This window comes from Phocoena phocoena, chromosome 20 (genome assembly GCF_963924675.1).
Source record: "Phocoena phocoena chromosome 20, mPhoPho1.1, whole genome shotgun sequence".
NCBI classification, from domain to species: domain Eukaryota; kingdom Metazoa; phylum Chordata; class Mammalia; order Artiodactyla; family Phocoenidae; genus Phocoena; species Phocoena phocoena.
Genome location: NC_089238.1, coordinates 472,959 through 616,520, shown reverse-complemented (window position 1 = coordinate 616,520; position 143,562 = coordinate 472,959). Strand labels below are relative to the sequence as shown.

The window sequence follows — 143,562 nt, the reverse complement described above, 5'->3', positions numbered from 1 at the left end:
CAGAGGCTTGCCCTGATGCCTTGGTGAACACCTGTTTTATGACTTACTGCTGTCCTTAGGTTTTTTGGTGCTCATGTCGTCCCAGACGTGGCCAATAATAGTCCTTTCAGGAAAGTTCCTGCCATCCCTGTGACATGCCTTCATCATTTTCAGTATAAGATGTTATAAACTCATCTTGTTTCTACCCTGAAATCAGCCCCGAAATCAGCCATATTTCTGCAGGTCCAAAGAACTGGTTCATATCAGGACCAAATCTGAGTGCCAGGTGTGCTCACGGCTACTAGGTTGTCTACTGCTGAGCTAGGAAATAAAGGCGCATGTATAAACGCTTACATAGATACACACAAAAAGGTATATGGTTGCATATACATACACAGAAATACCTCCCATTCCAATCTGTGACTCCCCGTATTTTTATGTCCCTCTTCAATAGCGAGAATGCTAAGACCCCTAAAATAAACATACTAATTTGCTGAATTCTAAAATACTTGTAAAATAGTTTCAGAGTTGCTTTTCTCAAACCACTACAAAAACAAACCTAATAAAAGAAATTTAGAATTTGTTTGCTGTTCTTCCATCACCACCCTGCCCAACACATGGTAAAGCACACAAATGGATGATTTATTCTACAGAGAGACAAAAATATCGCCAGATGTCCCCACTTGTTAACCTCAGGGTAAGCTGGGTTGGGTCAGGCATTAGGGAAAATGGGTCTGTGCTTAACTCCCATCCAAAGGTGCAGGGATATGAACCATTGAGAAGAAACTTGGTAAGGACCTGGGAAGGATTAGATTTCTGTCCCAGAGTCTCCCTCTCAGAGCAGTCTCCACTACAGGAAACCAGAACTTCCTACTGCAGAAGCCACGCCCCTTTCCCTACACTTCTGGGAAGCCTGGGAGGGTTGCCCGAAGAAATGCCTCAGTTTGTGTGTGGCCTCTCAGGAGCCCAACTCTCAAGAGACAGTTTTTGTCGGCCAGAGGCTGGAGCTGGAGAGCTGGTTGTTTCACTGAGACTTTTGGAAACTGTACTTTCTATAAACTCAGGTGCTCACTGGTTGAGAGAGGCCTGAGTTACATTATGTTTTGAGGATCGGGTTTCATGGATTGGCCATGAAGTAAATGAAGCTGAAACTCCAAGGTCCTTCACTCTATTGCACCCCTTCCAAAGCCTAACACCTCATTTTATCTTAGTAATTTTTAATTCTTCCTCCCGAAGAGGGACTTCTCAGTCGTGTGAACAACAGGCCCAATGAATCTGGACTGATCCCTCACTCAGGATACTCAAGAAACACACACACATTTATAATGAAGATGCTCACAAATTTTATATATGCACTGAACACATACATACCAAATCTTGTACACAGAAAAATGACTGGAAGGATGGATACTGAGATGTCAAAAGTTCCTATGAGCTGGGAACATGAGAAAAAAAAATCTTCTCCTTTCTTTTTTTTTTTTTTTTTTTCAGTTTTCCATGAAGTGCTGTAAATAAAGAATTTCCAAGGGAATTCAAAAAGCAAAAACAAATGCAGCCAAAATTCCACCATGTTTTATAGTTACAATGTAACAAATATTTGTATTCTACCTCTTGAGCTACACTTAGAAATTTTTCTTCCATGTTGCTACAGTCTTCGTAATTATCATTATGGTTCATTATTCTTTGAATGGCTCTACCAAAAGTTAAGTCATCATTCCTCTGTAATGGGGTATTTAACTCCATGTAAATAGGCATCCTAGTCACTTGTATGTATTTTACTTGTAGTATTCCACCTAGATCCAGAAAGGATTTCAGCCTCTCAATATATGTAGCTTTCTCCTTTTTTTCCCCACTAATTCTCTAGGAAAAATCACCACACCTGAAATTGAAAGTTCAAGGAACACAAATGTCAAAGTAGTTCTTAAGCAACTGGGCTGTTTGTTTTCGAGATAGTTGCACTGGTTGACACTGATTTACAAAACTCATCAACCCAAATAATAACGGGGGGTCGTGTATTAGTCTGCTCGGGCTACCATGAGAAACGAAAAACAAAACACATTGGGCTTCCCTGGTGGCGCAGTGGTTGAGAGTCCGCCTGCTGATGCAGGGGACACGGGTTCGTGCCCCGGTCCGGGAAGATCCCACATGCCGCGGAGCAGCTGGGCCCGTGAGCCATGGCTGCTGAGCCTGCGCGTCCGGAGCCCTGTACTCCGCAACGGGAGAGGCCACAACAGTGAGAGGCCCGCGTACCGCAAAAAACGAAACAAAACAAAACAAAACACACAGGCTAGGTGGCTTAAAACAGCACAAATTTATTTTCTCACAGTTATGGAGGCTGGAACTCCAACATCAAGGTGCTGTCAGGGTTGGTTTCTGGTGAGACCTTTTTTCCTAGCTTCCTCTGTGCACACTTGGCAAGAGAGAGCGATCTCTGCTCTTTCTTTTTATAAGGACACCAGTCCCATGGGATTAGGGCCCCACCCGTATGACCTCATTTAACCTTAATTATCTCCCTAAGGCCCTATCTCTAAATTAGGGGTTAGGGCTTCCACATATGAGCTGGGGGCAGGGGGAAGGAGGGAAGGTGGGCACGGTGGCACACAACTCAGTCCATTACATAAGGTATTTTAAGCATCTCCTTCCCGTTGGAACTCACTCCCATCTTTCCAGGTTTCCATTTATGTGGTTTACCTTCCCCCTATCCCTATGAACACAGCTACCCTCTGACACTCCGTGTGAACCCACTAACACTCAAGCAGCAGCAACCACCACAAGACTGTGATGTGAGTGAGGAAATAAACCCTTTATTATGTTAAGCCCCCGTGATTCGGGCACCATCACGACAGACTGCCTGCCCAAACACAGTGACAGAAAGAGGCACCAGTTTCTCTATCCACAGAAAGCAGTCAAATTTATGCTCAGGCAATGAAAACAACGCTGCAACCTGAGATTAAATGCAAAACTCAAAGATCGCCTTACGTGGCCCAAGGAGTTAAGCTCCCCTTGCCCACGCAGGCAGATCTCATCAACCGTTATTGGTGTTTTCAACTGGTTTTGATCACAGTCACCCCCACTCCCTGCCTAGTAAGATATACATTTTACATTGCAACCAGTTCTCATATTTAGATGTATGGCTGAGAAGTTTCACAAAACAATATTTGCCTTTACTACATTATGAATTTTGACCTATTTTATTCTATTTCATTGCTCTGTAATGCCGGTGGCCACCCACTAATTTGATTTTTCAACTCACTAATGGGATGAGACATAGTTTGAAAACACTGCAATTACTAGGCTCCGAGTGTTTTTGTGATCTTTGTAAGCCACTCCATACCCATGTGAGTTAAACTGGAGAACGGTACGCTACTGAGGACTCAGAAGTATACCTGCCATCACATATTTACGAAAAAAACAAAACAGCGGGCAAGATTTCTGCTTGAACAGCAGCCCTGGGAAGTTCTAGCAAGAGGAACAGACAAGGCTGACTTCAAGAAAGAGTGGGCAATCACACACTTTAAGGCAACTCGTATGCTTTGCAAAGACCAATGTTCCAATGTGTGGGTGGTGCTGAAATAGAGAAGAAAGCAGAGTCTTCTTTCACTCCTGGCGGCTTGTGCTCACAGGTAAGCATCTTTACAGCTGTGTTTGCAAGGTGAGGGCTTCATGTGGGCCCTTCCTGGGTTCTAAGTGCTTCAGCTACCTTAGCTCGTTTAGAAAACAAGCAGACTTAAATCCACACTGACATTGCAGGAAGCCACGCAAGGGTTTCGAAGGAGCCCAATGTGTTACTCTGAAATTTCAGGCAGGTAGCTGTCCTTCTCTGGGGGCACTTACAGCAAAGTGGCTCATCTCTATGCCTCAGAGTGCACAGGGAAAACATCACCTTCCATGTTCTCCAGGAGCCTGCCAATCCTCCATTGGCATGGGCTCCACATGCAGCACGGGGTGCCTAGGGCACTCTCCAATGCACTGCCTTTCTCCTTCTCATGGGGATTCTGGTGCTCGGCCGGGGCCAGGCTGAAGTGGAAATTTTCCAACAGCTCTGGCATGTGTAGAGCTTCCTGCCATGGCTCTTGAGATCCATGAACGGGAGATCCACACAAAGGTCTCCCCGCAAGTGCTGCCCACCTAGGGCTTCCCTTGGGACACCCCCCAGGCTCATGTACTGCAGGGCAGCACATGGCTAGAGGTGGCCCACGCGGCCAGGGACCCTGCACTCTGCCCAGCCCAGGAGGTCTGAGGGACCTGTGAGGCCCAAGGGCAACAAAACCTGAGACTCGATGCAGAAGAGCAAGGTGCACGAGGGTGGGGAGGCAGCTGCTGGGTGGGGGGCCGGGCGAGGCCAGGAGTCCTGGTTGGTGGGAGGTGGGACTTGGGGACAGCAGACGCAGCAGGAAGGGTGAGGAGGGGAACTCCCGCTGGCAGCCACAGTGCACCCTCGGGGGGACTAAGGGTGCACCTGACACAGCCAGAGGGACAGGGAAGAGGCCATGGAGTCACCACAAAGTGGGTTGGGGGGGAGCCTGCAGTCAGGGGCCACCTGGCCAGCACTCCCCAGGAGGCAGTGGGACGGCTCGAGTCAGAGCCCTCCTCCTGGTCTCAGAGAACTCCCCCAGCCTCACACACCGCTCAGGGCCAGGCTCGTCCCTTAGCTTCCTGGGGAGGCAGCAGCCTGGGTGCCCGGCCCTGGAACCTCAGCCCAACCCCACTCCTCATCCCCTGGCCTCCCTGGGACAGCTGGCAGCACACTGATGAGGGAGGGAGGGAGGTTGATAAGACAGGGTGGGACAAGCCCTGTGAGCTGCTGGGCAAGTGGGCCCCCACCCACCCACCTTTGGCTCAGCCTTTGTGGGCCTGGCCTCTCTGGTCTTCTCCTCCCCGATGCTCTCCTGTTCCAGAAGCACGGGGTCTGGAGCAGGAGAGACTGGGGAGAAGGGAAGGCAAAGCTGAGGAGAGTAGATCTCACAGCTGGGCACCCCCAAGCCAGTCAGGGAGGCCCCAGCATGGTCACATCACAGCAGGTCCCAGGGTTCCACTGACCCCACATGTGTCCTCAACTGACAGAGCAGAACAGCCAAGAAGAAAGCAAAAAGCAGCTCAAGCTCAACAGTGGCCCTACACATTCAAACAGAAGCCAAAAAGAAGATAACACATTTTTCTACCCATCAGGCTGGTAGAGATCTTAAAAAGCAACAATATGGAGTGCTGGCACAGATGTGGGAAAATAGGCACCCTGTACGTATATGCTATAGAACTTTCGGAAAACCACGTGGAAATGCCCTTTGTCCAATGGTCCTGAGGATCCCACCCTACCCAAACAGGACTAACTTCCCACACCCAGGCACATGTCTGAGGACGTTTCACTGCATATTTACAGGAAGAGGCAGAAACCTTAACGGCAGCAAAATTCCCACTCTAGGACAACGAACGGTGGATCCTGTGAAACGCCATGGAGGTGAGGAGATGCCACTGGATATCGAGCCACTGCCTGGAGGGGCCTGGGTGGGTGAGGGGTTGCTCCACGCAAACAGCCAGTGCTACAGACATCATTTTCAGGGAAACGGGCCGTCAACCTCTGCACAGGCCCGTGGGTGAGATGTGTGCATACACGGGTGAGATGTGTGCGCACTCAGGTGAGATGTACAAAAGAACACGAAGGGGCAAATGCCAGGGTGCGCACCTTGCTTTGATTTGCAGAGGGTGTGAGGGAGTGGGGAGATTGTTACTTTCTTCTTTATACCTTGATGCTTTTCACTGTTTCTGATAAGCACGTACAATTTGAATCATCTCTGAAGAGGAATTTAATTAAAAATAATACTCGTGACATTCACAGAGCCTGTGGGGAGAAGTCGGAATTACAGCACGGACTTCCAGGCCTCAGCTACCTGGCTTCCCTCGGGCTCCCTCAAGAACTAGCACGATGTCTCCCTCCTGGCCTTTCCCAACCACAGACCCTGGCCCACCACACGTACCCAAGAGCTGGCTGGTCACTCACAGGTCTCGGGGGTGCCTGGGTCTTACTGGGTTCCAGGTCTTCGCTGGCTCTCGCCGGCCCACCTGGTAATGGCAGACAGGAAAGACTCAGCGTGCTTCCCTGTGACACACCGCCTTGCTCAAATCTGTGGGTGGACCCCAAGGGAGATCTTGATGGCATCCCCGTTTCCACCCAAGGGGAGAGTAAGCCCAAGAGGTTCACAGTAAGCCCACAGGGCTGGGGGTGGGGGACAAACATGGACCCAGGCTTCCGACCCTGAGCCCAAGGCTCCAGGGCCCCATTACCACCAGTCCATAGGCCTTGCCCTCAGATGTGGTGGAGACTGCCCACCCAGCCCCAGTGCTCCCCTTCTTCCCATAATAAGGAGACAGAAGTGTGCCGAGAATACTTACTTTTTAAGGGGCTGCTTCCTCCTGCTTCCTTACATCTGGAAGGCAGATGTGAGGGCAGGAACCCAAGCAGCGTTCCTGGTCCATGAGGCAACCATGAGGGTGATGCCCCTAGGCAGGGTGGTGTAGGCCAGATCCCTGCTGACTGAGGAGCTGCTCCACCAGCTCAGAGTGTTTAGCTTCTGTGCCTCTTATACATGAGGGAACTGAACTCTCTCAGGTAACCCGCTGGCTGTGGTCTGGGATCCATTCTGTCAATGTCACTCCTTCCAGGGCTGATCCCCTCCCATTCCTCAAAGGCATACTGTCCTCTGGAAAGGTGACCTCACCTGGTTCCGCCAGGGCCTTGATGAGGTCCTCCACCAGGCAGGCTGCCTTCTTGCAGCTCTTGGGCTGCTCTGCCACCACCCTGGGCTGGAGCTTGTCGAGCAGGACGCCCAAGAACTGCTCCATCACCAGCAGCTCCATCTTGTGCTCCTTGGAGTGCACCTCAAGCCGCAGCCAGTCTCAACACAGCTCCCAGAGCCGGGCCAGGGCCTGGTGGGACCGAGCCACCTCCTGGTAGAAAAAGTTCCGGAAGTGCAGGCAGGAGAACTCGGGGTCAGCAGGAGCCCTTCCAGGGTTGGTCTTGGGCCCTTCCTACTGGTCCCCAGCTGTTGACTCCAGTGTGGGCAATTCCAGGGGAGTTGGGGAGTTCCTGGGGGTGGCAAACGCTTTCTCCAAAGGCAGCATCTTTCCAAACATGCAAAGCGCCTGTTGTGGAGGGTGAGTTCACGGGATTGAGGCTCCGAGGGAGACAGACCAAGGATGACAATATGCTCTGGGATCTTAGCCAGAGTCCAGACCTGCAGAGGGACAAAGAGGTACCCACACAGTGAGAGGCACGGGCCTGTGAGTGGGAGTTCAGGTCCTGGCCAGCCCTCTCCCCATCCCCAGCTGATCCTGAAGGGTGGAGGCAAACCCCCTTCACACAGGGCTGTGCAGAGCTCAAGCTTCGCTCCCACCTCCAGGCCCAGCCCTGCCCCCATGTCGCCTTCTCCCCATATTTCCACATCAGATGACTCAGGGTGTTCACAGCGGCTCCTGGCCTCACGCAGAGATTACTCACTCATTATAAAGGGGAAAAAAGGTGCCTTTAGAATGAAAAACACGTGGAGCAAGGAGCGTCTTGAGTATCTCAGCTGCCTTCCTCAGTCCCTGCCAAGAACGCGCACACTGGACCCGCTCACGAGGAGAGACAGACAACCAAGAGACATCCTGCGTGACCGGCCTGGGCGCCCCAAAAGCCTCAAGACAAGGAATTTAAGGAAGTCACAGTCCCAAGGAGCAAGCAGAGGAAAAGCAACAATGTGTCACGCCGGGCCCTAAACTGGTTGGGGAGCAGGAGAAGACACGTCTACAGGAAGTTGTTGGGGTGACTGGGGGAACAGGGACCAGACCCTGGTATGGAGTCAAGGATGGTGGAACTGTCCAACTTGTCCTCCGATGAGTCAACTAAGAGACAGGTCTGTATATGATGGGATGGGGGGGGGGGCGGAGAAAATGGAGAGGGATAAGGGAGAGAGAGGCAGAGGTGTGCAAAACATAAAATGCCAACAGGTGAATCTGAACAAAGGGTATGCAGAGTCCTATCTGACACTATTTTAAAAAGGTCCAAAAAACAATCCTCTGTGGTCCTCAATGTCCGCTGCCGGCTGACCCATTCTTGCCCTTTCCCCGATACGGTTTCCCTCGCCCACCTAAGAGGTCCCAGAGCAGAGGCAGGCACCTCACTCAAACCGAACCCACGCCCGGGTGACGGGGTAGAGACGCAGGGCGACCGACCGGCAGAGACGACCCCGCTCGCAGCCCAGGGCGGCTTGGCACCTTCCCCTGCTCCCACCTGAGCGCCCACCACAGACACCCTCGCCGTCAAGCCGCCTCCGGTCACCTCGGAACGCAGCTGCGCGCGTACACGAGCCGGTCCGCTACAACTCGACCCTCAGGAACGGTACGTCGCGGCCGCCAGCCTGCGTTCCTTCGACGAAGCGGCCCGGGAGCCCGGCGCGATGGCGTCGCGCCAGACTGCGCGTGCGCGGAACCTGCAACGCCCAGAAGGCAGCAGTCTATCGGCGCGGACGGGGGCAGAGCGAAGACGCGACGGCAGACCAGACAGCCAATCAGAGGCCGAGCTAGCCTAGCCTGGCGTCCGACCTCCCTTGCGCCTGCGCCGTCCTTGATGCCATGGCAACGGCATAAACAAGAGAAGACCAGAGAGAGAGACGGAGAAAGGAAGAGAAGAGACACATACGCAGAGACAGGGATTGGGGCATAGAAGAGGAGACACGGACGCAGAGAGGGGGAGGGAGAGAAAGGTGAGGACAAGAGGCGCGCAGACACAAAGATAGAGAGACCAGAAGGCCCGGAGTCCCCAAGATAGCGAGATACTGAGGAGGACAGACACAAGGAGACCAACAGATGGAGACACAGAGAATGAGAGGAAGACAGACGCAGAGAAGGGGAGATCCAGAGCTTGGGAGGCTCTGATGTGGAGAAAGACCCAAGACAGGGACAGGTAGAAATGGGCAGGCCTCGAATGGGGAAAACAGAGACCCTGAGATAAGAAGACCTAGAGACGGAGACAGAGAAGGTGAAAAGCAGAAACGGGGAGACAACAGAGACAGAGAGACCCACAGCCTTAGAAATAGAGGTGAGGGACTTCCCTGGTGGTGCAGTGATTAAGAATCCGCCTGCCAATGCAGGGGACACGGGTTCGAGCCCTGGTCTGGGAAGATCCCACATGCCATGGAGCAACTAAGCCCGTGCACCACAACTACTGAAGCCCGTGCGCCTAGAGCCTGTGCTCCGCCACAAGAGAAGCCACTGCAATGAGAAGCCCGCGAGCCGCAACTAGAGAAAGCCCGCGCACAGCAACGTAGACACAAGGCTGCCAAAAATAAATAAATAAAAATAAATTTATTTTTTAAAAAAAGAAAAAAGAAATAGAGGTGGGGACACTGAGAGACAGGGATGTGGGGGCAAAAAAAAAGTGTTCTGTATACCCAGGGAATTGACAGAATTTGAAGACTAGCCATGCTGGGGGCTTCAGGAGCCGCTGAAACGGAGGAAAACGTAGGAGAAGCGACGGGTGAGTGATGTCCTCCAAAACCCCAAATAGGCGTCACCACTCCTATAGACAGGGCCAGGGTCAGGATGCTGCTTCCCATTCCTGAATTTTCTAGAGGGCAGTTTATGAGGTTGTAATTTTGTGCAAGCTTATTTTTAAAAAAATGTTTCTCCGAACAGTTTATTTTACATATTTACAACAATACTCTCATTTTCCGGTATTCGGTTCCATGAATTTTAACTTATATAACCGCCAACACAATCAGAACAAAGAATAGATCCATTGTACCAAAAACTCCTTCCTGAAGACATACAGATAGCCAAAAAGCACATGAAAAGAGGCTCAACATCACTAATTACTAGAGAAATGCAAATCAAAACTACAATGAGGTATCACCTCACACCAGTTAGAATGGCCATCATCAAAAAGTCTACAAACTACAAATGCTGGAGAGGGTGTGGAGAAAAGGGAACCCTCCTACATGGTTGGTGGGGATGTACATTGGCACAGCCACTATGGAGAACAGTACGGAGGTTGCTTAAAAAACTAAAAACAGTGCTACCATATGATCCAGCAATCCCACTCCTGGGCATATATCCGGAGAAAAATATGCTTCGAAAGGATACATGCACCACAATGTTCACTGCAGCGCTGTTTACAACAGCCAAGACATGGAAGCAAACTAAATGTACATCGACAGAGGAGTGGGTAAGATGTGGTACACGTATACAATGGAATATTACTCAGCCATGAAAAAGAATGAAATAACGCCATTGCAGCAACGTGGATGGACCTGGAGATTATCATACTAAGTAAAGTGAGTCAGAGAAAGACAAATATCATATGATACCACTTATACGTGGAATCTAAAAAATATATATACAGGGACTTTCCTGCTGGTGCAGTGGTTAAGACTCCACGCTCCCAATGTAGGAGGCCCGGGTTTGATCCCTGATCAGGGAACTAGACCCCACATGTATGCCGCAACTAAGAGTTCGCATGCCACAACTAAGGAGCGCACGTGTCACAACTGAGGTGCCCGCCTGCCACAACTAAGACCTGGCAAACCAAATAAGTAAATATTTTTAAACAAACAAATAAATAAAATTACACAAATGAACTTATTTACAAAACAAACAGATTCACAGAATTCGAAACAAACTTGTGGTTACCAAAGGGGAAACGTTGGGGGGAAGGGATAAATTAGGAGTTTGGGGATTAACATATACACACTACTATATATAAAATAGATAAGCAACAAGGATCTACTGTATAGCACAGGGAACTATACTCAATATTCTGTAATAACCTATATGGGAAAAGGATCTAAAAAAGAATGGATAGGACTTCCCTGGTGGCGCAGTGGTTAAGAATCCACCTGCCAATGCAGGGGACACGGGTTTGATCCCTGGTCCGGGAAGATCCCACATGCCGTGGAGCAACTAAGCCCATGAGCCACAACTACTGAGCCCACGCGCCACAACTACTGAAGCACATGTGCCTAGAGCCCGTGTTCCGCAACAAGAGAAGCCACTGCAATGAGAAGCCCGCGCACCACAACGAAGAGTAGCCCCTGCTCACCACAACTAGAGAAAGCCTGCTCACAGCAATGAAGACCCAACACGGCCAAAAATAAATAAGATTTTTTAAATAAATAAATAAAATAAATAAAAATAAAAAAGAATGGATATATGTATATGTGTAACTGAATCAGCTGTACACACAACATTGTAAATCAACTATATGCCAATAAAAAATAAAATAAAATAAAATCTCCTTCCTGGTGACCTTCTCCCCCACCCGTAACCCTGGCAACCACTGATCTGTTTTCCCCAGTATAGTTTTGCATTTTTCAGAATGGCATATAAACAGAATCATAGAGTATGTGGACTTTAGAGATTGGCTTTTTTCCACCAAACATAGTTCTTTTAAGATCCATTCAGCTCATTCCTTATTATTGCTAAGGATATACCGCAGTTTGTTTAAACGTTCATCGCTGAAGGACATTTGGGTTGTTTCCAAAATTTTGCTATTCATAAGGCTGCTGTAAACATTTGTGTACAGGTTTTTGTGTGAACCTTCGTTAGTCTTCATTTTTCTGGGGTAAATGCCCAAGAGTGCAATTGCTGGGTTACATGGTAAGCACATGTTTAGTATTAAAAGAAACTGCCACTCTTTTCCAGAGTAGTTGGACCATTTTACATTTCCACCAGCAATGTATGTGTGCACCTGTTTCTCCACATCCTTACCAGTGTTTGGTGTTATTGTTTTTTAGCCTTTCTGATAGATGTGTAGTGACATTTCGCTGTGTTTTTAATTTGCATTTCCCTAACAGTTAGTAACTTTTGAAAAAGTGTCATTGAAGTATATTTCGTTTACAATGTTGTGTTAATTTCTGCTGTACAGCAAAGTGACTCAGTTATACATATATATTTTCTCCCTTTCATATTTTTTTCCATATTATGGTCTATCACAGGACATTGAATATAGTTGCCCGTGCTATACAGTAGGACCTTGTTGTTTATCCACCCTATATATGCTAGTTTTCATCTGCTAATCCCAAACTCCCAGTCCTTTCCTCCCCACTCCCCTCCCCCTTGGCAACCACAAGTCTGTTCTCTTAACAGTTAATAAAGTTGAGCATACTTTCAGGTTTATCTGCCATCTGTATATCCTCTTCAATGAAATGTCTGTTCATGTCTTTTGCCCATATTCTAGTTTTTAAAAACTGTTGAGTTTGGAGAGATCTTTTTATATTCTAAATATAAGTACTTTGTCAGATATATGGTTTGCGAACCTCTTCTCCCAGTCTGTAGTGCTATTCCCTTAACAGAGCCTTTAGCAGAACAAAGTATTTTAATTCAGAAGATGTCCGAGTTATCAATTTTTCTTTTATGGATCATGCTTTTTATGTCAAGTTTAAGAACTCTTTGTTTATAAGTCCCAAGGACTTCCATTTTGCTTTTTACATGTAAGTCAACCATCAATTTTGAGTTAATTTTTGTATGAGATGTGAGGTTTATGTTGAGGTTCGTGTTTTTCCCCTATTGATGTTGGGCGTCTTTTTTCTGACACTAATTCCGACACCGTATGTGTAGTTTTTTTTCAACACCAACCAATTCTCCAACACAAAAGGTGCCCAACAATTCAGTTCTGAGACTGACTGCTTACAATTAGCGCAGGTCAAGGGCTCAGTCCCACGAGACTGTCCCCACTTCAGACGCCTGCCACGGGCTATGCACACTTCTCAGCAGGCTTCAAAATCAGTGGTTCCCACAACACGCAGGCCCGTCAGCTTGAAATTCACTAGAACTCAGGAAAACACTTCACTTAATGTTTACCAGTTTAATATAAAGGATATAACTCAGGGACAACCAAATTAAAATAGGGCAGCGTTTGGAAGGGGGCAGTGTGCAGAGCTCCCGTGCTTCCTCCCGGCATGCCACCCTCTCAGCACGACGATGTGTCCAACAGCCCAGAATCTCTCTCTCAGCCATTAAAAAGACTGGGGCAGACACACATGCACACGCGGAATGGCCTCCAGAACACACCGTGAAGAGAACAATCAAGGTAGAACACAAAAACCTACAACCTAGGTGTCCAGAGATCGCCCTTTCCTCCGCCCCCGTTAAATGCCTCCAGAAGGAGACACAAGAACACATCAACAACTGTGGTCTCCAAGGAGGGGTCTCAGGTGAGAAAGAGGCTCATTTTTCATTCATCTGCTTCCCTCCTTTTTAATTCTTTACCACATGCATGGGTTGCTTTTTCAACTAAAGTAAAAATATTTGGTCCCAAACAGAACTACAAAAGCTAGATGGAGGGCCAGTTAAGGCTCTCTCCGATGACAAGCAGTGAGAAAACACCTGGATGAGCTTGGTGACACAGGAGGATCCACTGGCTGTCTATCAGGGCATCTCACAATGTGAGTGCAGCCTGACCCCGGGAGCGGGGAAGTGCCAGCCCTCCACCCCGTTTGTCTCAGCCACTCCTCTCTATGAGGCCTCACACTCCTGTCTCTGCCCCCACCGTCTGCTTTATTCTTATCCCTGCCCACACCAGAGAATGGCAGCCCCAGCCTCCAAGATGGCCGTTCTCACCAGTCCAGCAGCCTCAACTGACTGCTCAGAATCCTGGAGTCCAATCACACACGTATAAGGGAAGTGCCCACACTGGGGACCCCAGCTCCACCGGAAGGAAGTTAGGACACCAACTTGCTGCTCTTCCAGCACAGCAATCCAACTGAGGCCCTGGTCCTGACTGCCAAGAGGCACACAAGGCCAACCTTGTTCAAGTGGAGCAGGTCTCAGTCTGCACGCGACCCCCAGGGAGGCAACGTCTCATAAGAAGTCTTGCTCCAGACCGGACGGCACACGTGTGGCTCAGTTACCCTGGGAGCGGCAGTTAGCATCTGGCTGTGGTTCGGCTGCTGGGGCAGGGCCTGTGAGGAGTCTCGGGTGAGTGGGAGGAGCTGTGATTTGGGGCAGAAGTCCTTGTGATACTGAGTCCAGGAGCTTGAGGCCCAAACAGGACCAGGCTCTTGCAACTGCTGTGGGATGGATGTGTACCACAGTGGAATGAGCGCTGGGCAACATCTTCCTTCTCAGCACAGTACGTGCCATCGCTCTGGGGCACACGTGCCAGAGAGCCCATCTTCACAGCGCCTGGAGCCCCACCTCCACTCCGGTCAGGCATCTGTGCACAACCCAGCTGCCATCATCCACATCCCGGAGACTCTAGCCCTCTCCCACGTAGCTCCTTCAGGGGGCTTCCAGCCAATCACGTACACCAGGGTTTGGGAAGCAGTGCCAGTTGTGAAGTACTGGCGACAGGGGCCCAGAGTCTACAGAGGCTGAGAAGGCTGCTGATGTCCCTTCTCTTTCAGTCTCCTGAGTCAGAGAGGAGTAACACAGAAACATGGGGAGTTCCCCGGTGGCCTAGTGGTTAGGATTCCGGGCTTTCACTGACGTAGCCTAGGTTCAATCCCTGATCGGGGAACCGAGATCCTGCAAGCCACGTGGCTCAGCCCAAACAAACAAAAACATCAATAACAAGAGCAGCAGTAACGGTAGGAAATGCAGTAATAGCAACAGGGGTGGGAGCCGGAGCAGCCGACCCACACTGAACACTGTCACGTCCCAAGCACTCTGCATACCTCACTTCTCTTACTCCTAATGAGGTAGGGCTTATGCACATTTTATAAGTGAAGAACTAAGGCACAGAGAGATTCAATAATTCACCTGAGATCACACAGCTACTGAGATGTAATCCCATGAGAAACCCAAGTCTGACTGAAGTCAAGAGATGTGCTCCTACCCGTGACACTAACGTCCACGTGGTGCAGTCCAGTGTTTTCATGCAATTTCGTACAATTTTTCTTTAACTGGGATTAACTTTCCTGTATAGGCCTTCTGAGCAGCCAAGGAATTGCCGCTTGAGTGAGCATCTACTGACCATCAGGCACAGCGTTTTCTTTTATAACTAAAAGGCCCAAAGTGTGCACACACATATATACACACGATACTAAACATAAAGCTATTTCGATATATGAGCTAGGATAGAAGCCCCATGAGCTCAGGAACTCTTTCCTGTTTAACCAGCTTGTTAAGAGCCTGTGCACACTTCTGTGTTTTGCTTCCCTCCATCTTAAGAGAATTTTCAATCTTGTAATAAAACAATTACAGGTGATACAGGCTACAGGAAAGGAATAACACTTAATATGCAGCAACACGGCAGGGACTACATCACCACATTTTGTTCCAGCAGGTAGGCCGTTAATCATTATCTCAGCAACAGTCTCTTCCTTGAAAGTTCTAGTTTCCTCAAATGAATGAATCTCACTAGTCATTTAGTTCCTCCTCCTGATATTAGTTATTTTATTAGACCTAAGACACAACTGATGGTAAGATGCACATTTTGTGAAGACAAAGTGCAAATGGAAGACAAAAGGCTACCAATTAAACTGATTTCTGAGATGTTACAACGTGAAAAGAACGTGCATATTAGAAAAAATGGAATACAGTTGAGTCCTTAGGGTTCTATGTCAGGACTAAGTTCCAGGCACACACTTTTTCTAGAAATGTGTTAAAAACCTGACTGTGGGTTTGTAATGGGACAATTGCTCTATAGGGGGCTCCTCTCCAGAATTCATTCTCTGATACACTAGAGTCCCACTGTCCGATGAAGTAGCAACTAGATGTGCAGTTACAGAGGATCTGAAATGAGTGAGTGTCATATGTTTAAATTATTAGTATTTGGAATATAGGTGGTAAAATAAAATGTTATTGACGTTAATTTCACTTCTTTCTTATTACTTTTAAAAACGTGGCCACTAAAAAATTTGAAATTACACATGTGGCTCACAGTATATTTCCAGCAGACAGCATTACTCTGGAAGATCAGATCTCCAGGTGGAAGCTTTCCCACATCAAGTGTACGTTTTCTGTCCATCTTTAGTATGAGCTTTCTTTCACAATAAACTTAGTATCACCTTAAGGGACTTTCCTGTATTATCACTTCATATTGGCTAATTCAAAAATACGTTCCCTTTTACCTAAGAGTTTCAGCAAGGGTTCTTTTTGTTTGTTTAATTTATTTAGTTATTTGGTTGTGCCAGGTCTTAGTTGTGGCAGGCGGGCTCCTTAGTTGAGGCACGTTGGCTCCTTAGTTGCAGCAGTCGGGCTCCTCAGTTGCGGCATGCATGTGGGATCTAGTTCCCTGACCAGGGATTAAACCCAGGCCCCCTGCTTTGAGAGCACAGAGTCTTAACCTCTGCACCACCAGGGAAGTCCCTTGGCAAGGGTTCTTACTGAAACCTCAAACTCATCACATTAACCAAATCTTCTTTTTAATGCAAATAAAAGCAAGAGTTCCAGTTTAAACGTTTCCCACATTAATTCCATTCCTAGACTTTGATTTCCATATCTTATAACAACAGAGAGAAACGCCACGAGAAGTTTCCCCCTGCCATCCTGGTTCCCTCTCTCAACTGTGTCACCATCCTTCAAAAGGTTTCATTGTGAGGTGTCACGGTCTCATGTATGTTTAGCACAATCCCTGAAGGTTTTTTTTGTTTTTGCGGTACGCGGGCCTCTCACTGCTGTGGCCTCTCCCGCTGTGGAGCACAGGCTCCGGACGCGCAGGCCCAGCGGCCATGGCTCATGGGCCATGGCTCACGGGCCCAGCCGCTCCACGGCACGCGGGATCCTCCCGGACCGGGGCACAAACCCGCGTCCCCTGCATCGGCAGGCGGACTCTCAACCACTGCGCCACCAGGAAAGCCCTCTGTTTCTGTTGACCCACAGGTACAGGGGCTCTTGATCCCATATCCTCTGATGCTTGGTCAGACAGGAGCTGTCCCTGAAAGCTTTACCACACTGATTACACTCGTAGGGTCTCTCACCAGTATGAATCCTCTGGTGACAGACGACGCCAAGGATGTTCCTGAAAAGTTTCTGACACTGGTCACAGCCATAGGGCTTCTCTGGGGCCTGATGAGGTAAGCACTCTCAATGAAAGTTTTCCCACATTCTTTACACTCACAGGGTTTCTCCCCAGAATGGACTTTGTGATGCACAATGGGGTGACCATTGCAGATGAAGGATTTTCCACAATCCGTACACTTAACAGGGTTTTCTCTCCAGTATGAATTCTCCCATATTCATAGGTTGAATCTAAAATATGACACAAATGAACTTATCTACGAAACAGAAAGAGACTCAGATACAGAGAACAGACTTGGGGGTACCAAGGAGGAGAGGGGGTGAGGGAGGGATGCACTGGGAGTTCGGGGTTAGTAGATACAAACTATTACATATAGAATGGATAAACACCAAGGTCCTACTGTATAGCACAGTGAACTATATTCAATATCCTGGGATAAACTGTAATGGAAAAGAATATAAAAAGGAATGTATATATGTGTATAACTGAGTCACTTTGCTGTAGAGCAGAAATTAACATAACATTGAAAATCAACTATAGTTCAAAAAAATAAATTTAAGAAAAAGGCATTAGGAACAATTGGGAAAATGTGAATACGGATGGATTATCAGATGATACAGAGAATTATTGCTAGTTTTCTTAGCAATAACAGTATTATGGTTTATTCTTGGAATTTATGTCCTGACATATTTAAGGGTAAAGTGTCATATCTGCACTTATATTCAAATGGTTATACATACACACATAAAGAAATACACATATTATACACACAGTAAATATACACGCACACACATAAATATACATAGACACACATACACTCATAAACATACATACATACACATATACCAATATGCACATATAAACACGTGTACATACATATATACACACATACACGCAAATACACAGATTAAAATACATACACACAAATATGCATTCACATATACACATACGTATTACAAATACATACTATATAACTGTTATATATGCATATGTATAAATCTAGATGATGGGTGATGGGTGTTCATTATACTCTTTTCTCAACTTTTCTGTTAATATTTTAGAAACTTGTTAAAATAGAAAATAGGGGAAACGTTAATGCTCCTAAGGGAGAGGTACTACCTCAGGGATCAGCATTCATTAACACCCAGGTGAGAATAAATTTATAACAGTTTTCTCAAAAGGTGTTCAAGAGACGGTTACAGGCATTTTAACGGGGAAAATATGATACTAGCTGGGACCTGTATGAAAACCATGCAGTTATCACCCTAGCAAAATGCTGACTTGTAAAATCCTTTCTACACAGTAGATTTTGATGCAGGAGAAAACAGGAAGGCTGGGGGGTCTGGACATCTCTACTCTGCCTCGAAGAACTGGGGTCGAGGCAGGGTAGAGCTGTGCAAACCACTCAGTTCCCTCCAGCCAGCTCCAGAATCGTCTGGCCCTCCAGCTGCTTGCAACAGCTGGCAGCTGATCCAAATTGAAAGCTATTTTATCGCTTTGTTCTATGAGTTAAATATGTTTCTGAAAAGTTGTAAGTAAATGAAGTAGGGCAAACAATTCTATTTTAGATTCAACAGGGGAGCATCCTATTTAAATAAAACCTGTATCAAATTCCATTTAAATATTTTACTATTAAAAATGTCACTCTAAAATTAATATAATGAATTAATACAATACACACTCAATACGGAAAACTTGGAAAACATAAAATACAAAGAAAATTGTCTCGGGTGCATTTACTTCCTGTTTTCTTCCTGCAGAATCTTTTTCACATACTTCAAGTCAAACTGTACAGACAATTTTGGGCCTTCTTTTTGTTTTTCCCTGTTAACATTATATTATTGGTAGTGTTCATATCATTAGCATAAAAAAATGACAGTCTCTTTGGATGATAATTTTGAGTTTAAATCAAAATTTAGGGCTTCCCTGGTGGCGCAGTGGTTGAGAGTCCGCCTGCCGATGCAGGGGACGCGGGTTCGTGCCCCGGTCCGGGAAGATTCCGCGTGCCTTGGAGCGGCTGGGTCCATGAGCCGTGGCCGCTGGGCCTGCAAGTCCGGAGCCTGTGCTCCGCAACGGGAGAGGCCACAACAGTGAGAGGCCCGCGTACCGCAAAAACAAACAAACAAACAAACAAACAAAATTTAAACCACACAGCAGGGAATTCCCTGGCGGTCCAGTGGTTAGGACTCAGTGCTTTCACTGCTGTGGCTCAGGTTCAAAAAGTAAACCACACAGCAATGTAGTGAATCAACACTGGCATTCTTTTCAAAATGATGTAAATTAAAATTCAAAACTTACATAAGAGGACCTCACACATAGTGTTGTTTCATCAAACTTTTCCTCCAGTAACATATGTATGGGGGTCGTGATGTAAATGTGTTTCTTACAATGCCTGGGTTAAAAAACCTTGAGAACCACCAGGCTGAAGAAATCCTTACTCATTTCACAAGGACACATGTTCAAGATGCCCCCTAAGGCGCTCTTGGGAATGTTGAAAAACCGTAAATTTACAAGATGTCCATCAACAGGTGGTGGGAAGGAACAAATATATTGTGGCAGCCTCACAAGGTGGAATACTGTACGGTAGTGAAAACAGTATGTGCAGAAAGCTCCACTTAGTACACAATAGGTTGGTGAGAGAAGCAGGTAGCAGAGTTTCACACACTGAACATATCAATTTCAAACACACACACCATGTTGTTCGAAGCTATGGATATTATAAAGGGAAAAGCTGTAACGACAGCCTGGAGACAACAGATGAGTGTTTGCTAGATGTATACCACACCCCCTCTATGATCTCAAGTCTCTTGGACAAGGACTAGCTCCTTCCCATGGTCGCACAGGAATGGCCCTTTTCCACTCACTCAGCAAGTGTTTACGGAACACCTACTGTGTGCCAGGCCCTGTTTAGGCAGGGATGATTCATCAATGGATGAGACAGATGAAGACCGCCACCTGGGACATGTCCCTGGTGGCGCGGTGGTTAAGAATCCACTTGCCAATGCAGGGGACACGGGTTCGAGCCCTGCTCTGGGAAGATCCCACATGCCACGGAGCAACTAAGCCGGTGCGCCACAACTACTGAGCCTGTGCTCTAGAGCCCGTGAGCCATAACTACTGAGCCCGCGTGCCACAACTACTGAAGCCCTCGTGCTTAGATTCTGTGCTCTGCAACAAGAGAAGCCACTGCAGTGAGAAGCCCGCGTACCCCAATGCAGAGTAGCCTCCGCTCACCGCAACTAGAGAAAGCCCGCGGGCAGCAAAAAAGACCCAACGCAGCCATAAATTAATTAATTAAAATAAATAAATAATAAATAACAATAAATAAATGACAAAAAAGAGAGAGACCTCCACCAGGTGAAGCTAGCATTCTGGTGGGGAAGATGCAAACGTAGGACAAAATGCAAAATCTGTCGCTATCAAACACTCACTGCAAACTCAGAGAGCACACAGACCTGGGTCAGTTTTTGGAGTTACGGCTGGTGGCCCTGACTGCTCCAACCTCCAGCACTATCCACAACTCAGAAACAAACCAGATTCAGGGAACACGCTGTCCAAGGAAGCAGGCAGGGCTCTGATTTTCACTGTTACGCAAGCTCCTTACCACCCGGAGTCCAGGAGCAAAGAGCTCCTGGCCAGCAGCCCCAGCCCCTGAAGGATTCTGGCTGTTACCGAGCAAGGGGAGCTATGGGGGACTTGGAGCACAGATGGGACATGATGTGACACATAAGCTGATGGGCTCCTGCTGGGGAACTGACGGTGCGGAGGGCAGAGGCAGGGGAGCAGGGAGCAGTCCCGTTACAGGGAGAAGGGCTGGTGCAGTGGCTGAACTCTGGAACTATATTGGAGGTACAGGCATGGGACTTTCAGGCAGAGATGATGTGGGGGTTGGTGAAAGGGAAACATCAAGGCGGACGGTGGGGAACGTTCGCAGAAGGCGGAGACGCTACTTACAGAGAGTGGAAGGACTGGCTTTGGGGCCCAGAGGTTCTGCTGAGGACCCCAGAGTCTGAGGTGTCTGTCCCGGGGGACCGGGCGGGGGGCGGTGAGGGTGGATGACAGCTTCAGGGGATTAGGGGCCTGTGGGTAAGGGCACCTCAGTCCACGACCGGGGTTTGGGGATGAGGGAGAGTTCGTAGTGGGCAGGGGGGAATCGGTCTTTGGAAGAGCAGAGGTGGGGCGGGCAGGAACAAGGCTGTTGGGTGAGGAAGACGAAAAGAGGGGAAAGCATCCTTGGGAGTGCGACACAGGAAACTGAACAGGTTGTGCAAGCCCAAACTTTGTGAGACGGGGGTGGAGGCGTTTGCACCTAGGCAGGGGGGCGGAGGGCTGCGCACCTAAGAGAATGAAGACAGGCAAGGACCGGGAGGAGGTTAGGGAGTCGTGCCCTGGGGGAGGGAGAAAGAAGGGGAATCCGCCCACGCGGGAGGAGAAAGGACGAAGGGAGAGGAGGGGGATGTAGGGGCCCGCGCCCCATGGGAAGAGGCGAATGGGGGTCTGCACATCACGGGGAGGAGCGAATAGGGGGTCCGTACCTCACGGGTATGGGGGAAGACTAGGGGGTCTGCGCGCCATGGGAGTAGGGAATAAGGGGTCCGCGCCCCATGGGGAGAACGGGAGATAAGGCGGTCCGTGCCACTCAGGCAAAGGTGCCCCCCCCCCCAACTCCCGGGCACCCGCGCCCACCCCGCTCCCGCCCAGCCCGGAGGTGGCCGCCGCGCAGCTCCCAGTCGCCTTGGACGCCCTGACGCTCCCCACAGCCAGACCTAGGGCTCTCTCCCCGCCCGGGGGTTGAAAACCGAGGCCCAAGAACCACCTGAAGGGAACTCGGCGCCGGACACCGGACCGTCGACTTCCTCTTCCCCGTCAGCGCGCCACCTGGCTGTGCGCATGCGCAGGTTCCGAGCTGCGGCTTCGCCGGGCGCCGGGGGCGGGGCGGGGGGCGGGGTTCTTTCCCAACTCCGTAGGGGGTCGTGGTGACTCACTGCTCACATTGTCTGTGCTTACCTGGACTATGTGTCTTTGATGAACTTTATGTACAATATCAGTGTATCATTTTGATGTACGTTCCTTTGTCCCGAAAACGTGTATGAATGTATCTTTGACTTCTAGCAGGTGGTACAGTTCTCAGAGCTTTTTGAGAGTCTCCTAGGTTATAATCCTCAGTTTGGCTCAAATAAAATCCTCCTCTTTCTCTTCTTAGTTTGATTGTTCATTGAATTTTCATCGACAGGTTAAACAGAGTTGCCATGTAACCCAGCAATTCCACTCCAAGGCATCTACTCAAGAGTACTGAAAGCATATATTCACAAAAAAAACTTGTACATGAACAATTATAGTAGCCTTATGCATAAGAGCCCCAAAGCGGAAACAGCCCGAAGGTCCATCAACTGATAAACAAAATGTAGTATAGCCATATGATGAAATATTATTCAGCCATAAAAAGGAATGAAGTACCGACACTTGCTACAACACGCATGAACCCTGACAACGTTATGCTGAGTGAAGTCACAGCACCTGTCGTATGATACCATTTACATGAAATGTCCAGCGTAGTGAAATCTGTAGAGACAGGAAGTATATTAGCGGTTGCCAGGGGCTGGAGGAAGGAGGGAATGGGGAGTGACTGCTAATTGGAGGGGGAGGGGGTAATGAAATGTACTGGAATTAAAGAATGGTGATCACTGCATGACCTCATGAAAATACTAAAATCCATTGATTTGTACACCTACACATTTTTTCTACTTAAAAATTGTTTAATCTATTTTACCAGAAAGGATTCAGTTGAATTCCTCTGGTCACTCTAAGCCTAGACATCCTAGACTTATGTATTTGCTATTTTCTTCTGGGTTAAACACACTCTCAACCTATTCATCTCTTAGGGTCTTAAGTGCTGCCCTTGTAAATGTGGGGTTTTTTAACTTGGCAAAGGCAGCCTTGAACCCTATACCCGCCTCATCTCCGGTGAAGCCATTTCCCCAACTGCTGTCCACGAAGGGATTTCACCTATGGCCTTTTGCCCCTCCCACGGTGGATGGGGTCTCTTCTCCCTAAATCCCATTCTCTCTTGGTCCATAACATCATCCACCCTTAGCTTCCCTCCTCCCTTCTTGGCCATTTCATCTTCATCTGGCTGCCTCCTTTCCCTGTTTTTCCCATGGTTGCTTGCTTCCTGGGTCTCCTCCCTGAGTGCTCCCCTAACATAGTCTGAGATCTACAAGGCTCTACCTACCTTATCCTGCCCACTCCCCTCACCCCTTTCTCCCTCATGCCCCTAATTCCCCTCCCACATCAGCACATACCACTCCCTGCAGGGGCAGTCTTCCTTCTCTACCCCTTGGTTAATCACTCCTCACAGCTCTCTGCTGTTATTTTGTTTCTTTTTCCTATTCAAGTTCATGTCGATGCTTTTGTGACAGTTTGATAAATGCCCATCTTGCTTTCTAACTAGCCAGTTCCACAAGGCTGGACACACTGTCTGTCGTGCTCCTAGTTAGACTCTACAGGGACCAACGTGCTGACATACATCGGAGATGCTCATCAAGTGTTTGTGGATTGAATGAACTGGAAGATGTTTTCCAAAACATGAATCATGATTGCTGGTGACAGCTGAGACTCTGGATGTGATTTCTTATTTTCGTATTTTTCTGGACATTCCAAGTCTTGGCTTTCAGTGAGCAAGGATTACTTTAGAATCAGAAAACAACAAAGACATGCACCCAAGGTGTGGCTGCCCGCTGTTCACTTGTGCTGGTGTACCTCCATCTAGCTCTTTTAGTTCAACAAACATTTATTGAGTACTTGTTGCAGTATTCCAGCAGCCAGGGATAAAGCAGAAAACAGAACAAGGTGTTTACAGTCCAGCAGGGAAAGTAAACAAGCACAATGCATCATGTATCAGTCGGATGGGTTGATGCCTTGGAGAGACATAAAGCAGGGAAAGAGGACAGAGTGTGACTGTTGGGCAGAGGCAGTTGCAGTTTTAAATAAGAGAATTCGGGGAAGGCCTCACTGAGTAGGTGCTGTGTGACTGACGAATTGCAGGAGGTGAGGACCTGAGCCAGAAGGTGTTGGGGGAAGAGGATCCCCATGGAGAGAACAAGGATTGCAGAGGCCCTGACATGAGAACATGCCTGGTGTGTATGAGGAAGAGCAGGGAGGCCACTGAAACTTGAACAGAGTGACCAAGGGGGAGATGGGAGAAGAGGGAACAGGGAGGTGACGGGGCTATCAATTAAAACATTATGGGGCTTCCCTGGCGGTGCAGTGGTTAAGAATCTGCCTGCCAATGCAGGGTACAAGGGTTCCAGCCCTGGTCCGGGAAGATCCCACATGCCAAGGAGCAACTAAGCCCGTGCACCACAACTACTGAGCCTGCGCTCTAGAGCCCACGAGCCACAACTACTGAAGCCCGCAAGCCACGACTATTGAAGCCTGCGCGCCTAGAGCCCGTGCTCTGCAACAAGAGAAGCCACTGCAGTGAGAAGCCCGTGCACCGTAACGAAGAGTAGCCCCTGCTCACCGCAACTAGAGAAACATCGTGCACAGTAATGAAGACCCAACGCAGCCAAAAATAAAATATAAATAAATTAATTTATAAAAAATAAATTAATTAAAAAATTGAAATTTCAAAGGCTGGCCAGGATGCAAAGCATCACAAAGTCTCATTTGTTGCTGGTGGGAAAGCAATATGGCACAACTGCTTTGGACAGGAGCTTTGCAGTTTCTTACAAAGCTCAACATAGACTTACTGTAATGACCCACAATCGCACTCCTAGGTATTTAACCAAGAGGAATGAAAACCTACGTACTGAATGTTTGTGGTCCCCCACCCCATCCCATTCATGTTGAGCTCCTAATCTCTAATATGCTGGTATGTGAAGCTGGGGTCTTTGGGAGGTGATTAGGTCTGAGGATGCAGTCCTCATGAATGGAATCAGTGCCCTCATAAACAAGACCCCAGAGAACTCTCCTGCCCCTTCCACCATGTGAGGACACTGCGAGAAGATGGTCATCTATGAACCAAGAGCACATCTGGAACTTCTACACATTCTTAGGAGATGGACTTCTGTTAGGATGCTGAAAGGTTCCTTCCCCTCAGCCAGCGAAGGGGGCGGGAGCTGGGAGTACAGGTACGGGGCATCTCTTCCTTAACTTTTCTGAGATCTCTTTTCACTAATGGCTGTTCATTAATAGGACTTAATTTTCAAGACTAGTTCTGGAATTCCCCAAAGGGTACTTGGTTGAGCAGGCCATGCCTTCTCTCAAAGCAGCAAACAGACACCACCAGAGGGTTTTTTTGGTTTGTTTCTTGGCCTCGTGGTAAGGCCTGTGAGATCTTAGTTCCCCAACCAGGGATTGAACCCGGGCCCCCAGCAGTGGAAGCGCAGAGTCCTAACCACTGGACTGCCAGGGAATTCCTTTTTTTTTTTTTTTTTCAAGCTGAGTTTTTAAACTTGCTGGGCAAGGGAATGCACACTGAATACTTCTCCAGGTAGGAGCAGGGAAGGTTAAAGTTCTAAAGGAACTAGAAAGGGCAATGTATTCATTTCCTATGGCTGCTGTAACAAACTGCCACAAACTTTGTGGCTTAAAACTACACAAATGGACTTCCCTGGCGGCGCAGTGGTTAAGAATCTGCCTGCCAATGCAGGGGACACAGGTTCGAGCCCTGCTCTGGGAAGATCCCACATGCTGCGGAGCAACTAAGCCCAGGCGCCACAACTACTGAGCCTGTGCTCTAGAGCCCATGAGCTGCAACTACTGAGCCCACGTTCCACAACTACTGAAGCCTGCATGCCTAGAGCCTGCGCTCCGCAACAGAGGCCACTGCAATGAGAAGCCCGCGCACCGCAACAAAGAGTAACCCCCGCTCACTGCAACTAGAGAAAGCCTGCGTGCAGCAAGGAAGACCCAATGTAGCCAAAAATAAATAGATAAATTTATATGTATTTAAAAAAATCACTACACAAATGTATTCTGGGGACAGAAATCTGAAACGAGTCATATGAGGCTAAAATCAAGGTGTCAGCAGGGCTGGTTCCTTCTGGAGGCTCCAGGGGGGATACCAGTGTCCCTGCCTTTTCCAGCTTCTAGAAGCTGCTTCCAACATCATATCCCATTCTGACTCTGATCCTCCTGCTTCCCTCTTGTAAGAACCCCTGTGATGACACTGAGCCCACCCAGATATCCCAGGATAATCTCCCCGTCTCAGATCTTTGACTTAATTACTCCTTCCAAGTCCCTTGGCCATATAAACCATCAGAGGCTCCAGTGATTAGGATGTAGACCTATGTGGGAGGCCATTATTCAGCCTACCAATGAGGGTTCCTGACTGCTGTGTTTTACTTTTATTTTTTTGTCTGTGCCACGCAGCATGTGGGATCTTAGTTCCCCAACCAGGGATCAAACCCTCCTGACTGCTATGTTAATCAAGTATTGCAACCCAGCCTGTGGGAGAACAGAAGAGGGCCTGGGTCTGAACAGGAATGGTTAAAACTAGCCGTACTGGCCACCAATCAGTCAAGGCTTGTAAGAGGCTACGCCCTGGGGCTTCCCTGGTGGTGCAGTGGTTAAGAATCCACTTGCCAATGCAGGGAACACGGGTTCGAGCCCTGGTCTGGGAAGATCCCACATGCTGCCGAGCAACCAAGCCCATGTGCCACAACTACTGAAGCCCACACACTCTACAGCCCGTGCTCTGCAACAAGAGAAGCCACCGCAGTGAGAAGCCTGAGCACCACAACGAAGAGTAGCCCCTGCTCGCCGCAACTACAGAAAGCCCGTGCACAGCAACGAAGACCCAACGCAGCCAAAAATAAATAAATTAACTTAAAAAAAAAAAAAAGAGGCTATGCCCTGGGTCTCTCTCAGATTCAGCTGTTAGCCCTGGTGTAGAGAAGCCCAACATCCAATTGCAGCATCTCCAAAGCAAGAGCTGCACCAAGGAGAGTTTTCCTCTTGCATTGCCCTGCGGGGGGTGGGGGTGGAGTTGGTGTTCCTAATTTGTATGAAGGTGGGGTGTAGACTATCAGCGGCCCTGCTGCAGTCTCAGCCAGGAGGAGGCTGAAAGAGTGCAAGGAGGACCAGAAGAAAGAGGGAAAGGGCAGGAAAGAGTTTTCTTTAATGCTTGTGCTAGTTTTCTATTGTTCCCATAACAAAGTACCAGAAACATAGCTTAAAACAACGCAGATTTATTATCTCATAGCCTTAATTAGCTCAGTGACCTTCCCTCTGACTATGCCTCCATAGGAACAAGTCAAACTTCCAAGGGGAGCCACCCCGGGGCTCCGAGGCTATGCCAACCAGTGTGAGCAGCTCTCAGCCAGCCAGCACTGCAGGGCCTCAGGAGGGATGCTCCCAGGTCCTCCCAGACTTCTCTGTAGCCTCCTACTCCCCATTCCCGGAGACCCACCCTCTTCTTCACAATAACACCCTCTCATTATCCAAGTCCCAAAGAAAGAAGTTATTCTTAGGCCCTGAGCTGTGGGATGCTGATTCAGAGAAGTTTCTGCCGAGATGCCCCCATCCATGCTTACAACTGCCCTGCGACCCTGACTTAGCCACTTCTGGTTTTAAAAAGGTCCAAAGAGAACCCAAACTCACCTCTTTTTATCTCCACCTTTTAATTCCTCATCAAATGATTATAACAATGTATGATTTGTGATAGAGGAAAAATCATACACAAGTAACAGTCCCTTAGGAGACCCCATGTTTATTTCTCTATGATCAACTCCCAACCTACATCCGTATGTGTGCACACTTTACATGGCAAATTTTCCATTTTATGCTTTTGGTTGCCGGCCATATTATAAGCGTTTTCAATATGGCAACAAAACCTTTATCATCATGGTTTGGCATGGTTGCATGGAACAAATCACAAGTGTCCCAAATGAACAATGAGGGGCGACAATGTAAACATAACAACTCAGTGTTTCTCTGTGTTTGTCTCAACAACTAAAGCAACGCATCATATTTCTCGGCAGCAGCCCTTTCCTTCTTAGGAGAACCCGCTCTGGTCTCCGTATTAAGAGGAATAACATCACTGTTCATTCACAAGCGACTTCCTCACCCAGGTGCCCCTGCTGAAACGAGTCCTCAGCACCTGGCAGGAACGTGACGCGGAAATACATTCAAATGCCAATCCGCTGTAATTCTGTGGTTGCTGTGAGCTGGAGCACCGTGTGGGGTTTCTCACCAGCGTGGCTTTGCTGACACAGCTAAGACAGCAAGGGCTCCCGCCGACAGCTTCCCTCGCTGGATTCCGGTAAGAGTTTGCTTTCGAACAGTAAGGCAGACACTCCCTCTTAAAGGATTCCTCTTCCCGATTACACAGGCTCTTTCCAGTTTAAGGACTCGGATGTACGGGCAGGTGAGTTCTCCAGGGAAGTATCCGCCTGACTTCCTCAGGTTTTACTCCAGTGTAGGCACTATCATGTCTGGTACAGGCCGAATCATCCCTGAAGCCTTTGCCACATTTACTACCATCCTGTGTCCTCTGCAAGAGTTCCCTAATGTGTAGGCTTAACAGGATGGCTGAGGAATGTCTCACATCCACCAGTCCGCTGGACAGCTCAGAGCAGTCTTTTCCACTGACAGGGAGGAGCCACCCCTGAAGACACTTCTCTCTCATATAGGTTTTTGAGAGCCAGTCGGAAGATGAGTGTGGCCCACGTTCATTAAATATCCACGGGTTGTTCTCCAGGGTGTGATCTTTGGTGTCGGATGAGGGAAGAGCTCCTTCTGAATGTTTTCCCACACTGAGGACAATGACTGGGACCCTCCCTGCTGTGGAGCCTCTGATGTACTGCCAGGTGAGAGTTCTGCTTGAAGGACTTTCCACAATCTGGACACTGGTACGGGGTCTCCTTAGTGTGAATTCTCTGGTGTTTGGTCAGACAGGAGCTGTCCCTGAAAGCTTTACCACACTGATTACACTCATAGGGCTTCTCGCCAGTATGAGTCCTCTGGTGACGTATGAGGCCGGCGATGTTCCTGAAAAGTTTCTGACACTGATCACAGCCATAGGGCTTCTCACCAGTATGAATCCTCTGGTGCCTGATGAGGTAAGCACTCTCAATGAAAGTCTTCCCACATTCTTTACACTCATAGGGTTTCTCCCCAGAATGGATCTTCTGGTGCACAATGAGGTGAGAGTTACGGTTGAAGGATTTCCCGCATTCCACACATTCGAAGGGCTTCTCTCCAGTGTGAGTCCTCTCGTGCTGGGTGAGGTATGAGCCATCTCGGAAGGCCTTTCCACATTTGCTACATTCATAAGGCTTCTCCCCAGTGTGGATTCTGAGATGCACAGTGAGGTGGGAGATGTCAGTGAAAGGTTTCCCACACTCATTACATCTATATGGTTTTTCCCCTGTATGAGTTCTTTGATGCAGAATGAGGGACGAATTTCGGTTGAAGGTCTTCCCACATTCTGGACATTCGTAAGGTTTCTCCCCAGTGTGAATTCTCTGGTGTTGCGTCAGAGCTGACCCATCACTGAAGGCTTTCCCACATTTACTGCATTTATAGGGCTTCTCTCCTGTATGGATTCTCTGATGCACAATTAGGTTATAGTTCTTGGAGAAGGATTTTCCACACTCATTACAGGTATAAGGTTTCTCTCCAGTGTGAGTTCGGTGATGTAAAACAAGAGAAGAGTTCCGTTTGAAGCACTTGCCACATTCAGTACATGTGTACAGTTTTTCTCCAGGGCTGTTCCTCCTGTTTTCATTAAGAGATGAACTCAGGGTAAAGATGTCCCCAAAGTCCTTACCTTCATACAGTTTCTTCCCTCTTTTCGTTATTTTTTGTTCACCAAGAGGGGTAAAATGGTTGAAAGACTTAACACTTTCAGGGTATTTATAGGGTTTCTCTCTAGTTTGAGTTCTTCCAAATTGAATAACTTCCATGGAATGGTTGAAGGCTTTCCCACAGGTGTCACTGTCACCCGCTCTCTTAGCTACATAACTTTTCTGACAATTGTGTAAAGCTGGGTCACAATCCAGGCTTTTAACACCTGAGCCACGTACATGGAAACCGTTTCTTGTGGAAACTCTCTGACGTCGTGGAAGGTCTGGGCTCACGCTCAAATGCTCCCCAAATCCAGGATATTCACGAATTGCTCCCTGAGCTCCTGGTTCCCCCTGAGTTAAGGCTGATTGCCTCAAATGTCCCTCCTGGTTCTCACAGTCCCAACTGTTACCTAGAATGGAGAAATGAGGACCCTCTCGTGTAAATCCTTCCACCTCCATGTCACAGGACAGTTCTTCCTCAGCAATGTTCTCAGCTGTCATTTTCAATCTTCTGTCCCAGGCTGGAAAGCAAAGAATGAAAAAGACAGACTTAAGTACATGAAGCCGTGTGTGGAAGAGGAATGAAAGATGGTGACAGGCCAAGTGTGTGAGTGTGTCTTTTTACTTGTTTTCTTTTTGAAATTCAGATCTATATGAGGGGGAGATACTGTGAGAGTTGAGGGATGGAGCCAAGAACAGGTTCAAGAAGAGCCACATGGCATTTCTACCCTCCTAGAGAACAGGCAGGGGGAATGGTGTTGGGGGTAAATATCACCAAAAGGATTAGCCTGAGACGTGGGAGATCAGAGGCCAGGTGTCACTCTGATGACACAGTAACACATCTCGGCCACTGTGATCTTGTCCCCATCACCCACTTCCCCTACCAATAACCAGTACACACTCCAGATCCTCCACTTCACAATGGGCTTAAAATAGCATTGAACGAGCAGTTTTCACCCCACCTTTGTGGTCAGAGTTCTGCCTTCGTGGATGGGATACAACACAGGCCTGGTGACCTGACACTTCTGAAATTCCTAGATCTGTCAACGACCTTCCTGCAGGGTTATTATGAGAATTACATCATGTGTGCTGGCTCTGAGCTGGGGAACAGACAGTACTGTAAGTGGCTGCCAGTGTCTTCACTGTTATGGATCTTTCTCTAACCATGCTCCCGCCCCTTTGACTTGAAGATATCAAGAAAACTGGCTCTCGGGCTTCCCTGGTGGCACAGTAGTTAAGAATCTGTCTGCCAATGAAGGGGACACGGGTTTGAGCCCTGGTCCGGGAATATCCTACATGCCACAGAGCAACTAAGCCCATGTGCCACAACTACTGAGCCTGCGCTCTAGCGCCCACGAGCCACAACTACTGAGCCTGCATGCCACAACTACTGAAGCCCGTGCACCTGTAGCCTGTCCTCTGCAACAAGAGAAGCCACCGCAGTGAGAAGCCCGTGCATCACAATGAAGAGTAGCCCCTGCTCGCCTCAACTAGAGAAAGCCCGTGCACAGCAACAAAGACCCAGCACAGCCAAAAATAAAATAAATAAATTAATTAATTTTTAAAAATTTCCAAACAACAAAAAACAGAGTAAGAGTCAAAATACAAATGGCAGGTGGAGAGACGATACTATAAAGTATAAAAGAGACAAAGGAATAGTGCCAGAGATCTATAAAAAAATTCTTCCAGAATAGCACATAAAAGGGGAAAAACTGGGTAAAGGATACAAGGAGGAACTTGACAGAGAGAAAATAGAAAAGTCCTGAATACATGAATTCTTGCTCATTCGCACCTAAAGGCATTTACAAACTGTAACTTTAAGAATACAAAATATGCACATTTCAGTTGAGTAAAAGTAAAACAAGGCATGATAATATAATGCTTGAGCAGGTCATGCAAGAAGAGAGTTGGTGGGCACGTAAAGAGGTCAGTCCACTTGGCGGTGTAACTTGGTAGTGGCCATCGAAACATAAAACAGGCACATTCCGCCACCTTGCAATTCCACTTGGTGGTGTCTTAGACTCAGAAAGCCTGAGTCCCAAGCATAACTGGACATCAAGCTATACCTAAGGAGATGGTCTTAAAGGCCACCAGGAAAAAGACAACCAGTGAAGGAATGAACAGTACTGTGATTAACTTGGTAACAAAAATAGAAACCTGATAGTAATGGAAGATTACCATCAAAGTGCTGAGGGAAAAAACTGTCAGAATGAAAGTAAGGGACTTCCCTGGTGGCACAGTGGTTGGGAATCTGCCTGCCAATGCAGGGGACACGGGTTCGAGCCCTGGTCTGGGAAGATCCCACATGCCACAGAGCAACTAAGCCCACTGTTGTTCCACAGTAGTGCTGTGGCATTGCTGCGCCACCACTACTAAGCCTGCACTCTAGAGCCCACAAGCCACAACTACTGAGCCCTAATGCCACAACTACTGAAGCCCGTGCCCCTAGAGCCCGTGCTCCGCAACAAGAGAAGCCACCGCTTCTCACTGCCCGTGCACCACAACAAAGAGTAGCCCCCGCTCACCACAACTAGAGAAAGCCCACATGCAGCAACGAAGGCCCAACGCAGCCAAAATTAAATAAATAAATAAATAAATTTTAAAAAGAGTGAAAGATAAAGGCAACTTCAGAAAAGCAAAAGCAGGGTTTATCTCCAAGGACACTTGCCAAAAGAATTAGGAAAAAACTGTTCTTCAGGGAAAAAAAAATAACCCAGAAGGAAGGAATGGAGAGAACATGTATTTAAATAAAATCCAGCACTGACGACATAAAATGAAGCAGTAACAATGACTCAGGGGTTAACAATGGGATGGACTAAAATACTGAATGGCAGTGGCCTGTGAGATGAAAATGGGGTAGCAAAATTAAGTGTCCTGACATTCTTATATTGTTCATGATTCATGTTAGACCTGGTCAAGTCAGGAATAAAAGAATAAATGTCATGTAAAACTTCCAAGCCCACAGAGCAGTGGTTCTCAACCGGAGACGGTTTTACCCTCAAAAGACACTTGGCAACATCTGGGAACATTTTGGGCTCTCATGACTTGGGGTCAGATGCTACTGGAATCTAGGGATGCTGTGAAATACCTTTAAAACACAAGGCAGCCTCTCACACATAGAATGACCAGCCTCAAAACTCAAAAGTAAATAGTGCTGAAGTGGAAAAACCCTGTTACAGGAGAAAAGAATAATAAAGAAAAGGAAAAAACAACAGATCAATCCAGAAGAAGGTGCTAAGGGGGAAAGCTCAAAAAGGACAGGTTAAGATAGAAAGTATAAAATAGGACATCACAATAACAATAAATGTAAGTGGCTTTGATGGGCAAGATAAACACTGTGTCAGACTGCATTAAAAAATGTGTTTGTAACAGACACCAAAAGCAAAAGGACACAGAAGACAAAAGCAAAAGTTCGGAACAGACAAATGCTAACCAAACAAAGATTGAATGGTGCTTTGTTAACCAACAATAAACTTCAAGGATGATAAAAGGGCAATATAACAATGGCAAAGATGTCTACATTAACAGCATACCTCCAAACACAGAGCAAAGTCAGCAAATCCAACCATACTGGAAGGGTTTAAGAACCTCTTTCAGAAATGGAAATGCAGAAAGACTGAACAGAGACAAGCATAAGAGAATGTAATTAGCCAGCCTGGTCACACAGCTGACTGAAGACCCATTACCAACAATTAGAGCCAAAGGCTTTCCAAGCACAAGTGGAACATTTGCTAACACTGGTCACAAACCAGGCCAAAGAATAAGTTCAACAAAGACCAGACCACAGTCTCTTGACTACAAATGTGTTCAAGTTAAAAACCAGTAACAGAAAGAATGCCAAATACAAAAAATAATAGTAAGTTTAAATTTTAAAAAAACCTATTTATTTGGAAAAATGAAAACCTTTTCCTCAGTAATTCACAGAGAAATGTTGATGCAAATTAGAAAGCATCTACTTAGAAAACACAGAGGACTGAACAACTGATGATGATGGCACATCTCAAAACATGTAGCAAAGGAGGATGCAGCTAAAGAAGTTCCTAGGCGAAAAATGTTGGTCTTTAATGCATGGGGCTTTTTTTTGGTTTGTTTTTTTTTTTGTTATTGTTTTTTGTTTTTGTTTTGTTTTTGTTTTTGTCTTTTGTGGCCATGCCATGCGGCTTGCAGGACCTTAGTTCCCCAACCACGGATTGAACCTGTACCCTCAGCAGTGAAAGCGCAGAGTCCTAACCACTGGACTGCCAGGGAAGTCCCTAATCTTGTATTTTAAAGAGAAGACTGAAAGTTAGTGAGATCACTGTTTGACTTAAGAAGTAAGGGAAAGAGCCACAGAGAAAACCAACACGAGGTGAAAGGAAGGTGATAATAAAGGTAAGATCAAAAATTACAGAAACCAAATACAAGGAAACAGCCAAGAACATGAAGAAAACCAAAAGTCTGTTATTTGAAAAGACTAATGAAATTACCTTTGGCAAGAGTAATCATAAAATAAAGAACAAGAAGGCATACATAGGTGATATTCGTCATAAAAGGGGGATTTAATTAAGAAACAGAAGAAAGTTATCAAAATGGCAACATTAGATTTATCCTACAAAAGAAGGCCTATGAAACATTAGAACATCTACTGATACGATTCCCGACATTTTCAGATTAAAGTAGAAGACAGCCCCCTACATCCTATCTCAATAAATTCAGAAAGTAATTTGAACAAATCTCACCCAGACTCTTGATCAAAATGCTCTCAGATTAAAGTAGTAGACCCCTTTACCCTACGTCAATAAATTGACAAGGTATTTTAAGGAAAGCTCCAACTCATGATGAAAATTCTTATCAACTATGAACACAAGGAATTAAGGTAAACATCACACGTGAGGAAACATGAGAACTGTTCAGTCTGAAGCCAAGGCCAAGACCCCAGAGGCCTGCTAGGTCCACAGCATTCAACAGTGATGCGGAGGGGCCAGCTGGCCAGGAGGACCATATCCCCATCTGTCACTCCTGGCTGCTCCTACTTTTCAGACCTCCTGAGGCTGCCTTATTACCATGCTGCATGTTTCCTCTACTGAGCCTTCTGAGTAGACTGGGGCCTGGGTGGCCTACAGCTGTCCTGTGGAAACAAGAGATGGAGAGCACCTCCCTACAAGTCTGTAAGGGGAGGACGTATGTGTGCACTTAAAAGAAATGAGGTAAGTCAGACATATATAGGATGATACCACTTAGTTCAAATTTTTAGACACACAAAGTATTCTCGAAGTAAAAATATTAAAATGCCCTGGCAACACATCTACCAAAGCTGTGATCATGACTGTCTTGGGAGTGTGGAAGGGAACAGCCCTAGAGAAGCAAAGGGAATGTCCATTTCATCTATAATAGATACTTCCTTTATTGAAATAAGACTTACATACCACTAAGAAAGTGAAAAGACAACCTACCAAACAGGAGAAAATACTTACAAAGCACGTATCTGATAAAGGACTTGCGGAAGATATAAAAAACTCTTATAGCCCAATAATTACAGGACAACCCAAATTTTAAAAATAGGCAAAGGATCTGAATAAACATTTCTCCAAAGAAGACATACAGATGGCCAATAAGCACATGAAAAGATGATCAACATCATTAGTTACTAGGGAAATGCTAATCAAAACCCAGGCTTAGGGGCTGCCCTGGTGGCGCAGGGGTTGAGAGTCCGCCTGCCGATGCAGGGGACCCGGGTTCGTGCCCCGGTCCGGGAAGATCCCACATGCCGCGGAACGGCTGGGCCCGTGAGCCATAGCCGCTGAGCCTGCGCTCCGCAACAGGAGAGGCCACAACAGTGAGAGGCCCGCGTACCGCAAAAAAAAAAAAACAAAAAAACAACCCAGGCTTTCACTGCCATGGGCCTGGGTTCAATCCGTGGTCGGGGTCAAGCCACACAGCACGGCCAAAAAAAAAAAAAAAGACAATAACAAGTGTTGTGAGCATGTGGAGAAACTGAAACCCTCACACACTGTTGGGGGGAATGTAAAATGGTACAGCTGAGACCTCCCTGGTGGCGCAGTGGTTAAGAATTCACCTGCCAATGCAGGGGACACAGGTTTGATCCCTGGTCCGGAAAGATCCCACATGCCATGGAGCACCCAAGCCCATGTGCCACAACTACTGAAGCCCACGCACCTAGAGCCCGTGCTCTAGCCCCTGCGCGCCACAACTAGAGAAAACCCGCGAGCAGCAACAAAGACCCAACACAGCCAAAAAATAAATAAATAAATAAAATGGTGCAGCTGCTTTGGAAAACAGTCTGACAGTTTCTCAAAAAGTTAAACAGAGTTATCATATGACCCTGCAATTCCACTCCTAGGTATCTACTCAAGAAAAACGTAAACATATGTCTACACATAAACTTCTCCATGAATTATGAGTACATAACAGCACTATTCATGATAAACAAAAGTGGAAACAACCCAAATAAACGTCCACCAACCGATGAATGGATAAACAAAATGTCGAAATACACACAATGGAATATTCTTCAGGCTTAAGAAGGAGTGAAATACTGATAAATGCTTCAATAACACAGATGAATCCTGAAAATATTATACGCAGTAAAAGAACTCAGACACAAAAGACTCCATAGTGTATGATCACATTTAAGTGAAACATCCGGAAAAGGCAATTCCATACACACTGAAAGTCAATTCGCGGCTGCCAGGAGCTGGGAGAAGGCAGTATGGGGAGTGACTCCTAGTTGGTATGGGGTTTCTTCTTGGATTGATGAAAACGTTCTAGAAATATATAGTGGTGACGGCTGCACAACTTCGTGCATATACTAAGAACCACCGAGTTGTGCACTCTGAATGAAAGAATCATATGATACGTGGATTATATTTCAATAAAGCTGTGATAAGTAAATTTACACCTATAAGGGGACAAGTTTCACCTAGCCTGACCTGCAGCGCTTGACCTTGGCAGTTTTTCCCCTGGGGGCATCCAGAAATCTGTGGAGGTGTCAGGTTGTCACAAAGACCGAAGGAGCGGGAACTACTAGCATCTGATGGGCCTGGACCAGGGATGCATACTTGCTAATACACTTGGGACTGCTCCACGTGATGTTGGACCAACCTGTGGGCCGAAATCCCTGCAGGTATTAACCTGGGGTACTGAACTACGGAACAATACTACATGTGTTACAAGACATCAGGGAAAAGGTGCCTTCATTTAGGGGAAGGAAGTTGAATGGAAGTCCAGATACAGCCCTGAATTTATGAACTCATTCCCTATTTTGCACCTCTCTCCTTGACCAAAACTGGCCATTCCAACTCTACACTCAATCAGTGAGGGCCTGAGTGCCATAGCGGTTACTGCAAAAAGAACAATCACAAGCATACAGGAGGACATTAGGACAGACTTCAGGGAAATAATATTAAATTAGGGTATTTAATGCAGGAACTACACTGAATTTCATTAATTAAGGTTGTTTTAAAAATCTCGTATTATTGCCCTCATACATATCTGTGTAGCTATTTTTGGCACTACAATGATACCAAAACTATGTTGTAAAAAATTCACCTTGATGCTGTTCACAAATTTGGTGGGGGTGGGGGGGGCGTCTCTATTCCTCCCCCACCCCACTCGTCCTCTGACCTCAGATATTCACAATACCACTTCCCTGGAGCCCCAGTATGACTCATTTTCCCCAGCCTGTCCTTCTCTTCCCCATGGCCACCAAAGAAGATGGTCTCTAAGGCTTTCTATACACTGAATGTTGCCCCAGCACATGTTGAGACTTCAGGTCTGTTTGGAGAACTGTTTTCTGTGATAAATTGTCCTGATGTTGTTCCAGGTCATAGCAGAGGGGGTGACTGACCCTTCACCTGTCACCCCAGATCATCCAGACAGCCTGGGTTGCCTTAACTGCGTAAGTGCTTAGAACCTGCTTCCACCAAGGTACTTTCTTCCATTCCTATTTAATACACCTGGTCTGGATCCACCCACAACATTCACTGTTCCAGCAGCATCCAGCCATACCTCACCTCATTCAACTGCACTGAAGACAATAAATTCTGACTGTCCCATTTCTCTTAATCCAAACCTACAACCTCCAGCAGCAGATTGCTTCTTATGTTTTCCAGGTAGCTGTGCCAAACATTTAAATATAGAAATAATTTTTTTAATACAAATGCCTTTCCTTTTATTGATTCTTTACATTTAATTTTTAAAGTTATATGAATATTTAATATTATCTATAAAATTATTTTCAGGACAGTAAAAGGCATATTGCTACTATTGATCATAAAGACTGAGCATTGGGCTTCCCTGTTGGCACAGTGGTTAAGAATCTGCCTGCCAATGCAGGGGACAGAGGTTCCAGCCCTGGTAATACTCCCAAAATGGAAGCAACTCAAATGGCTATCAACTGATGAATGGATAAACAAATTAATATATTCATACAAGGGAATATTATTCATCCATAAAAATGAGCCAAGTACTGATACATTGTAACATGGATGAACCTTGAAAACATTTTTAAGTGCAAGAAACCAAAACAAAGGACTACATATTGTATGGCCATTTATATGAAACGCCTACAATAGGCAAATGCAGAGACAGAAAGTAGATTAGTAATTGCCTGGGGCTAAGAAGGATGGAGGAAATGGGAAGTGAGTTCTAACGGGCAGGGGTTTTCTTTGGGGGCATGATGAAAATATTCTAAAACTGATCTCGGTGATGGCTGCACCACCTGGTGAATATACTAAGAAGCACTGAATGGTATACCTTAGAGAGTGAATTATATGGTATATGAATTATACCTCAATACAGCTATTTAAACAATTAAGCAGGTGTTGAATCTGTTGGAGTCAGAACTACTGGTCTAGACTCCACTTGGCATGTTTCCGGTATCTTGGGATTAAAGCTTGCGGAGAGGGCTTCCCTGGTGGCGCAGTGGTTAGGAACATGCCTGCTGACACTGGGGACATGGGTTCCAGCCCTGGCCTGGGAAGATCCCACATGCTGCGGAGCAACTAAGCCCGTGCGCCACAACTACTGAGCCTGCGCTCTAGAGCCCGTGTGCCACAACTACTGAAGCCCGTGGGCCACAACTACTGAGCCCACGTGCCACAATAACAGAGCCCGTGAGCCACAACTACTGAGGCTGTACTCTAGAGTCCACGGGCCACAACTACTGAGCCCATGTGCCACAACTACTGAGCCCATATGCCACAACTACTGAGCCTGTGCTCTAGAGCCCACAGGCCACAACTACTGAGCCTGCACTCTAGAGCCCGCGAGCCACAACTACTGAGCCCACGAGCCATGACTACTGAGCCCGCGAGCCATAACTACTGGGCCCGCAAGCCACAACTACTGGGCCCGCAAGCCACAACTACTGAGCCTGTGCTCTAGAGCCTGTGAGTCGCAACTACTGAGCCCACAAGCCACAACTACTGAACCCGTGAGCCAACTGCTGAGACTGCTCTCTAAAGCCTGCAAGCCACAACTACTGAGCCTGTGCACCACAACTACTGAGCCTGCACTCTAGAGCCCACAAGCCACAACTACTGAGCCCGTGTGCCAAAACCACTGAGTCCACGAGCCACAACTACTGAGCCCGCGTGCCTAGAGCCCATACTCCGCAACGAGAAGCCACCACAATGAGAAGCCCGTGCACCAAAATGAAGAGCAGCCCCCGCTCGCCACAACTAGAGAAAGACTGCGTGCAGCAACGAAGACCCAATGCAGCCAAAAATAAAAATAAATAAATCAATTGATAAATAAATAAAATAAAGTGTGTGGAGAATTCCATTCCCAGGCACTCACCTCTGAAGGGCTTTATACGCAGTCTCTATGACCCTGCAGAAGGATCCACTTAAGCCCAATGACTGGATGTTTGACATCAATGGTTGCCAGACCTCAGATGACTGACCCCATCTGCATGGTTCTTGCCATCTCTGTGGACCACACATGATGTTTACTTCTTCAAATGATACATTCTTTAACAAAAATAAATTGTTTGCCACTAATTTTAGCCCTGTCCAAATAAAGTTACCCACCTCATTACCAATTGTGATTAACAGCCTGACTTCTTTTTTTTTTTTTGTGATACGCGGGCCTCTCACCAATGTGGCCTCTCCCGTTGCGGAGCACAGGCTCCGGACACGCAGGCTCAACGGCCATGGCTTACGGGCCTAGCCGCTCCGCGGCATGTGGGATCTTCCCAGACTGGGGCACGAACCCATGTCCCCTGCATCGGCAGGCGGACTCTCAACCATTGCGCCACCAGGGAAGCCCCTGACTTCATTTTTGATGACTGACTGCTGACAGCTTTCAACCCCCCATCCTCACCACCACCTACTGCCCCTTCTCCTTCTGCAAACGAGGCAAACTAACAAGAAAGCCTGAGTGTTTTCTCCTTGGTGTTGGCAGGAAGTTCAAACCATGCAAGCCCCAACCAATGCAAGGCCACCCTCATCTCAACTCCATTAATCACTATAGAAGCCCAGCGAGCTTCCTTTTCCTGCTGTCTCACGATTTTTGTTTGCTTATTTGGTTTTTGGCCGCACCACGTGGCATTCCAGATCTTAGTTCCCCAACCAGGGATTGAACCCACGCCCCCTGCAGTGGAAGGGAGAAGACTTAACAATTGGACCACCAGGGAAGTCCCACTCACACTTTTTTGGATCATCATGGGAAGTCTGCCCTGCTCTCCAAGACAGTCTCATTACTGAGTAATAAACCTTTTGTCTTCTTGTGGGAGGGTGTGTAAGATATAAAAAGATGTGTGTTTGAGGCTGGGAGAAAAGAAGGGTAAAGCTAATGAGGCAAAGTATTAATAACTTGATAATCTGGATGGTTTTCCAAGTGTTTATTGAACTATTCCTGCAACATTTCTGTAGGTGTAAAACTTCAAAATAAAAAGTCGAGTGCTAAGGGAGAGAAACAATCAACAGAAGGGAGAAAAGTTGCTTGCTGTGGGTGGAAAAAATAACAAAGTCTTAGTGTTCAAAACATATTTTTACAAGCCCAAGTCGCTAATAAGCAATTTTTTTTAAATTGGCAAAGGATAAGGGATCTTTCTGGGGTGATGGTAATTTTGATAAAGGTTTGGACTGCATTTATCAAAACTCATCCAGTGATACAATGAATATCTGTGCATTTCAATGTAAGTCAGTTTTCCCTCAAAAATTTAAAAAGCAATATTGAACTCTAATTGATGTTAAGCGTAGTAAGGTGTTTGAGGGGGGAGTGGAGTGATATCTGCCATTTACTTTGACTGTATCCCAAAAAGATTAGTGGGTGGCTAAAAGGGTGGACAAAGGGAACAAATATAGGGCATACAGCAAGTAGAGCAGAGTTAATGAGTTGGTTTAAGGACGCACAAGTGTCTTAACTTTTCTATATGTAGAAAAACTTTTATCGTAAACTACTGCGGGAAGAGGAGCTAAGGAAACGAACCCACTAAACCAAGGAAGAGGAAAGCGAAGTGGCCACTAGCAGTTGGAAAAACGCAGCCCTCACTGAGAAGTGCAGCAAGATCTGATTTTGCAGCTATTAGGTGGGGAAAAAACAGGTGATTTGACACCTCCCGGTCTGCAGAGGGATGGGAAACGGCACAGTCTGCGGGCGCAACGCGGCCACCTCGGCCCGAGACCCACCGACGCCCACACGGACCCTCCCACCACCCGGCAGCAGAACGGCGGCAGACCCGGGGCTCGCCCCAGCGGCCGGGCCAGGACACCCGGCAGGCAGGGGCAAAAAGGCCCCTATGGAAGGACGAGCGCGGAACCGCCGGGAAACGCGGAGGAAATCGCTAGGGCGTCCTCACCCTAAGAGGGAGCTTCCACACCCGCCGAGGTACGTCCACACCCGCAGCGGGGCGTCCACACTCGCCGTGGGGTGTCCTCAACTGCAGGGGACGTCCACACTGCAGAAGGGGGGCGTCCACACCTGCCGGAGGGGGCGTCCTCAACTGCATGGGACGTCCACACTGCAAAAGGGGGGCGTCCACACCCGTCGGGGGACATCCACACCGCAGAAGGGGGGCGTCTACATTGGCCGGGGGCGTCCTCACTCGCTAGGGCCGCCGCGCCTCGGGCGGACCCCCGGCCCTGCGAGTCGGACGCGCCCACTGACCCCGGGAAACCCGCCGGCAGTCGCTCCGCTCCTGCGTCACCAAGACCCAGCGGACACCGCCCCCCGCGAGACACACACCGCCCTCGGGGGAAATCGGGGAACCGAAAGGGCGATGGGCGCAGCAGACTCACCGGAGGCTGGCCGGCGGCACCTGCGGCAGCTGCGGGAGCTGCCGCCGCCATGTTCGGTACAAATGCGCGTGCGCGCGCCGGGACCCGGATGTGCGCGTCCCAGGAGACTCCGCGGCCACCGCTGGACCCTTGCGGTGTAGAGACCCCAGTGCCTGCCTTTCGCTTCTGCTCGGCACCGCGCCGGATCCAGTCCCCTCGCCCTGGGCGGGGGTCGGCCGCAAGGTTCCGGGCTGTCACCACCCGCCCTGCGCCCAGTCTTCGCCTCCAGCCCAGGGACTTAAGAGCTGTTCTGTCGGGAAGAGCTGTCCCTTCGCCTCATTTACTTATTCAGTTATTTATTGATATCAATGTGGATTCGCTGACATTTATTTTCGCTTTATCCCAGGACATCATTATTGTGCAGCCTTATTTTTATGTACTGCATAGTTTGCTGAAATAATTCTATATCATCACATTTTTAAGAAAAATATGTTAAAATTCAGATAAGGGCAACTCATTATCCATTGACAGTATAGTTATTTCCTTAGAAATCTAAACAGAAGCTGCACATTTTTGGAATTAATGGGAGTTAGGTAAGGATTTTAGATGGACGATTAGGAATGCAAATCAATGTATGTGTCGTGGAAAAATCAGTATATAAAAATTAGCAGCAAGCAGTTAGAAAATGTGCTTTTAAAAGAAATAAATGTTCTCAGTTTTATGTATGTGTATAAAATAAAACAATTTCAAAAAGAAATAATTAGTATATGTACAAAAAATAATAAATACCCACACTTCCACTATCCAGCATGAATGTGGGAGGGCAACCCCCAGAGTAGCCCAGGCAGGATGTGTGTGAGGCCTAGGGTTCCAGGCACAGTTCCTACACAGCCTAAGTCAAGGTGAAGGAGACAATTCTCAAAGAATCTCACCCAATATATACACTTTTTTGTTTTCGTATTGGTGATTGTAGGGGTTTTTTCGTTGAAGTATAGTTGATTTACAATATTGTGTTAGTTTCAGATGTACAACAAAGTAATTCAGTTTTTTTTTTTCAGATTCTTTTTCCACTATAGGTTATTATAAGATATTGAGGATAGTTCCTTGTGCTTACAGTAATCCTTGTTGCTTATCTGTTTTATGTATCATAGTTTGTATCTGTTAATCCCATACTCCTAATTTATCCCTACCTCTCTCTCTTTCCCCTTTGGTAACCATAAGTTTCTTTTCTCTGTGAGTCTGTCTCTGTTTTGTATATAAATTCATTTGTATTATTTTTTAGATTCTACATGATATAGATACAGTGATATAATATTTATATATATTTGTCTTTCTCTGTATGACTTATGTCACTCAGTATGATATTCTCTAGGTCCACCCAAGTTGCTACAAATGGCAATATTTCATGGCTGAGTAATATTCCATTACATATGTATACACATATATGTATATGCAATGTGTACATATATAATATATACATACCACATGTATATATGTAATATATACATACTATATCTTATTTTTTAATATTTATTTTATTATTTATTTGGTTGCACTGGGTCTTTAGTTGCGGCAGGTGGGCTCCTTAGTTGTGGCACGCAAACTCTTAGTTACAGCATACACGTGGGATCTAATTCCCTGACCAGGGATCGAACCTGGGCCCCCTGCATTGGGAGCACGGAGCCTTAACCACTGCGCCACCAGGGAAGTCCCCATACCTTCTTAAATCAATCATCTGCTGATAGGCACTTGGGTTATTAGGGTTTTCCTCTTAGTCCCCACCCAGGGACACAGGTCCCAACGTGGTCGCTTTTCTTCCCTTCCTGCCCAATTACTTGTAGATCTCTCTTACAGCCTTGGATGTACAGGAGTCCTTCTGCCAACTTCCAGTTCGTTTTCAGTGAGAATTGTTCCACATGTAGATGTATTTTTCATGTGTTCATGGAGGGAGGTGCGATCCATGTCCCTCTTACTCCACCATCTTGATCTATCACCAATAATCTCCCTTTTGATTAGGTTAAGGTCAACTGATTTAAAATCTAAATTACATCTTTAAAATCCCTTCCTCTTTGCTGTACAACCGAAATGAATCAGGGTGTAATACCAGGAGGTGGAAATCATGGGCGCCATCTTAGAATTTTGCCTACCACAATGTCCACTCTAGAAGTTGAAATGCATTGATTTAACTTGCAGGCCCTTGACAACCAGCAAGTCTGCACACTTCCTGTATGTCTGTTAATTAGCTACCCAATCTTTTTCGGGACTGGTCACTTTACATTGTTTATCCATGTATATGCTGGAGTCTATCTCACAACTGTGTATGAACCTTTATGTAGCAGCTCCCCTGACTCCTTTTCGTCTGATGTTCCTGTCTGGCTTCTCCAGGTGTCATAGTCAGGGCCAGCATACACTGAGATGGAGTCAGAAGTACAAAAGTTTATTGGGGAATAACACTAGTGAAAGAATGAAAAAGTGAAAAGGGGAGAAAGCAGGATTGGCCAGGAGGCACTGTCAGACCACCATGCTGCCTAGCAATAAGCTCAGGGCAGACTGCCAGTGAGAGGAGTCTTGTGTGGGGTGCAAACATCCAGGCCTGTGGACCATGGACTTGCGTGCTTGGTGGCCAGAGGCTGCTGGGAAAAGAGTGTGACCTGGGCTCCTAAGGGGCTCACAGCTGACAGCAGGTCCCTCTTTGAAGGCAAGTCAGGGTAGCAGCCAACCAATAGTCTATCCTTGGTGCCTTGTCATCTGTTGGTGCACACAGTGCCCTTAAAGAAAAAGATCCTTCACTCAGGTTACAAAGCCTTGTCTGGTCGAGTCCTGCCCTCCAGCTCCATCAGGTTCTAGCCCCTTGGTTTCTGTGGCCTCCGATCCTCTTTCAATTCCTAGACTTCTCCATCAGGAACAGAAGCCAGAGTGCTCAAGATTCCTTAAGGGTCTACCAAAATGGTATCATTCCTTTTAAAATTAGAGGAGAAAAATGAATGTAATCCAGTCTGGCTTATGTTCATCTTTATACAAATGTAGTAATAAAATGTATTTTTTTCCTATTTTTTGATGGAGGAAGGAGCCCACGAAGGCCAAAGTGCCTCAGGCTTGAGAAAGAAGGTCGGGATCTGCCCCTGCCTTGCCCCTCCTCACACCAGGTTCTCCGTTATCAGACACCCCTGCTCTGGAGAGCACTCTCCTCTGTACTCCCTCTTCTGGTCAGTGCCTCATTTTTTCAGGTTTTCTATTGCTGATGATCCCCAAGTACATCATACCAGCCCAGTCCCCTCCCTGTACTCCAGACTAAAACAGTCTCCTGCCTCCTTGACTCTCCACTGGAAGGCCTGATGAGCATCTTACATGCCCCAAAGCGAATGCCAGTGCTGTCCTCAATCCCAGCTCCTCTCACAGCGTTGCCTGTCTTGGTCACCAGCGTTTCCATTCTTTCCCTGATAAAGGCCAAATCTTTTTTTTTTTTTGGTAATAAACTTATTTATTTATTTATTTTTGGCTGTGTTGGGTCTTCGATGCTGCGCGCGGGCTTTTTCTAGTTGTGGTGAGCAGGGGCTACTCTTCGTAGTGGTGCACGGGCTTCTCGTTGTGGTGGCTTCTCTTGTTACGGAGCATGGGCTCTATGTGCGCAGGCTTCAGTAGTTGTGGCACGTGGGCTCTAGAGCGCAGGCTCAGTAGTTGTGGCACATGGGATTAGTTGCTCCACGGCATGTGGGATTCTCCCGGACCAGGGCTCGAACCTGTGTCGCCTGCATTGGCAGGCGGATTCTTAACTGCTGAGTCACCAGGGAAGTCCCAGGCCAAATCTTCTTTGGTGTCTGGACTCTGCTAATTCATATCCTACCTGTGACTGGACGGCAGGTCCTGCCAGCATCGTGCTCAAACCTACCCAGAATGCAGCCAACTCTCACTGCCTGCCTGACGGCCAGCATCTCTTACAGTGGTCATGTCACCAGCCCCCCAGTTCTATCCTTCTCCCCAGCTAAATTTCCCCATAGCAGCCAGAGACTTTCCATGGCACCTCCCTCCTTTGCTCAAAATGTTTGAGGGCTCCCAGCTCCCTCAGTGGGGAAAGTCCACACCACAGCCTGCAAGGCAGCCAGGTCAGCCCTGAGCTCACACTTTTCTTTCTCTCTGCCTTACTCAGCTCCAGCCACACTCGTCCTCTCCCTGGTGCTCCCATGCATGATATGCTCCCACGTCAGGGCCTTTGCACTGCTGTTCCCCCCTTGCCTGGAATACACTTCCATCAGATATCTGCCCAGCTCATTCCTTATCCTCTTTAAGTCTTCATTCATACCTGGCACACACTGGGTACTTAATGAATATTCATTGACTGAAAACCAGTCAGTTGAATTGTTGGTCCCAATTTTTCACTGCCCTCCTTGAAGAAGAATTACATGTCCTCACATGCTGCTAGTGACTTGCAAAGCCTCCCTGTGCAAGTGGGAAGGAGGCATATATATGTGATATATATGTATATGTATGTATATATATACACACACACACATATATGTCTATATTTGTATAGTTATTTATATTTTTTCCAGGCTTGGAAACTGGATTCAAAAACAAAAAGTTAGCCAGAAATCAGGGCATTTCTCTTAGAATCATATGCTGTCCTGAAAACAGAAAGATTCACAAAGGCTGAACTACATGCCTCCACATTTGGCAGAGACCAGGAATGTGAGGCTCACTTAAGGAAGCAGCAAGGGAACCAGAAGAGAGGGGTGGAACACATGGCCCTTGAGGAAACACTGATTCAGGACAGAGGCGGCAAGAATAATACATTTGGGGGAAAAGTTAATTAGAACTCAGTCCTTCCTTCTTCCACTATATAATGACATCAGAGAAGTCATACTCAAGAGAGACCATACCGGTGTGTTGAGTGTACAGAAGTCTTAACAGAGCTCAACCCTTATAACCATGAGCAGATTCACTCAGGAGACAAATCTTACAAATGTGTGGAGTGTGGGAGAGTCTTTTCTGAGAAAGATTGTCTTTCAGTACACTTTAGGACTCATATAGGAGAAAAATTCTATAAATGTATAGGCACAAATTATCCCTTACTCAGTATGAGAGAATTTATACTTATGAGACACTTCATATTTGCAGTGAATTCGGGAGCTGATTTTCAAGGTGTGATTGCTTTATGTTACATCCAAGGATCTATAGAGGAAAGAAACGCTACAATGTAATCATTCAGGGAAAAGTTTCATGCTTTTCTCAGTTACTCAACATCACAGCACACACACTGGAGAGAAACATATGGATATATTCACTGTGGGAAAAGCTTTAAACATAGCTCAGCACTTATGGTGCTACATCAGAGAACTCATACTGGGAAAACCCTATACATGTAAATGGTGTGGAAGAGCCTTCAGGAGGTGTTCTCACTTTATCCAACACAAGAGGACTCATACTGGAGATCATTTTGAAGAGAGGCAATATTGGCAGGCTTTCAACTATGGCTTTCACATTATTTGACACCAGGAAATTCATACAGATTAGAGAAACTCATTGAACATAATATGGAAAAGCTATTGGTTGGAATTCCATGTGATTTGATATCAGAAATAAACCACAGAGGAGGCAGAATCCACAAGTTATTTTTGACCCATAAACAGGTACGTGAATGTAATAAGACTCTGCACTTGTAAGTCCCCGCAGTCACAGATAACGAGGTATGAGCAGTTATGCTCTGCATATGCCCTTGATTTCCCACAGAAAGTCATTTAATGGGACTCGGGGTCTAGGCCTGATGGACAATGTCTCATAGAAATGACTGCCATAGATAATAAAATGTAAATGTTTCGATGACAACAGCATATTTTTTACATCATATAAAAATCAGAGAACCACCAAATTTGAAGTGTCATGCAGAGATCATTTATCTTATAGTATCATAGGGATCAACATATGTACAGTTTTATAGTAGTCATAGAAGAGAGCTGAAAAATATGCCAACAATTTCTTTCTTGCCTAGTCCTGTCACGTCAAACAAATTACAGACTTTTATAAAAACTCACAAATGTTTCACAAGTGGCATTCCACTACTAACTTTAAGAGAGGTATCATAAAGAGTTGCCTGCATCTTCATGTTTCTAGGGGCATAGTCAGTGTTCAGGCAGGACTAAAAAGACATACCACACACAAAACTACACGAACTCATCAATGAGTTCTGTAAAGTTTCAGGATACAAAATTAATATACAGAAATCTGTTGCATTTCTATACACTAACAATGAACTATCAGAAAGATAAATTAAGAAAATAATCCCATTTACAACTGAATCAAAAAGAATAAAATAACTAGGAATAAATCTAACTAAGGAGGTAAAAGACCACACTGGGAAAACTATAAGACATTGATGAAAGAAACTGAAGATGACACAAACAGATGGAAATATATACTGTGCTCGTGAATTGGAAGAATTTATATTGTTAAAATGACCATATTACTCAAGGTAATCTACAGATTCAATGTGATCCCTATCAAAATACCAAAGGCATTTTTCACAGAACTAGAACAAATAATTCTAAAATATGTATGGAAACACAAAAGACCCCATATAGCCAAAACAATCTTGAGAAAGAATAAATCTGGAGGTAGCATGCGCCCTAATTTAAAACTATACTGCAAAGATACAATAATCAAAACAATATGGTACAGGCACAAAACCAGACATATAGATCAATGGAATAGAATAGAAAGACCAGAAATGAACCCAAACTTATATGGGCAATTAATCTACAACAAGGGAGGCAAGCATATACAATGGGGAAAAAGATGGCCTCTTCAATGAAGCGTGTTGGGAAAACTGGACAGCTACATACAAAAGAATCAAACTGGACTACTTTCTCACACCATGCACAAAAATATATTCATAATGGATTAAAGACTTAAACGTAAGACCTGAAACCATAAAACTTATAGAAAAAACCATAAGCAGTACACATTTTGACAATGGTCTTAGTAATTTTTTTTTTTTTTTTGCTATGTCTCCTCAGGCAAGGGAAACAAAAATAAACAAATGGGACTATGTCAAACTAAAAAGCTTTTGCACAGCAAAGGAAACTATCAACAAAATGAAAAGGTTGCCAACTGAATGGGAGAAGATATTTGTAAGTGATATATATGATAAGGGATTAATATTCAAAATATTAAAAGATCTCATAGAGCTCAACATCAAAAAAAAACAAACCGAATTTTAAAAGGGCACAGGATCTGAATAGACAATTTTTCAAAGGAGACATACAGATGGTCAACAGGCACATGAAAAGATGCTCAACATCACATTCAAAAGCACAATGAGATATCACCCCATACCTGTCAGAATGACTATTATCAAAAAGACAACAAATGACAAGTGTTGGCAAGGATGTGGAGAAAAGGGAACCCTTATCCACTGTTGATGGGAATGTAAATTGATGCAGGCACTGTGGAAAACAGTATGGAGGTGCCTCAAAAAATTAAATCAGGGAATTCCCTGGCAGTCCAGTGGTTAAGACTTTGCACTTTCACTGCTATGACCCAGGTTCAATCCCTGGTCAGAGAACTAATATCCCACAAGCCACGCAGCACTACCAAAAAAAAAGAAAAAAATTAAATCGAACTACCATATTATCTAGAAATTCTACTCCTACGTATTTATACAAAGAAAATAAAAACACTAATTTGAAAAGATATACGCACCCCTATGTTCACTGCAGCATTATTTACAATAGACAAGATATGGAAGAAAAACTAGTGCCCATCAGTAGATCAGTGGATAAAGAAGATGTGGTATATATACACAATGAAATATTACTCAGCCGTGAAAGAATGAAATCTTGCCATTTGCAACAACATGGATGGGCCTAGAGTTATTATGCTAAGTGAAATAAGTCAGACAGATAAAGACAAATACAGTATGATTTCACTTATATTTGGAATCTAAAAAACAACAACAACAAAAAAGAACAAACATAACAAAACAGAAAGAGTCACAGATTCAGAGAATAGGTGATTGCCAAAGGGGAGAAGGGTGGGAGGAGGAGAGAAATAGGTGAGAGGGATTAAGAGGTACAAACTTCCAGTGGCCAAATAAATGAGTCATAGGTATAAAATGTACAGTGTGGAGAATATAGTCAATAATTATGTAATATCTTTGTACAGTGACAGATGGTAACTAGACTTACCATGGTGATCGTTTTCAAACATATAGATATATCAACTCACTATATTGTGTATCAGGAACTAACATAGTTTTGTATCGTAGGTCAATTATACTTCAAAACAAACGACCAAATAAACTTATAAAAAAAAGATCAGATTTGTGGTTACCGGTGGGGGGGGGGGAAGGGAAGGGGGGAGGGGGAATCGGATGAAGGTAGGTTGATGGTACAACATGATAAATATACTTAATGCTGCTGTATGCTATATAAGAAAGATGTTAAGAGAATAAATCCTGAGTTCTCATCACAAGTAAAAAAACTTTTTTTCTGTTTATTTAATTTTGTATCAATGTGAGACAATCGAAGTTCACTAAACTTATTGTGATAATCATTTCACGATGCATGAAAGTTAAATCATTACGTAGTACGCCTTAAACTTATACAGTGCTGGATGTCAATTATACCTCAATAAAACTGGAAGGGAAAAAAATAAAATGTTTATTTTAAAAAAGACATACCACAGCCTGGTGAAGTGTCCGTACTCCAAGGGTGATACTGGGACTGGGAGCAACCTCACCCATAGCTGCTCAAAAGGGTATATGGTTCTGGGGAAGGGATGAAGGGAAATGTCCCACACATGAACTCTGAAGACCTTCCTCTCCCTCTCCCTTTATGAGAATCCTTTGAAAATCTGGTTTTCCTCCTAAACCCAAGGCAGAGCTCCTGCTCTTCCCTTATACTCCATGGAATACCACCTTTCCTTTCCAGCACTACCAACAAATCCTCCACCAAGATCCCCATCTCCTTGCTGCTCCCTGGATGTTGAGACTTTGTTCAGTTCCAGATCCCTGCTGGTAGCAAGTCCAGAAACTTCCAGCACCAGCTGCTCTCAGATGGGGCATATGTCCTTAGAACTCAACTTGAAGAGAGGCTTCTGGGGCAGATGAGCTTCACCCAAGCTGGCTTTTGTGCCAGCCACCGTGGAGGGGTCACCTACAGATGCCAAAATGCGAGCCACTCTTTTCCAGCTCTTGTCACAGCCAGGACATGGACACTTGTGTCAACCTGAGCCAACGGGACCTGAGGAAGTCTACAAGAAAGAGTGCTTCTGAAGAGAATGCATTCCTTTGTTGAGGTAGGCAGAGTAATGGCTCCCCAAAGCTGCCCACATCCTAATGCCTGGAACCAGTGACTATGTTATCTCACAGGGCAAAAGGGGCTTCGCAGATGCAATTAAGTTAAGGATCTTGAGATGAGATTATCCTGGGCCCAATGTAATCACGAATGTCCTTGTTTTAAGAAGAGGCAGGAGAAGTCAGAGTCAGAGAAGGCAATGTGATGAGGAAGCAGACGTCAGAGCCAGAGAGAGACTTATAGATGCTACACTGCTGGCTCTGGTGATGGAGAGAGAGGCCATGATCCAAGGAGTGCAGGACGTCTCTAGAAGCTGGAAAGGGCGAGGAAAGCGATTCTCCCCTAGAGCGTCTAGAAGGAAGGCAGCCCTGACAATATGTTGATTTTCGCCCAGAAAGACCCGTGTTGGACTTCTGACCTTCAGAGCTGAGATGATAAATTCGTGCTGTTTTAAGCCACAAAGTTTGTGGTAATTTGTTACAGTGGCAAAGGAAACAAACACACTCCCTGATGGCTATATCTTCAGCCAAATGTTGTATGGCTTCGTGTGATGTGTGAGACTGTGACAACCTCCTTGAGGCCATGAGGACACGAGCCTTGGGATTAAGCAAGACAATACACTGAGGAGAGCTGAGCAGAAGATGCAGAGCACCTGAAACCATCCCTGGAAGCCCTTGCTCTGGATTTCACGCGACGAGATAGTGAATGGTGGCACATTCTGTTACTCGTGGCCCCCAAAAATCTCACATGATAACCCTTTCTTGCTCCCAACCAGCTTCTGCTCTCAAGTCTCTTGTTTAATCATACTGAGAGACACAAGTCAGGGACTCCTAGGAGCAGCCATCACAGGTAATAAGCTTCTGCAGGCTCAGGCTGACGCTTGCTTACCTGACTTAGAGTCACTCCCCAGGAGGTGGCCACCCCACAAAGAGCAGAGAACCACTGTGGTCAGCATGAAGGGCCAGCTGCAGTCTGAGAGGCACTGCCAAGGGGCTACGGAGGAGGCAAAGAAACATTCCAGAGTTCCAAGGATATGACGTGAAAACACACAGGAACAAGGGTATATGGTGGATTCATCAAGTTACACATGCAGACATGGCTACACTCTCCCCCTCAGTCTTCATAGTGGGTGACATGGGTCCTCTCTGGGTAAGGGGAAAAAAAGGTGCTTGAAGAAAACCATACCTCCATTAAAAAAAAAATGTGCCAACTTGCTGAACAAGATGAATCCTCTGCCACCACACACACACACAAAATTCTATGATTGTTACTGCATGCTATTGATGGCTTTGAAGTCTAAATTTATTGGAAAGAAAAAGAATTTTTTTTGAACTAGTACTTTCTGAGGGCATTTCTCCTTAAGATGAGTTTGAATCCAACTTGATTGTTCTTGTGAAGATGGCAGTCAGTTCCTTTCCTCACATTTTAAAGAAGAAGTACGGAGCAAAGTCAAGGGCCAGGCTCCCAAGGAGCCCACTGTAATCCCGTAATTCCATTTGCTGTTGTATTGAGCCCAATGATGATTTGGGATTTATAGTTGGCCTTCCCAAACTGGAACATAAGACTCATCTTCATTTATGCAGTTTTACTTGTAATTCTTTCCAGAAACTTATCTTCCTGTAGGTTCCTTGCATTTCCGAACAAATTAATCCCAGACAGTTACGTCTTTATGCTTCTACTCTGAATCTCCTTTTCAATATACTTGTTAAGGTTATACAGATTTTGTGTGTACCTGTGTGTTGATTCATGTATCTTCCTTTCTTTCTTTTTTTTTTCTTTTTTTGCGGTACGCGGGCCTCTCACTGTTGTGGCCTCTCCCGTTGCGGAGCACAGGCTCCGGACGCGCAGGCTCAGCGGCCACGGCTCACGGGCCCAGCCGCTACGTGGCATGTGGGACCTTCCCGGACCGGGGCACGAACCCGTGTCCCCTGCATCGTCAGGCGGACTCTCAACCACTGTGCCACCAGGGAAGCCCTCCAATTGGATTTTTAAAGTATTCTAATGTTATCTATTTTTAAAAATATTTATTTATTTAGGCTGCACTGGGTCTTAGTTGTGGCATGCGGGAGCTTTGTTGTGGCATGTGGGCTCTTAGTTGCAGCATGCATGCGGGATCTAGTTCACTGACCAGGGATCGAACCTGGGCCCCCCGCACTGGGAGCAGGGTGTCTTACCACTGGAACACCAGGGAAGTTCGTAATGTTATCTATTAATAGAAGCATTTTTATATTTTCTTTTCTAATAGTTACAGCTCTTACGTCTGCTTCCTATCTTTTTTGTGGTAACAAGGACATACAGAAATCTTAAACTTCAGATTACTGAAAGCAGATATCCTTCTGTTCTGGATGTGTATATCAATCCATGGTTATTGAACAGAGGAGTGAATAAACAAGAGAATGAAGAAAGATGGGGGTCAATTTTCATCAGAGAGGAAAAGGTCAATTTCCTAAGGCAGAGAGAAATATTGAAATGGGTTGTATTCAGGACCAGCAGTAAGCAGGTTGCTGGCTTATCCCTTGTCTACATCCTAGTGGCCAAAGGATGAGACACTCCTACACTTGATGATACCAAGAGGGAAAGTAGGAGCCTGGTCCTGGATGACACTGGTGGCTTAATGAGTACCAGGAAGCTCCTACTTGTAGACATTCATTTCAGTGAGGAAATGGTGTTTATTTATGGTAGTTGGATTTTCAGTTATTTACAGCTAAACACACCCTATAGGATACAGGGTACAAAGCTTTGAACTGGATTATTCCAAAGTCAACTTGCTGGTTTATCCAGTATTCTGTGGACTTCTTACACTCCTTTTTGAAAGAGATCACTTTCTGGAAGCTGTACGTGGTCTGTCTCTGCTCAGAGCTCAGGTTCTTCACCTTTCCCCCACGTGCTACATCCTGTCTGGATTATCGTGATTTTTGAACTTATTCTTGGTGTGTGGGAGAACAGGCGACGAACAAATGTGTAGCAGTAATAAATAGACCCCAAAGCCTATTTTCAGGAAATAGTTATGATACTAATAATTTACAGGTAAAATGCTGATTAATTTATTCCTCCTTCTCTAACCTGAAGTTCTTAAGCTGAGTTGAGAAGTGTCCTAGAGGCTCATGTTTCAAAGAAGAAAATATACATCTTTCTTCGTTTTCTTGCTTTTTTAATGACTTTTAAAGTGTTCTCCTTCACATGGAACACTTTGAGATGCTATGTGTGATGAAATAATAACGGTGAATGGAGATCAGATTGTAGGTCCATGATTCAGTCGATTGAATGCCACCAGCTACCATAGTGATTTGCTCAATATATAGTTTTATATCTCTTATTCTTAGTCATATATTGTTTAAATTAAACCAATAGTGGACTACTGATTTTAAAAAGCATATGAAAGAATGTTAATATACTTCAACAATTCAGCATCTCAATAAACATGTTTGTCAGACTATACTAAGAGAAGAAAAGGGCAAATTAAACTTTGCAATTGAATGAAACGATTATTACTGCTAATCCAGCAATGTTCATAAATGATCCACAATGCCTTTTCTGCAATTCTAAATTCCAAAATGTTTTCTAATGAAAAGCTTCTTCCCCCTATTATGTCCCTGCAAAATTTACCTGAACTAACACGGCTATTTACACTTTGTTTCTGTCTAACTTAGTGGGACTCCTCATATATTTTCACACAGATACACCCAGACGCTGCCCCAGACCTGTTGGGATGTTGCATACTGCGCAGTGTATGTACCTTACTATACTGCTAAAATCCAAATGCTTATGAATTCTAAAATACTTCTGGCCCTGAAGGCTTAGAACAAAGGATTAGGGTCCTGTATGCAAACAGGATGCATAACATTTTTGACATTTTACATGCAAAATAGTTAACATTTGTTCAGAAATGTCTTTTTAATGTAATCAGATTACAGTAAATTAAATAGTATGATTAATTTGCTAAATGAAAAAAGAACATGAAGCAATTCATTATTAAAAGTTGTATTCAAGTGGGTTTCATGAATCAATCTCAAATACTATACTTATTTAAAAACACTATTTAACCTAAAATCATGTTTTTATTCTATACCATACAAACAGAAAAAAACTGAACTTCCAAGAAGGCTTTCTTTCTTAAGATGTTAAGGCCTCCATCAAACTTGAAGGTGAATCACTGGAAGCATCTCTAGTCACATCCAAAACAAAACAATAATATGGCTAATTAATTGCCCAGTCATACTACCTAGGGCTATAGAACATCAATTTTTTTAAAGTCAAAGTATGGAAAAGAGGCCTGAATTATTTAATGAATGGGATTTGTTTTATCAACAGCCAAGTAAAATCCAGGGAAGTGCTGTTAGAAGTAAAGACATCTGCATAGGCTCTAAATACTAATATGCAAAAGTCAACAGATACACTGTCTTAACTGCAACAAATAAGATGAACAATGTGCAGCCTGCACGTGGATATTCTCCACAGTGGCCATAGAAATTAACAACTCCTGGAACAAGTTTAGCATGCAGTGGACAGGATGATCCAAACAGAGGCACAGGGCTGCTGAAACCTGCTAGGAAACCCCAAGGAAGGGGAGAAAGAGTACACTGAACCCTGGGTCAGAGAAGGATAAGAGAGCCCCAAGCACCAAGGAGGAGAGAGGACATCAGAGCCCGGGCCCTGGAACCTAAGGAAGATGAAAGGACACCAAATACTGGACTCTGAGGAAGACATGAAAATAATTTGTCCTGGCCTCCCAAGAAAGATGAGAGTGGGCTGGGTTCAAGGAAGAAGAGCACACACCGGGTCCTGGGCAGCGAAAGACTTCTCCCATTTCCTAGATACGGGCATCTCGCTCATAGAAGAGGACACGGGGTAGAGAATCCTGTCCAGCCCACTCCAACTCCCTGATTCTTTGCTTAACCAAACATCAGACAGGCTACCCTGAACTTTCTCCCCAGTAAGCCCCATACGTGTACTTCCTCGTAGAATCCCATTTTAGCAAGAATCCTAAGTCAGTTTATCACGAATTCCTTACTCTTGATATCTGATCAAACTCCTCATCCCCACTCTCTATCCCAGGTGATATCCCATCACCTGGGCCTGCCTTCAGTAAAAAAGCCTATTATCTTGGTTCAGCCAGAATCCCCCCAGACTTGATGTCTCCTTTTCTTCATTTTCTATCCACCAGTATCCCACTCCCCCAATCCTAGGCCATAAATCCCCACTTATTCTGGTTGTATTCAGAACTGATCTGAGTTCTACACTGGAGTCTCCCTTCCCCGGTTGCAATAGTTTATTGAATAAAATCTACTTTCACCGCTTTAACTTCCGTCTAGCTCTGGTTTACCGTAGACAACAGCCACGCCCCCATCCCTGTGTCTTGGGTCCACTTAACCCTGCCCTTCGCACAACTTGAGTAGACAGTCCTGACCCCCACTCCCCTCCCTGGGCCTGGAGGACATTTAGTCTCAACCTCTGCACACTTTGGGGCAGGCCCGTCCCTCTTTTCCGCCCAGGACCTCTGGCTGATTTCAGTCCCGTCTCCAGAACATTTCCCACCCTCCCAACCCGCCCCTTTTTCCTCTCCATTAGACGTGGACGCACCTTTAGCACCGCCCTCTTCCCAGAACTTGGCAAGACTTTAGCCCCGCCCCTCCGCACTTCCGGCCCGCCTCGCCTCCCCCTACGTTGGGTGTGAGCAGAAGCTCGCCCCGCCCCTCGGCACTTCCGGCCCTGCCCCTCCCAAGCTTCCCTTTCTCCACTTCCGGCCGGTCCCACGCGTTAGCAGCCCTCGCGGCAGGGTGTGGATCCCTCCCGGCCTGAGTCGTCGCCCACCCAGGTGCTGGGGCCCAGCGGCCTGACTTGCCCCTCCCAAGGCCTCCTCCTGCCCAGCGGGACTGCCGAGGGCGCTCTCCCCCGCCTTGGCTTCGCCTGCTGCCCCGAGTTGGCCGGCCAAGATGGCCGCCGCCCGCTAGGTGGGGCGCACCGCGGGGATGCCTGGGAGTTGTAGTCCAGGCCGGCGCGCTGACGCACTTCGCCGCGGGCCGACGGGCGCCATTGTGCGCCGCGCGCGGGGTGAGTGCGGCGGGAAACTTGCGCCCGTCGGGGGCTCAGTTCTAGGGCCGCTCCGCGGGGAGCGCCGAGCCGCGGCCCCTACCATACCAATCGTGGCAGCCCAGAGCCAGCCTCGCCTGCCGTCCTTCCGCCGTGTGGCCTTTAGGGGCAGTGGGAGTCGGGGACTCGGGGCCCAGAGGACGCGGGGCGGGGCCGCCCCCTCCCGGCGCTTGCGGGCAGACGGGGGCGGTGGGCGATTCCCTCTCGGTGAGGAAGGTGGGAAACCGCCCCTTTGCGTGTTCAAGAGCAGGTGGAGACATTCCTTTAGGGCGTCTTCCGAGGTGGGGAATGGACTTGTCATTTCCTGTTGGTTGGGCCGAGGGGGGCGGGGGGCCTTGGCGTAGCACTCATGCCCCTCCCACCTCCCAAATTCGACCTTCTCAGGACTCTGCCCACTCCCACGAGACACGTTGAGGAAGAGGAAGGTATGGCCACCGGGCTTCCGACGGCCTGGTTCCGTGTGAGTAGAGGCTTCTTTATGAGTTTCTGAGTCTACCCCTGGATTTGGGAGCGGGGGTGGCGGGCTGATGGTGGGACACCACCTTCCCTGAGACGCCCCCGGGCCCCGTAGCATCTCGGGAAGGGGAAGGGGAGGGGGAGTGGATGGGAAGAAGAGACCCTAGTGAGTGGAGGGATAACAAGTTACTTTCCAAGGGAGTGGTTAGAATAGAGGTCCAAGTATGGGGGATACTAATTTACCGTTTAAACTGGGGGTGGGTGGGGGTATGCATTGTCAGGTCTAAGCAGGGATCAGGCTTGTATTTAAACAGTACTTTGGCATTAGAGCTTAGTCCCTGAGAGAAGAGAGCTGAGGATGAATCTTTGACAGGTGAAGGAAGTAGAAGCAGTATGGGAAGTGGGTGGGGGCTGAAGGCTGGGGTTTGATCATTCAGCTCACACAATCTCCTAGCAGGAGGTATACACACTGATACAAATGTTGGAATCCCCAGGTCAATAAAAAATGGAGAGGTTTTCAGAGAATGAAAAACCTTCTCCAGCCTCATGGGTTGTCTTCCTTGCTGTGACCTGATAGGGTCAAGCTTGGGTTTGCCGTTTCAGACAAATGCAGGAACTCATGGTGAGACACACCTGGAATGCTCAGGTCACCGTGTTGATTGTGCCTACATGTGCTCAGTCAGCCTCCCCTTCCTGTCAGCATGGGTGACAACAGGCCCTGGCTGAACACGCACCTGTGGGTTTTAGGAACCAGTGACCTTTGAAGATGTGACCCTGGGTTTTACCCCGGATGAGTGGGGAATGCTGGACCTCGAACAGAAGTCCCTGTACAGGGAGGTGTTGCTGGAGAACTACAGGAACCTTGTCTCAGTGGGTAAGGATGGCCTCTGTGTCAATAAAGATCTGCGCTTTGCAGCACGAATGTGGTGCCTCTGAAGTGTGTGTCTGCTTCGGCTCAGCCTGCAGGGATCCGAGTTCAAGTGTCAAGGCCCTGGAGCCTGAGGGAGAGGGTTTTACTTTGTACCCATTGGAAAAGGGCAATTTCACATGTAACTTCTGAAGCTTTACCTAGTCCATCCGTTAGAGGCGTTAAATACCAGGGAGGTGGGTCTATCAGGAATGTTTCCAGCTGCCACAGTGGATGTTTACTGTGTTTGTAACAAGAATTTCAGGACGTGGTGTCTGTGTCTGACAGCTCAGGAGTATCATCAGAGACCCTGATCCTTTCCATCTCTCCATGGTTAGTGTGAAGTTTTCCATTCTTATGTCAGTATATGCATAGCCGTGATGCCAAGCATCATGTCCACGTTCAAGGCAGAAAGGAGAGACGGCAACCCTGGCTAGTTCTCTTTCTACAGCTGTCATACTTACAAAGAAAAAAAAAAATGCCTTAGGCCCCCAGCTGACAAACTTCCCTTTGTGTCTTGCTGGCCAAAACCAGGTCCCAGTGCCTCCTTTACTGGCAAAGGAGTCCAGAAAAGCAAGCAGCTGGCAAGTGGGATGGGTAGGGTTATTAACACTGCCCTAGACCAGAAGTCATGCCCTAGCAGGGGAGAACACAGGGACAGAATTGCTACAGCAGGAAAGTATTTTCTCCCAAACACAGACCCCCGCCCCAAGCACTGTCTCTTTTCCCTTGGGCAGAACATCAGCTTTCCAAGCCAGATGTGGTATCTCAGTTAGAGGAGGAGGAAGAGCTCTGGTCGGTGGAGAGAGGAATTCCTCGAGACACCTTTTCAGGTGAGAACCAGGCACATGGGAGTCCTGGCACGGGAGTCCTGGTTAGTGAGGAACTAGTGTATTAGAAAAGGAGGTGGATGGGGAAAACCCCCAGTGGGGCGTTGTGATGTGTAGCTGCAGACATGCTGAATCAAGCCCTGTATTTTCCCCTGGCTTCAGAATCAGGGTGTACTGCTTGGTTGAACATGAACATGAACCTGTTGCCGGTGCCACGCTGGCAACAGGGGCTCCCTCACCCTGCTTCACTCATTGTCTAACTACCCTTCCATCCTGTCATCTCCAGTAACTGGTGTGTGTCTCTGGCTAGATTTTTTAGATACGTTTACATTTATGGATATATGTTTGTTTTGGGAGGTGTTTCCATACTCAGTGCAGACAGGTCTCCATCATTCATTTTAACAAATGCAAGTGTAGTCCACATTTGATTTTTTTACTTTGTTTTTTGCGGTACGCGGGCCTCTTACTGTTGTGGCCTCTCCCGTTGCGGAGCACAGGCTCCGGACGCGCAGGCTCAGTGGCCATGGCTTACGGGCCCAGCCGCTCCACAGCATGTGGGATCTTCCCGGACTGGGGCACGAACCCGTGTCCCCTGCATCGGCAGGCGGACTCTTAACCACTGCACCACCAGGGATGCCCTGATTTTTTCACTCTTGATGGACATTCAAGTTGTTGCAAAAAACTTCCTTGCATACTTTTTTTTGCACTCAAGTTGGTTTTTTGTAGGTAAGGATTTCTAGAAATGGAACTTAGAATCAACCAAGATGTAAGTGAAAAAATCTGGTAGCAACAAACTGCTAAGATCTTTTAAAATACATATAGCTGCTCAAGAACATGAGAGCTTTTCCTTTTCATAAGATACCAGCAATTTATAGTCCTCTTTTAAGATTTTCAGATCTGATGGGAAAAGATATGTTTAGTTCATATTTCCCTCATGAAGTTGCACGTATTTTCATAAGTTTACAGATCATTTGTATTTTTGCTTTTGTTAGTTTATGTATTTTCCCTTTTCCTATTTGGTTTGTCTTTTGTGTGTGTGTGGTCAGGAGGACTCTATATACGATATGTTATGGATGTTAATACTGCAAATACCAGTCCAACATTTTTTTTTTTTAAAGGGCTTCAAATGCTTGGCCTTTTTATTTATTTATTTATGGCTGTGTTGGGTCTTCATTTATGTGCGAGGGCTTTCTCTAGTTGTGGCAAGCGGGGGCCACTCTTCATCGCAGTGTGCGGGCCTCTCACTATCGCAGCCTCTCTTCTTGTGGAGCACAGGCTCCAGACACGCAGGCTCAGTAGCCGTGGCGCACGGGCCTAGTTGCCCCGCGGCATGTGGGATCTTCCCGGACCAGGCCTCGAACCCGTGTCCCCTGCACTAGCAGGCAGATTCTCAACCACTGCGCCACCAGGGAAGCCCCAACATTTATCTTTTACCTTTATTTAGTCTCCATAAAGAAGTTTTATGATTTCAGATATTTTCTCTTTCAAATCTGTCTTTACTCCTATTCTAGGTTTCATGTCATACATACATAGGCAGGTTGTACAAATACTTCTGTCAATTCTGGTATTTTTGTTGGGGGGGGTAGCTGTTTCCTATAACTGGGTTTCCTTGTGTATATGATGTGGGGCACAAGTTTTTTCAACACCGTTTTCTGACTTGGTTCTTCTCATTATTGGAAACGCCATCTTTATCAGACTTAATTCCCATAGTCATCACCATGTGCAGGCCTTCTTGGCCCCTTAGGCTCCCATGGTCTCTGTCAGTGTCTGAGTAAATACCATATTGCAACTTTACAACAAACTTGGATAAATGGTAGTTCCTCTCATTATTTAAAAAAAACAACACATCTGTTTTCAACCAAATGAACACTCACCACCAGCTTGTCAGGATTCATTGAGAAAATCTTGTTAGAACGTGTCTTACATTTGACTGGATTCAGACATTCCTTGATGCAGAACTGGTCTCAGTTGAGTTTTGGCACAGGTGTACAGAGGGATGTGCTTACCTCACTGTGCTAGTCAGGCCTTCCAAGTGCTGCTGGGAGTTCACTGTAGTTGCTGTTAATCTCAGGTTAATCATCCCTTGCAGTCTTCCTTAGTTGTTGCAGATGAACCTGTCATGCTGCTAAATTCTCTTATTATTTGTAACAGTTTTGTTAGAGTCTCACTGATTTTCTCAGTACAAAGTCATCTTACTGGCAAGTATAAAGGAGGAGGCAGTTGTATTATTTTACTTCATTTGCACGATCATGTAATTGCATTCATCATATCTGGTACTTCCAAAACACTGGGCTGAGAGTGTGCTGATTTGAGTATCCGGTCTAAGACTTAAAAGGGCAAGTCTCTAGGTTTTGACAAGCATGCTGCTGGATTCTGTGATTCAAATCAGTTTTTATCTGGATAAAGAAATAGTCACCTCACCCTTTCTAATAAATGAAAATTAGTAATAGCCCCAATTTCCCCCCTCCAAAGCGACCGTGGGGATTTTCTCATTTGAACAATTAACAGTGACATAATCATAGAAGTGCCCTTGTTGTAATGTGTTGCTGGTGTCTGTTAACTTATTTTTTTACGGTTTTTGCATCAATATTCATAAATTAGGTTGGGGATGTAGGTGGTTTTCTTCTTTTTGTTTGTTATTTTTGAACGCTTCTGTATCAGAGTGTACTGGCTTTATAAGGAGAACTTTGGGTGTTCTCCCCGCCTTTGTTCTCTGCTCTCATGAAAGTGGCTTCGGAGCAACCTGGCAGTCTTCAGCTGTGAAGCCTGCACCTGGCCCCATCTTTGGTGATGACCTTCTGTTTGCCACAACATAGACTAGAGTCTTCACTGACTCTTTGTCCCCCTTTCCTGGACTCCTTTGTTAGCCTGATGGCTCAACATTAATATTTTTTCTTTTCCATATTCACGTCATTCCTTTCATTCTCTACAGTAAAAACCTCCCTTTTAACCATGAGCACAGGTCACTAAACCAAACCTTACCTGGAAGGTCCCCAGCAACACAAGCACTTTGTATTCACCCAACATGGTTTCTGTTCCCCCCGGTTGATCCAGCTTCCTAAGGTGTCTTCCCATCTTTGTGGCTCTGGCTTAGGTCTGTGTCTCATCCTCTCTGGAACTTAAGTCCCATGTGGGCAAACCTCCCAGCCATGCAATTCTGGATGGTCTAGTCGTTTCCTAAATCTAGCTGCTGTCGGGGGGGCATTGGGCGCCTATGGTTCTGCACATCTCAGGGGAGCTGGCTTGACAGGTGACAGGAGATTTAGGGGTGGTGCTCCAGAACGAGAGACCTTGTGCAGGGAGGCTTACCAGGACAATTGCAGGCTAGGCCTGAGGTGATAGGTGCTTAACACGTTTCTGCTGTGTCACAAAGAGTCCATTACGTGATTTTTTTTCCTCCACTGCTTCCCCTTTACTTCACAAATATTTGTGGAAGGCCTCTTGTGTCCTATGCAATATAAAAACAAACAAAAAACAAAAAACTGTACACTTAGGTAGTAAGCCAAAGACCTAACATAATCCCAGCCATTGTAGACTCCTTAGTCTAATAGATGACAGCCTTCTACAAACAAACTACATAGATATAACTGTGTAAACACAAACAGTGGTAAGTACTGAGAAGAAAAAGAACATGGTGTAAAGTAGGGAGCAATGGGGAATTACTCTAGAAGAGTTGCTCAGGTGACAATGCAGGGGTGAGATTTAAGCCGATTCCTGAAGAAAAGAAAGTCAGCAGACGTAAGAGTGGTGGGGAAGAGCTTCCAGATACAAACACTACTTGGGGTTACTGTGAGAATGGAGCAGGCATGGCACATTCTGGGAATGGAAAGTCACCCACTGGGCTGGGAGGAGGTAACCGAGGTGTACTGACGTGCAAGTTAGGTTTGGCAGAGCACACAGCGCTTCCACTGTGGAGGGGGTTTGATTTTCATTGAGTACGTGTGTGGTGTGCTCTTCACAGCTCACTCTGTGAAGATGGAAGGGCACAGACGGAAGCAGGCAGCAGGCTGTGGTAGCATCTAGGGAAGAGGTGGCAATACCTGGCCTGAGAGCGTAGCAGCAGGGTTGGGGAGAAGCTGGCTCCTCCCCATTCGTAGGTGGATTCAGTGGGGCTAGTTGAGTAATTGACCCAAGAGAGCAAAGGAAAGGAAACTGCCAAGAACTGCTCATAGGTGAAAGCTTCAAGGGATTTCCTGTGACTATTCTTTGTAACATATGTATTTACTATACATGTTTTTTTTAACGTATCAGTATTTCATTTTAAAAATACAATAACAGCGATATTACAACCCTGGAATTTTTGGCATTAGTCATTGACATGGTTAAGTCTGATAAAGGCAGAGACTTTTGAAGGGTGGAAATAGAGGTTTTCTTTGGTTTTTATGTTGAAATAATTTTAGGCAAACAGTTAGTTGACTAGTACAAAGAACTACCTAATAGCTTTCATCTAGATCCAAATGTTTTTAGAACTCTCCCATGTCTTGACTGGTTCTGTTAATGAAGTATGAATGAGAGGGGACTTAGAAACACCCAGGTAGAGGTTTGTGAAGCCAGCTGAATGTATCTGCCTGGACCTCCTCTTGAGGCAGTACATAAAAACATGGGAATCATAGGTGTTTGGAATGGCCTGCTTTACTATTAAGAGAACTTCTCATCTCCTGCAGTGGTCTCTTTTTCCCAGCACTAATGTAGCTGTGCCCCTCCTCAGTGCAGAGAACTGGAACTGAATGAAAGCTAGGCCTCTGTGATGCAGCTCATTTTGCATGTGTCTTCAGCTCTCCATGACAGTAAAAATGGCAGCATAGGCATTGGTTGAAGTAGAAGGGAGACTGGATAAATGCTGAAGACAGGTATTCATCTTCAAGAAGGCACTAATTTGAAGAGATGCTATGAAGATAAGGAATGTGGAGAAATACTTGATGGCACTCAAATCTTCCGCCTTCTCACTCAGTGTTCTTCAAGAAAGTATTACTATATGTGTGGTTTGGGTGGAAAGCTTGAGACATAATCTAGATTTAAACATTAGGAAAGCAATAAAGACACTATTTTGAAGGTCATGATTGTAGGAAAGCCTGAAGGATATTTAACTTTTTTTGACTGGTTAAGAATTTAAGCAGGAGAAGAGCCCTGCAAATATGAACGTGGCAACTCTCAAATTAGTACAAACATCAACAGAAAAAAATAGCTTGTACAAGAAGATTTTTTTGTTGGGAGGAAGAGAAGGAAATTCTTCTCCAGATTTCATCTTTTGTTTGGCCTGAGAGGACTCACATGGGCTATATAAAACCAACATGTGGGGAATGTAGGAAATCAATTGTTTTATACAAAGGATAATTCTTTCAAGAACAAGACTAGTGTGAGAAAGCCTATTCTCAGCTCAGCCTTTAAGAGAAAGCTCACACAGGAGACCCCGAATGGAGGAAATCCTTTTCATCATGAGTTTTCAACATGAGAACTCAAACATGGAAGAAATCTCAGGAATATAATCATAGCACGAAAGGCTTCTGGCCTGATATAGTCTGATTTGAGAGAATTCATACTGGACAAAAAGTTCCAGTTCTGTTCAATTTGGAAAAATTCTTATACCAAATAATTACATCTGAGAACTCTGAAATCATGGGAACATGATTGCTATGGAAAGGTTTCATGAATAGCTCTCTTTTTCAGCATCACAGAAGTCATACTGGAGAGTGTCTGAGAAAATAATTAGTGTTAGGAAGGTTTCAGGAGTCACAGAACCCACTGGCAAGAAGCCCTTCAGTAGGAGTCCTCATTGTGTTCAGATCAGAGGACTCATATGAGAGTAGACTCTCAATGCAATATGCACAGGCAAATCATTAATCTTAGCTCTTACCTTATTTGACAGAACAACAGAAAAACTTACACTGAAAAGAACCACACTTAATAATATAAATGAAATGTCTCATTGTTTTTATATCAGATAGGTCATAAGGAAGGCGAACTCTGCAAAACTTTGATCACGTAAGGATAGCCATCCCTTGGTATCCATGGGGGACTGTTTCAGACTCCTATGGATACCAAAATCCGTAGATGCTCAAGTCCCTTATATAAAATGGTGTAGTACAATGCTCGCTTTGGCAGCACATATACTAAAATTGGAACGATACAGATAAGATTAGCATGGCCCCTGCATAAGGATGACATACAATTCATGAAGCATTCCATATTTAGAAAGAAAATAAAGTGGCGTAGTATAGTCAGACATGAAGGGTCAGCTGTACAAATATATAGTAAAACATTCTGTTTTTCCAGTTTGGGTTCTATTATCTATCTGAACTGAACATCTAGAACAGATGTTAAGTAGCATGGGTGACAGCACGCATCCTTGTTTCAGTTTCCCTTGTAAGTCCCCAGTTGCTAGGACAACGACTGACTTTCTAGCTCAGGAAACTGTTGAGAGAATAAATGGTTGGAAAATTTTCAAGAGACAAGAGGGAATCTTCAAAGAGGAGACTCTGAAGACTAGGCCAGGCTCTGAGACAAGAGAGTAGGTAAGGGATGATAAAGGGAAATCTTAAGATACTGCTACAAAGAACTTTGAGAGGGTCACATCCTTGGGGACGGTGCAAAAGTCTAGAATCTTGAGTGACCATCAAACATGTTTTGGCATGAATCCAGCCTATCAGGGTGTGGTCACATACTGTGCAGTCTTTATTCAAGAATACTTTATGTTCTCTGTTACCATCCATCTATGTGTTCTCTAGGACCACATAATCTTAATCCTTTTATCTGGGGACCACTCTCTCTGGTGTCCAGATACAGTCCCTGGAGTAATTTCAAAGCCTGAAGTGCTTTAACTGTTAATTGAATAAGAAGGAAAGTAAATGAACTAAGCATTTGACTCAAACCTTTTTTGGCGAAAAAATACTTCCAAAAGTCCTGAGGGAAAATAAGATAAAAGCAGGAATAAATGAGTCAGAAATGAAGAAGAAAAAAAGCCCGTTTTCTGGATAGACAGAATAAATAAAAGGCAAACTAAAAACCTATACAGGGAAAAGAAACTCTATTCAGATACTCAGCAATACATGTAGTTCTCATTATAGTACTTTACCCAACTGTTATAAAGAATAAGCCAGCTCTATGTACTGATATGAAACAATCTCCAAGAAATATGTATTTCTTAAAATATGTATCTTTTAACATACATATCTTCACATATGTAAAGATATATAGATGTACATGGGTTTTTTTCCTGAAAACTATACACACACCAAGTATGAATGTGTCAATTGGTTATCATTGGGAGAATATAGAAACTAATAGAATGTAACTATCTCCCAAGAAGGAAACTGGGTGGGAGGGTGACTTTCCATTTTTAGAGGTGCTGCCGGTAACTATGCTTATAAAATGGAAACGACTGTCTTCTTCCTGCTATGTCACCAGTTCCTGCCACAACGTAGGGGCTCAGTAATTATTTGTTGAGTACAGGAATGAACCAACAAGAAGATGGAAAGATTTCTGGAAAAGTGTAAAGTTGGCAAAATTGGTCCTAGGAGAAATGTAAAAACCAACTTTTTCTTAGAACAAAGTGGCCAGTTAGTTGTGTTTCTATATTGACCTAGGCAGTGAATATTTTCCAGCTTCCTGTTAAAAGACAGTTTCCATGGAACATGAGCTACTCAATGACAACACAGGGTGCTATGTTAACAGGTTCTTCTGCAATGTATACATAGCATCGTTCTCACCAAAGCACAAAATGAGAAAACTATTGAAGAGGAGGAAATATTTGTAGCTTGTAACAATTAACACCTTTTTTAAAAAAGCTAATCCTCTGAAATAGTTGTAAGAGTTGAGCAGTTGCAACAGACTGCAAAACACAGAAGCGAACAGCTCTGGCTTATACCAGGAGTAACCAATTTAACACAGATAGAGGACAGATCTTGTGAGTGATACTTTTTTGAAATGGAACCTAAGAATAAATTGTTAACGAGCAGGCTCTATTTGGAGAAAGTTATGTTAGAATGCCATGGAAGACTTAAGTACTGTAAAAGCATTGACTTCTTTTGAGAGCTTACAAAGGCTAGAAGTGTGTGAAGTCCCTTTCTTAAGTCCTGTAAGTCCTCCACAGAAGTGCTGCTGTGGGAGCATGAATGCAAGTCCCTGACCTGGCTGGTCTGGGAAGAAGCAGGTGGGGTGCAAACCAAGTGTCCTCTTACCCCATGGCCTGCTTAGGCTCCTAAGTAAAAGATGGGAACTTTGTAGCAACAGCCATCCTCCCATGGTAACTTCAGATGGGACACTCACAGTGCCAGTGAGATTTCCAGAAATTTGAAATATGGGTAAATCCAGACATACGGCTAAAAGGCCCAAATGTCTTGGTGAACCGTTCACCAAGGCACTTAGTAGCTGTGTTGTGTCAACAAATACTGCTTGAGCACCTGCCAAAATGCCAAGTGCTGTTATAGGGGTGGGTCACCACGATGAACAGGGTGGAAAGGCCCCTGTCTCACTGGGCTTACATTCATTCTGGAGTAGCCACTAGCACATGTGGCTAATTAAATGTAAACCGACTAAAATGAACTTACCAGTCAGTTCCTTAGTCGCACTGGCCATCTTTCAAATGTTCACTGGTCACCTGCAGCTAATGGCTACTGTGTTGGACAGTGCAGATCTAGAACATTTCCTTCACCAAAGAAAGTTCCACTGGGCAGTGCTATTCTAGAGAAGGTGGAGAGAGAAATCAGTGAGTCAGATACTTTAAGGTGGCAATCAGTGCTATGAAGAAAAATGAAACAATAGGGTATCTATCAGGGAGTGGGGAAGCATGGGTGGGCAATACTAGTTTAGAACTGGGCAGGAAGATAGCTCTGAGATGATGACATCAGAGCTGAGAGCTGGATGGGGAAGGAGATCAAGGTGGAGATGCTAGGAGAGACTATCAGACAGGCAAGTGCAATGACTTCTGGATAAGACACATTTGGGCACGTTTGAGGAAAAGTAAGGTAGTTGCTATGTGAAGCCCTCTTTGGTGTAAAGGGCATAAAAGAAGAGGGTTTGGATCCCAGCTGCTCCCTTCCCCAGTGTGTGGCCTTGGGCAGGTTCCTATCCTCTCCCAGCTTGGATTTCTTTTGTGTAAAGGTTGGACGCTATTGCTTAGTGGGGCTGTGGTGGTGTAAAAGCCCAGGTCCTGGGGGGCTTTCATGAAATGGTAGCTACTGTTACTGATTCAAAGACTTTGATGTAAAGATCGTCATAAGTGGCTTTGGCAGATCCTCCCTCTGGATCTGGCCTAGGGGTTTCCAATGCACGAGACCCAGTTAGCAGCCGTAGTGGTGCAGTGGGGGGAGACACGTTTAGAAGGCAATATAGCAGGGTGCCCAGCAGAGCTGAAGAGCGTGATGGGGAAAGGAGAAAGGGTGAGAGCTGGGGGCATCCTGGACAAGGAGGAAGAGGGACAGGGGAGTATGCAACAGGGATGAGGGGAGCTGACCCTGCCCCCGCCCCCCAACAAGCTGGTAAAAGATCATTGTAATTAGTCACTATTATATTTGTGGACTGGTAGCCCTAGTGTACCTGGTTAATCAGTCCGCATTCCCTAGGAAAGTGGGCACTATGAAGGAGACAGCTTACCTGGAAAGGAGCAGCAGAGAGAACATGAGAGTAGAAAACGGTAATTAGAAGAAGAAAACAGCAGCTCCCATCAGCCTTTACTATTGTTCATGCAGTACTGGCTTTGGGTCCCTAATCACTTAGGACTTAGGGGAAACTGAGGCCCAGAAGAATTAAGCCCCTTGCCCAAAGGCTCAGTGAATTTATGTAATAGCCCCCTAGCTAGATAGGGGAGTTGCAGGGGAGGGGACTAAATTGCCCAAATTCCCCCCAGGGTTATTCAGCTGGTGGGTTGAAAGCAAGTACTTGGAGCTGCAGCTGATAGGGATAATTTTATGCAGCCCCAGGCAGGTAGGTGGGAAAGTGGGTGAGTCAGTCAGCCCTGCCTCAGTGAGGTGGGGATCCAGTTTCAGCCTTGTTAGCTGGTAAACACAGCTGTCAAGTGGGGCGAATACTTTTCTGGAACGGACAGCCGTGAGGATTACCTTAGAGGTTTTGGTGAGTGGTCCAAGAGATGAGACGGTTAGAGGACTGAGGTGCCTAGGATGACATTTACCCATGGGTTTAGAGGCTTGTGGCCATCTCACATACTGCAGAGCACCCTGTAGCTGCTTTATGACAACTGCAGAACCAGTGTCCGCCTGAAGGGCTGCTGCAGCAGGGGGAGGGCGGATACACTGGAATCTCAGCGCCAAAAACATCGGCAGAGTTCCTGACATCCAAACCCAGACAGGCTCTACAGTTTAAAACTGTAAACATTTTCAGTGAGCATTCAATGCAAGATTCTAAAACACCCTGGTGCCCCCGAGGATAAGAGGAAGTAAATACATGATCAAGATTAAAGGAGAAGGGGTGGGGATGGAGGGGATGAAGTGGAATAAAAAGGACCCAACGTGGTTTTTTTAAAGGAGAAAGCATTAAATAAAAATTCCTCTGATTAACCAAGGAGTACAAAACGGAAATTTCAGAATTTAAAAAGCTATGAAGCAATACGGAAAATTAAGTTTGTTCTTAAGTGTCATGCATGATTATTGCTCAAAATGGTGCCTGTGGCCCAGCACGGAGCCGCTAGGGAGCCCCACGCCCACCCCTTGTGGGGGCTGCTTCTCAGGCCAGTGTTGCTGAGATTCTGGTATAAACTCCTATCTCCCAAGTTATCCTCAGAGAGAAATTCCAACCAAGCCTTAAGAGCTGTGAGTGAAAGAAAAGTGAACTAAGCTTTCAAATCAAGAATGACGGGTGGTGGTGGGGATAACCCTCCAGAAATCCTAAGGAACAGGAAGGGAACTAAATGCTCAAGATAACGCAGATATGAATTGGGCGGGCAAGCCTCCCGATGAAACTAACTCAAAACCTTATTTGGGAGGAAGTGGGGGGAAGAGGTTAGAAGTGAGAGATCAAATGCCTGCCATGATTTTTATCAAGGAAAAAGTCACTTTAAACGTAGGAAAGAAGTGACTGGCAGCGGCCGATAAGCCACAGTATGGCCCAGGACCTGTTTTTCAACCCTGGAGCGCCCAAGGCCAGTCTGGGGTGGCGGGGCGGCCCCACCCGGCACTGGGCGACTCCTGACCCCGAGCTGACTCACTCGGATAGCGCGCCAGCAACGGGCGACGCCCGTGAGGTCCGTGGAGGCCGCCGCCGACCCGAAGTGTGTAGTCAGGAATTTCCGAGAACGGAAGACAAAGCCGTAAGGAGACAGGGGAAGAGTGTGGGGGCGGGGGAGGAAAGTGGGTGGGGAATCCGGGTGGTCGTTGCTCTCGGGGAAAGCGGCCGCGCTCCCCTCACCCCGCGTCACCCAACGGGGAAGACCTGCAGCTCGGATAGGTGTGTGTGGAGGCTGCGTCGGCGTCGCCCCAGGACGCGTCCACCGTCGCCGGGGAGGCCGGGCGAGAACGCGAGTGGCGGCCAGAGGCGAAAGCCCCACCACTAGCCGAGCGGCCGCCATCCTGCCAAGGGCCTCAGGCTAACCCAAACCCTCAACATGGCGGGGCCGGAAGTCCGCGGCGTGGAGGCTCCTGGGAATTGTAGTGAGGAGGGTGCCTGACGCACTTCCGTCCAGGCCGGAAGTCGCGGCCCCGCGCTCCTGGAGCTCTGAGAGGAGCGAGTGAGGCTTCAGGGTCGGGGTGGGTGGGGCATGGGCTTTTTCACCGCTTCACCCTTTGGAGGAGGGGCCGGGCGCGCTCCGCGGACTCTGCTAAAGCCGGCTCCCCAGCAGCCCACGCTGTCTGAGAAGTGCGCCCGGTGGCCGATGTGGCAGGTGCTTGGAAGGCCGCAGACGGCAAGGAAAAGCACAGAGGCAGCGTATGCAGGGAGCCGCTGCTCCTAATCGCTTCCTGAGTCTTTTTTTTTTTTTTTTTCTAACGCAATTGTAATTATTCCCACAGTAGTGTGAGCAAAGTTGCTCCTGTGCTCCAGGGATAGAAAGCCAAATTCTGACAGCAGGAGTTTGCAGCAAACTAAGAGTTTATTGCGTGGAGACAAGTCTCAGATCCACTCCAACTTGGTCTTTGAGTTAGGAGTGTTTTAAAGGAAGAACTGAGAGCCTAGGGTTAATCATCGTTTTGTGACGTTACCTAATCGTGGTTTCAGAAGTCATCATGTCTCTGGTTTAGGATTCTCTGGCTAGGTGGTCCATGGTTCCAGGATCTGTTAGCTCATATTACCGTGAAGAGATAACTTGAATTTGTACTTTAATGATGTTATCAATCACAGCAGTATTGGTCATCTGACTGGTTGATTGATGTTCAGTTAGCACAGGATTGAGGTCAGCAGGGACAAGAAAGGGGATAAAGTTTTGGATAACAGAGGTTAATCATAAACTCGGCAGGGGAATCGGTTTTAGGGGGACTCATTCAATAGTAATTTCCTGTTCTGCTTTTTACTTCATATGACAGGAACATTTCTATGGTGTCATAATCCCCCTAAAACCAGTATATTAATTTTGTTAATGCTTACATGGGAATCTTTCACAATTTTCTTGACCTGTATTTTAACACTACCTGTGTCTTCCAGTTTTATTTCATCATTTACCACATTGCTAGGAAGTGAGTGTTGTGGAAATAAAGACCACTCAGAGGAGGACATGCAGAGGCTACTTACTCAGAGCCCAAGGTGGTCAGCCACCGTCCCTTATGTTTGGTAGAGACTAAAGCAGGCTGGGAGTGGGAAGATTCATAGTGGAAAAAAGGAGAAGGTTCTGATTGGAGATTATTGGCTTGGGGTCAAAAAGAAAACTCTATAAAACAGAAATCTAACCAAAAATAAATCATAGTCTGTGTTATTTACTTTTTTTTAATTAATTTTTTTTTAAACCTCTAAGTCATTTAGAATTAGCATTTCTTCTTGGAGTTATAGAGAGCTTCCCTTAGCATTTCAGGACCATCCTGGAGTTCTGTTCAGCAAATGCTCTGTGGACTCTATGACAAGACCCAGCGTCCCTGCCTTTCCCAGACATCCTTGTTCTTGGCCCCCATGGAGGTGGGATCAGGTTCTATTCCCCTCATGGCTGCAGGCATATACAGCATAACAATTCTTGTTATCTCTTGGTCTTTTTTTTCCCTTCTATGTTGAGATATAATTTATATACCATAAAGTTCACCCTTTGAAAGTATACAATTCAGTGGTTTTTACTATGTTCACAAGGCTGTGCAACCATCAGTATGATCTAACTTCAAAACAGTTTCTGCATCCCAAAGAAGAAACGCTGTATCCATTAGCCATCACCCCAAAGCCCTTCGGTTCCCCTATCTGGAAACCACTCATCTGCTTTCTGTCTCTATATATTTGCCTATATTGGGCGTTTCATATAAATGGAATTATACAGTGTGGGGCCTTTTGTGTCTGGCTTCTTTCACTTAGCATAATGTAGTCAAGGTTCATCCATGCTGTATAGCTAGACCATATTTTGTTTGTCCATTTATCACTTGATGGACATTTGAGTTGTTTTCCCTTTTTGGCAATTACGAATAATGCTGCTGTGAACATTCTTGTACAAGTTTTTGTGTTGACACATGGTTTCAATTCTCTTTGATTGAAACTCCTGGATCACGATACAACTCTGTGTTTAACTTTTTGAGGAGCCGCCAGACTGTTTTGCAAAGTAGTGTAGCAGTCTGTATTCCTACTGACAGCGCACAAGGGTTCCAGTCTTTCCACATCCTCACTAACAGTTGTTACCACCCATCTTTGATAATAGCCATCCTAGAGAGTATGAAGTTGTGTTTCACAGTTGTTTTGACTTGCATTTTCCTGATGGTTAACGATGTTGCTCACCTTTTCATGCATTTTTTGGCCATCTGTCTTGCTCTGCTTTTGACGTACAGAGTGTCCTGAGGCTCAGTTGGACCCTCAGTTCCACCCTTTTCCTGCTGGGAATCCCCTGATGAAGATCGAGGTTGTTGAAATCCTCACACTGAACGAGGAGGTGGCTCTTCCCCGGAATGCCCAGATCCGCGCCCTCTATGCTGAAGATGAGGGCCTGAGCCCAGACATCCTCAGGGAGCCCACTCAACATCTGGATAAGCATCCAACTGACCCTGAGACCGCTCGCCAGAGGTTCCGGGGGTTCCGCTTTGAGGAGGTGGCAGGGCCCCGAGAAGCCCTGGCCCGGCTGCGTGAGCTGTGCCGCCAGTGGCTGCGGCCCGAGGTTCACTCCAGGGAGCAGATGTTGGAGCTGCTGGTGCTGGAGCAGTTCCTGGGCGCGCTGCCCGGGAAGCTCCGGATGTGGGTGGAGTCGCAGCACCCAGTGGACTGCCAGGAGGCAGTAGTCCTGGTGGAGGATGTGACCTGGATCTCTGAGGAGGAAGGTGAGTGCAGTGGAAGAGTGGGGAGACGACAGTTCCTGTGAAGGCATCTTGGAGGGTGGGGGCGAAGGAACCCCAGGCTTCCTGGGAGGGGTAGGGGAAGGCTGGTGCCCACTCCATCTACACCAAGGGCATCTGCTTCCCCCCCTCCCCCAACCCCAGTTCATGAATCAGAGCTTTAGATACTTGCTTGCTGACGTACCTGTCACTACCCCTGGGCCAAGGCTCTGAGAATGGCTTCCTCTCTGGACCCTTTTGTGGAATTGGAAGGTCTCAGGCCCCACATCAGAGCTGCTGAAACCCTTGGGTGAGGCCTGGCACTGCGTTCTTTAATGAGCCCTCCACACATTTCTGATGGAAGCCAGCAGATAATGTGCTTCATTTTCATCCCTCTGGGATCCCTGCTATATCAATATCAGTCACACAGGTGTTGTATTTCTGGTACGCCTTCTCTCTCTTTTTTTTTTTTTAATATTTATTTATTTTACTATTTGGTTACACTGGGGCTTAGTTGCGGCAGGTTGTCTCCTTAATTGCGGCTCGCGGGCTCCTTAGTTGTGGCAGGCGGGCTCCTTAGTGACAACATGCGAACTTTTAGCCGTGGCATGCATGTGGGATCTAGTTCCCTGACCAGGGATCGAACCCGGGCCCCCTGCATTGGGAGCGCGGAGTCTTAAACCACTGCGCCACCAGGGAAGTCCCCTGGTGTGCCTTCTAACATCATACACTCAGTGGCGGCTGTGGATAAAATGGTGACTGAGATAGACAGGACTCATGGACTTACGAGCTCAACAAGCCTCCAATCTAGCAAGAAAGACGGGAGTCTGACAAATGAACGTGTGTTTGATGGTGTGGGGTAGAGAGGGTAACGGTGGTGGTGGGCCAGGGGGACGGCACAGGTTCGGGACGTATTTGGGAGCCAGCCTCCATGAGGCTTGATGTCCTTCAAGCTGAGTTCCGTGGAGCGCAGACCCTGCTTTCTCTGTCTGTGATGGGTACCTGGAAGATGTTTCTTGAGTGAATGCGTGATTGACTGATTGATTTTGGTGCTTGAGGAGGAGGGGGGAATCTGAGGCTGGATGGTGGGATTCAGAGAAGAGGGCTTCCTGGAGAAGCAGGTGCGGGGAAGGAGAGGGGCAGGCGGCAGTGGGAGTGGTCTCTTCCACAGGCACCGAGTCTGGGGTGCTGTTGTCTGCAGGGTGAGGGCCCCAAAGTTATCCACATTGGAACCCCTTGAACCTCACGTGGCAAAAGGCATTTCACACGTGTGAGTAAGTTAAGGATCTTGAGGTGGACGGATTATCCTGGATTACTTGGATGGGCCCAATGTCAGGAGGGTCCTTATGAGAGGCAGGCAGGAGGGTCAGAGTCAGAATAGGAGGTGTGAAAACTGAGGCAGGGGTGATACAAGGAAAGTGTCACGAGCTATGTATTTTACGTAGCCTCTAAAAACTGGAAGGAGCAAGGAGTGTGTTCTCCCTGAAGCCTCCGGAAGGAATGCAGCCCTGTGAACACTTTGATTTTAGCCCTTTGAGGCTGTGTCAGGCTTCTGATCTCCGTAACTGTAAGACAGCAAATTTGTGTTATTTTGAGCCACTGGCATGGCAGCTTGTTACAGCAGCACCAGGAAACTAATATAGGTGCCAGGGAGGCAGTTGCTGAGCTCATTGAGATGAAAGACAGTGAGTCCGTTTCACACCTTGGGGGTGAATGAAACCAATTAGTGTTACAGGGGACGACAAAGAGGCCTTCTAGGGAACCCTATGAGTCCTGCGTTTGTGGTCAGCATGTCCATTGAACCTCTTGGGCATGACTGCCACAAGCCTTACACAGAGTGGCCCAAGGGAGAAGGACAATATATTGAAAAAGTCCAAGGGTGAACCAGCTTCAGGCATGGCTAGACCCAGCAGCTCCACTCATCTTCAGGACTCGTCCTCTCTGCTATATCATACTTCTGTTGGCCTCTGATGGCTTCACTCAAAGGCACTGTTTCCATGTAGGGGCTCCCAGGATGGAATTTCTCTTTCCTAAATGTTCCAACAGATGCCCCTTTGGCTCTGATTGGCTGGCTGGGGGGTCCGTGTTCATCCCTGATCCAATCATTTTGGCCAGGAGGAAGCGACGGCCTGCTGGGCCAGCCTGGGTCACATCGTGTGTCCCCCTTGATAGCGGGGTGGCGTCATCATTATACAAGCCCAAGGACCATGTGGGGACACATAAAGAAAGTCAGACATCAAAGAGCCATGGTCAAGAGGGGCCATAAAGCCAGGCAGAGCTGTTTTCTGAGGTGGAAGAAACTTGGTAAAATTTGCATCAAGATGGGTTTGGGGGAATGAGTCTGGTCCTGGGGCCAGGGGAAGTTCCCCACTCCGTGGTGTAGCAGGAAGGAAGGAGGAAGGGGTGGAGGGCGTGGAGGCCGGAAATGGGGTCTTTGTCTCTGAGGAGAAGGTGTGAGGCCAGCTGCTGAGGTGAGTGTGGAGGTGAGGCAGCTACTTCAGTGGAGGGACTGGGTCCGGAACAGTCCTTGGAGGGGGAGTGGGTGGGACCCGCAGTGGGGACAGTGGTGCCCTGTGGTCATACACATGGGGATTTGGACACAGGCTTTGAGAGAAGAATGAGGGGCACGATAAGTTATGGGTCCCGGAGATAGACGTGGGCTGTCCTTGCCCCACCTCACCCTGCGCTTTCGTCTCTTCCCAGCACTGCCCACCCAGAGCCCCACCAGCTCTCTCCAGACCACAGCTCAGCAGGAGGAGGACATGGCCACCAGGCTGGTGAAGGCACTGCCTGAGGTGAGTGGGGAGTGAGTGGGGAGTGTCACCCTTTCCTTCTCTGGTCCCAGCATCCCCCTGCAGGCCTCCCACAGGCAGGCCTTTCAGAGTGCTGAGTGTAAAGGGCAGGCCTGCCCTCCGGCGACTGTGGCGTCATTGGAGACCACGACAGGGCACCGTGACCAGGAGTCGGGAAATCTGGAGGGAAGAGTGGGAGGGGCCAAGCGTTCGCAGCCTCCGGCCCAGGCGTCCAGATCAAGGCTGGATCCCAGTTAGAACAAAAGAGGCTTCATCCTTCAGAAACGCAGAGCTGGGTGTTTATAACTGAAACAAAACCTGGGATTTGCTTCAAAATCATCACAGCTGGGGTGTAGACGAAATAGGACTGGCCCTGTCTTGCTGACTGCTGAGGCTTAGAGAGCAGCCAGTGATGGTGTCTACGTGATCTTGGCCGGGGCTCACATCTGGCTCGAGCATAGGAGTGAATTTACCAGCTCTCGTGTAATGAGTGGGCTGGCGCAGGCTCCGGGCACAACTGTATTCCGGGGCTCCAGCCTCTTCCTTCTCAAGCAGGCTCTGCCCCTTTTGGGCAAAATGCCTCCCAGATCCAGACAGAGGGCGGTGGGAAGCCTCTTCCTCCCGGAGTGCTGGTCAGCTCCTCGGAAAGGACTCATCACGGTGCGACCCAGGCAGCCACCCCACCCCCAGGCAACCCCTGTCCCCATGGGGAGGGGCTGTTCCAGAATGGAGTATGCCCAGGGAGGTGCAAGGCTGGCCCGAGGGGTGGTCTCCGGTGGGAAGTCATGGGGAAAGGGTAGAGGCGGTTTGTTTGTGGCACTCTGTAGTTCCTTGTGAAGTAGGGCTCTTCCTCCAGCCTGGGCCCCAGACTCTGGTTTTGTGAGAGCAGACCCATTGGACTTTTTACAGGCCCCAGTCAGTGTTTCCAAGCAAACCTCCAAAGCTGGGGCATCCCAGCACAGTGAGCTCTGTCAGAATGTCCCCGCCAGCCTCTCTTCTGTCCCCAGCAAGGACTCCCTGACCCTCCTGCTGAAATACAAGGTGTGTGACATTGCAGGAACCGGTGACCTTCCTGGACGTGGCTGTGGACTTCAGCAGGGAGGAGTGGGGGCTGCTGGACCTGACACAGAGGACCGAGTACCACGACGTGATGCTGGAGACCTTTGGACACCTGGTCTCTGTGGGTAAGGCCCTCCACGCTTCCGGGACTGGGATGCCATGGGGGCTCTGATTCAGGGCTTACACCCTCTCTGGGCCCTGGACATGCCCTCGAGTCCCCTGCACCGTCCAGGGCCTCTAGCTGACACTGTACTTCGGGAGGGGTGGGGCTCGTAAGAACAGAGGCAGCCTCAGGTCCAGTGAAGGAGCGATTTGCTGTCCACCCTGAGGGTGAATGAGAACAGGGACTCTGAGAGCTGGGAGACGCTCGCAGCCCTTGCCCAAGCTCGGTGTGCCGCTCTTTGCTGCTTCACTGCTTTCAGTCTCCCTCCCCAGGGTGCGTGACTGTACTTGGAAAACACAGCTTCTGGAAATTTAATTATGTCATACTGTCGACCCGTTTTAGCACTTTCTGTTTACAGTATCTGTACCTTTGTGTTTCTTTCAGGGTGGGAGACTACTCTGGAAAGCAAACAGTTAACTCCAAACCCCAACACACCCGAGGAAGAGCCAGCCTGCCACCTGAAAGTGGAGGAATTCTCGAGGGATGACACCCAGCCCTCTACCTCAGGAGACACCTTGCAGGCTGGGGCCCCGGAGGTCTTGGACACAGCGTTGAAACCAGTAGTGCTCACTCAGGAAAAAACCCTCCCTCAGAAGCCACCCGGTGAAAGCCCCAAACCCCAGGCAAGCACAGGTCCCGACACAAGCCACATCTCCCTTCAGAAGACCATTCCTAGAAAACGCTTGCGCAAGCGTGACCCCACGGTCAAGAAGATGACACACAACCCCTGTGTAAAACTTCATCAGAAGAGCTGCAGCAGGGGAAAGGACCAGGAGAGCGGGAGCTGTGGGAGAACCTTACCCCGGAGCACTCAGCAGATCACGTTTACGCGAATTCACAAAGGGAGCCAGGTGTGCCGATGCAGCGAATGCGGGAAAACCTTCCGGAACCCCAGGTACTTCTCCGTGCATAAAAAGATCCACACGGGAGAGAAGCCCTACGTGTGTCCGGACTGCGGGAAGGCGTTCGTGCAGAGCTCCTCCCTCACGCAGCATCAGAGGGTTCACACTGGGGAGAGACCCTTTGAGTGTCACGAGTGTGGAAGGACTTTCAACGACCGCTCGGCCATCTCCCAACACCTGCGGACTCACACCGGGGCCAAGCCCTACCCATGTCAGGACTGTGGCAAAGCCTTCCGCCAGAGCTCCCATCTCATCAGGCATCAGAGGACTCACACCGGTGAGCGCCCCTACACCTGTAACAAGTGCGGAAAGGCCTTCACCCAGAGCTCGCACCTGATAGGGCATCAGAAAACGCACAGCGGGGTGAAATGCAAGAAGAAACAGCCTACCTCGTAGCCCTCAAGCCAGGTGAAGAGACATCGCCTTTGCAGCCTGATCCTGCAGTGTCACACGAGCGAGCCTGGTTGAGATTCCGGACTGAATGTGGAAAGCCTTGAGTGATGAAGTTCTCAAGACCAAAGGATGACCGGGGAGACCGCCCTGTACGTAAGTCAGTAAAAAAGCAGTGGGGAGCATCGCTAATGAATACATCAGTTGGAAAAACATTTAATTTTTCGCTCAGTTGATTTGCCATTTTAATTTGTTTGTTCGTTGGCTATTAAAAGCGATATTAGTGAAACCTGAAAATGCTTATAATCTGTTTAAAAAGCCAGGTACCAAAAAGTCTGTGCACTGATATTATATTTGTGGTAAAGTATTTATGCATATGGACAAGGATTGAAAGAGAACCTAGATAAATAAACTATATATTTCTGTGGTAGGATCTCTGTGTGTTTTTTCCCACCTCTTTGATTAAACGTTTTCTCACTAATGACTTGATTAAAAGAAGCAATGTTAAAGCAAAAGGGGTGGGCCCTGGGTAGACCTGGGAGGTTGTGCTGGGGTAGATAAGGGGAGTGGGGCCGAGGCAGGTGAAGGGAGTGAGTGCTCTGGGAGCATGATCAGCGGGTGGCAGGGCAGGTGGTTGCACGAACCTCCTTCAGATGAATGGACATCTGTCAGGATTATATGAGGAGCGGGAGGATGATCGACCGAGGGAATGGTGGATGGTGTCACCAGGAGGGCCAGCAATGCCCTCGTCCCACGGCAGGAGCCTCTGTACTCACCACCCTCACGAAAAGAAACCCGAAGGTAATAAATGCTGAGTTAGGAAAGATATAAGGCTATATGGATAACTTAATATCATAAGCTGACTTCTTCAGAAGGTCAGAGAAACTCATCTCTGAGGGGAGTGGAAGAGCTTCCGCTTTCCTTAGCGTAGGATGAAGTGATGCGGGATTTGAATATACACGCGACTTCCCTGGTGGTCCAGTGGGTAAGACTCCACACTCCCAACGCAGGGGGCCTGGGTTCGATCCCTGGTCAGGGAACGAGATCCCACATGCATGCTGCAACTAAGAGTTCGCATGCCACAACTAAAAGATCCCCCCATGCCACGACGAAGACCCTGCGTGCTGCAACTAAGACCTGGCGCAGCCAAATAAATAAATAAACTGGTGGTTCCTAATCTTTCCCCAACCGCACGTAATTCACACTTGTACCACCCAGCATTACAGTCATAAATTTGTGATCAGGGCTCAGGATGTGTCTGAATATCCTGGGTGGAGGGTTGTGAGTGGCAGAATGATGGCCCCCAAAGATGTTCACTGCTAATCCCTGGAACCTGTGAATATGGTACCTCACGTGGCCAAAGCGACTTTGCAGATGTGATTACACTAGGATTTTGAAACAGGGAGATAATCCTGGATCATCCCAGCGGACCCAGTATCATCACAAGGGTTGTTACAGGAGGGAGACAGGAGGATCTGAGTAAGAAAAGAAGATATGGTGACAGAAGCAGAGATTTGAGTGACGCAGGACCGTAAACAAAGGAATGTGAGGGGCCTCTAGAAGCTGGAAAAGGCAGGGAAATGGAATAATTCCCTAGCGCCTTCAGAAGAAATGCAGTACTGGCAACACCTTGATTTTAGCCCAGTGATAGACTTCTGATCTCCAGAGGGTAAAATAATAAATCTGTATTGTTCAAGCCACTGGGTTTGCGGTAATTTGCTTCTGCAGTAATAGCAGGGGGTGTACATGATTTGAAAGTTTCCACCAATGGATACTGTACCCAAAGGGATGGTCTATCCCTCCAGGAAGCACTGGATCTGGGAAAGGGAGAGGGGGCAGGCACTGTGCCTAGGGTTGGCAAACCGCAAGGAACTAGGGGCTTGGGATTGTGTGGAATGGTTCTCTGTTCTCACAGAAACATGGAGATTGCGTAGGAAATTCCAACAGTCTGGAAGAGTAGGCTGCTCAGACTTTTTGGTGAGCCTGGGACTTAGACTTTTGTCTGATGGAAAAGGGTGCACATGTATCCTCTGGGGCAGAGGCAGCTGAACTTGTGGAAATGGATGAGGATAGTAACTGGGAGAATTACAATGAGTCAGCTGAAAGCTGGAGAAGGTAGAGAAGGGTCCCATTCACAAAGTAAGATGTGGCTTTCCGCTGCCTCAGATTCCTAGATCACAGAACATAGAAACAGCCACCATTATGGTTCCTTTGGAGCTGGAATTTAATGAAAGCCAACCAGCGGATTCTTATCCACTGCGCCACCAGGGAAGCCCACTGTGGTAAATCTATTATGTGGAGTTCTCAGCTGGTTGCACATTAAAGAACTCATACCTAACAAAAACTGTATAATGTAATCAATGTGGGAAATCTTTCACCTGGTGCTCCCAACTTGTTGATATTACATAATTTGTACTAGGGAGAGATTCCATGAATGTGAACGTGGGAGAGCTTTCAGCAGGAGGTCTTAACTAATTAGGCATCAGAAAACTCACACTGAAGAAAAACTGTTCTGTTGTATTCGATGTGGGAAGTTTTTCAGTCACATCCTTGATTTTAATGTGCATCAAAGAAAGAATAATGCAGGGACTTACCTAGTGGCGCAGTGGTTAAGAATCCGCCTGCCAATGCAGGGGACATGGGTTCAAGTCCTGGTCCGGGAAGATCCCACATGCTGCAGAGCAACTAAGCCCGTGCACCACAACTACCGAGCCTGCTCTCTATAGAGCCCGCGAGCCACAACTACTGAGCCTGAGTGCCAGAAATACTGAAGCCCATGCACCTAGAGCCCGTGCTCTGCAAGAAGAGAAGCCACCTCAATGAGAAGCCCGCACACTGCAATGAAGAGTAGCCCCTGCTCACTGCAACTAGAGAGAGCCTGCATGCAGCAACAAAGACACAATGCAGCCAAAAATAAATAAATAAAAATTTTTAAAAAAGAATAATGGAGAGAAGCCTTATGAATGTAGTTAATATAGGAAGTGTTTCCTTCAGAGGTCTGGCATTATTTCACATCAAAGAACTCACATCGAAAAGAAAGAAGCCTTATGAATGTAATCAGTGCGGGAAATGCTTCAGTTGGAGTTCTCACTTTGTTACTCTTCAGAGAACTCACACTGGAGAGGAATCTCATGAATGCCGTAAGTGTGAAAAGTCTTTCCACCGGAATTGTCACCATATTGGACATCAAAGAATCCATATTGGAGAGAATCCATATAAATGTAATCAATGTGGGAAATCTTCAGACGGAGCTTTTATCTTATTGTGAATCAGAAAATTCATAAGGGTGACAAACCACATGAGGGACTTCCCTGGTGGTGCAGTGGTTAAGAATCCGCCTTCCAATGCAGGGGACACAGATTCAGTTCCTGGTTGGGGAATTAAGATCCCACATGCCTTGGGGCAGCTAAGCCTGCACACTGCAACTACTGAGCCTGCGCTCTCTAGAGCTTGAGCGCCACAACTAGAGAGAAGCCTGCTCCCGGCAACAAAGATCTGGTGTGCTGCAACTAAGACCCAACACAGCCGAGTAAATAAATATTTAAAAATTAAAAAAAATAGGAGCTTCCCTGGTGTCACAGTGGTTAAGAATCTGCCTGCCAACGCAGGGGACACAGGTTCGAGCCCTGGTCTGGGAAGATCCCACATGCCACGGAGCAACTAAGCCCGTGCGCCACAACTACTGAGCCTGTGCTCTAGAGCCCATGAGCCGCAGCTACTGAAGCCCGCGTGCCTGGAGCCTGTGCTCCACAACAAGAGAAGCCACCGCAATGAGAAGCCTGCACACCCCAACGAAGAGTAGCTCCCACTCGCCGCAACTAGAGAAAAAGCCCGTGCACAGCAACGAAGACCCAACACAGCCAAAAAGAAATAATAAGTAAATTTTTTAAAAAAACAAAAAACTTGGATGTACTGTGAAAAAGCCTTCAGCAGGCCATCTGACTTATGGAACACCAAAGAATTCATAGTGAAGGAGACCTTATGAATGTAATCAGTGCAGAAAGGCTTTCAGATGGTGCTCTCCCCTTGCTGGACATCAGAGAACTCATTCTTGAAGAAAACTGTTAAACAACTGTTTCTAGTGTAATGACATATGGTCAATCTCTGCTCTTATGACACAGTCCTACAAAAGCTGATCTACCAGGCAGTGTTCTTAATAGCACTGAGGCCTAAATCTGAGAAGGAACAAGAACACGAAAATGAATAATATAAGCACTGAGGTGGGGAAATTATTTCCTCAGATGATTACATTATTTGTACAGAGATTGAAACGGTTGATGGAAATGTAACATCAATGTTCTTTTTTACTTAGATATTTTACCATTTGGGGACATTTGTGTAGTTTCTAATCTGTTTTATGCAGATTCTGTAAGACATAATTATGACGTGAAGTGAAAAATGCATGAAGTGCGTGATTGTGCTGTCATATTAAAATACGTTTGTACATGGGCGAGAATAAAAGTGGAATGGATAAATCGTCGATTTGATTTGTCCCATTTAAAAATATTTAAATGTAAAAAAAATTTTTTTAAAAATTTAAATGTTCCTGTGATAATTACTTAAGAACAAATTTTAAAAGTCCAGAACAAAAATAGAATCCTGTGGACCATTTACCTCCTTTGAGGATATCAGGAAGAAGGAGGACAAGGACCTAAGGAGTTAAGTGCTACCTGGCTTCCGGGAAGTATTTCTAGAAAAGTGTGTGATGGCCACACCTCCTATCATTCTTGGGTTCCCCAGAGAGTCACCGTTGAGGACCCAGTAGTTTCTCAGGAGGTGACTTGAAATCCATTGGAGAATCTCATCACAGAACTGAGAGTGCTTGGGTAACACAGAAGGTATGTATGCTCAAGTCATTGTACTCATTAGTGCCATTTACCCAGAACGTCCTTACATCCTTCTGTGTTCAGCCTGGGGAGAGCGGCCAGTGATGCAGGAAACCTAGAAATGGGAGTGTTACCACCCAGAGTTCTTGGCTTCCTTAATCAATAGGAACTGATAAAAGGCCAGCTAAGAAATTCAGGTACGTCTTTATTAGGACTCATGCTGCAGCACAAGGAAGCGAAAACAGGTAACAGGTACCCTTTCTCGCCGCATGAGGGGGAGCCAGCTGGTTCCTTACGTGGGGTGAGGGTAGGGGTGAGTCCAGCGGTCAGCCCAGAGGGGTGGCTTAGGAGGTCTGCCCGCCCGTTGGTGGCGGCGTGTGCAGGGCGCAGGTGCGGTGCACTGCCCTTGCTCCCAGCACCTTGCTTTGCATTTCGTTGCTCGCGGAGACATTTGTCCAGGTGCCAGCTCCGCGGCAGAGGATCCTAGGTCCCGGCCTGTCTCAGGAGGGAAGAGCTTCAACCCATTGCCCATCACCTGAGTCTATCGCACTTGAGTGTCTGGCATGAAACCAGAGTGAGATTCATTCCATAAGCTGGCTGTAGTTTTCCTGGGGGTCAGTATTTGCTGCTTTCCCTTAATGGAAGAAATTTTATATTTTAAGGCAGGATGAGAAAAAATTAAACATAAAATTCTGTTTGTTTGCACCTCCTCTCTCCCTCCCTAATGTGCAGCGTGCATTTGAATTACGCAGTGACCAGAGCGCCTCAAAGATGGGAATGCCTGCTCAACCACTCTTCTGACACTAGCAATGAAACTTCTTAAGAGAATGGCTTTCATTCCCGGCTCTGTAGGGGGTCTAAAAGACCCTTCCCTACACTAAGCCCATAGAATCTTGTTTTTCACTGAAATCAAGCCCTCAGCAACAAGAAGCCCTCGGCCAGGTTCACTCTGCACCACCCCGAGGTGCATCTTAGGTATTAAGTTGGTGTGAGGCTCTGACCTTCAAATTCCGTTTAAATAAGACATGTAGGGGCTTCCCTGGTGGTCCTGTGGTTGTGACTCCGCACTCCCGATGCAGGGGGGCCAGACTCGATCCCTGGTCCGGGAACTAGATCCCGCATGCTGCAACTAAGACCCAGCGCAGCCAAATAAATAAATAAATAGAACATCTAGCAGAAGCCTGTAATTCCACCCCAGGCATGGGGCTTGTGGCAACCGCCGTCTTCTGGGGCTTTAACAAAGGGAACTCTCGGGATCTTGCGGGTGTCAAATGAAAATAGCTCTGGCCACAAGATCTGCATCTCAAAGGTCAGGCAGAAAAAGGCTTTGCTTTTACAGGGATGCTAGAAGGAAGAGGCATTGGGCAGCTGATCAAGCAATTTTTTCAAAATATTGTTTTGTTTGTCAGCTGATTTTCTGGAGGAGTTGTTAAGGAGGGGCTGATCAACATTCTGACGCCGGCCCAGGCTGATGTCAAAGTTCACGGTCCTGTGGGAAGGACAGAAGATTAACTAAAACTTGGTCAACAGAAGTTCTAACTGACCAATGGGACAAACAGCTCAGTTAATCATGTGTGAGACAAAGAATGGAAAAGTATCTGGTCTTATCCTAGGTAAACAAGGGGGTTATCTGCAAGTCTTATCTAAGTCAAGTGTGGAAGGGTGGTTCTTTGCAGTAAGAAGTTTCCAGGAGCACAAGGTAGAGAGGCTTCTTCTACTGCTGCTGTTTCCCTGGAATACAGGGCTGGGTAGCAGGGTCAACGTTCTCAGAAGTATATCATCAGGGCCACATTGGTGATAAGACAATCAGTCAGAATTAGAGACTTTACTTAGAGGTTAATGTTTACTCACACAGGGGATAGCAACAGCTCCTATAGTCCAGGTGGCTGACAAGTCTCCTTACCTCTGCAAGGTGATCCCCTGATACAGCAGCGTAGCTGCTGCAGCTCTAGTGGCAGAGAATATCCCTGCTGTCTTCTCACTGAGAACAGCCAAAGGAAGGAATTCCTTTCCTTTCATGACACCAAGAGAAAGAAAAGCTGGTTTGAAAAGCTAAAAGCCCACAAAATGGGAAGGAAAGGGATGTGTGAGCAGTGCGTGGGAGTGGCGCCCCCTGGAGTTTTGTGAGGGGCTGCCCAATGGGGCAATGTTTTGTTCCTGGAACTAGGAGCGCACTCAAGCCTGCGGGGGTCCAGCTGATCGAAGGCGAGCTAGTCAGCAGTGTTCCATCTGGTCCTGGATGGGGTGCTGGGCTTCTTCCGCCTGCAATATTCCCTCATCCATGTGAGACAGAGTGGTTCCTGCCAGTGGCACCAACACTCAGCTTTTACATCCCAACTTTGAGGGCTCCCCCAGTAACAATGAGGAAATTGATCTTCCAGAGGAGAGGAGACATGGCTTAGACCAAACCAGGAGTTGAGGGAATCTAGGATTTCCAAGTCAGTCTGGTCTAAAACCGGCAGCTATTTGAAAACAGACAAACAAACAAAAAACACAAGCTCTGCAGCAAGATGGCCTCGGTTCAAATCTGGACTTTGTGTCTTACCAGCTGTGCCCTTCGAGTTAGTTACTTAACCTCTCTGTGCCTCAGCTTTCCTATCTGTTCCAAGGGGAAGTTCATATAGAGGCTATCTTATACGGTTGCTAAAAGGAGAACTGAGTCAATACACACGTGTGCTTTACCAGGCTGGTAGTCAGTAAGCCCTTAATCTATTACTGTTGTTATTACTAGCTCCTCTTTCAACACTTGACAATTTATAAGCACTAAATAATAATAGAGAAAAACCAGAAACACCCTGAAAAACAAAGGCAATGAGGGAAGACCAGCACTACTAGATAGTAAACTGTATTATGAAGCATCTATAATTTTAAAGTTGTAGTATTGACACATGAGTAGATAGACATATTCAACAGAAAAGAAAATCCAGAAATAGACTCAACTACATACGGAAAGTTAGTGTATGATAAAAGGAGCACCTCAAACAGTGAGGAAAAAGTAGACATTTTGCTAAACTACTTAGTCTACCTGTGGCAAAAGATAAAATGAAATTCATTCCTCACACCTTACACTAGGATGAATTCTGAGTGGATCAAAGATTTAAATGTAAAATATGAAGCTATACAAGTACTAGGAGAAACATGGTTGAATGTCTGCAAAACTTGAGACTATTTCCTACCCATGAATCAAAATCCCGAAGCAATAAAGGAAAATACTGATAAATTTGGTGGTGTAAAAATAACCGTTTGCATGAAAAAGAAACAACACCACCATTAGCAACATAAAAAGATTACAAACTGTGGGAAATTGCAATTTGCAAGGTTAATATTGCTAATAAGGAAATTCCAAAGCTAGAGTAAAAGACCAACAAAACAAAATGGCTAAAATATGAACAGTTCACAGAACAAGAAATGTAATAGTTCTTAAACATATTAAAAGATGCTCATAACTAGAGAAATTCTCACTCATTAGAGAAACACAAATTAGAACTGTATTGGAATACCATTTTTTACCTATCAGATTGGCAAAGATTCAAAAGTTTGGTGCCATAGCCAGCTGATGAGACGGTGGGGAACACCTCCTACCATACATTGTTAGTGGGATGCAAAAGGTATAACCTCAAAGGACAGGAATTGGGCAAAATTAAAAACACATTTATCCTTGACCCAGTAATCCCACTTCTAGAGATCTATTCCAAATATACACTGCCAAAAATGCAAAATGACGTAGGCACGGGAGTATCCATGGCAGCACTGTTTGTAATAGTAAAACACTCAGTACAGCTTACATGTCATCAGTAGGGGGCTGGTAGAAGGAACTGTGGTCCTGCAACACAATGGTGCCCTAGCAGCTGGCCGAGAGTGATCGCCTGCCAAATCATTAGGTATAAGCAGCGAAGTACATCAGAGCACTATGTGTGGTATGGAATATTTTACCCAAGGAAGAGTGTGGGATACACGTGCAGAATGTATTTGCTTAGCTACTTTTTTAAGTGGAAGGATAATCCAAAATTAATATAAATGATTACCAGTGGGAGAGGGCAGGGATAGAGGGAGGAGCAGCCAAAGAGGCTAGGCTTCTCTAAGTGTAATTTTGCTTTTGTAGTTTTCATTTTGGAACCATGAGAGTGCTTTGCATAATTAGAAATTACTTAAGTTTTAAGTGATCTCTAAAAATTGAAAGTGTTCAGTGAAAAGCTTATCACATGAATAATTATTTCCATTAACTTAAAAACACAGCAATTTCACCATAGAGATAGATCTTAAGGACAAAAAGAACTGCAAATGACTCTTGAACTGTCAATAATAAGATTGGAGGTAATTTGAAACACAAAGCAACTAAGTAATTCTGCTGATGTAATTGGGAGCCAAGATTTTCAGCTTGAAAAAAAAAATCAAAGCATAAAATAAATAATTAAAGCCCTGTCACACTAAATTTGATATAGAAATATCAGGATAAATCTAAAATGTTTCTCTTAAATATACATATATATATATATATATATATATATATATATATGTATATATATCCCGATTTTTAAATGTCCACTGAAGAGGTTTTTAACGATAACTACCATAGTAGCAATGAGTACTACTAGTACCCAGATTATGGTCTCTAAAACACATTTCGCATTAAACAGAACCAGGCTTCCTCAGCAAAATGGCCAATTCCAAGGCTGGTACTGGAAATTTACAGAATGAGCCTGTAACATCTTCTCAGACAGGAAAGTAAATAAGCTATCAAAGGCTACTGAGGTCATGTCAAAAGGACACAGGAGCCAGACTGAAGGAGCTGATCTTGGCCAAAGTTTGGTTAATTGAAGCATCAGATTGTTCACTGAAATAGGTTAAAACACAGAGAATATGTTTAAAATCCAAGTATATAAAACACACTCACTGGCCGCCTTTGAAGGATGCTAACACATCTCAGTTTTTTCAAAGCAAAGGGAAAGAATGAAGCATTTGTCCTCTCTCTCCTGTACATCTTAGGTGGCGCCCGAACAGGGACCTGAAGGTAAGTAATCGCGTGATCGCGGGACCGAAGGGGAAATTGGTCCGCTCAAGAGTAACCGAAACCTTCGGGATCAGTAGAGTAACTGTAATGGGGAATTCCCATTCAGTAGAATTTCAATACATTAGACTCCTGAAACAGTTACTACGGAGTTCAGGAGTGAAAGTGAAACCAGAATCTTTTGATGAATTGTTTGCGCTGGTTCGTAAACATTGTTACTGGTTTCAACCTACTGGTCATAACCAGTTGAATTTAAAAGTTTGGAAACAGGTTATGCGAGCCTTAAGAAGAGCTCATCAGCATGGAGACCCTATATCTGTCCGTGTTTGGTCTCTTTGTAAATTAATTTCCCTTGCCCTGGAACCATTACAATCTGAAACTTAACATAAAAATGGGGCGCGCCCTCAGCGTCCAAATTCTGCTCCCGACCATTCTGCTGCTTTTCGTACTCTGTTTCGTAAGTCTCCTATAGAGGACCTTCCTCCGCCTCCTCCTCCCCTTGTGTCTGAGACAGGAGAGGATTTTTCAGGTTCCAGTGACGAAGGGGCTTTTTCTGATGGTGATAAAGATCGGGAGCAAGCTAGCAAACAAAATGAGATGCCACTTTCTCAACAGAATGAGGTTTCTGATATACTTTCAAAGTTAAAAAATTTGATGGTTAAATTGAAAAAAAATAAAAACAATGAGCCATGTCCTACTATTCCTTCGGCTCCTCCTTTAGAATTAACAGCTTATCCTGTTGGAGCCTCTCGTCAGTTTCGCTTTCCTCTAAAACCTGAATCTAATAAACTTTTATTGGAAGAAGAGATGAATAAGGAAAAAAAGCAATATTCTGAATCATTTTTTGCTTTCCCTGTTGTTAGACAAGCTATGCTAATGATCAATTTCAGAATGGATATGTAAATGTTGAGTATAACCATCATGATATAAAAAATTTTTAAATGCTAAAAGAAGCCATCAATGCGTATGGGATACATTCTAATTATATTTAAGGACTTTTGTCTGGGTATGCTACAGAAAGCATACTAATTCCTCATGATTGGGAAGCGATTGCCAAAACTGTTCTTAAACCTGGACAATATATACAATTTAAGACTTGGTAAAAAGAGGAAGCTAAAAACATGTCAAGGACTAATGCGGCCCGCAATCCTCCAGGGCCACTTTTAGATGAATTAATAGGAGCAGGCGCATTTAGTAATCTACAGGCTCAAGCTCAATTTGATGATTTACGAATCATTCAAATACGTATGTGTTGTTTACGAACATAGTTACGAATGGAACCCCCTGAAAAAACAGCACAATCTTTTACTAAGTTAATACAAGGGCCTGGTGAGCCTTACACTGATTTCTTGTCTAGACTGCGTGCAGCCATTCAAAAAGCTGTAGCACAAATAGACGTGCAAGATTTATTATTACAATCTTTGGCCTTTGAGAATGCAAATCCTGAACGCCAGAAGGCATTGCGACCTTTACGGGCTGTAAACGCTCCACCTGAGGAGTATATAAAAGCTTGCCATGATATTGGATCTCCTACTTATCATGCCAATTTACTTGCAACTGCCATAAAGGCTCAACTAGAGGATAACTGGCAAATTGCCTGTGCTCATTATATAGGCAAAATACATAATCACTATCCTTCTGATAAACGTTTACAATTTTTGAAAAAGACTAATTAAATTTTGACAAAAATAGTTCAATCAAATCCTGTTATAGGACCAACCTTTTTTACTGATGCCAATAAAATGGGAAGAACAGGATATGCTAACAGTCACGATCAAAATGTGTTACAATCTCCATATGTTTCGGTTCAAAAAACAGAACTATTTGCTGTAATACTATTGTTACAAGATTATCCAATTGCTCTTAATATAATTACAGACTCTCAGCATGTGGAATTTACAGTTAAAAATATTGAGACCGCTTTTATCCCAAGTGATGGATCAGAACTGCACTCTTTATTTTTGCAAATACAACATATAATTAGACTACGTACTGCACCACTTTATATTACTCATATTGGCGCTCATACTCATTTACCCGGCCCATTGGTAGATGGAAATGATTTTATTGATACTTTAGTGGGTACCGTACAGTTAGCTACAGCAGAACATCCCAGATATCATACTAATGCCAGAGGATTGAAAAATAAATTTAATCTTACATAAAAACAAGCAAAAACTATTCTCCGTACATGCCCGCAATGTGCTGCCATTAATCAACCTTGTTTGAATATCGGAGTTAACCCTAAAGGCTTATCTGCTAATGCTATCTGGCAAATGGATGTAACTCAATATCCTGGTTTTGAAAAGTTAAAATATATTCATCATTCTGTAGATACCCACTCTCATTTCTCCTGGGCAACTCCATTATCTTCTGAAAAAGCTGATGCTGTAATAACTCATTTATTAGAAGCTTTTGCTGTTATGGGAATTCCCGACAGCATAAAAACCGATAACGCTTCTGCATATCACTCTCAAAAATGTCAGACTTTTTTTGCCACACATAATATACAGCATGTTACAGGTATCCCAGGAAACAGTACGGGACAAGCGGTTATTGAACGACAAAACCGCACTTTGAAAGAAATGCTTATAAAACAAAAAGGGGGAGATGAGGTACAAAGTCCTAGGAAAAGAATACATATTGCTTTATTTACTCTTAATTTTTTGAATCACGGAGAAGATGATTTTAGTGCAGCTGACAGATATTGGACACAAATAAGTACACAAGAACTTAGCCTGTTTTTATATTAAATGAAAATACTAACACTTGGGAACCTGCCGAGGTTCTTCGTTGGGGCCGGGGATATGCTTTTGTTTCTGCAGGAGCTGAATCCTATTGGGTGCCGGCTAAAAAGATAAAGCTTCGGGATGGCAACTAAGCGTAGCTTTGATGTGACGGGAATGACGAAGGGATTCGCGGAGATGGATTTGAGCAAGAGAGCAATCCGTGTGCCATTGGATCGAACAAAGAGGGCGTCTCCATTGACCTGCGGGCAAGTGAAAAAGTTTGCAGGCACTGCTGAAAATCTTGTCATTTCACAGGGTAAACCCCTCACTAGCACCAATCTTTTTGTGGCTATGTTGGCAGTGTTGTCTGCACAGATAATAAGCATATCAGCCAATGAGATAAATTGTACTAACCATACTTATTGGACTTATATTCCTAACCCTCCTTTTAATATGGGGGTTACCTGGTGGGATGCCCCAATTCTTGTATATGTAAATGAGTCTGGATGGTTGCCTGGTCCCTTTGATGCCTGGTCCTTTAAAGCCGGAAGAAGAAGGAAGGATAATAGAAAATTACACGGTGGGTGTTAATGGACCTCCTATTTGTATGGGAAAGGGAGATCGTTGCCTTAAAATGAATTATCAGGCATGGTTAAATGTTGTCAAAAATGAAAACAGATATCATGGGTTATATCTTTTGAGTGCTTATAGTTTTAAAAGTTCTAATTCCACTCTTAATGAGAATGTTTCCGCACCTTACTTGCCTCCATGTCAGGTGCCTCTTGTGGATCGATTATCGGATTGGGTCCATTGGACTCGATGCCGAGGAGAAATGGCTCGGGTTCTTGCTAATACTTCTTGGGGAAGCGTCATTGATTGGAGCCCTTTTGGCTCCGCCCGAGGAAAAAGGGGTCTGAAGAATTTACACTAACATAGAGAGGATAATACTATTTATAGCAATACTATTAATGATACCATAGTATGACATGCAGGAGGGTTTTCTCCTCCTGTCCTCATTTAAATGGATATCGTATCCAAAAGGGTTTATGGAAGCTTATGACAGCTTTGAAAAAGATTAATTCCTGGGTAGGACATATGGTTAACAAATCTGGAAATCATAGTTTGACTTTTCATAAAAATGTTACTCGGTATACTCGTAGTTGTGTAAAATTACCTTATATATTGTTAAAGGGACCAGCTGTATGGAATGAGACTCAAGGTATTATAATATGTAAAAATTGCTCTCTGTATACCTGCATTAACTCTAGTATATCTTTTAACATATCTACTGAAAGTTTGTATATCTTACGAGCTCGGACATGTCTTTGGCTTCCTGTCAATCTTGGAAGGGAATGGCAAGAATCTCTTCCTATGGCTGTTTTGCAATATTTAGCTGATGCATTAAAAAGAAGTAAAAGATTTGTAGAAATGTTGATTGCAGCTGTCATGGGTATTATAGCCATAACAGCTACTGCTGCAGTAGCTGGAGTTGCTTTAGAACAATCTATTCAGACCGTTGATTATATAACTGATTGGCATAAAAACTCTGAAATGCTTTGGTCCTCTCAACGACAAATTGATTCGGAAATAGCAGATTTACAACAAGCTGTGGTTATGTTGGGGGACCAACTTGTAAATTTACAAAGACAAATGAAGCTACGTTGTGACTGGAATCAAAGTGACTTTTGTGTCACTTCGGTTCCATATAATCAGTCTACATTCCCCTGGGCAAAAATAAAAAAGCATTTATTACATCACAAAAATTTGACAGAAGAAATCGTGAATTTACAAGGGAAAATTCAACAAACTTTTCAGAAGAGATTACAACGACTTAATTCACAAGAAGTATGGACTGGAATTATTCAAGGACTTAATAATCTAAATCCCATGTCTAAATTACATGCTTTATTTGGTTCTACTGCAGGATTACTAATGCTCATTATAATAATCATCACATGTTTAATTGTAGTCCGACGACGAGTGAAAGCTACCCGCCATGCAACATCGCAACAAGCTGCCGTGTTCTCCTTGGTGCTTCGGGCACTGATCCATAAGATGTCCTCAGTATAACCAGAATGGTGGGAACACAAGGCAATGTCCTTGTGCTGCTTTTGCTCAAGGACGAAGCACGGCATGTTTTCAAGAAAGCCCATGATTACTTGTAGAATCAATAAAAACATATGTTGCTGCTTTGGCATTTCTGGAATGTTAAAAAAATAAGTCTTAAAATGTAAACATAGATAATGCTTTAATAAAAGCTACCACAGCAGGACAGACGGCGCTGTTCTGCCTGAGCGAACGGCAGCCCTCTACTGCTGTGCTTCGGCACAACTCATCTCGTGTGATGAGCTTGCTTTCGGCCCTGTCATAAGATAAACTGCAACATTAGGGAAACCAAAGAAGTTGGTAAGGGAAAATGTTTCCTTATGGAAGAATTCCAGCAAGTAGACACAGAAAGAATGATATAATTAGAAAACCACTATTTTGTAACTCCTAATGAAATAATGGGTGTAAGGCAACGATCATCAATGACTGCTAGAACCCATTCTGTGAAAAATGTTGGAGAACTTTGTAATAGACGGATCAGGCTATCAACACCTGAATGATCAAAATAAACATCAAAGAAGCGCGCCAGATATCATGTACCTTCTGATATGATGCAAAAGGAAACGTGCAACGCCTATGAAAGACTGTCAAATATACATACAAATTTGAATCTAATTAAGCCTCTAGATCCAACTACCAGTTTACAGGAAAAACAAGGGAAAGAGAAATGACACCATAAGGATACCATTACCAAAATCCAAAATGTAGTAAAAATTTACAGGAAAAATTTACCTGGTTTCAACAAATAAATGGAAATGAAAAAGCATTTGTGGAGGAAGTCCATAAACTACAAGACTTAAGCACACATTAACCAAATGCAAGGCGTGAACCTTTTTCAGATCTCAATTTGAATAAACAAAAAATTTTTAAGACGACACAATTTGGGGTAAACACTGGATATTTGACATTAAGGAATTATTGCTAATATTTTTAGGTGTGTTCATGATTTTGTATTTATCTATTTAAACTCATTTTTTCCCATGCTATCTTTTTTTTTCAATCGCTCAGACATCCCAGGAAGTTGTGCCATCATTAGCTCTTTTTTTTTTATAACATTTTATTTATTTATTTAAAAAAAATTTTTGGAGTATAGTTGATTTACAATGTTGTGTTAGTTTCAGGTGTACTATCTTTTTTCTAATAGATATTGGTAACCTTATGTACTGATTATTAACAGCTTTATTGAGACATCATTCACATAAAATTCACCCACTTAAACTGTACAATTCACCCACTTAAACTGTATAATTCAATGGTTTTTAATATACTCGAGTTTTACAATTTTAGAACATTTTCATCACCCCCAAAAGACAGAGATATCCATTTAGCAGTCACTCACATCGCCTCTAAAACTCCTCCAGCTCTAGGTAACCACTAATTTACTTTCTCTATGGATTTGTCTATTCTGGAAAAAATCATTATCTTTTAGAGATACGTTCTTAGGCATTTATGCGTGAGATGATGTGTCTGGGATTTGCCGCAAAATCATCCAGCCGTGGCTGAGAGCAGGTAGGGATAGATTAAATTTAAAAAGCAGAATGCTGACAGTAAATGCAGCTGAGTACTGCATAGAGGAAGCATGGGGTTTCATCATACTATTCTCTTTACTCTTGTATGTTTGTAATTTTCTGTAATAAAAACAAACAAGGTCGTCTATTTTACCATAATGAAAAGCCCCGAGGTGGGCATAGGCAATATTGATTCAGTGACTCCGGGAGGATCCCAGTACTTATTCTGTTTCTTTCCATCTTTCTGCTCTGCCATTCTCAGCATGTTGACTTTGCCTCTTGGGCTGGTTTCCTCATGGTGCTGGCATGGCGGTACTTTTCTATACATTACATGCAGACAACACTGTCCAGAGGCAATATAAGGGGACACACTAGTGTCTTATGTCCATTTTTAAGAGAGAGGGAAACTGCCCCAGAAGCCCCCAGCAGACTTGTCATTTCTCCTTGGCCAGAATGCCCTTGACCAATTCAATCACAGGGCAAGAGGTATGAGACCACTCCATCAAGACTCTCCTTTGGGAAGTTAGGTTCCAGACATTCTGGAAGAATATACAAATTGCAGTCACATGAGCAAGTAAGAAGTGTGCAAATAAGAAGCAATGGCCTTGGGTAAAGCAACCAAGAAGGTCAACTCCAGGAGAGTCAAGGCAAGGAAGACTGGTCACGGGAGCAACCCAGACACAAGAGCACAACCCAGGAGCTTAACGATGCCTGAGGTTCAAGTAGAGCCAGAGTGGTTCCCACCAGAAGGCAGGTCTGGGAAGGTTTCCTGTGGTCTCTCCCTCCTTGAAAAGCCAGGGCAGGTTTCCAGGTCTGTGGGTCTTAGCCCCACAAACAATGGCCAGACCACACATAACAGAACTCTCTGACCCACAATCTCTATTTTTTGCCCCTGTCCCACTTACGACCCGCCAGAGAAAGCCAGATAAGCTCCCCCGAGCAATCACATAGGATGACCCACTACTAGTTAGCCGGCCTCCAACTTCCATACTCCACACTCAGGACACACCTGAGGCCATTTCTGTTTGTTGCTGTCAAGCTTTCCCTCTCCTGTGCCGGCCTCTGAGCCTTTGCCAAACGCAAAGACTGTGGTGGACTCCCCTGCTCTAGCGGGCTCTGAAAAAACGTCTTCTGTGGTCCTCATCAGGTGGTCTCCCTTTACTTCCACGGCAGTTCTGGCCGTTGCAAAGGCCCACGAGGAAAGCACGAAGCCGTGCACGGTTCAGACACGAACGTCGCGCCCTCGACCCGTGTCGCAGACGCCCATGAGGAGAATCAGAGTCGTCCATTAATTCGGGGCCGAGGGGCAGAGCTAAAGGGAGCAACATTCTCAGCCACAACCCGAGCTGTTGTAAGAGATAAAAAGTTGGGTCGCCGACGCCCAGACACCAAAAGCCTCGACGCTGCCGCTGCCGCTGCGGCCGCCGCCCGGAGCAACGGCCGCAGCATCAGCTGGAAAAACTGCCACTGAAGCCAGAAAAACGGCCGCCAGCCCGCAGCCTTCTGGGACTTGTAGTTCGTTGCGCCGAGCGCGCGCACTTCCGCCACCCACCGGAAGTGCCGCCATTACCCGCGAGCGCAGGTGAGCCTGGCCCGGGAACCCGCGTCGGGGGTGAGCTGTACCCCCGAGGCCACCCCAGCCCCAGAACGTGGACCCGTTTTCTTCCACTGGTACGTGGACTTTGAATTTAACTTGAAGAGAAAGCGTATGTTGTCCAGATGAACAAAGAATTAGGGGCAGTCCTGGCAGAGCAAATGGCATCGGGCAAACTCCGGACCAGGGTGTTGGCCTGTGTTGGTTGTGTTTGGTGATGCCCCAAGTTAAGGGCTCGGTGTGAGAGGGGGCTGTATTGGTGAGCAGGACTAGTGGTGTGGAGAGCAGGGACACAAATTCCGTTGTGCGTGAGGGCTGGGGTTTGGATTACAGAGCCTCAGTAAGTAGAAGCATCAGGCGGTGGATAACTCAGTGCAAGGGATAGTGCCAAGGGAGTAGAAAGAATGAGGAGGACTCTGACTTTCCATGTCTAGTGAGGAGCCAGGATGGAGGCCGAAGTGCAAGAGATGAGGAACCGTGGTCACTCTCAGCTGTGTTGAGTCCAGGAGTCTTGTCAGTAATAGAGTTAATCCATAGTTGATCTAAGAAAGGAACGGAACTTTTAAAAAAAATTATTTGTTTTATTTATTTTTGGCTGCACTGGGTCTTCGTTGCTGTGCACGGGCTTACTCTAGTTGCAGCGAGCGGGGGCCACTCTTCGTTGTGGTGTGTGGGCTTCTCACTGGGATGGCTTTTCTTGTTGCAGAGCACAGGCTCTAGGTGCATGCTTCAGTAGTTGTGGCACGCAGTCTCAGTAGTTGTGGTTCGCAGGTTCTAGAGCGCAGGTTCGGTAGTTGTGGAGCACACACGGGCTTAGTTGCTCCACAGCATGTGGGATCTTCCCGGACCAGGGCTCGAACCGGTGTGCCCTGCATTGGCAGGCGGATTCTTAACCACTGTGCCACCAGGGAAGCCGAGAAATGGAACATTTTATTCAAGCGAACCTGAGGATTATAACTCAGGAAATAGTCTTTCAGAAAGCTCTGAGGACTGTTCCACCCTAGAGATCAAAGCACAGTTATATACCTTTTTGAGACAAAGGGTCATATATCAAATGATGAGTTGACAGTTTATGTAATCCAGAGCTGCAGTACAAAGCCAGTAGTGGGTCACTGTGACCCCTTACAAAGAAGGAACTTTGTCTCCTAAGGAGATAGGGTTAATGCAGATACAGGATACACACTAAATGGGAGGGAAGAGACCCAAACAAACAGAGAAAAAGTTTATGTTTAAATTTTTCTTGTCTTGCCATAAAATACGAATTTTCTTTCATCGAGTCTTTAGAGGCATGGCTGGATGTGGAGGAGGGAATGGCAGTGACAGGGAACTTGGGAGGGAGGTCTAGGCTGGACATAAAGCCTGGGGCAGCCCTTGAAACCCCACCCCCTCACAGGCAGGGAAAGAGGAAACTAGAAAAGGAAGGAGAAAGAGAGGCCTCTAGAAAGAGGGACCCCTGCCAGACCAGCCCCCTCCTGGGCCCAGCATGAGGAAAAGAAGGGGAGTTTTATGTCCAGCTATAACCAGTATAATTAAACCTGCTGTGCCCCTACTGTGTGTCAGCACAATGTTAAGCAATCGTAAATGCAGCTCACACACTCATCACAGCCGCGCCACAAGGCAGGGCCTGCTCCTCTCCCGGATGTCTACAGGTGAGGCTCAGAGAGGTTAAGGAGGCCTGTTCAGAGTCCTACAGAGGCACGTGGTGGAACTAGGACTCCGAAAGCAGGCAGTCTGGCTGCGGAGGGGAGGTGTTCCCAGCCCTCACCCTAGGGCGTCTCCAGACTGGGAAGAAGAGGATCAGAGGGTGGAAATGGACACGGGTAGTAGGAGATTGCCCGTGGATGGATGGGAATGTCAGAGCAAGGTAGCATCATATAGAGTCTTCAGCGGCCTTCTTAGGTGTGGTGAACATCTGTGCGTGTGCATGGCGTGGGTGTGCTTTTGGTACAGGCAGGGTGAGAGGGAGTCAAACACAGGGAAGGGTTTGGGGCAAGATGCGGGAGGATTTTTGCCTGGCTGTCTCAGTGGGACTGTCACGTGACTACAGCCAAGATACTAGATGGGCAGAGTATGGGAAGCAGCGGCAGTCTTAAGCAAAGCAGGGGATAATCGGTGTGGCCCACGGGCAGTGGGGCAGCACCCAGCAGCTCCAGAAGGATGATACCCACCTCTCAGAGTGCCCCTAGCTGTCCTGGTGATTTTCATATCCTCCTTGTCCCCATACCCCACCTCCGTTTTTAGAAGCCAGCTGATGTTTCATTGGGATATTTTTTAATTGTACGGTTAATTGTTTTGACACTGCCTCCACTTCTCCCTATTTAGTATCTTGAAATAAGAGGAAATACTGGTCCTTCCTTTCTTTGAGTGTTGAAGGACTGCTGTGTATCTTTGGGCTCATGGTTCAGACACCGCAGCACGTGCCTCAAGGCATTTACCTTGAGCCTGGGGTAGCCCAGGCCCGGACCCAGGCAGACTGGCCCTCTCCGCAACTGGAAAGCTGGCTCGGCCACCTCAGCTGACCTCAGAGCCTTGAACAGGGAGAACACGTGGTCAGAGCCCCGCCTCTCTGCCCCTCACTCCCCAAGGGATGGTCCTCAGCTGGCATTGGCCACCCTCTCCTTTGGGGATGGGAATGGACTCAGGAGCATGGAGATACTTTGGTGGGGCTGAATCCCTAATTGTTCCTCCAACCCCAGCCCTGCCTTCTGAGGACCTCTGCCCTCTTCAGGACAGCTTCTCCAGGTATGAGGAGGAAATGGAGGCATATTCTCAGCAGATCCTGTCTCGGGTGAGTTGGGGACCTTTGCTTTCATTGCCTTAGTCTCCTTGGCTGTAAAATGTGTCCAAGGATAACACCCAACTCCTCAGGCCAGCACACACGAGAGTTCTGTAATGCTGCCCTATGCCTTGGGGTGAGGTGTACAGGCTCCCTGCGTGAACAAGCCGGGAACTCCACAAACCTGGTTCCCTGGGCCAGGTCTCTGCCTCAGACTTTTTATTTGTGGTTTTTGCTCAGTGGGCCCTTGAGGGCAGGCACTCTGGGCCCGTTGATCCTCCCTGAGACCACTCAGGAGGGCAGCTGAGAGTGTCCCCATAAAGGGCCACAGTCGCCCTTAGATGGCCCACGGTGCAGCACGTGGCGGGTGGGGGCGGGGCCCTGACCTCCTTCAGGGTCCCAGCATCATACACTTGCCTGTGCTTCCTGGGTGCCAGGGGTCAGTTGCACTCATGTCCTGTGAGACTCCCCGGTGCAGGAGGCCGTCTTCATAGTCGCATCAGGGCAGCTCATGCCGAGAAGTTCAGGGACACGTCCAGGTGTCCAGCTAGAAAGTCGCGAAGCAGAGAGGCCAACTTGGTCTACTTGGGCTGCTGTTACACAATGCCACCCGCTGGGTGGCTTGGACAGCAGCCGTTTGTGTTCTCACAGTTCTGGAGGCTGGAAGTCCAAGATCAGGGCGCCAGCAGGGTTGGTTTCTGGTGAGGACTCTTTCTGGCTTTCAGGTGGTGCCTTCTCTATGTCTCCACATAGTAGGGAGAGAGAGAGGCCTCTGGTTTCTCCTCCTCCTCTTGTAAGGGCACCAGTCCCATCACATTAGAGCCCTGCCCTATGACCTCCATTAGCATTAATTCCATAAAGGCCCTGTCTCCAGATAAGTCACATTGTGGGGTAGGACTTCAACATGCGATTCATGGGGAAACAATTCAGCTCATGGCATTAGCCTTCTAAAAACACACCACAGCCCTGATTTGTCCCATGGGCCACTGTGTGCTGACCCCTGATTTAGAGCATCCTCTTTGACTGGCTTCCAATCTGTGATTTTGTAGAGAGGCTGGGGACGGGGATCTCCAAGAGGGGTCCCCGTTGTTTCCCAGAACAGAAAATCGGGATCACTGGTGTGACCAGTGGTAGATGAGATACCCAGGCAGAAATAAAAAAGCCATGGGCCTGAGTCTGGGTCTGATCTGAGCAAGGGGTTCTCCCTCCCCTGTACTGTCCTGTCCCCCCAACCTCCTCATCGAGAAAGCAGGGTCCCATGGTAACACCAGTGATGTTTCAGCCACCTGTGAGCTTCAAGGACGTGGCTGTGACCTTCACATGGGAGGAGTGGGGACAGCTGGACCTGGCCCAGAGGATGCTGTACCGTGAGGTGACTCTGGAGACCTGCAGTCACCTGGTCTCCCTGGGTAAGGCAGGCACTGCCCATAGCAGGACCCAGAGTGTGGCTCATCTCAAGGGTGTGCCCAGGCTGGGCCAAAACGTGCTGGAAGTGGGTCCCTTTGAGATTTGGGTCCTGGTATTGCCGCTCACTCCACCTCCAGAGCAGATCTGTGGCTTGTCGTTCAGGGAGTGGGAAATCTCCTCGGGAGGATGCGGGGGCCCTCCTAGTCCATTCACGTCTGACCCCAGGGGCGAGGGCTGGGCCTGTCACCAAGCAGAAGACCAAGCCCTCTGTTTTTCCTCCGTTGACCAGGGCTTCTGCTTTCAAAACCAGATGTGATCGCCCGACTGGAGCAAGGGGAGGACCCATGGAGGGTGGAGCCGGGACCTCCCCGAGGTGAGAACAGGCCAGCGGCCCAATGGTTAAGGTCCAAGGAGAAGGGAGGCCATTTTCGGGGAGTTTGCTCAGGTGTTCTCTGCTGCCTCCTCATGTCCAACAAGGCAGCTGTGTTCTCATCCACATCAGCCTGTCTCTGTGCCCAGCCCACCCACAGAGAACACTTGTTGCTGTCGTCAGGACATGTCTCACACATGGGTTCATTTCTGTCCCCGTCTTCCTCTGGTCTTCACCCCTCTGCTGCCGCATCTCATTCCCATGTCCTCATGCCCCCTCTTCTTCTCCATCCTCTCATCCTGACTTCTACCCAGGGTGGAAGCTCCTCAGCCCTCCCCTTCAGGCTGGTCTTTGCTCTGCCATTTGGGTGATCAGCCCTCCTCCATGTTGGACGTTCCCATGTCTTCAAGATGGTTCCAAAGTGTGGTAAAAACTTGTGCGTCCAAGCCTTCCAGAAGGATTCCTACTAAATCTTCCTGGACCTCCTTTCCCACCTCCCCTCATCCCATAGGCCCGCCTCCTACCCTGTGTGTCAGCCTAATTGGAATTATCTTTTTTTTTTCTTTTTTTCTTTTAGAGCTGTATCAAAATACAGTTTACATACCATACAGTTCACCCATTTAAAGTATGCAAAGCCTCTTAGTATAGTCGCAGTATGTGTATCCATCACCACAGTCTATTTTAGAACATGTTCATCATACTGACTAATTGGGCTGCTTCTGATCTTTTGTTGTTTTGTTTTAATTCACAGACTTTATTTTCTTATTTATTTATTTATTTAGCTGTGCTGGGTCTTAGTGCGGCATGTAGGATCTTTAGTCACGGCATGAGAACTCTTAGTTGTGGCATATGGGATCTAGTTCCCTGACCAGGGATCAAACCCCGGCCCCCTGCATTGGGAGCACGGAGCCTTAGCCACTGGACCACCAGGAAAGTCCCCATTGATAGACTTTATTTTTTAGAGGAGTTTCATGCTTACAGAATGTACAGAGTTCCGTATACCACCCCACCCCACACAGTTTCCCCTATTATTAATGTCTTGCATTCTTTGGCACATTTGTTACAGTCGATGAACTTATATTGATAAATTATTATAAACAGAGATCAACAGTTTACATTAGGTTCACTGTGGTGTTGTACGTTCTGTGGGTTTGGACAAATATATAATGTTATATATGCACCACTATAGTATCGTACAGAGTAGCTCCACTGCCCCAAAAATCCTCTGTGCTCCACCTGTTCACCCTCCCTCCACCCTAACGCCTGGTAACCACTGATTATTTTACTGTCTCTGTAGTTTTACCTTTTCCAGAATGTCCTATAGTTGGAATCATGCAGTACGTGTTCTTTGCTGACTGGCTCCTTTCATTTAGCAATAAGCAACACGTTTGTCCTTTATACCACCTTGCCCTAGCCTGGAGGCGTTTAATTTATCTCATGTGTTCCTGCGCCTTTTTACCCTGTTACTCTCTTGCCTGCAGCTTCTGTTATTTCTTACTTCTGAACTCTTACCTACTTTTACTTACCCTTGGTTCTCAAATGACATCATTCTGAATTTAGTTTACCAGCAGTGTCTTTCTTCTCTTCTGTCATAGACGTTACTTTCTTGCTGACCCACACAATCTGTCTTCCTCATTTCAAGATCTTGGTACAGATGCTACTGTAGAATTTTAACCTCCTTTGCCCAGTTTCCAACAGCCAGGCACATCTTGGACATATCTTAGCCACTCAAAGATTTCTTTCCTTTCCTCCTCCAAATACCCTTTCACTCCCCTTTATGGGGCTGTTGTTTCATTTGAAAAGTTCTCATCATCAGAGATTCCAAGTCAACACCCCAAAGGAACACAGCAGGGTCTTGGGAAGGAGAACAGTGCTGGTCGTGGGAGGGGTTGGGCATAGATAAGGACCTTCTCCATGAGGGAAAGAAGGTCTTTGTTGGGCAGAAGAGAAACGTCCTCCTGGAAGTCAAAGGATAGCCAGAGAGTGTAGGTCATACTTTGCCAAATGGAGGATACTTGTCTCCTTGGCAGGCATAGGGAGAGAAGCATGGGACCCTGGGCAAAGGCCTTGATATTACTGGATGTGGGTGGCTACCTGACTGAAAAGGACAGTATGTGGACAAAGTGACAAGTAAAAAGGGAATCCTGGAGGACGCAGGCAAGGATCCTGAGCTGGGAGCCTGTGGCACTCTTTGTTAAAGGCCCAGTATCTTCAACAGGCGGAGGAATCCCCTTTAGAACCATAATAAGGGTGATGACATCAACAGTACCATGTATAGCAGTGCACCGTGTGCCAGACACTGTGTGAGGCTCACATGCTGATTCGTTTATGCCTCGAAGTAACCCTTGTTAGCTAAGCATTCGTATTCCTGGCTTACTGCCAAGGAAATCGAGCCTCAGAAGTCGCCAGCTGGTGGAGTCCACTTGTGGCCCAGTCTGGCCAAGCACCCTGCTTCAGGGACCACAGCACTTTTCTGGGGAGTCTGTGACATCAATTCTGGAGTGGTTAAAGGGACTTTTATTTCTCTGTGGGCAGCCTGAAGTGATGGTGGAAATGGTGCATTAAGAATATTAAATTAGGGCTTCCCTGGTGGCGCAGTGGTTGAGAGTCTGCCTGCTGATGCAGGGGACATGGGTTCGTGCCCCGGTCAGGGAAGATCCCACATGCCGCGGAGCGGCTAGGCCCGTGAGCTGTGGCCGCTGAGCCTGCACGTCCGGAGCCTGTGCTCTGCAACGGGAGAGGCCACAGTGGTGAGAGGCCCACGTACTGCAAAAAAAAAAAAAAAAAAATTAAATTAGTGTTGGTATTTGGGATCTCGTTTCAAGATCCAGCACCAGGAAATGGATAGACTAAGATTGTGGATCATAAGGTTGAGGCACGTGTTAAGATCCTGTTTCCTGTGACTGCCATTACAGATTACCAACTTGGTGGCTTAAAACAACACAAATTGATTCTCCCACAGTTCTGGAGGCTACAAGTCCAAAATCAGTATCATTGAGTTAAAATCAAGGTGCAGCAGGGCCATGCTCCCTCCAGAGGCTCCAGTAGGGAATCCATTCCTTGTCTCTTCCAGGCTCTGGTGGCTGTGGGATTCCTTGGTCTGTGCCCACATCACTTTAGTCTTTAAGGCCAACACCTTCAGATCTCTTTGCTCTGTGTTCAGAATGCTTTCTCTGTGTGTATCAAATCTCCTGCCTCCCTCATATAAGGACACTTGTGATAACATTTGGGGCCCGTCCAGATAATCTCCCCATCTCAAATCCTTAACACATCTGTAAGGATCCTTTTTCCAAATAAGGTATCATGTTGACAGGTTCCAGCAAAGAGAATGTAGGTATCTCTTGTGGTGATTGAGGGCTTTATACCTTCAGACCCAAATTTTTTGTGTGAATTTCTCCTTTAATCTTCACCCTTCCCTGCTTATTTTATTCCTCTGCTCCCTCTTTGGGGACCAGTCCTCCTGAGTCATCTCTTCATTACCTTTGCTTGCTTTTTTGTATTTTACCACTGATTTCCTTTTTGCTGAGCCATCCCTTCCTTTCACACCCTGCATGAAATTACAGTCCATGGATTAGAAACAAACCCAGAGATACCTCTCCTACTTGGTGGTCTCCTTCATCCCACTCTCCCCTCCTAATGCTTCTCCAGTAATTCAGGCAATTTGGATTTCTTTCAGACTGGAAGACTACACTGGAAAAGAAAGAGTCAGCTTCTGAAGAGGGTATTGCTGTGGAAGAGCCACCTCACCACATGGAAATGAAACACTGTGTACAGGAGGAGGGCCCCTGGTTGGTGTCATTAGGAGAAGTGCAGCATTGGAGGGACCAGCTAGGGAAGCACCAGGAGGACTCTCTGAGTCAAACAGTACTTAACTCAGAGAGACTTTTTGCTCAAGGGGGTAGTTATCTGAGTCTAAGCCTTCTACCTCCGACATTACCCACAAGGACACATTTCCATAAGCCCAACTCACAGGTTAAAAGGTTGAAACAGAACTCTGTTTTCATTAATCATCAGAAAAACTGGGCTGATCTGAAGTCCTGTGAAGATCATCAAAGTGCTAGAGCCTTCTGTCAGAGCACTTACTTGAATAAAATTGCAAATGTTGAAATGGGAAATAAAAAACCTTATGATTATACTGTCAGTAGTGACTCTTTCAACTGTGGTACCTCCCTTCATTTTCTTAATAGAATTTTTTCAGCAGAGAATGGCAATGACAGTAAGGACGATGGAAACAGCATTAATCATAGCATGTCTCTGAATGAACACAAGCCAATGAATTTTGGAGAAAGTCAGTACGAGTGTGATGAATGCCTTGTACAAGCCGAAATAAGTGATCCTGGAGAGGCACCATTCAGATGTGAGGAGGACTGTGGTGCCTTCCACGTGGCCTCATCTTTTCCTGACTGTGACATCATTCAGACTGGAAAGAAGTCATATGCATGTAATCAGTGTGCAAAATCTTTCAGCTGTTGCTCTAAGCTTGTTGTACACAAGAGAACACACACGGGAGAAAAGCCATATGAATGTACTCGGTGTGGGAAGTCTTTCAGCCAGAGCTATGACTTGGTTGTACACCAGAGAACTCACACTGGAGAAAAGCCCTATGAATGCAACCAGTGTGGGAAATCCTTCACCCAGAGTTCCAAACTCATTAGGCATCAACGAACTCACACTGGAGAAAAACCATATAAATGTCATGAATGCGGAAAATCTTTCAGGTGGAACTCTAACCTTACTGTTCATCAAAGAATTCATACTGGAGAGAAACCTTATGAGTGTGCTCATTGTGGAAAGTCCTTCAGTCAAAGCTCTGACTTTGTTGCACATAAAAGGACTCACACTGGAGAGAAACCCTATGAATGTAACCAGTGTGGAAAATCTTTCATTCGAAGCACTCAACTTATTAGGCATCTGCGAATTCACACTGGAGAGAAGCCATATAAATGCAATCAGTGTGACAAAGCCTTCACTGGGAGCTCTCACCTTATTGAACATCAGAGAACTCATACTGGAGAGAAACCGTTTGAATGTATTCAGTGTGGGAAAGGCTTCACTGGGAGCTCTCACCTTCTTTCACATCAGAGAATTCATTCTGGAGAGAAACCGTATGAGTGTAATGACTGTGGGAAAGCTTTTCGGCAGCGATCTCAGCTTGTTGTGCATCAGCGAACACATACTGGAGAGAAACCTTATGAATGCAGTCATTGTGGAAAAGCTTTCAGCCAGAGGTCTCCCCTCATTGTGCATCAGAGAATACACATTGGAGAGAAACCCTATCAGTGTAACATGTGTGCTAAAGCCTTCACTCAGAGGTCACGCCTTACTGAACATCAGAGAACACATACTGGAGAAAAGCCCTATGAATGCATTGACTGTGGGAAAGCCTTCAATGATCGATCAACCCTTACAAAACACGAGAGAACACACACTGGGGAAAAACCCTATGAATGTAATCATTGTGAAAAGGCCTTTAGCCAGCGGTGTCAACTTACTAGGCATCAGAGAATCCATACTGGAGAGAAACCCTATGAATGTAATGAGTGTGGAAAAGCTTTCAGTTATAGTACATCCCTTATTCAACATGAGAAAACCCATGGGAGAGAAACCCTATGAATAATCAAGATGGAAAAGCTGACTGCCAGACTTTCTTTACTAGACATCAGATGACCAAGGTATGATTCTCAGAGTGTAGTCTAATGACCATATACATCAGAACTGCTTGGAGTGTGTGTGTTGAAACTGCATATTACCAAGCTTACCCTCAGTTTACTATATCAGAATATCTAGCAGTAAAATCCAGGAGCCTGCAGTTTCCAAAAGGAGCACACGTGATTTGTATATATACTAAAATTTATATACTTCTGCATTTAGGTCATGAATATGACCACTGATGAAAAACATTCAGTCAGAGCTCTTGGCAGAAGTTAGAAAACACAGAATGGAGCTGTACCCACCAGATAATCTTTTTAGTGCATACAGCCACGCAAACTCAACCAGACGTTGTCTCCACATTCATGGAGATGATGGGGAACTGAAAGATACTCTTTACACAGAGCCCCAAACACTCAACCTAAGGAGAAACCATTGCATGAGGAAGTTGGTGTTTGGTAATGAAATTTGAAGCCAGCCATGTTCAGTGTAAACCAGCAATTGAAAACACAAATTGGGGGATTTTTTGGTGGTCCAGTGGTTAGGACTTGGTCCTTTCACTGCCAGGGCCTGGGTTCTATCAACGGTCAGGGAACTAGGATCCCGCTGCATGGCATGGCAAAAATAAACAAACAAAAAACAAATTGAAGGAAAACTAATGACGGGAAGTCTTCTAAAATGATTTTTATTGGAATTAAAAGTAGACTCGGGCTTCCCTGGTGGCACAGTGGTTGAGAGTCCGCCTGCCGATGAAGGGGACACGGGTTCGTGCCCCGGTCCGGGAGGATCCCACATGCCGCGGAGCAGCTGGGCCGGAGAGCCGTGGCCGCTGAGCCTGCGCATCCAGAGCCTGTGCTCTGCAACGGGAGGGGCCGCGGCAGTGAGAGGCCCGCGTACCGCAAAAAAAAAAAAAAAAAAAAAGTAGACTCAATTTTTCAGGGACTCTGTCATGCTCTAACTTGAGTTTGTTGCTCAGTTAGGTTGACTAATCAAAAGATGTCAAGTGAAGTGAAAACAGGGCTCAAAACGGTATATACACAGAATGTTACAACATATAAAATCATGTGCACAGATGGTTGGTTAAGAAGGTCAACTCGGCAGCATGTTCAAAAAAAGGCTGAAGTGTAAATCAGTGGTGAAGCAAGTGGGAGAGGCCATCATTGCAGATTTGAGCAAGGTGAAAGCAGGTGAGAGCATCGCCTGGAGATGCAGAGTGGGAAAGGCTGTAGCTAGGAACTTGCAAAGAGGGAGCTGCAGGAGTGGAGGTCACAGCCCCCCTGTCAGAGCTGTAGACTGACAAGTGGGGCAGGAAAGCAGGGTTCATTGAAGGTCTGTCCGTGAAACTTCTAATTTGCTCTCCCCTCTCTTGCGTTCAGTATCTGGCCATGGGTAAGCAAAAAATATACTAGAGAATGAATTATGTGCTATAAGAAAAAGTCTGAGGTCCTCGGCGCTGCCTACGGAGGTGGCCGCCATCTCTTACTCGGCATCGTGGCTGCCCTCAGACCCCTCGTGAAGCCCAAGATCGTCAAAAAGAGGACCAAGAAGTTCATCCAGCACCAGTCAGACCAATATGTCAAAATTAAGTGGAACTGGCAGAAACCCAGAGGCATTGACAACGGGGTGTGCAGGAGATTCAAGGGCCAGATCTTGATGCCCAACATTGGTTACGGGAGCAACAAGAAAACAAAGCACATGCTGCCCAGCGGCTTCCAGAAGTTCCTGGTCCACAACGTCAAGGAGCTTGAAGTGCTGCTGACGTGCAACAAGTCTTACTGTGCTGAGATTGCGCACAGCGCCTCCTCCAGGAACTGCAAAGCCATTGTAGAGAGAGCAGCCCAGCTGGCCATCAGAGTCACCAATCCCAACACCAGGCTGCACAGCGAAGAAAATGAATAGACAGCTCGTGTGCACGTTTTGTTTAATAAAACTGTAAAATGGCGGAAAAAAAAAAAAGTCTGAGGGACTAGGGAATCTGGTGTATTATGCTCCAGAACAAGTGCTACCTTATTTTGGCATTTCAGGGACGTTCATCCTAACAGCTGGTTCTTACCCTTTTAATCCTAAAGCAAAGTGTGCCATTAAACCAGCCCCACCCATCTGTGGAGCTTCCCCTCTGCTTTCTGATAGCTTCTTCAATATCATGAGAGCTAGGGAGTGAATGATTAAGGAAGCTTCCAACATGAATGAAAAAATATCTGGGGCTTCCCTGGTGATTCTGTGGTTAAGAATCCGCCTGCCAATGCAGGGGACACGGGTTTGAGCTCTGGCCCGGGAAGATCCCACATGCTGTAGAGCAGCTAAGCCCGTGTGCCACAACTACTGAGCCTGCACTCTAGAGCCCGTGAGCCACAACTACTGAAGCCCACATGCCTAGAGCCCACGACCCGCAACAAGAGAAGCCACTGCAATGAGGAGCCCCCACTCGCCACAACTAGAGAAAGCCCAAGCACAGCAACAAAGACCCAACACAGCCAAAAATTAATTAATTAATTAAATTATTTTTTTTAAAAATCTAAGATAAAACAAAAAAAACTGCCAAAGAGAACAGATATTCAGGAGAAATAAATATTTTAAATGTTTTATTCTAGGAGTGAGTCAAGAAATAATTGCAAACGAAAAATAAATCCAAGATGCTCTTTTAAAAAGAATAGACTTCCTGAAATTAAAAGTAAGACTGTTGGGCCAGAAAGCAAAGAAAAGAAAGAAAGAAAAAGGGAAACTTCACCAGAGCTGAAAGATCTTCAGATCATGGATAGATTCACGCAGCATGAGAAATTGAGAACACAATTAAAAAGACATCACAGACTGGGACTTCCCAGGTGGTGCAGTGGTTAAGAATCCGCCTGCCAATGCAGGCGACACAGGTTTGAGCCCTGGTCCGGAAAGATCCCTCATGCCATGGAGCAACTAAGCCTGTGCACCACAACTACTGAGCCTGCGCTCTAGAGCCCGGGAGCCACAACTACTGAAGCCTGCGTGCCTAGAGCCTGTGCACCACAACAAGAGAAGCCACCATGAGGAACCCACGCGCCACAACAAAAAAGTAGCCCCCGCTTGCCACAACTAGAGAAAGCCCGCGCAGCAACAAAGACCCAAGACAGCCACACACACACACACACACACACACACACACACACAAATCACAGAAATTTCTGGAAAGAATTTTGAAAGTAGCAAAGGAATATTTTTTAAGAAAAAGGACTGTTTCTTCTAATTAAAAAGTTAATCAGAGACCTCAAAGTAAGCAAATTGTTCGAGAAAATGTACAGATTGTACAAGACAATTGCAGTCCAAATGTGAAGCAAATTTTTTAATATATAAATTTATTTATTTACTTTTGGCTGCATTGGGTCTTCAGTGCTGCACGTGGGCTTTATCTAGTTGTGGCGAGTGGGGGCTACTCTTCGTTGCGGTGCACGGGCTTCTCATTGCCGTGGCTTCTCTTGTTGGGGAGCACGGGCTCTAGGCTCATGGGCTTCAGTAGTTCTGCCACTCGGGCTCAGTAGTTGTGGCTCTCAGGCTCTAGAGCTCAGGCTCAGTAGTTGTGGCGCACAAGCTTAGTTGCTCCATGGCATGTGGGATCTTCCCAGACCAGGGCTTGAACCCGTGTCCCCTGCATTGGCAGGTGGATTCTTAACCACTGCGCAACCAGGAAAGCCCCTGAAGCAAACTTTAGAAAGGAGTATTCATTTGACCCTTGTGTTAATAATTCTTCCTGGAAGAGGCAGAGGACTCAGGAAATCGGAAAACAAGAGGGAGAAATATAATCGTTGTTTTGATTGGCCCTTCACTGAACAGTGTTTGCATAGCTCTGATATAAAGAGTAGATACTGTTTATTTTTATTTTTCAGTTTTAGGAAGAAACCCAGATCTGTGACAGAATAGATTTCATAATGGCAACAGAGTGGCGTGCCATTGTTCCCAGTCCTGTCACCAATTGTAATGGCACAGCCTGTGACTATTACAAAGCAGAAAGGGGAAGAGAAGTAGAAAGGGGGGAGTGTATCCCCGTATCATCATCTTAGGAAGTGGGCTTTTAAATACAATACTTTAGGTTACTTAGGAGACCAAAACTAGAGCTCAAAACAGTAATATGACGAAAAGTTGGAAGCAAATAGAAGAGCAACGACGTGAGTCAAATCTAAATTCCTTATCAGAGCAGGAAGCCAGTAAGGTCTGTAGACTGAAGGAATTACAGAGGTGGCCTCAGGAAGAACCAGAATAGAAATGGCTAAAAGTGGTTGATGGGATTTGTGACTGTTGGGTAAGGTGGGGCAGGAGACAGCTGCTTTCCATTTTAAAACTTCTGTAGTGTTTTATTCCCTGGTGGTACACTTCTTATTTGGGTAACAAATTATTTCATATGTGTACCTATAGGTGAGCAAAACTACAGTGCATGAAGACATCTGCAGTTGTTTTGGGGGTTATGTACATGTTTCCTTTTGATTCAGTGTCACTGTAAATTGAAGATTAAAAAAGCAAGAGCTTAAAGAAAAGATGTCAGGCTCTTCTGTTTTGCCAATCAGAGTTGATTCCAGTAGAGCAGGCAGGCTCCTTGGCTTCTTAGAATTCCTTGGAGTCCTTTTAAGGCTCTAAGACTTTATTTTCCAGAAGCCTTATCACCTGGAAGTCAGTGGGCCCCAGAGAGGTGCTGGTATCCTGGGACACCTGGGTGGACAAGACAGGTGTGTGAATTTGTATAACCACCAAATACTGAATGCAGTCCCCCACATGATTCATATGAGACTCGGAGTTTGAGACAGGGAATGCCTTCCTACAGTGGCCTGCACAGAACAGAGGGGACTTTGCTGCCTGGTTAGGCAGTTGGTCCTGCTGCTGAGACCAACCTTGTGTAGCTTTCAGAAGATGCTGGGGCCTGGGAGGAAGGACTTGTGCAATGGATCTAGCAAAGTGAGTGTTGTTTGACAATTCTTGTTGACCAAACACCCGAGAGACATTTCCATTCAGCAAGTCTTAAAATTAGCCTTGTTCGGTGAAGACACTATTTGGGGACTCAGTACGGAAGATGCTGTGATGCCGCAGCGCCCTCAAGTCCCTTCTTCCCAAGATGGGGACGCCACACAGGAGCATAGGGGTTATGGGTTCCTGGAGACCACACCCTGTGGGAATCACACAAGAAGGATGCATGTAGGGGGCTGGGGGGAATGGAAGACAGAAGTTGCTGTGTACACAGTGAGTGCTTCAGGCCCTGCTCTGAGAGGGGTTCTACCCTTTCATAAATCGGAAACCGGAGGCTCTTAAGGACCCAAGAAGTGGGCTCATTTGAAATAGGAACCTGAGACCTTTCCGCCCAAATGATTCTCATACCCAGTGTTTCCAAATCAAAACGTGCATAGGACCCACCTGAAAGGAAGTGTTAGAATTACAGCTTATTGGACCCATCTTAACATGTTGTAAAGAGTAATCTCGGGCTTCCCTGGTGGCGCAGTGGTTGAAAGTCTGCCTGCCGAAGCAGGGGACACGGGTTCGTGCCCTGGTCCGGGAAGATCCCACATGCCGCGGAGCGGCTAGGCCCGTGAGCCATGGCCGCTGAGCCTGCGCGTCCGGAGCCTGTGCTCCACAATGGGAGAGGCCACAACAGTGAGAGGCCCGCGTACCGCAAAAAAAAAAAAAAAAAAAGAGTAATCTCAAAATTGTATATCCATATATCTATTTCCTCTTTGTTGGTTTCACTTACATTTGTGGCTTAATTTTTAGAAGACCTTAAACAGATACCACACCTGTGTTACATGTGACCCAGGGGCTCCTTTTAACAGAAATCCATTCTCCCTGCCCACCCCCACCCCCACTTTTTAAAACACAGATACCAAAATAATCATAATGTATTTTTGATACAACCAGTAGTGAATCTATTGGTGGCCCACAAGACCACTCCCACATCTAGAGATTTTTCTAGAATTCATGTGGCTCAGCATCCAGCTGTACTCACGGCTGAAATTTACGGCAGTGGTGTACTAAGGATACACAGTTCTTGGGACTTCCCTGGTGGTCCAGTGGGTAAGTCTCTGTGCTCCCAATGCAGGGGGACCAGGTTCGATCCCTGATCGGGGAACTAGATCCCACATGCATGCCACAACTAAGACTCCATGTGCCACAACTAAGAAGTCTGCATGCCACAACTGGAAAAAAAAAATTCCGTATGCTGCAACTAAAGATCCCGCATACTGCAATGAAGATCCCATGTGCCTCAACTAAGACCCAGTGCAGCCTAAATAAATAAATAAATATTTTTTAAAAAGATACACAGTTGTAGGACTTCCCCAGTGGTCCAGTGGTTAAGACTCCACGCTTCGACTGCAGGGGGCACGGGTTCAATCCCTGGCAGGGGAACTGAGATCCTACATGCCATGTGGCACAGCCAAAAAATTAAGAATAAAAATAAAGGATACGGGGCTTCCCTGGTGGCGCAGTGGTTAAGAATCCGCCTGCCAATGCAGGGGACACGGGTTCAAGCCCTGGTTTGGGAAGATCCCACATGCCACGGAGCAACTAAGCCCGTGCGCCACAACTACTGAGCCTGCAAGCCACAGCTACTGAAGCTCGCGCACTCAGAGCCCGTGCTCCTCAACAAGAGAATCCACCGTAAGAAGCCCGCCCACCACAACGAAGAGTAGCCCCCACTCGCCGCTTCCGGAGAAAGCCGGCGCGCAGCAACGAAGACCCAACACAGCCAAAAATAAAATAAATAAATTTATATATTAAAAAAGCTTTACTTTAAATAAATAAATAAATAAATAAAAACAAGAGCTGTTCCCAAGGAGAAGATAATAGACTCAACACCCCACCACCACCTCTCTACCCTCTGGGGGGCTGCTGCTAAGGGGAAGGCAATAGATCCTCCTGGGACCTCCTGGGTCCCTCCTGGGACCTTCTCTGCCCACGGAGAAAGGAATACCACCAGGAAATTTTGTTGGGCTCCCATTAGAAGCCATATTCGGTCTCCTGGAGGCTGCCTGACTCGTGGTTCCCACAGCCACGGTGAGTGGTGAGTGAACACATGCTCCTCCTGGCATCGCAGGCCTGGTGGGGTTGGGTCCTGGGTGTGGTTGCAGGGGAAATGCCCAGCAGATTGCAGAAAGGTGGTTGGACTGAAGCGGAGAGATGCAGGGGCAGCAAAGGGATGACAGGGATGGGAGTGAGTGCGGAAACCGCGTGCCCCTTGGAAGCCGGCTGCCCCATCCCCGCAGTGACCACGGTCGTTCACCCGTTTGTCATGTTTGTGGTTTACTGTCTGTCTCTCCCCACTATACCAACAGCCCCGTGGGGGTGGGCGAGTATCTCTGTTCTCTTCCTTGCTGTGCCTGGTTCCTAGCACACTGTACATGATCAAATAAATATTTGTTCTGGTTCGACTGCATCCTGGTGAACATCTGCTTTTCCTTTCTTCTTTTCTAATAAACTTTTTAATGGACTCTAACAGAACCACAGATATGACCCTTTGCAAAGGGAATACCCCAAATTGAGAAACAGAACATGATCAGCTCTCAGAACCCGCCTGTGCCCACTCTGGGCCACTAGCCCCCTAAACCTATTCTATTAACAAAATCTTTAAACGTTCATGTAATTGTAAAGCATAGAAATATTTTAAGCACAACGGCAGTATACGATCCACAGACAAACAAGGAAAGCCCCAGGCCTCCTCCTGCGCCTTTCCAGCTGGGAAGAGCAGGCCCAGATTTCAACCCGGGCCGTGGCATTCCAGGTTGCAGACTGACTTTCCGATGCCAGGCCACAGGGCGCAGACTGGCATTTGGAAGCGGGGCCGCAGGGCGCGGACTGGCATTTGGTCTGGGAGAACGATTCCCCCACCACCGGGGCCCGCAACACCATAGCCGCTGGCGCTGGACCCCCGCCCGCCTAGGCCCACAGCGTGGCGGCCTGAGGGGCCCCATTGGCCGAAGGGCAAGCGAGAGGAAGCCCCCATTGGTCGAAGGCTCGATGAACGAAGGCTTTCATTGGCCGGGGCTGCAGCGCGGTGCACAGCCTTCTGGGAGCTGTAGTTGCAGCGTCGCCGGCGCGGCCGCCATTGTCCGGCGGGCGGCGAGTCCCGCGGTCCCTGAAGCGGGTGGGGCTCTCTGGTTCAGGTTCACGTCGGGCGCCTGTCCTCGACCTGTCGGCCCAGGATGGACCCCGAGGAGGAAGCGGCGACACTGGTGATGGCTACGGGGCCGCCGGCGGAACGGCTCCAGGTACGGCGGAACAATAATAGTAACAATAACAACGACGGCCGCGCGCCCCAGGCCGGGCATCTCCCTCAGATATTGACCCTTTACCCCTCGCAGCGCACGATGAGCAGGGTCGGGCGTTAGACGGTCATACGGGGAGACTGAAGCCCAGGTCGGGCGCCCCGACTAGCCCAGCTGGTGAGGAGTGGCGTCGGGAATCGAACCCAGGCCTTCCAGTCCCCGATTGCGCATGCTCCGCAAGTCCTCCTGCCTTTCTGTCCCGGCCTAGAACTTGGGGTCATTCCCGAGGACCGGGCTGGCCCCGCCCCGAAGGCCGACCACCGTGAGCATGGGTAATAGTAACGGGAGCAGAGATGCTTCAACATGCGGAGTCAACCGACACCCACCCAGAGCCCCGCTCCCCGAACCCCCTGGCCCGCGGACGGGGACAGCCTCTGGGGTGAGGACAGGTGACCACACACCGCGTTAATGGGGCGGGAGCGACCACCGGGTCTGACCCCTGCGGGGCTGTGGGGTCTGCAGTACAGGGTAGTCTGCTTGCAAGGCCATCTGGGAAGGTGCCTGATTCAAAGCTCCAGCCTTTCTAGACAAAGTGGCGTCTGTTCTCCATGTAGTGCTGACTCCACGTAGCAGGAACCAAAAGAAATTCATAATTCCTGAAGCTCCGGGTCTTTGAAGTTACAGACTTTCTTTTTGTTGTTGTCTGCGGGGGGTTGCATTAATTTCACATTTGGAATGCAGAGTGAGACTCTCAAAAATCCTAGGTGTGCGTGTGTTCAGAGACTTGTTGCAGATTGGCAGGAAATGCAACCACGCTTTAGTTTGCTTTTGCTGTGGATGGCAGGGAGTGAGCAGTGTCAAAGAATACCAGAGCTGGACAGTAGTTAAAGCAGTAAAAACAGATTTTATTTGGGAACTGTTGCAATAGGGGGAAAGAGACTTCAGTATAGAGCTGGGCTCTATTCCGAATACAACAGGGAAAAGTGGGTATTTATAGTGGGGGGGCGCGGGGTAATTCTTGCTAAACTGACGTAAAACAGGATTATTGCTGAAGCACCCAAATGAGGGGATGTTATCTGGAGGATTGTGGGGGATGAGGACTTTGAAAAGATATCAAGAGTGGTCAGATATAGAGGGTGGGATCCTGGCTAAATCAGTGGATTTTTGGTAAAACTGAGTGATGCAGAAACGGACACAGAAGCCCAGAAGTCAAAGCTTAGTTGGGAAGAGGGTTGTGAGGAACCAGACTAAATAAAGTTTGGTCAAGGAGAGAGTCTTTGTCAGCAGTGAGAGGCTTAAGAGAAAGTGTGTTCATTATTGGTTGCTGTGTAACAAATAATGAAAAGTGTAGTGGGCCTAAAACAACAATAAATATTATCTCAGTTTCTGATGATAGGAATCCTGGAATGACTTAGCTGGTGGTTTTGGCTTGGGCTCATGGCAGTCAAGGTGTCAGCCTAGACAGCTGTCACCTGAGACTTGACTGGGTCTGGAGGATCCACCTCCAGGATGGCTCATTCGCATGACAGGCAGGAGGCCTGTGTTTCTTCTCATGTGGGCCTCTCTGTGGAGCTGCCTGGGCGGCCTCACAACATGGCACCTAGCTTCCCGCAAAGTGAGTGATCCAGGAGGGAGCTATGTGGAAGCCACAATGTCTTATGACCTGGGGTCAAAATTCACACTCTACTATATCCTATTGGTTACATAAGTCAAACTTGCTCGTATAGGAGGGGGCTACAAAGGGCTGGGGATCCTTGGGGGCCATCTTGGAGGCCAGCCACCACAGGAGGCGAGGACCAGAAGTGGAGGGCTTCTGGTATTAGCGTCCTCTGGCTGCCATAACATTACTACAGATGTGGTGGCTTAAAATATATACATTTGTTCTTAGAGTTTTGGAGGTTAGAAGTCTGAAGTCACCTTCACTGGGCTGTGATCGACATGTGGGCAGATCTGCCCTTCCTGTCAAGGCTCTAGGGTAGAATCTGTTTCTTTGCCTTTTCCAGCTGTTAGAGCTGTAGAGCTCGCATTTTTTGGCTCATAGCCCGTTGTCCATCTTCAAAGCCAGCAGCATAGCATTTGCTTTAGTGGTCACGTGGTCTTCTCCCTTCTGTTGTTAAATCTCCCTCTGCCTTCCCTTCAGAAGAACATTTGTGATTGAGCTCAGGGACCTCCTGGATAATCCAGGGTAATCTCCCTACTTTTAAAATCCTTAATCACATCCACAAAGTCCCTCTTGCCATTTATGGTAACGTTCACATGTTCCAAGAACTAGGACCCAGATACCTTTGGGGGCCGTTTTTCAGCCAACCATAGCCAGGCTAAAAGAGGTCATCCTGTATCCAAAGATGGGAAGGAGCCATTCAAGTGTTTTAAGCAGGAATGGTATGGGTTTGAGAAAAAACATTCAGACATCTGGGGGGTGGGGGTAGGAGAGACACTGAGAGCTAACTAAGGCACTGGGTGAGGGGGGAGGATGGGGTCTGACAAAGCCCATCCCTCCGGGACCCAACAGTGCAGAGGAGGAGGAGGTTTGCAGGGGTCTGAAGACCTGGTGGCTGGGCTGCCGCTGGTACCCCATGCAGATTAGGTGGTGGTGGGTGGGGGCAGGAGGCACAGGGAGCATGCTGTCAGGATTGGAGGACCTTCTGAGTGGGAGGTGAGGATATGAGGACAGGAGCAGAGACCTCCGTTCCCAACCAAAGGGTTCTGCATATTTGCCGCACAGTTTTTGTCAGAGCCAGATGCCACCTGTACTATATTTCTTTAATATCTTTAATATTTTTAAATCTGACTGTGTTTTTCTTAAAAGAAAATACAATTTTAAAATTGAAGTATTTGGTCTGTGATTGTGACCGCATCTCCCTGGTGGTGAATGACGTTGAGCATGTCTTCATGTGTTTATTAGCTATTTGTACATTCTTTTATATCTTCTTGAACAAATACCTATATAGATCCTATGCTCATTTCAATTGGATTGTCTTTATTATTGAGTTTTAAGAGTTGTTTATATCTTGTGGATATACGTCATGTATCAGATATATGATTTGCAGTTATCATCACCCATCATATGGGTGCCTTTTCACTTTCTTGATAATGTCCTTTGGAACACAAAAGTTTAATTTTGATGAAGTCCGTTTTACTTATTTTTTTATTTTATTGCTGGTGCTTTTGCTGTTATATCTAAGAATCCTTTGCCAAATACAAGGTTATAAAGATTTAGCACTATGTTTTCCTCTAAGAATTTTTTTTTAATATTTATTTACTTATTTTGGCTGCCACCGGGTCTTAGTTGCGGCATGTGGGATCTTTGTTGCAGCATGCGGGATCTTTAGTTGCGGCATGTGGGCTTCTTAGTTGCGGCATGCATGCGGGATCTAGTTCCTGGACCAGGGATCGAACCTGGGCCCCCCCGCATTGGAAGCACAGAGCCTTACCCACTGGACCGCCAGGGAAGTCCCTTCTTCTAAGAATTTAATAGTCTTAGCTCTTACATTTATGTCTTTGATCCATTTTGAGTTCAATTTTACATATGGTGTGAGGTAGGGAACCAACCTTATTCTTTTGCATGTGGCTATCCAGTTGTCCTGTAAGAAGTGTTTAACAGCCACTTAATCCCGATCACAGCTCCCAAGGAGCGATTGTTTGTAGACAAGGAAACGAGGAGGCAAAGGTGGGTACCTGCTCTCTGCCTCTCGAGGAAATGGCAGAGCCAAACCTTTGATCCAGCTTTTAATCATGGCCACAGCCAGCCCACAGAAGGGTTGGGAAACATTTTAAATACATTGCATAAACTTACCAAAATTTAAAGTTTTCACTTCATAAAATGTGACCGAATTTTCAGCTTCTCACCAGAGATTGGGAATTCTGACCACATGGGGCCTGTATTTCCCCACAGTCAACTGATTCTGAGTCCCAGCCACCCCTTCAGACAGGTCACACATATTACTCATCACTTCCCGTGTCACCTCTTATCGGTTAAACCCTCGTAAGCTCTTACATGGGCTCACTTTAGTCACTTGTGAGCCTGCCCAGTCTCTCAAGGCCAGCGAGTTTCTGACCTCAACTGGACATCCCTCTTTCAGGGAGGATGATAAGCCTTGCTTTGAACCTGAGGATTTCTTAGTGTGTCAGTTAGTTAGACTATCCCAAAATTTAGTGGATTAGAACAGTAACCATTTCTTTAGCCCACAAATCTGCAAGTCGGCCGTTTAATCTGGTCTCTGTAGGCACCGGCACCTGTCTGAGATCAGTTGTAGGTCAGCTGTGGTTGGCTTTGATCTTGCCTGGATACTTTCTCATGTCCTCGCCATACAGCCCACCCCCGCATGAGGCAGCCCAGTAGGTACCCAGTGAAACCTGACTTGCATCGCTCAGAACGTGCACTCTCTGGACACTGGCCTGCATGTCTTCACCTTCCCCTCTCCTCCTCCTTTTCCCGGGTGTGTTGGTGAGGACAGTCCAGCTGATTGAGAGTGTGTGTGATGTTTCAGGAGCCGGTGACTTTCCGGGACGTAGCTGTGGACTTCACCCAGGAGGAGTGGGGGCAGCTGGGCCCTGCCCAGAGGACCCTGTACCGTGACGTGATGCTGGAGACCTTCGGGCACCTGCTCTCTGTGGGTGAGGCCCATTTCCCAAGCTGACGATCAGATTCCTGTGGTGACTTATTCTTCGTGGGTTATGGGTCGTGGGGCCTCTGGTGTGAGGACTTGACCTGGGCTAGGAATCAGAGACCTTGAATTCTCATTTCCTATGGGACATGCGGGTAGGAGGGTGTCTGCCCTTTTCTGTCCCAATGCAAAAACTTATGAGGCGCCCCCATGTCCTGACGGTCAGGAGTCTAGGGCTGGAGCCTGGGCTGGTTCTTTTTCTCCAGAGCAGGCTCCCACCTCCTTTGTCTTTCTCTGTTTCCAGGGCCTGAGCTTCCCAAACCCGAAGTCATCTCCCAGCTGGAGCAAGGGGCTGAGCTGTGGGTGGCAGAGAGAGGAATTTCCCAGGGCCGCTGTCCAGGTGAGAACCCGCCAAGTGGGAACCCCTAACAGGAGCAGTTGTGCTGCTTGGAAGGGGTGGTGTGTCGGGATCCCCGAGAAAGGATACAGAGGAAAGTCAGCAAAGGGCAGAGGCCAGTGGGGCCGAATCCAGAGGGGGCCAGATGGCCAGCTTCAGAATCCCTCCCTGGACGGGCAGTGAGTTGTGACAACAGGGGAGAAGTGTTGGCTGCCAGGGAGGCTCACTATAGGCTCTGTGCCAGGGGGTTTATTGGGGGCTGGTCACGTGGGCACCCCCTACCTGGCACAGACCAAGACTCCAGGCTCCCAGGAGAAAGCAGGTGTTCGCCCTAAACCATATTGTTGTCACAGAGTTTGGGCACAGTGAGCCTCTGACCGGTTAGGTTTGTGGCAACCCTCCCCAAATCCAAGTTCCCAGACCCAGCCAGAGACCAGCCTTGAAAGCTGGCCCTCTTAGGATGGCAGCCTTGGGCCGGCCCTGTAGCTCTTTTCTGCACGGGCAGTCTGGGCCCTGTCCTCCCGTCCCCTGCCTGGGGCGCTCCCGGTGCTCTGAGGCCTCCTCACCTGTGCTCCCTTTTCTCTGAGCTCAGAGACCTCCCGCCTCTCCTCGAGGGGTCAGAATGCACCACTTCTTCCCTCTCTCAGCAACCTTCCCAGCGTGCCCTTACCACAGGGTCGTTTCTGATGTGTGAACTTGCCCTTCGTCTTCTCCGCTGCATCCTTGCACGTCCACAGCCTGTAAACCTCTTCCCTACACCCTTCTGTTCTCTCGGGAACAGGATTGTGTTCAGCCGTAGGTACCTGACAACTGGGCTAGAGCTCCTCAAAGCAAGAGAGCAGCATTTTTCTCACGAAGCAGGAGCCCAGAGGTGGCCATTGCTGGTGCTGGCTTGGCATTCCAGGAACGCCAGGGCTGATGGTTCTGATTCTCCTGGCCTTTCCTTGGGGCTCAGTGTGGCTGCAGCAGCTTTGGCCGTCACATCTGTGCTCCAGACAGGGGCAGGAGGAGCTGGGAAGAATGGCGCCAATCACATTTGTCCCCTTTTATCAGAATTCCAGATGTTGTCCGTTGAGGTCTCCTTGGTCAGGAGGGGGTCAGCCCAGCTGCTGGGGAAGCTGGAAGGAGGGAGTCTAGATTGTCATCACTGGCTTATCCATCCCTTCCCTGGGGCTGGTGCGTTGGTACCCTGACTACTTTCTGAAAGAAGTGGGCACTGGCCACGGGATACGTAACCAGCTGTACCTGCAGCCCAGCCTCCCACCTGAAAGCCTCTGACACCATGTGTAGGGAAGCCCCGGTACCTCCACAATAGGGTGTGGCCCATCACCCGGGGGCAGGACTAACAAGTACCCTGTCTCCTCTGAGGCCACGGAGCCTGTCTGACATCTTCCAGCCCCAAATGCTGGCCTTCACCCCCAGGCCCTGAACTAACTCCCATCAGGCCAGCCCCCTTCCAGCTGCTAGGTCCCAAGCATGCCATAAAATTCATCCATGTAAGGTGTACGATTCTGTGGTTTTGAGTGTATTCACAGGTTGTGCATCCATCAGCAGCGTCTAGTTCCAGGACATTTCTGCTGCCCAGAAGTTGTCCATTAGCAGTACCATGGTTTGTTTATACCCACAGAACACTCCTGACACCAAACGTGTAGGGTTTCCACATCAACAACCAGTTCTCCACCCCTCCAGACACTAGCCGCGTGTCCCAACGATTCAGTCCAATTCTGACGCTATCTCCGTGGAGCTGGTACAGACCCCACGGCTTAAGGACTCAGTCCCATAAGGCTGCCCCCACTTCAGACACTGGCCACAAGTCAGGGCCTCCCATACTTCTGACCGACTGGCTGTAAATCGGGAGTTCCCACGGCCCCTCAGGTTCAGTAATGTGCTGTAACAGCTCACAGACCTCAGGGAAACACTGTTTACATTTACTGTTTTTTGTAAATGATGATATAAAAGATACAAATGAACAGACAGATGTCAGGGGAGAGGGGCTGAAGCTCCCCCTGAAGCTGTCCAGAGGCCCACCACGAGTCACCTCGTTAGCTTGAACTCATACGGTTGAGGGGGACTTACTACAATTAACAAAAGACACTCCTGACCCCTCTCACTAAGGAAATCCCAAGCCTTTTAGGAGCTGTGTGCCGGGGACCAGAGATGAAGACCAAATACATATTTCTTCTTAAATGACAATATCAAAGGCAGTCACTGTATCGCCTCATCCCTCCCAGCCCGCGGCAACCACTAATCCACTTTCTGTCCGTGGATTTGCATATTCCATTTAAATGGAATCTTACAGTACGTGGCCTTTGGTGTCCAGCTTTTTCTTTTTTTCTGTTTGTGTCTGTTTTGTTTTATTTTTTTATTGAAGTATAGTTGATGTATGATATTATATAAGCTATAGGTGTACAATATACTGATTCACAATTTCTAAAGGCTGTACCCCACTTACAGTTATTATAAAATATTGGCTAAATTTCCTGTTGTATCAATACAATATATCCTTGTAGCTTATTTTAATACCTAATAGTTTGTATGTGTCTAGCTTCTTTCAGTGAACATCTTGTTTTCAGGGTTCAGTCATGTTGTAGCGTATGTCAGTACTTCATTCCTTTCCATGGCTGAATCATATCCCATTATGTGGATGGACCACACTTTTGGACATTTGGGTTGTTGCCACTTTTTGGCTCTTGTGAAAAGTGCTGCTGTAAACATTCCTGTAGAGTGTTCTTGTGGACTGGCTGGTGTTTTTGTCCTTGTGGACTGGCTGGTGTTTTTGTTAAGTACCCTCTGGGTGCTGTGCGTGGAGTCCAGTTTGGGGACTGGAGGTGAGCGAGACAGGCGCCTGCTGCCTGGTCAGGCTTGGCTCCTACGTCACCTGTCCCCCAGCCAGTGCCTCAGTGCCTCGCATCTGAAGCATGTGTTTTTGAGAACCTGCTCCCTGTCAGCTGTAGGAACTGGCTGTGGACATTCTGGTGTGGTGAGATGGACCGTAAGTGAATGAACACATAGAGTGTGCTGTGGACAGGATTGCAGCAGGTGAGAAGGTTGGAGAGGGCTGGGGTGAACAGGGAGCCTGGCCCCCAAGGATGTCCACGTCCTGATGCCCAGCGCCCGTCCATTGGATTATTGGGCCAGCCCATTGCAGTCACAACAGTCCTCTAGTGAGAGGCGGGAAGAGGACAGGTGACGTCAGAGAGGGATTGGCAGGCACTCCGCTGCTGGCTCTGGAGGCGAGGGCAAGGGCCAAGGAACGTGAGCGCCTCTAGACGCTGGAAACAGCAAGGAAACCCATTCCTGCAGTCTCCAGAAGGGGCACAGCCCTGCCAAATCTGGCCCTAGACTCTGCCTTCCAGAGGGTAGGCGTGTGCTGCTGTAGGGGTGAGTGTGCGGGAGGGTGCTCCACCGCCACTCCACGCCCTGCCTGCGTGAGGGGCGATTCTGGAGGATCCGCAGGCCAGATGCTGCTCCTCCAGGGTGTCCGCAGACAAGAGGGCACCTGCGCTTGGGGATCTGGCCTGTCGCACCTAGGTCTTCTGTACTCAGCTACTCGTTCCCCACCCAAGCCTGCTGCTTCTGCACTTTGTTCAGCGTCTGCCTCCCCAGCTCCAGAGGGTCACTGCGTTGTCCCCAGCATCTAGGGCCAGACAGTAGATATTTTAGGCTTTGCGGGCAACTGTCACCGCTGAGACAGATTGCCACAAACACGGCTTAAGACAGCATACATTTATTATCTCCCAGTTCTGTCAGACCTGACTGGTTTATCTGCTCTGGGGCCCACAAGGCCAAAGGCAAGGCGTTGGCGGGCTGGGGATCGGGGGGCCGACTTACTGGGAGGCACAGGAAGAATCCGCATCTAGACACGGGCAGGATCCAGTTCCATGCGGTCATAGGACTGAAGTTCCTGTTTCCTTGCAGACTCAGCCGAGAGCTTCTCTCACCTTCGAGAGGCACCCGCATTCCCTGGCTCATGCCCCCTGGCCAGCCAGCCTCTGCCTTCTACCTCCTTCTGCTTTTAAAGCTTGAGGGGATTGCTTTGGGCCCAGTCAGCTAATCCAGCATCATCTCCCTACTTTGAGATTTAAGGTCAGCTGATGAGTAGACTTAATGTCACCTGCAAAATCCCTTGATAGCAGTACCTGCATGACTGCCTGGACAGCCACCGACAGCTTCAGAATTCCGCCCACCTCTGTCACGTATTTTTTTCCTACAGCCCTTTAAAAACATAAAAAGCATCAGTTGCTTGGGGGCTGTAGTTGGCCAGCTCCTGATCTAGGACAATATCTGGCCCATGGCAGGTGCTCAAGAAGTTTTTGTTGAAAGGATGGATGAGTGAAGCCGTGTTTAGAGACAGGGCACTGGGGTCAATGTGAGAGCAGAATTGGGAGGTGGGGCAAGAGGTTAGGTCACAGGCCCAGGGTGTGTCCACTAGCCCCTCACAGCTCTTGGGTTTTCTTTCAGGCTGGGAGTCTGGACCTGAGGGCCGAGCACCGCCCCAGGAGCAGGGCCTTCCTGAGGAGAAGGGGCGGGAAGGCTTCCTGGGCGAGGCTCTATGTCCCGCTACACCGGGGGAAGACTGGGAATATGAGGGCCGGGTGCAGGGGCCCAAGAAGGACCAGGGTAATTTGAGGCAATTGGAATTCAGCCTCAAGGAAGCACTGGTTCAAGATGGAAGCCACGAAGGTCTCAGACTTGGGGAAAACTGTGTCCTGAGTCCATACCCAAATCCCCTCCCGGAGACTTCCAGGACAGAGTGTTTGTGTGCTCCCGACTCATGGGTTACAAGCTCGCAGCAGAACCCGAGTGCAGTCGGTGAGCAGATGGGCTCCTCGGGAAGACAGCCGCGTGACAACAGTGACCGCAGCAACTCTTCCGGTCAGGCGCTTCTGGAACCAGAACCCGAGCCTGCGCGCAACCAAGTGCCGGACAAGCCCTACAAGTGCGCGGACTGCGGCAAGTCCTTCAACCACAACGCGCACCTCACGGTGCACCGGAGGATCCACACGGGTGAGCGGCCGTACGCGTGCAAGGAGTGTGGCAAGGCCTTCAGCCAGAACTCCTCGCTGGTGCAGCACGAGCGCATCCACACGGGCCACAAGCCCTACAAGTGCGCGGACTGCGGCAAGTCGTTCTGCCACAGCACGCACCTCACGGTGCACCGGAGGATCCACACCGGGGAGAAGCCCTATGCGTGCCAGGACTGCGGGCGGGCCTTCAACCAGAACTCGTCCCTGGGCCGCCACCGGCGCACGCACACCGGGGAGAAGCCGTTCACCTGCAGCGTGTGCGGCAAGGCCTTCTCGCGCACCACGTGCCTGTTCCTGCATCTGAGGACGCACACGGCCGAGAGACCCTACGAGTGCAGCCGCTGTGGCAAGGGCTTCCGGCACAGCTCGTCCCTGGCCCAGCACCAGCGCAAGCACGCCGGCGAGGGCCCCTACGACTGCCGCCAGAGGCTGGCCTTCGAGCCCACGCCGGCGTGGCCGGAGCCCCTGACCCCTGGCGAGGGGGCTACCCGCAGCGACAGGCCCTTCAGGTGCGGCCAGTGCGGCAAGTGTTTCACGCAGAGCTCGCACCTCATCCGACACCAGATAACGCACACCAGGGAGGATCCCCGAGGCCGGGGCCGGCGGCGCCCGCAGCCCTGCAGCCGGAGCCCGCACCTCGGGCGGCACCAGCTCGGGCCCACGGGTGAGAGCCCTGGGGCCGGGACAAAGGCAGGGCAGCCGGCAGGCAGGGCACTGGCCCTGTTTGACATCCACGAAATCATGCAAGAGAAAAACACAGTGCACGTTATTGGGGTGGAAGAGCCTTCTGTGGGCACGTCCGTGTTGTTTGACATCAGAGAATCCACCTAGGGGAGAAACTCTGCGGATGACTTTTGAACCACAGGTACAAAAATGTGGTAAGTCCTACAAGGTGTATTTATGGAAGGGGGGCTGGGGTAGAAATGCCCTCTGATTTCCTAAGGAAATGACGCTTCCCACACACCTGAGCTCAGTGGTTCTCCAATCTATCAAGCCCAGTACCCTGAAATGAATTGACAGGTAATGTAACCCCCACACGTGTAATGTTGAAAAATCCATACGTGCCCCCATTTTGTAAAGGATAATTAAAGCAAAAGTAATTTACAGTAGGGTAACGTGTGCTGACTTGGTGGTATCTCTCCCTGTGACCTTGTGGCCATTGTGCCCGGAGACCTGGGGCATTGCCTGTTGCCGTCAGGTGCACGGGGTGTAGTGTTGACCATGGAAACATTACGAGAGGCGTTCCTGTGTGGGTGTGATTTCCCAAAGTGGTGACTAAGTCTTGGAAAAGGTTTGAACAAAACAAAATGCCAGTGCGTTTCTGGAAGGTTTATGTATAACATTTAAACTTGCAGGAATTAATTAGTTTGTACGTGGAGTCGACCCAGGGTCTCAATTCATACATTACAGACAGGTGGTTGCACGCATACGTACACGGTCCCTTGGGGCCGGTTCTGCACTTCACGGTCATTAGAGCATGCATGGCAGCCACACTCATGCCCAAATCAAATGTCAGAGGAGCCCCCGTGAAATTCCACGGTGTTCCCTGGGGGGTGGCACAGCTCCCGCTGGAAGCCATCGCCTTAGAACAGCAGTGTGGCCTATGATGGAGGGACTCGCTCAGAGTGCTTTTGTTCCCCAGGAGACCCCTGATGATGTCTGGACGAATTTCGGTTGTCATGACTGGCGGAAGGGAGGGGTGCCCCTGGCATCCAGTAGGGGAGGCCAGGGATGCTGCTGAACCTCCTGTAAGGCCCCAGACAGCCCCTCAGCAAAGAATCACATGGCCCTGAGGTGGAGAAACCATGCCCAGCACAAGAGCCGATTTTCCCCGGACTCTGTAAACTGATTGATCAGGGCTGTGTTAACAGTCCTATACATTTGATTTTAACAAGCGATATCATGAGCGTGTGCACAACATGGTTTTTAGTAATTTTTTTTCACTGTTTCTTAGCATTCGTAGTTGGTATGAAGGAAAAGAATCCACTTATTTTTCTGAGTAATCTAGATTTTAGCATTTTATTTTGGACATTCCATGTAAAACATGGATAATACATTTTCACTGGCACCCCTGCCTGCCACGGGATTATTTTTACATCAGCCTCAGAAATCTTGTCATTTCATCCATTTTTCTGGATATCTCTAAAAAGCATGGACTTTTAGATATATATATAAAATCACGTTAGCCCACGCTGACAGAAACCGTTTTCGTAATCATTCTGAGCCGTCATTTGCCTTTTTCACCAAGTTCAGTGAGTAAAGCTGCCAGAGACTGAGTGGGAATCAAGGACGTGGTCCTGAGCTTGTTCATAGTCTTCCTTCCCTGGCACTTCAGTAAAGGAAAAAAAAAATGTTGGTTTCATTTAAGAATGTCTGGGATGAAGCAGGAAAAATGATTAATTTCATTAAATCTCGAGTAAAACTATATTACCATTTTCACATCTAATATTATTAAGTGTCTAGTGTTCAGATGTTCCTGGTTGCCTCATAAATTTTGTTTTGTTCTCTATTGGGTTTGTTCTAATCATGATCTAAACACAAATCACACGGTACATTTGCTTAATATTTTTCTTAGGTCTCTTTTAATCTATAGGTCTCCTTTCTTTTTCTTTTTTAGTCTTTTATATGTTGGGGGAAACAAACAACAGGATAACCTAAATTTTGTCCCCATCCCGAGCCTGCCCATCAGACCCTCCTTGGCCTGGTGGAGTGACTTCTGATTTGGCGTCAAGTCACCAGGCTGTGCTGAGGGGCTGTGTGAATGGTGTGACTCACTGTTCTGTTCTCAGAGTTCGTCTGCCCCATCTCAAGCACGGCCCCCCATCTTGCTGGGGTCTCTGCTGGAAGACCTTCGGAAGACTTTTCAGCTGTCAATGCCCAGGAGAGAGAGACGTCTGAGAAAATGGTTTATTTGTATGCGATGCAGAACATTCTAACATGACCATTATCATGTCCACAATTGGAAACTTCGTCTGGATCATCTTTTTGCTTTCCTCCAACTTTACTCCTCAGGAAAGCAAAACCTTGTGACCTTTGTCTATGCTGTTCTTGACATAAAGAAGAACATTGTGTTCGAGATGTGATCCTTGGTATCTCATAGCAGAAAGGATGTAAAAACCAAGGATTTAAACCTGCCTGCTTTCTAACCTACAATGAAAGAGCGAAATGCCCATCCCGCCGGGACACTATGTCGTGTGCTCCGGTTATACAACATGGTTCCTTTTTTTGTTTGTTTGCTGTTCCCACTGCAGCTGAGTTCTAGTGAAGTTAAACACACACCATAAACATCAAAAATTGGAAGGAAGGAAAATTGGTTATGGCACATCTCAGCTTGTGGAAATTGTTCCTAAAAATAACCACAGAATGTTGGGTTAGCAGAGCGCCAAGTTGAATGGAAGAAGCATCATCGTGGAAGGATGCAACGGCAGTTCTAAGACCTCTGTCAGAATGGCTGAGCATCAGAGCTCTCACTGCCGAGACGTGATGGTCGAGTGTCAGAACCCTGTCAGAACTTTCTCGTGTCCATTTCTGTACTTTGGGCGCTGTGGGTGTCACAGGCAGTGGGGTTTCCATCCCAGCAGAGCTGGCCTCCAGGACGCTCAGAGGCAGCCTCACTGCTCATCTCCAGAGGTTCCACAAGAGCCCTCGAAGCCTCGCGTTTGCTTCTCTGCGCTCACCTGTCCTCTGGGCTTGTCCTCATGGACTTCCCTTGTCGGCTCTCACTGTCACAACACCTCTGTCCTCGTGGCTTAGCCCGCACCACCTGCCACTTCATTCTTAGCAAATAACCTTCTCTTTCCATGGCTCAGAAAAGGTGTGTTTTCAGACAGGCAGTGCCTCACGGTTCTGTGAGGTGGTGCCATTTTACACGCAGGAAGATGGGGCACAGGACAAAAGTAGCCATGGCCAGCTCGCACAGCTTGGAGCCAGAACTTGAAGTCAGCATCCCGTTAACAATGACTTAAACAGATCAGGCTGTGTCCTCAGGGCCTCAGCTACGTCAGAGGCAGTGTTTTCTCTCCCCCCCGGGCCCTCCTCATCGCAGGGAGACTGCTGCAGCAGTTGCGTCCACGATCAGGACTGGAGGACGGGGGAAGGGCAGGCCTGTGCTCGTCTCTCCAGTGAGGTTTCAAAGAAAAGCCTTTCCCCGAAGCTTCCAGCCGGTGCTCCTTATGTCTCGCTGGCCAAGCCTGGGTCACAGGGCGCCGTCTAACGCCGAGGGCGCTTGGAAAGCTAGTGTTCAGCTTCTCTAACCTCTGTGGCTGAGACCACACCCTTCAGAAGGTCTGGGGAAGCAGGTAACGGATAGGCAGCTGGCAGCACCCTCAGCCCTCCGCCTCCGGTCTCTTCTTGGAGGAGTCGCTAGTGCTCCGCACTTCCTGCTCAGATGCCGCCACCGCCTCTCGGCTCGGCCTCTTCATCCCCTGGATAGTTCAGCCTGCTGGCCAGGCCCCCTTCCCTATAATGCTTGGTCCCCTGACATTCGGGAACACCCCACTCTTCCAGATCCCTTCTACCTCTCGAGGGGCTTCTTGCCCTCCCCTCCCCTCCCCTCTTAAATGTTGGGGTCCCTGGGGTGTGGTCCCGGAGGCCCATTGCATGCTCCGCTCACTCCCACATCTTGGTCTCTGAGCTTCAGGCTAGAACAGCAGCTGCATGCTGCTCGCCTAGATGTCCTGCAAAGTCCCAAAACACAGCCTACCTGGAGGGAAAGGCCATTTTCCAGGCCAAACCTGTTCCTCCTCCCCTGGGCCCTTTCACGGGGATGGTTGCTACCCCTCACCCCATCCCTCAAGCCAGAAGATAGATATCCTGTTAGTTTTACCATCTAAACATCTCAGCTGTCTTCATTCCACTCCATTCCCACTGCCACCACTGGTGCAGGATGGCCACGAGAGGGGGAGTGACATGACACCAAGTGGCCTGGCCACCAGAGCCCTACCCGCTTTTGACTTTACCTCCTCACGGCCCCACCAGCGGTGTGGGGTGCAGACTCGGAATGCTCCCACTGCCAGTGTGCTCTGAGGAGGGGAGTCCCCGCGGTAACTTCACAGCTCTGGAAAGCTTGGAATCCAGGCCTGCGATTGCCCCGTTCCCTCTGCCTTGGCCCGAAAAATGGCAGCTGCCAAAGGGTCGTGTTTCCACAGTTCTCAGAGTGGACACTGGGTGGGCTGAGGCCACAGTGGCCTCACCAGGTAAGCCTGGAACAAGCTTGTCACTGTTGCCATTTGCCGCCCTCGCCCATGCACTGCAGATCTTTGGGAATTTTCCATTTCTCTTTTCGGGTCACGTTTTCTAGGCGTCATATTCCTACTAATTTCCTTACAGATGCTTTGAAACCAAGTCAGATAAGAAACTCCTCAGGGGAAATTACTATAAACTAGGGAGAATATATGGTTTTATCAGTTTGTCAAAGTAATGCAAATTCTTTGTAGCAAGACCTGTAAAATGCACAAAAGTAAAATACACATAAGTATGGAGGCTTATTTAAAATTTAATTCCTCATACTTCCACCTTCCAGAGATGGTCATTACCTAAGATTTTGTTAATTTTCCTTGTAATTTTTTCTTGAAATATACGTGTGTATACATAGAGTAAACATTAAATCTTATACACACAACAAAAATATTTATGTGTAGTTATCTTGTGTTTAGAAAATTAGAATCCCTTCTGTTTCTCTTGTAACATGTACTTCTTTATCTTGAACATTTTCCTCTGAAAATGGATTTCATATAGCTTTTTAAATTACCTTTCAGGAGGATTGTAACAATGTGACCTCCACCCAGCATCTTACCAGCCTTGACTTTTATCCAAAAGGGGGAGGAGGGATTCATACACATTTCTGAAGGAGTATGAATTGATAACAGCCTCTGCGAAGGGCACTTTGTTGGTTGCTATCTAAATTACAAACACTTTGTCTCAGCAAACCAGTTGCTGATAATGAATCCTACAGATATATTTGTACCCGTGCAAACTGTATGTAGTTTTAACCATGGTATTGATCTCAAAAGTGAAAATTTGGAAACAACCTCAGTGTCCACCCCATGGAACTGGCTAAGTGATTTATGGTGGACTGGCTGGCTTTTACACAGCCCTTAAAATGGGGACTGTCTTTATGAACTGTGGAAAAGAGCACCAAGATTGTTAAGTGAAAAGGTATAAAACAGTTTGTATGGTGTGTTTCCATTTGTGTAAAGAAGAAGCCATTGCTTACGCACACACACACACACACTATATCTGAAGGGTACAGAGTGAACATACATACTACTATATATACTACTTGCTCTTGGAGAGGAGAAGTGAGGGGAAAAGGATGAATAATTTTCACTCTATATCTTGATATTTTTGGAATTTTGAAACATGTAAAAGTATTACCAGTTCAAAAAATAAATTTAAACAAAACCTTAATTCTTTAAAATTAAACTAAGTTTGTTCATTTGTTTCATTGTTCATTGTATGTCTCCCCCCAGTTAAATGTCCCCATGACTGTGTGTCTTGGCCACACCTGTTCTGTGTATATGCACACGTGTGTGTTGAGCTAACAGGACCAATTGAGTGGAAAACAGCATAGACTCCATAAAGTTTCCTGCAAGCTAGTTGTAGCACGTACATTTCCCATCAATAAACCAATCTATAGTAGGAATAGAAGAAAGTTTTATTTGAGCCAAACTGAGGACTATAGCCTGGAAGACAGCATCTCAGATAACTCTGAGGAACTGCTCCACTGAAGCATGGTTTTCAGTGCAGTTTTGTATCTTCTCAGAACAAAGAGCATCAGACAAGTCAAGGATACCTTCCTTCAAGGTTTCAAAAAACAAAAATAGGGCTTCCCTGGTGGCGCAGTGGTTAAGAATCCACCTGCCAAAAAAAAAGAATCCACCTGCCAATGCACGGGACACGGGTTCGAGCCCTGGTCCGGGAAGATCCCACATACTGTGGACCAACTAAGCCCATGAGCCACAACTACTGAAGCCCGCGCGCCTAGAGCCCGTGCTCCACAACAAGAGAAGTCACCGCAATGAGAAGGCTGCGCACCCCGACGAAGAGTAGCTCCCACTCGCCGCAGCTAGAGAAAGCCCGGGTGCAGCAGCGAAGACCCAACGCAGCCAAAAATAAATAAATAAATTTAAACAAACAAACAAAAGTCAGTCAGTCAGTATGGCCTTGGCACCTGGGAAGGGAGCCTTATCATTGAAGGAGGATGGGCATTGCTGTCCCAGGAAGGAAGGCATTTAATCTTTATTTTTAACATGGACATTCTTTACTTCTGGTCAGTGCACCCTTTTCTGTAATGATTAAAGCAGATATACAATGTGTGTGTGATAGGCTGCAAACAGGCTTTTAAGTTTTAGTTAGCATAAAAGTAAAGTTAAATCGTGTACAAGCCAGAATGACTTCCCCGTACCTCAATACATGAAAATTTCTTCCATTAATACTTATACATGTGTATGTGTGAGGAGGAAGAGGACAAAAAGTACATACGTTGCATATCTAAAAGGACACAGGAAACTGTGCCTGTCCCTGTATGTCCAGTCCTCCAACCCCCCCACCCCGGGGAAGACGGACTGACACGTCCCCACGCTCTTCCCTTGGCGGTGCACTTGGACTTCATTTCCCAGAAGGGCCTTCACCGTATGCCGGCTGTTTCCAGGCACGGAGCGCGCGGGGCCCGCTGGGAGATGAAGTCCCCAACCACCGGCGCTGGGCGGAAGTGGCCTTAGTGAGCCTGCACAGAGCGGCATGCGCGAGAGTGGGGGCGCCCCCCGACTCTGTGGTGAGTTCGCGGTCCCAGCGGGTTGGCGGTGCGAGTGTGAGGAACGGGGAGGCCCGTGTGTGCAGGCGGTGGGGCCCAAGGGGCGTGGACCGGGGCGGCCGGGCTGTGGGGGAGGGGAGAGAAGAGGCGGTGATGCGCGCCAGGGGGTGGGGGTGGGGAGCGACCTGTGCTGGCAGTCGAGACCTCAGGTGTGCATCCGAGCCCGACCCCGCATGTGTGACACCGCTTGTGTATGCAGGTGTGACCTCAGGTGTGTGCCTATACGCCCTGAACCCGTAGCCACCACTCCCCCGTTCACCTCCTCCCCAGCCCCTGGCAACCGTTAATCTACCTTCTGTCTCTGTTCTGGACATTTCATATACATGGGGTCCTACAATATGTGCTTTTGTGTGTGTGCTTTTCTCACTGAAAGTAATGTTTTCCAAGTTCATTCATGTTGTGTCGTGTATCAGTACTTCATTTTTGCAGTTGAATAATATTCCATCGTATGGAAATAGACCAGTTTGTTTACTCAAGCATCACTGCTGTGAACATTCACACACAGGTTTGTGTGTGGACATACGTTCTCAGTTCGGGGCACTGAGGCAGTTGGTCTGTCCCAGGGGAGCCCATGTGTATGGCTGTGGCCGCACCCACTCCCTGCCCTGTGCTCAGCCAGCAGTACTTCATTTACGAGAATCCCAGCCCTGGGCCCCAAGGTTCAAGCCAGAAGCTTGGAGCCCCACTGCTGTGTGAGAAGTAGACTCTGGGGACAGGAATCCATCCCTGCCAGCGTCACCTACAACCTGGCTCCTCAGCCTGAGACTAAGACGACTGTCATGTATCTGGTGAGGCCAAGCAGTCCAGAGACCGAGCAGTTGATGGAGCCCGAGGCACCAGGTGAGGCAGACGGCAGGGTGGTGGTCACAGGGCTGGACATTTTTCAGAAACCAGGTCTCCCTCAAAATATGCCCTTCTCCTTGCCTTCCTCAGCCTAGCCCAGACCACCACCTCCTCACAGGTCTCTGCCACCCTTTGCCCCTTCCACCTCTCTCCACATAAGACTGGAGGGGTCTTTAACCCTGAATGGTGAGGCCACCCCTCCCCTTAAACCCTCTGTCACTGCCCAAGTCATCAGAGCAGGGTCAGCAAACTCTCCCTGTAAAGCACCAGATAGCAAGTATTTTGAGCTTTGCAGTCCAAGAGGCAAAATCAAGGATGTCATATAGGTTCTTATCTAACAAGAGAGAAGGCACACATCCACACTCTTTTCTTTTTTCCTGACGAAATCCACGACTTTGTTGATGGACACTGAAATCTGACTTTCATGTAACATTTGTCTTCTTTTCACCTTTCCCCCCGCCAGACACTTAAAAATGTAAAAACCATTCTTAGCTCATAGACCATACAAAAACAGGCAACGGGGCCGTGTTTGCTGACCCCTGATTTGAAACAAATTCACACTTCTTTCCATGCTTTCCAGGCCCTGCATGACCTGACTTCTACCTGTTTTCCAGGCCTCCCCTGTGGCTCTCCCTTTGCCCATCATTCTCCTCCTCCACCCCACTGGCCACTCAATAGGGTATAAGCTTAGCCATTCAGAGGCCTTCCCTGGCCACCCAAACCCACATTACGCTTTTATCTCTTACCACATTTGAACACTTTACACTTGTTCCCATTCATCACAGACTGTAGATTTCATGATGTGGTGCCCAGTCCGTGGAGTACTTGTTAATGAATGAACAAACAGCCTCCCACAAAAGGTATTATTACCCCATTTTACAGATAGAAAACTGAGGCCCCAGGGGACTTGAGCAGCCCAAGGTCACCCATCAGGGAGTGGTGAAGGTGGGTTTGATCCTAGATCTGACATACTCCACTTACCCACCTCCCTCGCTTAGCAATGACACCAGGAGGAAGGGCGCACTGGGCCCCAGGGATCTGCTCACCACTCTCACCCCTGTGGGGAGGGGCAGAAGGCCTCAGTCAGCCATCCCCTCCTGGGAGTCTCTGTCGGGACCTGAATTCAGGGCAGCTACTCACCCACCTGGTAGCTCCACTTCATCCCCAACCGTCCCTGTAACAAGGGATCCTGAAAGGTGCCTTCTGCTGCTGTCACCCATAAGCCTGAGAGAGCTTGGAGCTGAGACTTCAGACTGTTACACAGCGTATCATTCACTTTGTACGAAGTTCAAGAAGAGGGACAACTCCTGCGCGGTCAGAAATCCCAGCAGTAACCACCTCCTGGCTGGGGAGGGCATTGCCTGGAAGGGAGCCAGGAGGGGGTCTGTCCATGGTGCTGAAACGCCCCAGGGCTGAACTTTCCAACTGGTATCTTCGAGCCACGTTGTACGTATTGAAATCTGAATTAAATAAATAAACTTAAAAATCACAAATCTAGTTTCTCAGTCACACCACCTGCGTTCCTACTGCTCAGGAGCCACATGGGGCTGATGGCTGCCAAATTCCATCCTCACAGAAGGTTCTAGAGCTTGATCTGGACGATGGTTGCACAGGTGTGTGCATTGCTCAGAACTCATTGAGCTGAGCCCTGATATCTCTTTTTAAAAATTACTGTTTTGAAGGCACAGACTCAAGTCTGACTGCCTTGTTTCAAATCCCCACCTACCCATTATTTGCTTCACAACTTTAGATTTAACCCTTCTGTGCCCCCGTTTTCCCCCACCTGTATAACAGAGGGTAGTGACAGTACCTGATTTTCCGCACATTAGGGAACTGGGCCAGTGTGGCCCAGAGAGCCTTTGAGAAGCTCACGGGCTGGGGGTGGCATGGGGCTGCGGCTCAGGGACTCAGCCTAGGCTCAGGGACGGTTTTAGAGGCAGGGTCTGAGGCCCAGCCCCCAAGCATCAAATCAGAGGGCTGCTTTCTATGGATCCCTGAGCCCCATGACCCCTTGCCCAGCCTAGGAGCCAGGCGGGGATGCAGGGTGTAAAGGTAGTGTGGCCTTGGGCAGCAAAGACCCTGTGCGCTGTTCCCGTGTTGTGTTTCATTTCACAAAGACTTTTCACAGCATAATGCTGTCCATCCTCCCGGAGGCTGTCCCTGCTGTACCTGAGAGGAAACAGGCCCGGAGCAGGGATATGGGGCCAGAGGTCCAGGACTTCCTGGTCCAAGCGTGCATCTTCCCCGGGTCACCCTGGATCCATGGTGGCTGTGCAGACCCCTGCACCTGAGCCGAGGTGGTGTGCCACATCCCCAGACTAATTCCAGGGGCACAGATCACCCCGTCTGTCCATGTGAACGCAGGCGTCTTCCCCTCTTGATGCCTCAGTTTCCTTCCTGTCAAATGGGTCAGGTAGTGTTGCCTCACTCGTAGGGGCAGAGTGAGGATCAAGCAAGCTGATGGAAGGTTCCCACAGCACGCCTGGCACGTAGCAAACATTGGGGGCTGTGGTTCTGCGAGCCCTGGAGGGCGAACGGGAGGGAGCAGGCCGAGGGCAGGCAGCACAGGAGCAAACGCCTGTGGGAGGGTCTGGTCGGGGAGGGCCAGGGTCCCTGGGAAAGGGGCCACTGGCTGGCAGGGCTTCTGGGTGAGGGGACTTTGGGGCTGCGGTCCCTGGGGTCTGAGGGCAGATCTGGCCTACCTCGAGCCCCTCCCCTGCCCTCCCCCAGCTCCTCCCTCTCAGGGGAGGATCAAGGGCCATAAGCCTGAGGCCCAGGACACCACATTCCCGTCAGGTGCTGTCCGCGTGAGTCTCCAAAATGCCTATGTTCTCAGCAGGCACACCCGTTTCCGCTCCTGTTTCTGCGCCACTTCACCTGCGAGCTGAACTGGAGCTGCAGCCCCCAGGGAGGGTGGGTCCTGGGGCAGGGCCAACCTCCTCCTCTCCCTCCCTTCCTCCTCCTCTCTTCACCCCAGGGTGGAGCTCAGTGACTCTGTCACTAATCGAGGGCACCTTGGGAGAAACCCTGACCCTGGGAAGATCTGGGACATGGGGTTCTCTGTGGCCACACTGTTTACCAGCCAACACCCAGGCTCATGACCACATCTAAAACTAATCACCCCCAGCGGCCCCACCTCCAAATACCTTCACTTTGGGGGTTAAGGCTTTAACATAGGACTTTGGGAGAGACACAATATTCAACTGGAATCACAGCACCCAGTATCAAGGTGATAACAGTGCCAACTCTTGGCTTGGGCCACTCAGCGTGAGTCCCCCCCACTCCCTCCCCCATGACAACAGGGTGTTCACATCCTGCTGTTTCCCATGGGACTGACCCCTGTCAGACATAGCCCCTGGCTGAGCCAATGTGTGTGGGATGTTTCAGAGCCAGTGACATTCAAGGACGTGGCCATGGACCTCACAAGGGAGGAATGGGGGTTGCTGGGCCCAACGCAGAGGATGCTGTGTGTGAGTGTGTGTGTGTGTTCATCCCCTGCCTCATGCCTGGTCACTCACACCCAGATGTGTCCTTGCTCTGTGTCCCCAGCTGGGTCCCCTTTGTACTCCCTGAATCACCAGGGAGAGGGCTTTCCCATGCCTCAGGGCACACACTGCACTACTGTTGAGCCTCTTGGGGCCTGACTGACTTGTAGCAACCCCCTCCTCCTTTGTCACCGTAGACAGGACTTCCTGATTCCAAACCGGACGTAATCTCCAAGCTGGAGCAGTGGGAAGACCCGTGGACTGTGGAGAGAGACGTCCCAAGAGGTCCAGGTAAGTGAAGGAAGGTCTCTATCTAATCATTTTTTAAATTAAATTTCGTTTTTTCTCTCCCAGCTTTACTGAGGTGTAATTGACAAATAAAGGTTACATATATTTAAGGTGTACAAGGTTGTATTTTGACATACGTATACATTGTGAAATGATTACGGCAATCAAGCTATTGATTCAGAGTTACCGTGTTTTTTTTTTATAAATTTATTTATTTTTTTATTTATGGCTGCGTTGGGTCTTCGTTGCTGTGCGCAGGTTCTCATTGAGGTGGCTTCTGTTGTTGCGGAGCATGGGCTCTAGGCGCGCGGGCTTCAGTAGCTGAGGCTCGAAGGCTCTAGGGCACAGGCTCAGTAGTTGTGGCGCCTGGGCTTAGTTGCTCCGCGGCATGTGGGATCTTCCCAGACCAGAGCTCGAACCCGTTTCTCCTGCATTGGCAGGCGGATTCTTAACCACTGCACCACCAGGGAAGCCCAGAGTTACCGTTTTTCACCATAGTGAGAACACTTAAGATAAACTGTCTTAGGACATTTCAAGTATACGATGTAGTATTATAACTATAGTCACCATGTTTCAGATGAGTTTATTTCTCCTCCTGGGGCAAGGAGGTGGCGTGTACACCCAACAGAAAAGAGCCAAACCCCTTACTCATTAAGCAGTCAGTCCCCCCAGCCCTTGACAATCACTAATCAGCTTTGTGCCTCTGTGGAATTTTTGTATCTGGCTTCGTTCGCTTAGCGTAATGCCTTCAAAGTTCATCAACATCGTAGCACATTATCAGCCCTTTATTTTTTGTGGCTGAATAATACTCCATCGCATGGATAGACCACATTTTATTCATACAGTCTTCAGTTGACAGAGAGTTGGGCTGTTTCCACGTTTTGGCTGTTGGGAACATTCACATACATACAAGTTTTTGTTTGAGTGCCTGTTCTCCACTCTGCTGGCCAGGCCCTGGTCCGCTGAGGGCGCGGCTGTGCCCCTCATGGCATCTGACCAAGGGGATGGCTCTCGGTGGCCTTGGCCCGTGCCTTTCTCTGTTCCCTTCTACCGTTTTCCTTCCTCGCTGTGCAGAGAAAGGTTAACACAGCAGGTCTGAGGCTGCTGTCCTTGGAAGGGCCTGATGCGAGGCTGGCCTTTGGCTGGTGTCTGAACTTGGATTTCGGGAGCGTGGGGTTCTCACCACTCCCTAAATGGTAACAGCGGCTCACTGCGCCTGAACCGTGGGTACCAACAGCATGGTTTATACTGAGCACCTGCGTTCCTCCTGGGAGTCTGGAATTTTGGTACGTGCTCTGCGGTGGGTGCCCTTCCTCAGATGCAGGAGCCTCTGCTCGAGGCCGCAGGTCCGGGCCAGCAGCTCGTTCTGTTGTCCAAGTCAGGCCGCTGGGGCTCTGTCCCCACGCAGATTGGCAGTGCACGTTCAGGTCGCGGCTTGAGCACGTTTCTTGCTTACATTTCAGAATCAGAGCCTGGGTCCCGAGCTCCCGACAAAGGGCAGGCTCCAGGGCAGGTGATGCTCCGGTTCCAGGGCAGGTGACGCGGGGGCTGCCAGGGCACACACCATCGTGAAGTCACAGAGCACAGAGGCCAGGCGGCAGCGGGGACGCGCAGCCGGCGGGAGCAGAGCCCCGAGCGGAGCCTCGCAGGAGGTTTTCCCTGGCTGCCCTTCCTCACCAAGCATCAGGACACGCCGGTACGGGCGCAAGCTCCCGCGAACCATGTTCGCCAAGAGGGCGTCGCGTGCATTTCAGCCCTGGATCCGGGAGAGGGCGTGTGCGTGGAAGCCTTCGGCTCTTTTCCGGACCACAGTCTCCCTCGAGGAGTCGAAGCTGGGGAGGACGCGCCGGCGCGCGGTGGGTGGGGAGGTGCGTTTGGCGAGAACGCGTGCCTCGTGGGCTGTCCGCCGAGTCCCGGCAGACGGAAGCCCCACGCGTGCAAGGAGCGTGGGAAGGTCCAGAGGACCCACGCGGGTGAGAAGCTGTTCCCGTGCCTGGAGTGCGGGCGCGCCTTCAGCGAGAGCTCGTCCCGGGCCCGGCACCGGCGCATCCACAGGGGTGAGTGGCCCTTTGCCTGCACCGAGTGCACGCAAAGCTGGACCCTAGCCAAGCACCTGAGGGCGCACATGGACGAGCGGCCCTACGCGTGCGGGGAGTGCGGCGGGGCCTTCCGCCAGAGCGGGTCCCTTGGGGGGGCTCAGGGGGAGACCACGCGAACGCAGCGGGTGTCAGAAAACCCTCCGTGATCGTTTGGTTCTCATGCATCAGTGAACTGCGGACGTGCCAGATGCGGCGGAGACCTGTCCGTCCTGGGTGTGTTGTCCCCCGAGCCTGCGAGGGCCCTGGGAGCGTCAGGAACTTGGGGCAGGTATAGAGCAGCCGCTGTTGCACTTCATGCACTTCTCCACGCAGGGTCACGAGAAAGCTGGGCATGGGCCTGGGACCTGTCCTCTGGAGATGCTTCTCCGTGAACTTCAAGAGGAGTCACGGCCACCCCCAATCCTCCCCCATGTGCAGGTTCCCACGGGTGCCCACTCTCTGGTAGGAAAGATCCACAGGTGTGAATGGTCTTCCTCTCAGCAGGCCTGGAACAGCTCATTTCAAAGTTTTCGCCAAGGGAAAAGTGTAATTAAAAAAACAAACAAGAAAAGAAACTATTTTTTAAAAAGGTATTTTTTTTTTTAGTCCTTTGTGCCTTGCCTTAACTCGGGCCATGTGGTTTTCTGTTTCCCACCCCACCCCCAAAAAAAGGAAGCTCTGTGTGCTGAAACGTGGTGTCACCAAGTCCAGCTCTTTAAAAACTGTGTCGCTCCTCAGCTTCAGCATGAAGGCTTTGTTGAAATCAGCTGCGACGGTGATGCCGGTGTAAGGCTTCCACACTGTGAGCACTTTGCAAGTGTTGTCCCATCTCATCCTGTCAGCGGCCCTGGGATGCAGCCACTTCTGTCCCCACTTAGAGCTGAGATTCTGAGAGGTTAAACTGCTTGCCCAAGGCCAGCTGGAAGCCATTCACTGTTCAGGATGGAAATATTAGATGTAGCAGATAAGGACAGCGTGGCGGAAGTCCATCCACCCCTTTCAGCGGACACCAAGACGTGTGGAATATAAAGCCCCCTTGAGTATTGGGAGACAACAGGAGGACTGGGTCCCATCTGAAGAAGCAACTCGAGGCAAAGGCAGCGTGGGAACTGGGCAGCCCTTGCTCAATCCAGACGTCGTTGGGGAAATGCCTGCTGGGAGCCACGAGCTTGTTCCCATCACAGTCACAGGCGGGGGCCTTTCACTTCCTGTACAACTTTGCTCAGGGCTTCCCTGTGGCCACCAAGGTAAGAACCAACCTCAAGCCCAGCCTCGAAGCCCCTGCACTTCCCCACAATGGCCCACCTTTCCAGGCTCATTTCTCGTCGTCATCCCCCAGGCAGCTTGCAGTGACCGAACCTACCTCCTTCCGGTTCCTTAGACAGCCCAGCTTGTTCTCGTTTCCTGTCCTCAGCATCAGCTCCAGGGTGACTCCCTTAGCAAGTCAGAGGCCCGTGGCCCCCTCCGCCCCCCCGCACCTGGCAGCACATCCCTTGTGTGGCTTTTGCCTGTGTCTTTGTTCAGAGCCCCCCCGCCCCGCCCAGGCCAGGAGCCCCATTAGTACATGTCCACGTCTCTGTGTCCCTATCTCCTGGCACGTCAGGTATGGGGAATGCGTGAGTGAGCCAGTGAGACACCGAATACAAAACAACTACTGGGGGGTCCCGCAGACCGCCCTGTGGTTTGTGGACAGGGAATGTTGCCTGCCATTCCAATAGACAAAGAGCAAGCCATCAGCCAGCGCATGACTCCAGACGGTGAGCCCTGAGGGGAATTCAGGATGGAGAAAAACAGGAAGCATTCTGTGCTTTGGATACTGGCCTAGATGGTTAAGATACATATCTAAGGAATAATTTCAATGAACCCTGACTCTTGCATCTTCCAATACATAGAAAAGCACTAACGTTATTAACTTGAGGTGTCTGTTCTTTGCGATCAGCAGTAATCTTTTGATGTTCGACTACATGTTTTGTTGTTTGTTTTTCCAGCAAAAAGACCTCTGTATCCTGGCTCCTCCCTTACCTCTTTGAGCAATGTTACTGCGAACATTTCTGTATAAGATTTTGTGTGGACATATGTTTTCATTTCTCCAACTGTTTTCCACAGAGGCTGCATCATTTTACATTTCCACCAGCAATGTATGAGGGTTCCTATTTCTCCACATCGTCACCTACACTTGTTACCTGTCTTTCAGATCATAGCCATCCTCTTGGGTGTGAAGTGGGATCACAGTGTGCCTTTGATTTGCAATTCCCTGATGACAAAGGATGTTGAGCATCCTTTCATGTACTTATTGGCCGTTTGCACGTTTTCCTTGGGTAAATGTTACTGTCTTTGCCCGTTATTATTTTATTTATTTATGTAGCCACACTGTGTGGCTTGCAGAATCTTAGTTTCCCCACCAGCGATGGAACCTGGGCCCCCAGCAGTCCTAACCACCGGCCCACCAGGGAATTCCCTGCCCATTTTTAAATTGGGTTATTTAGGGGCTTTGTTGTTGGGTTATTTGCGTTGTAAGAGTTCTTTATATATCCTGGATGCAAGTTGTGTTTTTGTGTGTCTGTGTGTCTTTATGTGGGTCTGTATGTCTGGGTGAGCCTACGCGTGTGGCTGTGTCTGAGCGGGTACAGCTTTGCCTCCCACCACGGACATGGGGAAGCAGAGGGCGCCATGATCATCTGGGAAGAGGAGAGGGCTTATTATCTCCGTGTTACAGAGAAGGAAGCAGAAGGCCAGATGGATGAAGTCATTTGCCCATAAAAGAGTTAAGAGGCAGAACTGGGAATTGAAATCAGCTGGGTCCCTCTCCATAGCCTTTGCTTCCTACTGCACTCTGCTGTTTCTTATCCAGTGGCTCTCAGCCTTGCCTGCACATTAGAATCATCTGGAAACTTTTAAAAGTCTGGATGGGGACTTCCCTGGCAGTCCAGTGGTTAAGACTCCACGCTTCCACTGCAGGAGGCACGGGTTCGATCCCTGATCGCGGAACTAAGATCCTGCATGCCGCATGGTGTGGCAAAAAAAAAAAAAAAAAAAAGTCTGGATGCCAAGGCCAAACCCAGACCAATGAAATTAGAATCTGTAATAGGCAAAATAATGCCTCCCCCGCCCCCCAAGTTGTCCAAATCCTAATCCTCAGAACCTGTGAGTACGTTACCTTACATGGCAAAAGGGAATTTGCAGATGGGGAAAGTATCCTGGATTACCAGGTGAGTCCAGCGTAATCACAAGGGTCCTCATAAGTGAAAAAGAGATGCAGGAGGGTCAGTCAGAGAAGGGGATGGAATGATGGCGAAGCAGGTGCACAGAACAAGGAACGAGGGCAGCCTCTAGAAGGTGGAAGAGGCAAGGAAATGGATTTCTCCCTTAGAGCCTCTAGAAGGAACGCAAATGCCAACCTGGTGATTTTAGCCCAGTGAGACCCATTTTAGGCTTCTGACCTCCAGAAACCTAAGATAAGAGATTTTTGTTGTTATGAGCCACTGCATTTGTGGTAATTTGTTATAGTAGTGATACGAAACTAATACAGCCTCTTTAGACGCAAACCAGACCAGTTAGCAGAGCCAACTGCACCGGTGTGTATAATAGCAAGAAGGACATGATGGTTCATAGAAGTGATAAAATAGGAACCAGGAAAACCTGGGGTACCCTTCACTGGTGGGA

The 143,562-nt window shown here is 47.5% G+C and overlaps 5 protein-coding genes and 1 non-coding gene across 6 annotated transcripts; 5 read left to right on the top strand and 1 right to left on the bottom strand.

The window, feature by feature from the left end:
* Positions 1 to 27,626: 27,626 nt before the first annotated feature.
* ZNF329 (zinc finger protein 329) lies at positions 27,627 to 30,225 on the bottom strand. Its single transcript, XM_065898894.1, has one exon. It carries the CDS (start codon positions 30,205 to 30,207, stop codon positions 28,591 to 28,593), a length of 1,617 nt encoding a protein of 538 aa, XP_065754966.1. The 5' UTR covers positions 30,208 to 30,225; the 3' UTR covers positions 27,627 to 28,590.
* Positions 30,226 to 57,223: 26,998 nt separating this feature from the next.
* ZNF274 (zinc finger protein 274) lies at positions 57,224 to 79,184 on the top strand. Its single transcript, XM_065898892.1, has 8 exons — positions 57,224 to 57,268; positions 57,692 to 57,767; positions 58,511 to 58,637; positions 59,408 to 59,503; positions 73,396 to 73,878; positions 76,576 to 76,667; positions 77,722 to 77,848; positions 78,271 to 79,184. The coding sequence occupies exons 2-8, from the start codon at positions 57,735 to 57,737 to the stop codon at positions 79,182 to 79,184; spliced, it is 1,872 nt and encodes a 623-aa protein (XP_065754964.1). The 5' UTR covers positions 57,224 to 57,268; positions 57,692 to 57,734.
* Positions 65,587 to 65,692, top strand: LOC136141600 (U6 spliceosomal RNA). Its single transcript, XR_010657772.1, has one exon. It is a non-coding gene; the product is annotated as a U6 spliceosomal RNA (small nuclear RNA).
* A 16,878-nt stretch (positions 79,185 to 96,062) lies between the features above and the next one.
* On the top strand, positions 96,063 to 107,169 carry ZNF544 (zinc finger protein 544). The gene is given in 6 exon segments (XM_065899007.1): positions 96,063 to 96,109; positions 96,741 to 96,937; positions 99,646 to 99,737; positions 101,008 to 101,134; positions 101,422 to 101,505; positions 105,179 to 107,169. Coding segments are annotated over 6 exon segments (2,538 nt in total).
* Positions 107,170 to 108,570: 1,401 nt separating this feature from the next.
* LOC136140851 (large ribosomal subunit protein eL32-like) lies at positions 108,571 to 109,050 on the top strand. The gene has a single exon (XM_065899006.1). It carries the CDS (start codon positions 108,571 to 108,573, stop codon positions 109,048 to 109,050), a length of 480 nt encoding a protein of 159 aa, XP_065755078.1.
* A 6,118-nt stretch (positions 109,051 to 115,168) lies between these two features.
* ZNF8 (zinc finger protein 8) lies at positions 115,169 to 126,223 on the top strand. Its single transcript, XM_065898893.1, has 4 exons — positions 115,169 to 115,364; positions 119,852 to 119,978; positions 120,273 to 120,368; positions 124,827 to 126,223. The coding sequence occupies exons 1-4, from the start codon at positions 115,299 to 115,301 to the stop codon at positions 126,221 to 126,223; spliced, it is 1,686 nt and encodes a 561-aa protein (XP_065754965.1). The 5' UTR covers positions 115,169 to 115,298.
* The last annotated feature ends 17,339 nt before the right edge of the window (positions 126,224 to 143,562 follow it).

Excerpts from the sequence above, each read along its gene's own strand:
- ZNF329 (XM_065898894.1), bottom strand. The coding sequence starts at position 30,207 with ATGACAGCTGAGAACATTGCTGAGGAAGAACTGTCCTGTGACATGGAG.
- ZNF274 (XM_065898892.1), top strand. The coding sequence starts at position 57,735 with ATGGCCACCGGGCTTCCGACGGCCTGGTTCCGT. Across the intron at positions 59,504-73,395 it reads TCCTCGAGACACCTTTTCAG|AGTGTCCTGAGGCTCAGTTG; the intron begins GTGAGAACCAGG and ends TTTGACGTACAG. Across the intron at positions 77,849-78,270 it reads TGGACACCTGGTCTCTGTGG|GGTGGGAGACTACTCTGGAA; the intron begins GTAAGGCCCTCC and ends TGTTTCTTTCAG.
- LOC136140851 (XM_065899006.1), top strand. The coding sequence starts at position 108,571 with ATGTGCTATAAGAAAAAGTCTGAGGTCCTCGGCGCTGCCTACGGAGGT.
- ZNF8 (XM_065898893.1), top strand. The coding sequence starts at position 115,299 with ATGGACCCCGAGGAGGAAGCGGCGACACTGGTGATGGCTACGGGGCCG. Across the intron at positions 115,365-119,851 it reads CGCCGGCGGAACGGCTCCAG|GAGCCGGTGACTTTCCGGGA; the intron begins GTACGGCGGAAC and ends GTGATGTTTCAG. Across the intron at positions 120,369-124,826 it reads TTCCCAGGGCCGCTGTCCAG|GCTGGGAGTCTGGACCTGAG; the intron begins GTGAGAACCCGC and ends GTTTTCTTTCAG.